Source organism: Oryctolagus cuniculus, chromosome 2, assembly GCF_964237555.1.
Source record: "Oryctolagus cuniculus chromosome 2, mOryCun1.1, whole genome shotgun sequence".
Taxonomy (NCBI): domain Eukaryota; kingdom Metazoa; phylum Chordata; class Mammalia; order Lagomorpha; family Leporidae; genus Oryctolagus; species Oryctolagus cuniculus.
Genome location: NC_091433.1, coordinates 182,518,381 through 182,661,445, shown reverse-complemented (window position 1 = coordinate 182,661,445; position 143,065 = coordinate 182,518,381). Strand labels below are relative to the sequence as shown.

The 143,065-nt window shown below is 45.8% G+C and overlaps 3 protein-coding genes across 10 annotated transcripts; all 3 read right to left on the bottom strand.

Moving 5' to 3' along the window:
* Nucleotides 1–22,083: 22,083 nt before the first annotated feature.
* TTC32 (tetratricopeptide repeat domain 32) lies at nt 22,084–32,553 on the bottom strand. 2 transcript variants are annotated; one of them, XM_051840560.2, is made up of 3 exons: nt 32,414–32,553; nt 23,191–23,357; nt 22,084–22,478 (listed from the first exon to the last, which is right to left on the bottom strand). In XM_051840560.2, the coding sequence occupies exons 1-3, from the start codon at nt 32,536–32,538 to the stop codon at nt 22,339–22,341; spliced, it is 432 nt and encodes a 143-aa protein (XP_051696520.1). In that variant the 5' UTR covers nt 32,539–32,553; the 3' UTR covers nt 22,084–22,338. The 2 variants fall into 2 exon arrangements, with proteins under 2 accessions (XP_051696520.1, XP_002710098.1); XM_002710052.5 differs by lacking the exon at nt 32,414–32,553 and adding an exon at nt 26,631–31,161.
* Nucleotides 32,554–36,110: 3,557 nt separating this feature from the next.
* WDR35 (WD repeat domain 35) lies at nt 36,111–107,622 on the bottom strand. Of its 5 annotated transcripts, XM_008254766.4 has the most exons (28): nt 107,442–107,620; nt 106,719–106,836; nt 101,902–101,973; nt 100,569–100,661; nt 98,843–98,971; nt 97,410–97,543; nt 95,643–95,808; nt 95,079–95,224; nt 89,310–89,435; nt 86,156–86,341; nt 82,620–82,652; nt 82,165–82,225; nt 71,463–71,607; nt 67,024–67,093; nt 64,938–64,991; nt 63,500–63,609; nt 62,540–62,750; nt 56,271–56,351; nt 52,883–53,019; nt 52,368–52,571; nt 51,006–51,152; nt 50,242–50,374; nt 47,707–47,817; nt 46,648–46,812; nt 45,687–45,827; nt 44,694–44,850; nt 39,642–39,882; nt 36,111–39,321 (listed from the first exon to the last, which is right to left on the bottom strand). In XM_008254766.4, the coding sequence occupies exons 1-28, from the start codon at nt 107,463–107,465 to the stop codon at nt 39,171–39,173; spliced, it is 3,546 nt and encodes a 1,181-aa protein (XP_008252988.2). In that variant the 5' UTR covers nt 107,466–107,620; the 3' UTR covers nt 36,111–39,170. The 5 variants fall into 5 exon arrangements, 2 of the variants coding, with proteins under 2 accessions (XP_008252988.2, XP_002710093.2); XR_011386779.1 differs by lacking the exon at nt 44,694–44,850 and having other exon boundaries at nt 107,442–107,622; XM_002710047.5 differs by lacking the exon at nt 82,620–82,652.
* A 1,766-nt stretch (nt 107,623–109,388) lies between these two features.
* On the bottom strand, nt 109,389–141,630 carry MATN3 (matrilin 3). Of its 3 annotated transcripts, none has more exons than XM_070069440.1 (8): nt 139,794–141,630; nt 134,680–135,246; nt 131,848–131,973; nt 129,478–129,603; nt 126,990–127,115; nt 123,459–123,584; nt 111,398–111,508; nt 109,389–110,294 (listed from the first exon to the last, which is right to left on the bottom strand). In XM_070069440.1, the coding sequence occupies exons 1-8, from the start codon at nt 140,398–140,400 to the stop codon at nt 110,239–110,241; spliced, it is 1,845 nt and encodes a 614-aa protein (XP_069925541.1). In that variant the 5' UTR covers nt 140,401–141,630; the 3' UTR covers nt 109,389–110,238. The 3 variants fall into 3 exon arrangements, 2 of the variants coding, with proteins under 2 accessions (XP_069925541.1, XP_051696462.2); XM_051840502.2 differs by lacking the exon at nt 109,389–110,294 and adding an exon at nt 130,385–130,510 and having other exon boundaries at nt 110,334–111,508; nt 139,794–141,626; XR_007917241.2 differs by lacking the exons at nt 109,389–110,294; nt 111,398–111,508 and adding exons at nt 123,870–124,023; nt 130,385–130,510.
* Between the last annotated feature and the right edge of the window lie 1,435 nt (nt 141,631–143,065).

Sequence of the window (143,065 nt, the reverse complement as noted above, 5' to 3'; positions counted from 1 at the left end):
CTAAAGGAACTCACTCCTCTCAAGCGCACAAACTCCCCTGGGAGAGCCAAAGAGCGGCTTTCCCTGGACTCACACGACCTGGGTGTTAGCAACTCGCCCTTTAGCGGGAGTCCACTTCATCTGCTGCCTGCTCAAAGAACTCCCTGAAAAAATGCATCTGGCTGGGGACTGATACGGGGCACGGCAGGGTGCACTGTCTGAGCCTGAGAAGACTGGGGGAGACAAGAAACTGTTTCACTGGAGAAGAGGCAAGACGAGCTGGTTGGGGAGGCAGGGAGGCATCCATGGGCCAAAGCAGTCCCTCAGGTGTGGCTGGTGCTGTGGCGTAGCGGGTAAAGCCACTGCCTGCAGTGTCAGAATCCCATATGGGCACTTGTTCAAACCCCAGCTGCTCTACTTCAAATCCAGCTCCCTGATAATGTGCCTGAGAAAGCAACAGAAGATGGCCCGAGTGCTTGGGCCCCTGCACCCACATGGAGACCTGGAAGAAGATCCTGGCTCCAGCCTGGCCCACTCCTAGCCAGCAGCTAATGGAAGATCTGTGTCTCTCCCTCTTCCCCCACAACTCCATCTTTCAAATAAATAAATAAATAAAGTACCACAAAGTGAACCGAGTGGCTTCAACAGCAGTAAGGGGGACACCAAATCCAAAGTCAAGATCAAGGTGTTGGCAATGCTGGCCCCTCTGGGAGCTGGGAGAGAGAACTGGATCCAGGCCCCTGCACTTGTAGCAGCCCAGCCCCAGCCTGCACCAGTCTTCTCGTGGAGCCTCCCTCTGTGCCTGCCCAGCTGCACATGCCCCCCTCTTTCAAGGACACCATCATGGTGGATTCGGGGACCGCCCTGCTCCAGCGCGACCTCATCCTAAGCAATCCCACCTGCAGGGACCGTGTTTCCAAATGAGGCTTCTTTTGGAGGCAAAGAGGGTTAGATCTTCAGCGCACGGCTTTTGGAGGACACTCACTCAGGCCCCTGCTCTGGGACGGAGCTGCAGCAGACAGGGGCTCAGCCCCAACGTGGCCGAGAAGCTTGCAAAAGTCACTCCCCTGCTGAGCCTCGATGGACACACCTGTGCCAGAGGCGGCACGGGGATGAGGACCGGGCTCCCTTTTTGCCTGTCTTCCAGCATGTGGGGAGGCCAGGCCTGAGGCTGACAGGTGTGGGCACCCGGCTCTCCCAAAGGCCTCGCCCCGCCTGCCCAGACCTGACATGAAACCTGACTCCCACGCCCACCCCCGCAGTGGGGAGCTGGGGTTCCGCGATATACAGAAGTACTAGCCCGACACCAAGAGCCCCAGAACCTTCTCCAGGGGGTCAGCCCAGAGACCACATAGTTGAGAGCACCACACAGAAACACCCTATGGAATAGTCCCTGTGAAACCCTGACGTCACAGCCACCTTGGGCTTTCTAGGAGCAGCAACACCGTCCCCAGCCTGGCCCACAGCCATCAGCACAAAGGCAGAGGACAAGGAAACACACCCGCCAGGCCAGCACACAGTAGGCCCTCAAGGAGCCTTGGCCTGTGGGGAGGGAGGCCCACTCATGGAGCACGGGTGACACCCAGTGGCCACATAGAAAATAGCAAGGGAAGACGACAGTCAACCTCCTCAGTGTGGACTCAGGTTTTTCTGGAGGACTGACTCCAAGTTGAGGTCCCAGGTCCGAGGAGGGACAGCAAGGCCTCCTCCACCTGCATAGGCATTTACAGGCTGAGCCGATTGTGAAAGTGGGCCACAGAGTCCTCACCTGGTTAACTGGCCTCCACAGGTACCTGCCCCATAACAGGTGCTCCAACACGAACATTATAGAGTGTGGCTGGAAGAAGCTGCAGATGCATGGAATTGCATAGTCAAGGAAGACCAGCATGGCTTCTACTTCCTCTGCCTTGCCCTGGAGCCTGGGCCACGACTCACACAGGCCTGGTCTCACACTACCCCGTGCATAAGCTACCCAGGCTCCTCTCTGAGCCCCAGCCAGTTGTACCTCCTGGACACTCCTGTCCTCCACAGCCATGGTCCCAGCCCTGCAGTGGCCTGAGGAAGACCTGAAAACCCCAGAGAAGAGCAGGGCAGCCCCTCCCCTTTTCTCTCTTCTCACCCAGCCCAGCCGAAGGCAGAGCGCGGAGTCCAGGGACAGGGGAGAGGCTGGGCCAGACCCAGAAGCACTCAGCGGAGAGGAAGGAAGGGCTCCGGGAGGACAAGCGATGTTACTCCTGCATTCGCCAGAACGCAAGGGCAAGGGCAAGGGCTGCAGCTTGGGCAGCAGGTGTCAAGCACAACTTGGTTCCCAGCCCTGGGGAGCTTCTGCAGGGTGGGCTCAGCCCCTTCCCAAGGCCCGGCCTCCCTGCCTGGCCAGAGACCTCTCTCCCACCAAGTGGCCTCATGGTCACCTGCTCATGGCCTTGGATGAGCACAGGAGGTCTTTCTTGCTCAGTGCTTTAGATAAAGGGGACCAGGGGACCAGAGGCCCAGAGAGATGGGGAGAATTATCCAAACCGCAGAGCTAGTAAGTGGCAGATGCAAGTGGAATTCAACTGACTATGTCCCTGTGTGACTCAACATATCCAAAATATTATCATTTTAACACATAAGCAATATAAAACTGTTGGAGCTATTTTACAGGCTTTCATTTGTACCGTCTTCAAAATCTGGCGTATATTTCTCACAGCACGTCTCAGTTTAGATAATAAATTTCCACTGAAAATACTTGATCTGCATTTGGATCCCACAACCCCCGTGGTGTCATCTCACACACTTCACACAGCAATTCGGTGTTCCAAACATACTTTAAAATTTTTCAATAACTGAATTAAGCACTGCGGTATTTTAAATTAATTCAATTAACAGTAGGAATTCAGTTCCTCTGCAGGCACCGCATAGCCTCCTGGCTAGTGTCTACCAAAGTGGAGCCTGCAGCCCTGGCTCTTGCATAAAGCTTAAAGGAGACTGCATCAGGTGTTGTTACTGTAATGAAATACCCAGGGCAAGCTTCTTCATAAAGAAAAGAGGTTTATTCTGATTCATGCTTCTGGGGGTACAAGGTCCAAACAGCAGGGCACAGGTCCCCTGGCTGCAACACATCAAGGCAGCAGCATGTATGTAGCACCACATGTGTGGTCTCTCCCCCCCCCCTGCCTTATACAGTCAACAGGACCCTCATAGGGTCTCAGCCCTAATTGCCTAATCTATTCTAATAACACTTCTCACAGACCCCTTCCTCAACACCACAAGTTAAGTTCCCACCTTCCTGTCACCACTGACTTACGACTCTGGGGTTTAGATTCCTACAGGAGTTTGTTGTATTCAAACCACGGCAGTGACCATACCCAGATATTCATGGACAGTGCTTTGAAGTCCCTCTCTTTTTCCTGCCCTGTATGAGGGTCCAGGATCTGCACACTTCATATTATTGGGCTATTCGTCTCTAATCCCGCCAGCTGGTCAAAGGGTATGGGTAACAGTCAGGGTATCAAAAGCAGTATTTATTGAATAGGGAGAAAAATAAGGCACAACTTTCGAGCTAGGAGCCACTACCTGCTCCCCACCTCACAAAGAGCCACCACTTGTTAAGATCAGGGGTGCAAAGCCAGTCTCCAGGGCCTAACAGGAGACTCCACCCAGCGACAGCAACGCCATGCTACTCAGCGTGCCATGATGCCCGCCAGGGAAAGATGACCGGCCCAGGAGCACAGGGGCAGCAGGTGGCAGAGCCACAGCGAGAGCCGCGTCCTTGCGCTCCATCTCCTACAACGTTGGGTTCCCTACAGAAGGTCAAGCCACGTGCCAAGGGGAGCCTGGGGGAGATCTCCCCCTCCTGAGCCCCCGCCCCTGGGCTTGAAGATGGCCCTGGCCTGCTTCTCTCTGCCCGTCTATGAGATTCCCCACGGCTGCTCTGCAGCAAACCACTGCCAACATGGTCGCTGCAACTAACAAAGCTGCTCTCTCGCAGTCCCCAGGGCCAGAAATCTGAAACCAAGGTGTCCCCAGGGCCACCCTCCCTCCAAAGACTCCGGAGAGAAAGGCAGCCTCGCTCCCCCAGCCCCTGGTGACCCCTGGCATTCCTTGGCTGGTGGCAGCAATACTCCGGCACCCACCTCCATCTTCCCATGGCTTTCTCCTCCTGCCCCAAACCTCCCTCTGCCCCTCTCTTAAAGAACGCTGCCCTCGGTTTAGGTTCCACCTAGAGAATCCAGGAGTTCTGTTTATCTCAAGACCCCTAACTGAATGACACCTACAAAGACTTTTTTTAAATGGAGTCTCCTATGTGGGTTCTAGGGTTTCTTCTTGAGACCACCATTGAACTCACTCTATGGGGTTTGGGTCAAACGAAATCCAGGTCTCACTCAGCTCTACAAACCCCTGACACAAAAGTGATAAAGAGTAGCTATGTGTATTACACAACAAATGCATCCAAGTAGGTAAGCATCCACATTGTTGTCCACAGAGGTGAGTGGACAACTCTCACACACAATTAGAAGTTGCTTAATTAGTAAATACACACACATGGGATGTTCTGCCTTCCGAATTTCAGAGAGATGCAAACTGAAATAAATTTTAGATTTGTTTAGTCTAAGAACTAAACACTGGCAAGGATGTACCGAAACTGAGACTCACAAGTGAGCCACCATTATTCCTAGGGCTGGCTCAGGGTCCCAGTTAATAAATCAAGTTGCTGATGAGTGTGTAGATTGGCAAAACTCCTTGGGGGAGCGGCCTCTGCCTACAGTGCTGGCATCCCATATGGGCGCCAGTTCAAGTCCTGCCTGCTCCACTTCTGATCCAGCTCTCTGCTATGGCCTGGGAAAGCAGTAGAAGATGGCCCAAGTCCTTGGGCCCCTGCACCTGTGTGGGAGACCCAGAGGAAGCTCCTGGCTCCTGAGTGGCCCAGCTCTGGCCATTGTAGCCATTTGGAGAGTAAACCAGTGGATAGAAGACTCCCGTCTCTCTCTGCCTCTGCCTCTCTAACTCTGCCTTTCAAACAAATAAATATTTTTAAAAATTCCTTGGGGGAAAAATGTGGCAACATTCTCCAAAAGCCTTGAAAATAAAGGGACTCACTGGCTGCAGATTCCCCCATCAGCAGTTGATGGTAAGGAAATTATCCTCGCGAACCAACATCCATCCCAGTGTTATTTATAACACCTCCGTGCTGAGAGGATCTAAGCAGTCAAGAGAACTGGGACAACTTTGCACAGAGATCCGTAGCCATAAACGTGGTAGGAAAATAGGGTGGCTAAGTGAACAAGGCAGGACCGTGGGGCTAACGGTGTTTTGATGGGGCGACCAAGAGCATGGTGTGAAACATTCCCTTTAAACTCTGCCCATGATGTGTGAACCTTTTATACTTAAATCATATTTCACAAGAGAAATATGACTGAGAGAACAGTACTTCTTTTTAAGGGGTAGAGGCAAGAATTCTCAAGTTGCCTGGGAAGCTCAGTGCATGGAGGCAGGAGAAGGCCTTGAAGGGCTCCCAGGACCCTGAGATGAGCCCTGGTGGACACAACAGCCGGGAAAATCCACAGATCTTAGGTCTCCGGAGGTCCACATGGTTTGATCTCCAACCTCCCGGAAAAGCCCCAAACAGCACCCCCACCCAGCTGGACGCCCAGAGCCAGGTCCCCTCCCCCAGGAGCAGCCTCTGTCCCGGCTGGGTTTGGGTTTCCCTGGTGGGGACGCGGGGCAGAGGGTGGTGGCACGCGGTCCTCACCTGAGCCCCAGGGCCTCCCCCGTGGCGCTCGCCCCTACGCAGCACCCACACCTGCGGACGCGGCCGGCCTCCACTCGCGCACCTGGATGCGAGAGCGGGTAAAGCCTTAGAGGGTCACACACCCAGCTCCATGCCCTGCCCTGCCCTGCCCTGGTGGGGCCTACCCAGGCAGCCGCAGGCTCCGTGCTCCGCGGTTGGGTGGGCACAGTCCCTCGGACTGCCCGGCCCCTTCCTCACTCTTGCCCACCCAACCCGCCCACTTCTCCGGCGCAGGCTCCCTCTGCTGCTCCTGTTCCTCTCACCACGACCCGGGGCACGGGATCCTGGCTTCCCCCCGGTCAGCGAAGGGCTTGCTGGACTTGCCCACGGAGGCCGCTGATGGTCCTCGCGCACTTCTGCGGGGTCTCCCGGAAGCCATGCCTGTCCCGGCTCCCCAGGCTCCACAGGAGCGGGATGCCACGCCCCCCCCCGGAGCTTTCTGGAGCTGATTGGAGGGGAAGGGCTCTTGTGGGCGTTTGTGGCCCAACACCCCCTACCCTTTATCGCAGCCTGGTCCCTGCCACCATGGCCAAACCAGCAAGACTGGCCTTACTGCCAGAGAAGGGGGATGGAGAATTGAGTCCCCCCCCCCCCACATGCAGCCTGCCTTCTGGTTCCTGTTATTGCACCCAGACACCCTGCCCACCCCTCCCCCACCACCACTGGACTCCCTGGATCTGCCCTGGCATCAGCCCTGAGCCCTGCCCTAAGCCACCAGGGTGCTGGGGACCCCGGGCTGCCTCCCTCTACCCAGCTGAGCTCCCGCTGTGTCTGTGCTGCCAGGAAACCAGGATCCAGGGCCTCTTCCGGGGCTGTCATGTGGTCACCCAGGTAAGAACCAGTGAGCCACCCTGGTTCCACCGCTCCAAGAAACAGGGCTCCAGGGCTCAGACAGTTGCCGGGGCAGATGGCATGGACAACAGGGGACCAAAGAGGCCGTCCTCCAAGCCAAGGCCCCCTGGGGGCCCGCCCACCCTCCCTGCCACGTGCTACTGCAGGTACCGCTTCCCCTTGGCACAAGCGGCCTCGGCTGCTGCAGCATGTGTTTCCGGAGCAGAGACCACAGCTCCTGCTTTGTCTTGCTGGGGCTGACCCAAGCCTGAAGGAGCCCAGCAACCTTGTAGGGTGGACAGAGAAAAGCACAGGCCGCTGGGGTGAGGCTGTGACTTACACAGCTGCGGGGAAGACCCAGCGGGAGGTGCTCCCTTCCTCCCTCGAGGGCCCACCCCTGCCTTTGGCATCTGCAGGCGTTCAAGGAAGCAGCCCACAGGCACCTTGTGCTCAGGTGAGGCTTAGGGTTCAATCAAAGGCGTCCCAGGTGACAGCAGTCTGGGAAGAAGCCTCAGGTGGGGGCAGCAAGGTTGGGCCTGGCTACCGTGTCCTGGAGGCAAGCCAGATTGGATCCCAGCACAGCCTCGATGCAGGGTTTGGGGATCTGAGATTCTAAGGGGTACCAGGAGCCCTGGACCGGAACAAGTGAGATTAGACGTCAGCCGTCTTCCGCTCTGCTTCCCCACTCACCCGCAGTGGTCTGCCCATCAGCAAGAGGTGGGTGCCTCAGCCCCAAGAGAGGGGGGCCTTGGCCAGGCCTCTCTGCTCCAGTCTAACCAAATCCTCCTTGGGCCCTCATGCTTCCTCGCCCTTCTTCATGGGGTGACAAATGCTTTTCCTGCCATCAGGAAGGGCTAATCAGACCATAGGGGCATCTGGGCTAATAGAACCAGGTGCAGGGCCCACCTGCAGCTAAGCCACGCTCTGCCCCTCCTTCCTCTGGGCCCCAAGCATGATTGCCTACGAAGAGAAGGACCTGGAGGGTAGCCCGAGTGACCCCAGTCAGGGTGCTGGGCCTCCAGGCACTGAGACCACTGCATCAGTTGGGGAAAGTCACCCACCCTTGCCATTTTCAAGGAATAGTCTCCTAGTACTTAAGCCTTATCAACTGTGAGCTAGATTCTTTCCTGCAAACAAGATTTGATTGGGCCGGGGGGAGCAGCTGGTGCTTAAGGCACAGAAACAGAGGCCTGAAAGCTGGTGGGCGCTGTGCTGTACCAGGTGGGACCCTGCAGTTGCCTTAGGCACAGAAGTGCAAAGGGTCAAAGTTGGTGCCCCCACGCGTGGGCCCTCAGCCCTTAGGATGTCTCTGGAGAAGCTCGGTTTCAACAAGAAATGTTCACATGGCCTGCATATGGTGGGAGGATTGACCTGCGCACCTGTTTTCCATACAGGAGAGGCATTGCCACATCACAGCTTGTACATCTCCCTGGGCTCTGGTGAGACTCTGGAGGTGGGAGCCCCACCTTGCCCACCTGGGGAGGAGCCCCCGCCCCTGCCACACTCGCCTCCCGCTGGAAGCCTCCCTGTTAAGCCTGAGTTCTAGGAGCTCGCACCAGCAGGCCTCTTAGCTTGCTGTGCTCTGAGCGTGGCCCACACTGGGCGCAGGGGCAGCCCATGCAGCCTGTCCAGCTGCAGGCTGTGCCTGTCCGTTTCTCCCAGGGTCGCTCAGCCTTCTGCCTTATGTCCATTGAGCAACGTGTCTGGTGGTTGCCGTGGGTTTGAAAGCAGGTGAGGGAAGCAGGTCTTTCCCCTTCTCTTACACAGAACAAATAGCCTTTCTTGATGTACCTGCTGCCCATTTCCTGCCTGGCTCTCAGCTGCTGGGCTGGGCTGCTGGACTGGCGGCCAGCACTGCTGTTGTGTCTGCAGACTGAGGACACCACTTAGGCTGGCTGGCATGGGACTAGGTTCACGGTGATCGTGCCAGCTAGAAATCCTTCACCCCAATGAGGCTCAGGATCACCAAGAGTAATTACACGTCCTGCCACTTCTGCTGACGGTGTGCAAGCTTAGGATGATCCCTGGGTGTGAGCTCAGAACCCAGAGAGTTCTGAAGCCGTGTGAACAATGCCCGGTGCATCTTGACGCACATTGTAGAAGGCAGTGACTTGGCACAGGAACTCACATCTTAGCAAGTGTAGCCCATCCAGTCCAGACCAGCTTCTGCCTTAGGCCTCAGTATACCCACCAGACTGGTTCAGCTTGAGCATTAACCATCCGTAAGTTACAACCGTGGACGGTGTTAAAGTGAGTTTTGAGTTCTATCAAAAGTCTGATGGCTTCAGAAGCCAAAATTTCAGAAGATCATGTTTCGAGCTAATCATCCAATTAAAACCTAGAAAAAAATCACGTAGGCCGTCCTCAGAACCGTCATCCACACTCACACGAGATCAGGTAAGTTGAGGTCCTGTGAAAAGGTGATTGTACTAAGAACTCTCAAACCTCCTTTGGCTCTGGTCTACTAAGGAGTGAAAAATAGGGAGGCCAGACATCTGGGCAGGTTGTTAGTTAGGTTCCGCTGCTAGTTAAGCCAATATACAAAGCGACAAGGCCAGGTGACTTCAGATAGCTCTCAGCTGTTGTAGGTCGAGGGGTTATTTGTATAAGAAATGGTGACAACACGTGACCCATGATGCCAAGTTACTTTTGGGCTAACAGGGTGCTTATGTCCCCAGGATGGCTCTCACTGACCTGTCCTCCACTCTGCCTGGCTCTTGAGTTACTGGCTAATGAGTGATTGACTCACCAGAGACAAAAGCAGGCTTCCGGGGAGAGAAAGATTATCCAAGAGAAAGGGATAGTCTTCCCCCGAGGGCAGGTGGAGCATCGGGTAAACCACAGACCTGCCGTAAGTGAGGTCTTCCCCACAGACACAGTCCGAGACTCTTCACCATCGCATCTGGAGCTCTGTTCCCTCCCTCCTCTCCAGCTGGTGGAAATAGCGACAGGAGTTGTTCCCTGTGTCACCAGGTGAACGCAGGTGTAAGGTTTAGGAAACTCGCCTCCCACATGGAAGCAAAGAGTTGGTCCTCAAAGCACCCTTTGATGAGACAGAGCACACCCCTGCCTGCTGTCCTCTTGGGAGCTCTGCCTGGGACGCCAGCACCTGAACCTTGGACCAGGATCGCATGGTGGAGTCCTCCTGACTCCACGCTCCTGCTGTTGGCAGGCAGCTGCTTCCTGCTTGCTCTCAGGCCTGCCTGCAGACTCCTCTCGGTGGTGCTCAAGCTACTATGGCTATGTCTCCGCTCGGCCCCAGGAACTTCTGCTTGATGAGACTGCAAATGCAGAGCTGGGTGGGTGCTAAAGGCTGGCCAGAAACGCCTGGCTGTCTCCCATCGAGTTGGTCTGGCGTCTGGCTACGCTAACTTTCAGGCATTTTATGACACCTTTAACAAGTCCAATTATCCTTGTAGAAGAAGGAAGTCCTATGAGCCCAGCAATCTCAGTCTTTCTGCTTCAGTAACTCCCTCACCTCATGCCCACCTTGAACTCAGGCCAGGGCAGTGGACTCGACTGTCTAGCCTGGGCTTCAGGGGCTGTGTGCCTGCTAAGCCAAGAGACCAATGGCTGAGCTTTGTAGAAAGTATGTCACTCGATGGCTGGCACCGCAGCTCACTAGGCTAATCCTCCACCTGCGGCGCTGGCACCCCAGGTTCTAGTCCTGGTCAGGGTGCCGGATTCTGTCCCGGTTGCCCCTCTTCCAGGCCAGCTCTCTGCTGTGGCCTAGGAAGGCAGTGGAGGATGGCCCAAGTGCTTGGGCCCTGCACCCACATGGGAGACCAGGAGAAGAACCTGGCTCCTGGCTTTGGATCAGCGCAGCGTGCCAGCCGTAGCGGCCATTTGGGGGGTGAACCAACAGAAGGAAGACCTCTCTCTCTCTCTCTCTCTCTCTCTCTCTCTGTCTAACTCTGCCTGTCAAAAAAAAAAAAAAAAAAGAAAGAAAAGAAAGTATGTCACTCGAGACTCATGCCACCCTGAAACCCTGCCTTTCTTCTCTCTAGAGAGCAGTGCCCAGGGGGCCCGGCCACGGTCCCGGCTGACCACCTGCTTCCTGGCCGCAGTGGTGGCTGATGTGCTGCTGCTACCCAAGATGCCCTGTAAGTCATCCTGTGAATGACAGGAGATTCCAAGGACAATAAGCACATGTAACCAAGCAGACACGAGCCCCATTGTCCTGTCAGTGATCGTCCACTTCAGTGGTCCTGCCCCTCCCCAAAAAGGGACAACTCCTGGCATTCCACCGCAGAGGCCGTTGGCTTGGAATTTGTTTAGTAAAACGACGTGATCAACTTGAGCCATGTTGTCTGATTTCTCAGATAGCAAGGAAGAAACACAGAAATAGTTATTGGGACAGGCATCTGGCGTAACGTTGCAGGCATCACTTGGGACACCCCTAGTCTTTAGTGGAGTGCCTGGGTTCAAGTCACAGCTTGGCTTCTGGTTCCAGATCCCTGCTGATGCACACCCAGGGAGGCAGCAGATGATGGCTGGAGTACTTGGGTCCCTGCCATCCACTAGGAGGCCAGATTGAGTTCCAGGCTCTTGGCTTTGGTCTGGCCCAGATCTGGCTATTGCAGGTATTTGGAGAGTGAACCAGCAGATAGGAGGTCTCTCTCTCCCCCTCCCTCTCCCCCTCCCTCCCTCTCGTACCTCTCTCTCTACTTTTCAAATAAAAATAAGTAAACTTTTTTATATATTTTTGCATCCTAGGCTCATCCGCAGCTCAACTCCACTGTCTTCTGAGTCTGCCTCACTTCCCAGCTGGACGTCATGCTACTGGCTGAGCCCAGTCTGCCCCCTTGTCCACATGCCTGCTGCTTTCTAGTGACTTCTGGGGACCACGTCCTCCCGCACACCAAGTGAGTGTCCCGCAGCTCTGGGAGGTGGCAGACACAGCAGCACTTCCTCCCCAAGTATGACCTAATGGCTTTAGGTGTAGACCTCTTGTTTGGGACCCTTCCTGGTCAGGTCTTGAAACAATCTCAGAGGAGAGTGGTCAAAATGACTCCTCCCTGGAGCCTGGTTATGGAGCCTGCCTCCCTTCCAGATCACGCATCCTGGGCTGAGCCCTCCACCCAGCCCACACTCTTTCCTAGCCATGCAGCTGGTCAGAAGGGCCATGTTTCTCACCATTAACCATGAGTGGTCCATCTGGGAATCTAGCTAAGCATCAGGTGTGGGTTAGCTGGGAGGGCTGGGGGAGGGACCCTGGCTGCCCAAGTCCCCGATGGATCTGCACCCCTACTGGACCACAGTGGCTTCTCCCTGTTTGGTCGCTGTTCATTTTCAAGATTCTAGAAACACCAAAAGCAAACAAAAGGCAGAGTGGTGGGAGTGTAAGGTATTGGCTTAGAAAAAGGAGATCCCCACAAGGCCCCTAATAAGGTGGGATTTGCAGGTTGTCGTTTGACTAAAACCTGAACTGCTTTAAAAAGCAGTTATACTCTGAAGCAGAGAGTTTAACCCAATGGGCGTAAGTATCCAGAGAAGGGAGAGAGGCTCCACGGAGAGTGGGAGAGGCTTCAGCCAGGAAGCAGCAGTTGGAGCTGCCTTGGGGGGGATGAGCTGGAAGCTTGCACTTGAGTGGGGATGGTGGCCATGGCCTAGGTACTGCAGCTGGAGTCCAAGGGCCTGGGCCCTTGGGGGAAGAGGAAGAAATACTGATTTCCCCACTCCCTGGAATACAAGGGGACTTCAGGTGGTACATTAAAAATAAGTTTATTTTGGTAGAAAAATTTTTTGAAATCCATGTGGTTTCCTGGTGACACACACTTGTCATTAACTTCGTGATGACCGTTTGTGTGCAGGGCAGTCGTCCCCCGTGCCGTGCCTGCCACCACCCAGGAGCAGGGCCTCACACCGCCGACACTCTGCGGTTGGAGTTCCAACCCCCCACGCTACATCCCCTCACCCAACCCTCCTCCCAGAGAAGCCCCCCATCCAGTGCTAGCTCTCACGCCATTCGGAACCCCAGCAAGGCTGGGATGGGGAGGCCTGGCTGATGGGTGGTTACCCCACACTCTCCCCTTCCCAAGTCTGCTTCTCTTTTTTTTTTTTTTTTTTTTGACAGAGTTGGACAGTGAGAGAGAGACAGAGAGAAAGGTCTTCCTTTTCCATTGGTTCACCCCCCAAATGGCTGCTATGGCCAGCACACTGCGGCCGGCATGCTGCACCAATCCAAAGCCAGGAGCCAGGTGCTTCCTCCTGGTCTCCCATGCGGGTGCAGGGGCCCAAGGACCTGGGCCACAGCAGAGAGCTGGACTGGAAGAGGAACAACTGGGACAAAATCCGGTGCCCCAACCAGGACTAGAACCTGCAGTGCTGGCACCGCAGGCGGAGGATTAGCCTATTGAGCCACGGCGCCGGCCAGAGATTTGGATGCTTTCAATGTCCTTTTTGACTTGAGCTTAATTCTAAGTCTTTGACCCTGGATTGGCTCCCCTGATGGCTGAGTCATTTGTCTTCCTGGCTGTCTCCCTTGTCTTCAACTTCTTGTAGGCCTAAGTTAAAACAGAACAAGGTAGGCAGTGTTCTTACTGGTGACCCCTGTTCCACAGTTAGATGGTATGGGACAGTGGCTGGTGGAGCTGCAACCAGCCCAGGGCTGTGAGCGCCACCTACCCCCATCAGTGGTCCACAGAGCTGGTGGTCAGCTTGGGCCCTGGGAGGCCCGGATGGCTCCTGGCAAGAACTGCCATCTCCAGGTTTGTGCTGGACAGAGTGGGGTTCTCGGACTGCTAGGCTTCCAGTTTCGAATCTGAGAAAGGTCTAGGCAAACTGGGACAGGTGCCCCCCACACCCAGAGAGACAGAGAGAGAAAGAGAGAGGGAGCTCGGGTGCAGGGAAAAGAATCCAGGACTCTATGAACTTGGACTCCAGCCTCACTGAAGTCCCTGACTGTCCTGGTAAGACCGAGAGGATGTTTGTCTTGAAGGGGCATCACGAGGCTTAACTGCAAACACATGGGAAATAGCAGCAGGTGCTTCACTGGGAGGTCCTCTCACGAGCCCTCCACCCTCTTGCTCTGCACCTGCCCTGGGGGTTGCCTTCCTCTGCACCTCTCCTTGACACTCTCCTTCCCTACTTGGGAGTCAGATTGTGACCCCAGTCGGTGGAAATTCGCCTGGGCTCATGTCCTCTCTTCTCTCCCAAAGATCTTTGTACCAGTTTCCACTCCTGCATCCCCTGGCCTGGGGCCTGTGCCCCCACTTAACCCCCTGTCTACTTCAGGGACTTATTTTCTGTGCCTGTAACATTCTCCTCCACTATAGGCTTCCAGCCCCTGAGCTGTGGCATGGGGCTCTAATCTTGGAGGGTGTTCCTGAGCAAAGAATTGGGTGTTGAGATGGGTCTATGGTTTGGTATCAGGATTCCTGGAAATAAATATGTTAGGGTGCTTTTGCTAAATAGCAGTCACTAGTATTCTTTTTTTAAAAAAATATTTATTTATTTGAAAGGTGGAGAGAGAGAGAGATGGAGCACTTCCATCTGCTGGTTCAGGTTCACTCCCCAAATGGCCACAATGGCCGAGGCTGGTGCAGGCGGAAGCCAGGAGCCCAGAGCTCCATCCGGGTCTCCCATGTGGGTGGTAAAGGACCGGGCACTTTGGCCATCTTCCTTTGCTTTTCCAGGCACATTAGCAGGGAGCTGGATAGGACAAGGAGCAGCAGGGACTTGAACTGATGCTGCAATATGGGATGCCGGAGTCCCAGGTGGCAGCTTGGCTCACTGTGCCACAACACAGACCTCAAGTCGCTCTTCTTAAACAGCATCAGAAGGGCTGGATCTGGTCAGGATTTTGTTGTTAACCAACTCTGTGCCCTTTAAGCCAGAACCTTCTCCCCTATTTGTCTACCTACAAAAAAGAGAACATGATTTCTGCAAGAACTTCCAGCCCAAGCGTCCTGTGACTCTGATTAAAATTGTATGCCCATTAAGCAATTCAGAAAGAATTGTGTCTGGCCACGCGAAGCCAGCAGCCTGAGGAGGAGCACTGGAGGCCAGGACAGTCTGCTCCCCAGCCGGCCGGCTGGCGGCCGTGGTAATTGACGATGATGGAACACAGGCACGATTTTATGGGCGCGCGTGAATAGGAAGGCAGAGCAGGCTATACATTTAGTCATGTCTGAGGTTCCTCTTTGCCAGGATCGCGAGCCAGAGCTAGGCACAGCCATTGCCCAGAGGAACGGCCTCCTGGTCCAGGACGCAGAGCAGTCAGCCAATATTGCTGTTTGCTCACTAGCGAGTACAAACGACTTCTTCCAGGGAGAAAACCCACGTGGAACTACTGGGGCAGAATGCCGGATCCAGGCAGGCCACCGTGATAGCAAAGTAACATGGCACAGATGGTCTCCATTTGAGAGGAAGCAGAAGGTCCCCAAATACTCAAGCCATTAAGACTCGGGGAAACAAAGGGAAGTCTTCCTTCATCTGCCAAGTCCCCCCCACACTGCCATCCCCCGTCCCCCTCCCCCCTCTCCTCAGCCCCTGCCACTTGTGTGGAGCAGGTGAGGGGAAGTAGAAATTGATCATCATCCATAGGACATCGATCAGCCTACACTCGGGCCTGGGCTGAGAGCCAGACACACACACATACACACACACCCCAGCGTGGCCCCTCTGGGACCCATCCTTGGAACATAACACCATAGATTGCAGGCAGAATCATGCACACAGGGGCTCTCAAACTTGTGCTGGCATCACAATCCCCGGAGGACGTGGGCTCCACCCCTCAAGGAATCAAGTTCAGTGCTTTGGGGTGAGGCCCAGAATTTGTATTTCTAACCCATTCCTGGGCAGTACGGCAGCTGCTGGTCCAGGGACCACGCAATGAGAACCAGCACCACAGACCTGTGTTCCCCACACCTTCGTCACACGTGGGCCTAGGGGAGATGCGTACTCTGACTCGGTGGGTCTGGCTCGGGGCCAAGAGGCTGCAGGGCTGCCGGGACTGCCAGTCTGCGGACCACACTGAGTGGCCAGGGTGCGTGTGCCAGGCCATCTGGGCAGGTTTTTTTTTTTTTTTTTTTTTTTTTTTTTTTTTTTTTTTTGACAGGCAGAGTTAGACAGTGAGAAAGGTCTTCTTTTCCGTTGGTTCGCCCCCCCAAATGGCCACTACGGCCAGTGCGCTGCACCAGTCTGAAGCCAGGAGCCAGGTGCTTCCTCCTGGTCTCCCATGCAGGTGCAGGTCCCAAGCACTTGGGCCATCCTCCACTACCTTCCCGGGGCACAGCAGAGAGCTGGACTGGAAGAGGAGCAACCGGGACAGAATCCAGCGCTCCGAACAGGACTAGAACCCAGAGTGCTGTTGCCACAGGTGGAGGATTAGCCAAGTGAGCCCCGGCGCCAGCCATGAGCAGTGAAAGTTGGACAATGAGATAGATGAGTTTGTGGTGATGTGGGAAAGGGAGGGTTAATGGTGGTGGTTATTTGTTGGGCCGGTCCTTGAAGAATGAGCATGGTTTAACATAAGGAAAAGAGGATATCCTGGAAGAGAGTGCCGAACAAAATGAAGCCAGGGAGGTGGACAGCAGAACAGCAGGGGTGGAGGAGTGGACACTGGCCCTTGTCACGGCTGGGTTTAAGTTGAAAGATCAAGGCTTGTGCTCCCCGTGCAGGTGCCGCCACCCCACGCTCCCCGTTCAAGAGGCTGGTGCACTTGCCATAAGTCCGCGTGCAGCTGGTCTTCATGGGAAGAATTCTCATTCCGCCAGCCCCCAGTCCTGCCTGCTCAGCCCATGTGAATGGGTTTTCACCGGCCTGTGTGGCCTGCGTGTTGTGCGGCAGCCTGAAGCGAGCCTTACTTTTCTTCTCTCCCCTCTAGTTAGAGGGGCCTCCGTTCTCCGAGAGCCGAGAGTCCCTCTTTGCCCTCCCTCCCACTGGAAACGACAGAACTACATGAGAATACACTCTATTTACGATCGCTGCGTCAGCAGAAGCAAAATACAAATCTTCCAAAGTTGCACATGCCTTCTGAAAGAATCCGGGATGAAAACACGACGGTGTTTACTTTATTAATGAGAGAACCACCACCAGGGTGGTAAGAGAGCAGTCCAGTTAATGAAGAAGAGACTTCGGAAGCAAAGATGTCAGGTTAGATACCGAACTGACTCATGTTTTCTGGGGCAATAAAGCCATAACCTTTGGGCTCATCTTTTCTACCGGGCAGAAGTCATTTCAGCCCCTTTGCATAAAAGTGGTCAAGATACCTGGCCTGGGCTCCAGTCAAGAGGAAACAGAAAACCCAAGGAGGACACCACGCATCCCAGAAGATCCAACAGTCCCTCGTGGGTCTTACTCTGTGCTCTGTGTGATCCCAGAACACGCACTGTCCTCCTGCCTTATTTCTAAGCCTTGGATAGTTATTCTCGACATAAGATACAAATTTACATACTGGCAGCCCCCGCTTCCAAGTTTCCAAATGGAGTTAGCTCTTAGTATTAATCTGCTTTTCACCATCTTTTGTGTCTGCTTTCAATCAGGGAGGAAAATGACCTACAAGCAGTTCTAGCATTGCAGTAATGTTCCATTATAAAAACTAAATATATTTTAACATTGTTTTGATACTCACCTTGATGGGCACTAAAACATTTTATGAGCAATTTATGAGCAATTTAAATTTTTTTATCAGGACAAAAAAAAAAAAAAAAACTCCCCGTATCCACTTTGGGTTTACACCAGCAATAAAAAATCAATTGATACTAATTGCAGTTTCAAATGTTTAGATAGGTTTTGAACCTAACTTTGAACAAGATTCTGCATTTCTGAGCCTCAGTTTCCTTCTGTGGGAAAAATAAGACCTTCTTCCGTGCACGGTGGAAGGCATGGTTGTGTGTGGATGCATACACACCTACACTGGTATTCTCTTATGTTACTGTTTTTCTTTACATATTCACAGGCCATAATTTCAGTGTTTTTGGACTTAGAGTTTTCTGGTTTTTTTTTTTTTTCATTCATCTTTTTGCTACACACACAGATGCATTTTTTATCCTGTTATGATTTTCAGAATCATAAACTGTTTTGTATCTTTTTTATTTTTTTGATAGACAGTGAGAGAGAGACAAAGAGAAAGGTCTTCCTTCCATTGGTTCAACCCCCAAATGGCCGCCATGGCTGGAGCTATGGCCAATCCAAAGCCAGGAGCCAGGTGCCTCCTCCTGGTCTCCCACGCAGGTGCAGGGGCCATCCTCCACTGCCTTTCCGGGCCACAGCAGAGAGCTGGACTGGAAGAGGAGCAACCGAGACGAGAACCCCGCACCCATAAGGGATGCTGGCGCTGCAGGCGGAGGATTAACCAGGTGAGCCACGGCACTGGCCCCAACCATTTTATATCTTAACTGTAGCTTTGTTTCTTCAATGAACACAAATGCTTTGATCACCATCTTTCCTTTTCCTAAAGTGTGCACAGAGCCTTTTGAAATTCCTGACATTAGGCCTGAGGTCTAACAAATCTCTCCTTTGTGAACAAATGCCATTTTAAACTGGAATCCCATTCCTGTGATTTATTGTCAGTTTCAAGAAACACAGAAAACACCAAAATGAATTTTTATAGAAGTTGTTAAAATTCCATACTTAGTTCAAATAGCAACTGTTCAGTTTTTTTGTTAAGCTCTTGAAACATTTTATTACACGTATGTCAACAATTAGCTTTTATAAATAACAATCTATTAACCTAAACACCCGAAATAAATTTAATATCATACTTTCAGAAACATATCCTTAGATTTCCGAAATACAAGTTCCTGGCCAGAGAGTACCGCATGAAACAGCCTGGAATCGGCTACATATTGAACTGAAACCCTCTGTTTTGTGCATTTCCTGTTATGTTTAGTCTTTAATTAGCCTAAAGGTGCTTTTCTCTATTATCAAGTTATTCTTAAGTGCTGTGTTCACACAAGAAAACTCATGTAAGACCTGAAAAGCTTGAAAAATTGGTTTAAAAAAATGATGCAGGGGCCACACTGTGGCATAGTGGGTAAAACCGCAGCCTGCAGTGCCAGCATCCCACATAGGCACTGGTTCGAGTCCTGGCTGCTCTACTTCCAATCCAGCTCTCTGCTATGGCCTGGGAAAGCAGTAGAAGATAGCCCAAGTCCTTGGGCCCCTGCACCCACGTGGGAGACCCAGAGGAAGCTCCTGGCTCCTGGCTCCTGGCTTCGGATCGGCACAGCTCTGGTCGTTGCAGCCATCTGGGGAGTGACCCAAGCGATGGACGACCTCTCTCTCTGCCTCTGCCTCTCTGTAACTTTGCCTTTCCAAATAAATAAATAAATCACTAAAAAAAGATGCAGAAATTCTGAACATGCAAGGTGAGGGTACTTTAACAAGTTTATGCGAAACGAAGTTCAGACAAGTTCATTTTGGTGCAAAAAATATTTTGAAATCCATGCAGTTTTTTCTTAATATTCATTTGCCATGAACATTTTGAAGACCCCCCCTTCATATTTTAAAACCATTATTCTTTTTAACTTAAAAAAAGTTTGAATCTTTTAAAAATTTTAAAACCATTGAATTGTGCACTTTAAATGGGTAAATTATATGATACCTGAATCACAGTTCAATAAATTTGGATTTTTACGTCTCAAAAATAAGAAAAAAGTAAACATTTGTGATATTACAGTGTATGTACAAACTGTTTACTTTCAAATTATTACAGAAGCTTTTTTTCATTGCTCAATTGACATATTTTATCTGTGAAAATGGGTATCTTAGGATAAAATAACCATTTTCTAATTAAAATTAACAGGAGTATTTTTTCATCTAATGGCTTTTCATTTCACAGAAGCATTTTCACGGACCAACTGAAGTCGTTGAGGTATTCATGATTCGAAGCTTCAGTTAAATTTTTGAGAGCCAGGCTGGGCAGAGAAACATTGACTCGAGGGTCAGTGTGAATGCAAACTGAGCTACCCTGGGTGACAGGGCTGAAGTACATGATGTCCACGGAGAAGGACTGAAAAGCGGCAAAAAGGCAGGGGGCCGAGACCCTGCCTAGGAATGGGGCAGCAGAGATGCTGGTGAGACAGGGAACCAGGGAACAGACAAGGACCCACAGAGAAACGGATAAAGCGGACTGGAAATGCGGTGTGTGTCTCACCAGCTGGCCTGCAGGCGCTCTCGTAAAATCAGTCCGTGGGTTTCATTCAGTCTCAGGTTGCAGGAAAACAGAGGGAGCTCCGAGCTCGCCACTGGCGTTGAGAGTGATCTTCAAAAACTCAAAAGTGGCTTGGATTCCCCCCCTTTTTTTAAAGATTTTATCCTGATCCCCTTATTCTATGGTGCGTTGCCTTTCAGATTTATGAAAGATGAACTTTGTAACAAACCACAAGTCTTTTCTACTTTGTTTTACAGAGAAGGAAAAGAAAAACTACACACACTGAAATACAGGAAACATGGACTGAAACAGGCACACCAGTGTCTTTAAGGTGGATAGCAAAGGTGCGGGTCAGTCAGAAACCTAGCGTCTAAGTGCCTAAGCCTTGAAGATAAACAGGGTACGTGTGCTACTCTTCAGTCATTACCAGGAACTTAAGAGAAGAGTGTGCAAGTCCTGACTCTGAACAGCCCTCACTTCTATTCTTCTGAGAAGGATGAAGAAATGTTGAAACCCAGCGGGATTGTCACACAAGTTTTCTTTTTCATATTACACCTGATCCCTGTAAAGAGTAAAGGAGGCCGGCTCTGCAGCTCACTAGGCTAATCCTCCACCTGCGGCACCGGCACACCGGGTTCTAGTCCCGGTCAGGGCGCCGGATCCTGTCCCGGTTGCTCCTCTTCCAGGCCAGCTCTCTGCTGTGGCCCAGGAGTGCAGTGAAGGATGGCCCAGGTACTTGGGCCCTGCACCCCATGGGAGACCAGGAGAAGCACCTGGCTCCTGCCTGCGGATCAGCGCAGTGCGCCGGCCACAGCGGCCATTGTAGGGTGAACCAACAGAAAAAGCAAGACCTTTCTCTCTGTCTGTCTCTCTCTCTCTCTCACTGTCCACTCTGCCTGTCAAAAAAAATTAAAAAAAAAAAAAAAAGAGTAAAGGACTCAGTCAAGAAAAAAGAATTTAAGTATTGAATTCTCTAGAATGAATGCCCTTGAGCTCTCCCAAGACTTTGGGACCTCACTTTAAAAAAAAAAAAAAAAAAGATTTCTTAAAATAGATTTTTCTACATTAAAAAAAAGTTTTGTTAAAAGAGATTCTTCTACATTTTCATGCAATTTTATAAATTCCTTGTGGGGCATTTTCAATAAATGAAAAGATTAATCATATTGGAAGATGTGACTAATCCCAGAAACAGAGTTTTCATTCTAGGCCATCAAATTTAATTTCCTCTTAATGTCCATTTACCTACAGCCCAGGGCCCCCGTGCTTGGCGGGTGTACCTCTGAACTACACACCAGGCACCACTCGGACTTCTCAGGCTCATGCAGGGCTGGCGAGGGGGACTGTGTCTGAGGACACAGAAGCTGCTCCGTGCTTTCCCGCTGACACCGGCCAGACATACCCTCCGTTCCTCCTTCTCACCCCGGGACAGCTCGTCCACGAGGGTGGCCAGGTGCAGGGTCTGTGCAGACCGCACCAGTTAAAACACTGCAGATGGGCTCGGCTGGCTTTGGCATGCTTCCTGTCCAGTTCCCCCCAGTTGTTGACAGCCTTAGCAGAGCCTGTCTGTTGGTAGCATCCAAATAAAGTAAAATTTTCTAATGCTTTATCTTTACCAAGTGCTAAGAACGATCTTTCTATCAGTTACCCACCTCCACCCACTCCCACCCCTCCCCCAAATTATTATAAACAGAGTTTGAACAGTGGCGGCTTACGGTGAGTACTCAGCGAATGTTGATGACCACAATTACTTTCATTTCCAGAAACAGAAAACAATGTTCAGTATTCCAGTCTCAACCTATCTCATCAATGATTTCTAGAGAAACCAAGTGTGAGCTGCATTTTTCCTCATTGTTCTCCTGCACATGTGTGTTTTGAAGCCTAGATGTTGTCTCTGCCGCCTAACTAAGTGAAATAACTTTATCATGAAAGAAACGTGGGAGAAACAGGCAGGGCCAACTGGAGATGAAAGGGACTCAGGGACACAAGCCCTCGGTGCAGTGCAGTGAAACTGGGCTGACTCTGGATCAGGAAACCAAACCTACACATTTTGGAAATCACTGGGAAGCCATGAGTATGGGCTCGATATGGACGGCATGACAGAATGACTCACTTTATTAGGTGTTATAATGGAATGTTATAAGGAGGATGTCTATCCTTTTAAGCTGCGGGCTAAAATCTTTAGTAATGAGGCACTGTGATATCTGGATCTTATTTTCAAATGGTTCAGCAAAAAGCTAAATATTTAAATACAGAGGAAAGGCAAATAGGGCATAAAGTTAACAACTGATGAATCTAAGTAGAGAGTTTACTGGTGAAATGTATTACACATTCTACTTTTCTATAGGTATAAAATTTTGAAATAAAAGTTGGGAATTAAAATACTTTACTGAAGAAAACCCACACATTTCCTTAAATATTTATTGTAATAAAATACACGTATAATATTGATATTACTTATTTATACTTTATAAAGAGGATACATATTCACCAGTTTTTTCAACATGAAATTAACAACTATAAATACATTATTTATCTTTCAGTGACAATGCATGAATCTCTTAAATGTCAACATAAATCACAATGTGTCAGTATCTAAATTGGAGACACGTAGATGTAGGAATAAGGATCACGAGTTAATATTTTTATCAAGTTTAAATTTTCAGCAATTGTTTTCAATATTTCTTCTTTGTTTTTCTTCTTTGTCTAGGAGAGTCTGCTTTAAGCTCAGAGTGGCATCGTGAAATCCAGGATTTAAGTCTAACACCTTCTTGAAATCTTCCAAGGCATCATCAAAATATCCTGTATTCAGAAAAAAAAAGCAGAAAAGAGGAAAAGAGCTGAGTCTCTCTACACAGTCTCTGTATTATCGGTAGGGAAGCCGGGATACACATGCTGTTGCTTTCTTACTTACACGCTGTCACTCACTCCTGGGAAGGGAGTGACAGTGATCACATATCGAAGTGACCTTGTGTGCCCTTGCAGAACAGAACTACACCGCAGTGGGCTTACTTTTGAGATTTAACAGGTAAGGAGCACAGATCAGCATCAAATTCCAACAAACATTACATCACATGTTTCACATAATGACAGTAAATTCAGAAACAAAATTCATTTTCTCTGACACTTTAAATGAGAAATAGTAGGCACGGTCCCTTTAATGCAAGAATCAAACACCTCTTCGCTTTCTGCCCTCTCAAAGACTTGAACTCAGCCACATTTCCCAGGGGAGCATCAGTGGTGTCCTCCTTTCTCAGCTGGGAATGCACAGGCACAGGGGAGGGGTCGCCCCACTCCTGCCCAGGGCCAATTCCCGCCTAGGGCTGCGCTATCCTCTACGATGCCCACCGACAGCCTCAGATAAACGCAAGCGGGCGCCCCTTGTTCCAAGCGCTACACCTGAATTTCCTGCAACTCTCCCGCTTGGAGATCACCACACTGGCTTTACAGCATGTGACAGCTCTGACAAAACAGAACCCAGTCGATGACAAAAAGCAAGACTGCACTGCCTTACCCAGCCGATACAGGATGAGCCCGCGGTTGTAATAGGGGACTTCAAAACTGGGGCGGACCTCTATGGCGCGCGTGTAGTCATCCATGGCTTCGTAAAAATCAACCCGCAGGTACTTAATCTGCCCCCTGTTGTTATATGCAGTAGCCAAATCCTCAGGGCTGCATTTGCTTTGAACAGAAAAGTCCACATTAGAAACACCAAGGTACCAGACTCCTGCGGGCACTGTCCAACTTCACAGCCTATGGAGTGCTTTATCTACACGGAAAACTTTCATCTGGAAAGGACATGAATCTGAAAATTCAACAAAGGGATCGCTAGGGCTGAAGCTGCCTACCTCCTGGCCTTAGCTGGGATCCTCCTGGGGCCAGGCTGGCTTCCTGCTTGCAGACGGGGCTCCTTAAGCCCCCAGAGCCTGGTCCATTTTGGACTTGCTGTGCGCACAGAACCAGCTGTGCCTCTGATGGCTCCAGAGGCTGCCCCAAAGTGCATTCCGGGAGCAGACTGAACTGTCTGGGGCAGATGACCAGCCACCAGTCCAGCAGGTCACAGCTCCCCTCTCGCTGAACCTCCCCCGCTGCCCTAAGCCCTGCTCTACACAGGACAAGTCAGGTGCACAGAGAACATTAGGGGCTCAGCCCCAAAAGCCAGGGACATTGTTTCCTTTCTTTTTGCCCAAATGGATCCTCAAAATGGAACCAGAGAATACACAGGTTCAACTTATTTGTCATTTCTCATCATACCTCCTTAGCCCAAAACACAGTCCTTCAGAAAAGACTTGTGGCCACAGTTAGGGTTATTTATCTACTTTTCTCTCTTAACATCTTGACCCCTCAGATCTCTGGGAGAGGCTGGATGGCTGCCCGGGCGCCTCCTTCAAGTCTGGGTTTGCTAACAACGGAGAGGACCTGATGTCACCGTAGACAACCTCTGTTCTGTGAGGAAGCCTGGGTACGAGGACACTCCCGGATGCCCCCAGCACCACTGTCAAACCCTGGAGCACACGAGGCCCTGCCTCCGTCTCTCTCTGTTACAACACCGGTTGAACGGCTGCCCAGAAAGGTCGGAGGGCAAATGCAGCTACAGGACAACAGAAAGCTTTTAGTCGTTAAATTGAAGCTTCCAACTCATGACTGGTGCATAGGGAGATTACTGATGCCATAAACAGGAGTGTCAATTTGTAAAGTCAACAACAGGAGTCACTGTGCACTTACTCCTCATGTAGGATCTCTGTCCTTAATGTGCTGTACACTGAGGCTTAATGCTATAACGAGTACTCAAACAGTATATTTCACTTTGTGTTTCTATGGGGGTGCAAACGACTGAAATCTTTACTTAATGTACACTAAACTGATCTTCTGTAAAAAAAAAAAAAAAAGAAATTATCAATTCCCAACTTGACTCTCACTGGGATTAAACATGACAATAGGTCTGATCTGATTTCATCATCATTTTAAAAAAATCATCTATTATTTTTCACTTTATGTTTCTGTGTGGGAGCAAACTGTTGAAATCCTTACTTAAGGTATACTAAGCTGATCTTCTGTATATTAAGATAATCGAAAATGAATCTTGATGTGAATGGAAGGGGAGAGGGAGTGGGAAAGGGGAGGGTTGTGGGTGGGAGGGACGGTATGGGGGGGAAGCCATTGTAACCCATGAGTCGTACTTTGGAAATTTATATTCATTAAATAAAAGATAAAAAAAAAAAAATTGAAGCTTCCAAACTTGGCTGGAAACTCTCACATTCAGAGGATCCCAGATCCTTAGACGTGGGATTAGCTCTCACCACGACAAATTCTAATAGCCTACTTTTCTTGCCGAAATTTTGTTTCCCATTTAAAGAAATGGGCTAGCAGATGAAGCTAAATTTTCTAATACTGAGGTTTTTTTTCTTTTCAGTAACAATAGTATTTCTTGTAATGAAATCTGAGTTATCAAATCCAAATGCACGGATTTTTAGCATTTGCTAGCTTGGCAAAGAAAAAGTATTTGGAAATTAGGTTTATGACTAATGTACCTTTGAATATTTTTTAAAAATGTTATAAACTATTTAGAGTAAAAGGCATTCAAAGACAGCAAATCTGTGTCAAAAACAATTTAGCATCTCAATATTTAAAAATAAATTTAACTCCAAAAGATACAGTCAAGGGGGAAGGCTGAAATGACAGAATTCAGTTCCAACCCATGAGTTCCTAGAACAATTTTAGAGTTTTAAGGAAACTGAACGCTCATTTTACAAGTAAGAAACAAGACAGAGCAAAATGAGACAGGGCCCAGCTGGGAGGGCAGGGATGCGGACCTCCCCTCTCCCAGGCCACGGTAGATTTTCTCTGCCATGCTGGTAACCGGCAGGAATGACATCTGCTGCACGAGCTTGGCCACTTCGGCGGAGAGGCCCGCAGGAGGAAGAATACAGACCAGAGGCACTCGCACTCCTGCTGCTGTTGGAATCCTGCAGTCTACCTGGGAGGACTACTGTATCTGGAAACACAGGAAGGAAAGCTTTGGGGCTCACGGATCTTTGCGGGAAGGGGGTTGAGATACGATCTTATGGGCTGCTCAGAAATTTCGATTAACGGTTACTTTGGTGTATTACTGAAATGAGAAGGCAGCTGTGTCTGGCTGGTTTAATTCCACATGAGCTTAACACAGGGTAGGTAACTCCTCAGTGTTTAGTTGAGCCTCACAGGAAAGACAAGCTGGCATCCTGCCAAGAAAAACCAAAATGTTTGAAGGGAGAGGAGGCTCTCTAACAACTGTCCATCCACCCCAAAGCAACGCTTCCATCATAAACCAAAGATGTTTTGGACCCGCAGACAGATTCACAAAAAGCAACAGCAGCCGGACCCGACCACTTCCTAGCGGAATTCCATTTCTGTCCGATCGGGCCGCACGCATCCTGTCGGAGCACCCGCCCGGTCCGGCGGCCCCGCTTCGGATCCGGCTGGCTGCCGGCGCACCTGCACCAGCAGGGGAAGATGGCCCGAGGCCGCGGCGCCGGCCACCCGTGGGGAGGCCCAGACGGAGTCGCAGGCTGCTGGCTTCCCTCGCTGCTGTGGTCATCTGGGGAGTAAACCAGAGAACGGAAGACCTCACTCCCTCTCTCTGTGTGTCGCCCGTCAGATAAAATACATTTTTAAATATGTGACTGCAAATTCACAATGTAGGCGACAGATGACCATGCTGACACCAAAAAGATGCATTCAGAAAATCTAAAATACAGGAACGCTCAGACTCAGTCTCCTTAACAGAGTCCAAGAAGGAAAAAAGGGTGGGCTGCCTCCCCGGGTTCGCCGCCGCCCTCGCCCAAGTCCCGCCTCGGTCTGAGGACCAAGGACCCTCGCTCAGCAGCACTGCTAAGCCGGGGGAGCCGGAGCCAGACAGGCCCGGCCGCGCACCCCGCGGGGCACGCTGCGACCCCCACTTCTCGCGATAGTTACCTCCCGAGATTCGCGTCGCCGGCGGCCGCACAGGCGCACTGGCGAATGTAAGCGGAGTACAGCGCCTCGGCCTCCGCGTACTCGCCCCTCTCGAAGTGAGCCTGGGCGAGTACCACGGTGGCGTGGCCTTCCTGCCTCCACTGCCCTTCCATCGCGGTGGACGGCGGACTTGGCCGGAGTAACAAAGCCTCAAAGTCACTTCCGCATCCCGGAACTCAGCTCGACCGCAAAGCCTCGGCGCTGAGGCGGAGGGGGTTTGTGCCCTCTGAGGACCCGTCGTCTCGCGAGATGATCGCTGTGCTGCGAGCAGAAAGCTGGGGCACCCTGGGACACATTCGCGGTCCCCTTTGTGCTTCTGTTTCCATTGGTCCCGTACCCTCCGTTTGCTAGAGAAGCGGCAGATGGATGGTCTCAGGAGTCTGCGGTCTGATCTCCCGCGGCCGGGGCTGGCTGCGCCGGAAGCGGAAGGCGCGGTGGCTCGCTAGGGGAATGGCTGACGGGCCGGGAGCTGCGCGTGGCTCCTCCGGTCGGCGTTTCCCCCCGCGACACCCGCCTGTGGGGGTTTCTGAGCAGGCTGCGGTCTCCCGAGACACTCGGTGTCGGCCTCGAGTCCGAATCCGGAGCGCCGTCTCGCAGCCCCTAGGTGGCCGTCGGCCCTTTGACCCCCCTGGCGTTGCGGAAGGAGAGACCGCGACCTTCGATGGCAGCTTCCACTGCCTGGCTGATTCGCCCAAGGAGGGACTCAGATGGTAACTTATTAAGTACATGACGCGTAGCTCAACTAAAAATTACACTTAGAAAAACTGCTACCCTTGCCTGGGCGTCTCTGGGTCCTTCCAAGCTGTGTAACTTCCCAAACTACTTTAGCACCTGCAAATTAGAAAAAAAAAAAAAAGTGAAGATGAAAAGTATATTGGGGTAGGAGCCGGGCCCGTGGCGCAGTAGGTTAATCCGCCTGCTGCGTTGGCATCCAGTATGGGCACCGGTTTGAGTCCGGCTGCCCCTCCTCCAGTCCAGCTCTCTGCTGTGGCCTGGGAAAGCAGTGGAGGACGGCCCAAGTCCGTAGGCCCCTGCACCCGCGTGGGAGACCCGGTTGAAGCTCCTGGCTCCCGGCTTGGGATCGGCGCAGCTCCGGCCATTGTGGCCATGGACTGAACCAGCGGATGGAAGACCTTTTTCTGTCTCTCCCTCTCTAACTCTGTCTTTCAAATAAACAGACAATAAATTAAAAAGAAAAAAGCATATTGGGGGCGGTATTTGCATGACAAAGTTCAACTGAAAATGCTTTTTCAAACATTAACGTTAAACAGGCGAATGGCAATTAAGACTGCAAGACTACAAAAAGTAAACTTTTTTTCTGGTGCAAGAAAATGAACAGGGGGCCAGTGCTGTGGCGTAGATTTGGTAAAGCCACCACCTGCAGTGCTGGCATCCCATATGGGCGCCGGTTTCGAATCCTGGCTGCTCCACATCCGCTCCAGCTCTCTGCTGTGGCCTGAGAAAGTTGTGATGATGGCCCAAGTCCTTGGGCCCCTGCACCCACGTGGGAGACCTGGTTGAAGCTCCTGGCTCCTGGTTCCGATCAGGGCAGCTCAGGCCATTGTGGAGAGTAAACCAGCAGATGGAAGACACCACCACCCCCCCTTTCCTTCTCTCTGTAACTCTGACTTTCAAATAAGTAAATAAATCTTAAAAAAAAAAAAAAAAAAAAAGGAATGAACACAGTAATAGAAAAGAAAGCCCAGAAACCAAGCCCCAAGTCAGCTCTTTTTAAAGGCATTTAATATATGCGGGTTCTTCAAAAACTTCATAGAAAATGCATATTATGAAAACAGTGCATGGTTTTCAAAATTTTTTCACAGTCTTAATTTCATTTTCCATGAGCTTTTTAAAGTCCCTACACATAAAGGAAAAGAACAAATGAGTGCTATTGGAAGAATCAGGGAAAAATACATTTAAATATTTAAGATCCTCATTGACACAATACTCATTCCTGGTGAATTTAAAAGTTAAATTAAAAAGATCTCCAAAAAAAGTAGACAAAAACATAGAAAACTATCCCAAATAGAGGCAGGCTTATAGACCTTAAATAGGAGAAAAAATTATGAAGCATCTCGTAGAATGAGCTATAAAAGGCAGAAGAAAGAAATTTCTGACTTGCAAAACACCTTATAGAACTTTCTGGGAAACATTTATTGGGCAACAACAATGTTACTATGTTATGTCCCAGACAGAAGTTTTGAAACTAAAAAGTAGAAGGCAAGTAGCCCTTGCGTTCTCTGAGCTTAGACCTAATACAGACACAACTAGAAAATCAGCAGGTGATGAGCGCCATGCTGGAAAAACAGCACAGAACAGAGACGGGAAGAGGTGACGGCCATCTCAGGATGGATGGATGGAGTGACTTCACAGGAAAGGTGGCAGCCAACTGAAAGCCTAAGTAGGGAGCAAGTCACAGAATGGGTGGAGCAAATAGCAGAAGCCATGAGGCAGAAGATTTCTCTTGTTTGAGGGATAACAAGTGTAGTAGCATGCCTAGTACCCGATGGTCTAAGGAGAAACAGCAGAATATGTAATAAAGGCTGGGAACTCTGGGGTAGGGGTTTACATAGGCATAGGGTCCTTAACTTCTGTGCCATGGCCGTTTTGGCAATCTGGTAAAAGTCAAGGCTCTTTCCCAGTGCTTTTAAAGTTGCTTAAAATAGAGTATTACAGAAAGAAAGAAAAGCAAAACCATGGAAATATTAACAATTCTATATAATAGTAACATACACTTTTTATTAACATATTGAATGTCAAGATCAAGTGGCAAACTGAAAGCTACCAAAGTAAGGAAATGACTGATTAGACCAGAGATAAACTAGAGAATAGAAGAACAATTGAAAAAAAATCAAAACTCAAAAGTTCATTCTTTGAAAAGAACAAAAATTAATAAACTGTATCTAAATTGATTAAGAAAAAATACTCATTACCAAATTCAGAAATGGAAATGGGGACATAACAATTCCACAGAAATGAAAAAGGAGTCTAAATTACCGTGAATAACTATAAGCCACAAAATTGGTTGAGATAAAATGGGCAAATTCTTAGAAACAGAAAATCTACCAAGAATGAAGTATGAAAAAATAGAAAACATGAGTGGACCTATAACTCGTAAAGAGGTTGAATCAGGAAAAATCAACCAACCAAACTCCCAACAAAGAAGAGCCCTGGACCTGATGGCTTCATTGATGAACTCTACCAATTGATAAATTCTACATTTAAGGAGGAAACAACGCTGATCTTCCCAAACTCTTTTAAAATGGGAAAGGGGAAAACCCTTCCTAATGCATTCCAGAAGGCTGGCCTTTGCGTTGCTACCAGAGCCAGACAGAGAATAGAAGGAAACTACAGGCCAGTATCTCCTATGACATACACGCAAAGATCCTCAACAAAATACTAGCGAATTCAATTCAGCAGCTTATTAAAAGGAGTATACACCATGACCAAGTGGAAATTATTTCTGGAATGCAATGATAATTCAACATGAAGAAACAAACAAATGTCATACACCACAGTAACAGGATGAAGAGAGAAAAACTACCTGTTCATCTCAGTTGACACAGAAAAAGTATTTAACAAAATTCAAAACCCTTTTGCAATGAAAAAAAAAATCAAACAGCTAGAAATAGAAGGCATCTAAACATAACAAAAGCCATTAAAACAGGAACAAGGCAAGGATGCTTACTTTCACCACTCCTTTTCAACACAGCACTGGAAGTTGTAACCAGGGAAATTAAAAGGTAAAAGCCATCTGAATTAGGAAGGAAGAAGAAAAGTTATGTGTGCTCACAATGATATGCTCCTATGTGAGACATCTTCAAAAAGTTCATGAAAACGGGCATTATGAAAACACTATGCATGGATTTCAAAAAATGTGTGCGCTGAAATAAAGTTGTACTTCCTAATTATAACATCTGAACAACATTTAGTTTGAGACACTGAGAAGAGTAAGACATGTGGAAAAGCACCATCAGAGCAACATGAACTCTGCTGAAACTGAAGACAGAACAAATACCAAATTTATGACGAAGCTTGGGTAGAGGAATGGTGAGATCACGGAAGTCTTATAAAAAGTTTACGGAGACAGCTCCCCAAAATCCACATTTACAAATGGATAGCTCATTTTAAGAAAGGACAAGGTGACGCAGCCAGTGAAGTTGCTGTTATGACTCTGACATTCCATATTGGGGTGCCAGTTTTAGTCCCAGCTGCTCTGCTTCCAATCCAGCCCCCTGCTAATGTGCCTGGGAAGGCAGTGCATGATGACCCAAGTACTTGGGCCCCTGCCACCCACATGGGAGACCTGGATGGAGTTCCTGGTTCCTGGCTTCAGCCTGGCCTAGCCCTGTATATGCAGCCATTTGGGGAGTGAACCAGAGATGGAATCAATCTCTCTCTCACTCTCTCTTCCTTCACCTTTAAAATAAATAAATAATTCTTTTTTATAATAATTATATAGTAAGTTACTTAAAAAAAAAAAAAGATGTGAAGATGAAACAAACTAGCGATAAACAATCCATATCACTTTATAAGGAAAAAAAAATGACCTTTACAGACCCTAACTGAAGAGGCCCAATGATTAATAGCAGGAACAAAAGCCAACACATAGACATCCCAATTGGTTTAGCTTACACATTCTGACTGAAAAATTACTGTGCAGTGAACTTTGCTCAGTAGGCGCCAAAACTGTTGTGCCCAAATAAGCTGCAGATAAGAGCATAGCTTTCATTGAAACTCTGAAACAAGTAGTATCAAGATCAAGTAGTATTAAGTAGTATTAAGATCCTGAATTATTTCTTCAAAAGAAGGAGATGAAAGATGGTTTTACTAGTACAATCCTGAAGCAAAAGCAAACTATAGCAATGGCTACCAAGATGCTGAAATAATTCAATCAAAGCAAAAGCAGACCAGTCAAGAGGAAAGATCATGGCAACAGTTTAGGAGGATGTTCAAGGCATTTTAAAAAAAAATATATATATATATATATTTTTTTTTTTGGACAGGCAGAGTGGACAGTGAGAGAGACAGAGAGAAAGGTCTTCCTTTGCCATTGGTTCACTCTCCAATGGCCGCCGCAGCCAGTGTGCTGCAGCCGGCGCACCGCACTGATCTGAAGCCAGGAGCCAGGTACTTCTCCTGGTCTCCCATGGGGTACAGGGCCCAAGCACTTGGGCCATCCTCCACTGCACTCCCGGGCCACAGCAGAGAGCTGGCCTGGAAGAGGGGCAACCGGGACAGAATCCGGCACCCTGACTGGGACTAGAACCTGGTGTGCCGGCGCCGCTAGGCGGAGGATTAGCCTAGTGAGCCGTGGCACCAGCCTTAAAACATATTTTTAAAAAGATTTATTTGAGGGCCGGCACTGTGGCATGGCTGGTAAAGCTGCTGCCCGCAGTCCCGGCATCCCAGATGGGTGCCAGTTCGAGACCCGGCTGCTCCACTTCCCATCCAGCTCTCTGCTATGGCCTAGGAAAGCAGTGGAGGATGGCCCAGGTCCTTGGGCCCCTGCACTCACATGGGAGACCTGGAGGAAGCTCCTGGCTCCTGGTTTCAGATCGGCACAGCTCCAGCCACTGCAGCAACTGGGGAATGAACCAGCAGATGGAAGACCTCTCTCTCTCTCTGCCTTTCCTTCTCTGTGTAACTCTTTCAAATAAATAAATAAATAAATCTTTAAAAACGAAAGATTTGTTTGAAAGGCAGTGACAGGGAGTGCATGCATCATCTGCATGTTCACTTACCAAATGGCCACAAGAGCTAGGGCTGGACCAGGCTGAAGCCAGGAAACACAAGCTCCATCAGGTCTCCCACGTGGGTGGCAGGAACCCAAGTGCTTCAGCCATCGTCTGCTACCTTCGAGGTGCATTAGCTGGGAGCTGGATCAGAAGCAGAGTAGCCAGAACTCCAACTAGCAGTAGAATATGCAATGCAGGCATCCCAAACAGTAACTTAACTTACTGCACCACAAAACCTTCCCCCAAACAAGGCATTTTTTATTTGCATGTGAGGAGAGGGAGAGGGAGAGGGAGAGGGAGAGGGAGAGGGAGAGGGAGAGGGAGAGGGAGTGAGAGAGAGAGAGAGAGAGAGAGAGAAGGGGAGAGGAAGGAGGGAGAAAGAGATTGATCCCATCTGATGGTTCATTCCCCAAATGCCCACAACGGCCCCTGGTGGGGGATGCAGTTGGGAGCCAGAAGCCAGGAGCTCAATCTAGGGCTCCCACATGGGCTGGCAGAAACTCAGTTACCTGAGCCATTACTGCTGCTCCCAGAGTCTACATTTGTGGGAAGCTGGAGTCTGAAGTGGAACTGGGTATCAAACCTAGGCACTGATTTGAAATGCCAACATCTCTCTTTGACGTTTTGCCCAACGACTTTCTTGAGGGCCAAAATGCGTGAGAAAGTTTTAAAAAAAAATGCCCAGTGAAGTTTGACAACAGAGTCCTTCCCCACAATGATAATGCTTCTGCTCATTCCTCTCATCAAACAAGGGCAATTTTGTGAGCTGTGCTGGGAAATTATTAGACATCCTCCTTATGGTCCTGGTTTGCGTCCTGTTGTCATCATGTTGTTTCCCAAGATCAAAAAGCACCTTTAAGAGTGCCCAGTTGTCTTTGGTTAGTGACAGTGTTAGTTTCCCAGGGTCCTCAGTTCTCCAGTGATGGGACTAAATGGTTGGATTCATTGCTCAGAGAAGTGTCTTGAACTTGATAAAGCTTATGTTGAGAAGAAAATTTACATTTTTATTTTTTAATTCCACTTTTCACTAACCTTTTGAAATTCCTTCATATATAAACAACCTAAATATTAAAAAACAGAAAAATGAATTCAGCAAAATACCAACGCAAATAATCAGCATACAGGAATCAGTTGCATTTCTATACAACTATACATACTTCTTTTTATCTCTAGCAATACTCATGGCTTCAAGTCTACTTTGGTGTTAACAGAAGCACACATTTTCCTATCCTTACTATTTGCACATCTTTTCTCATTCCTTTACTTCCGACCTATCTCTACTTTTAAACAGAATATTGCTTTTTAAAATCTATTTTGACAATCTTTTACTTGGAGGGTTTAGTCCATTAACATTTAAAATCCTTCAAATAGCAGACTTTAGGTCTACCACCTTATTATTTGATTTCTATTTGTCTCAACTACAACTTGTCCTTTTTTTCTTAAATTCTTCTACATTAAATGGTTCTTGTTCCATTTTTTTTCTCTAGTATCTTTACTTTTGCTTTATTAATTAGCTTTGTTGTGATATAATTTTAGAGAAATCTCTTAGGAACTGGTCTCTCGTTATAAAGACATAATACTCATACAGCAACTCAATTTCACCTCAATTTCTTTTTCTTAAATCCAAATAAAAATAAAATTACCATGTTAAGTAAACCATTGGATGAGTTTTGACAAATACATAATAATGTACTTACCATCCAAATCTTTTGTACTTCTTTGAAGTCAAACCCCAGCCTTCTCCTGGACCTCAGATACCTCAGTACTTTTTGTCTTTCATAGAATTTTCTATAAATAACATACAATAGGTCATCTTTTGTGTCTGGCTTCTTTCACTCAGCAGGATGCTCTTGAGATTCTCCCACACGACCACATGTCAATGTTCCTTTTTGTGGCAGAGCAGGGTTTCACAGTATGGACATTCCACAGCTTGTTTACATATTCACACTGGTGGACACAGGGCTGCTTCCCAGTTATGAATAAAACTGTTAGGTACATTTGCATAGAGGTCTTTGTGGAATAATGTTTTTACTTCTCCAGGGTAACCTGCAAAGAGTAGGATTGCTGAGGTCTATGATAAGTGTATGTTTAAATTTAGAAGAACCTTTTGAACTTTTCCAAAGTGGTAGGACTTATTTTGAATTTCCATAAACAATGTATCAAGAGTTTCAGCTGCTTTATATCCTCCCCAGTATTTGTTTTGTCGGTTTTAGTTTGAGCTACTGTAGAGGATGTGTAGGAGGACCTCGTTTTTCTCTCATTTTTATTAACTGGAAATGTAAACTATGCCAAACAAGAAATGAGTAGTTAAGTAAAGTAACCCTAAGCTTCTTAAGGTCTACTTTTTAAGAGAAATATCTTAAGAACAAACATGCTGTTGTCAAAATGCATTTGTTTGTAATATACCAATTTCTTCAGTTTTACCTGTTTTTTCTTCTCAAATTCAACCAAAATATAAATTTATGCTTTTTATTTTCCAAAAGGCTAGGATTTTTAACTTTCTTCTCTATACTCTTACATGATTTTTGAAATTTTCTACCATGAGCATGTTACTTTTATACTTCAAAAACCATAAATGTTAGTTTCTTTAAAAAAAATGAATTGAGAAAATAATCATAAAAATAGACAGCAGGGGGCAACATAATATTGCTATTTCCATTTGAGAACCTGGTTAAGATCGCAGAGCTACAACACTCTTGATTTATCTTAAAAGTCTGGTGACAATTTTTCCCCCTTTTTTTCCTTTTGCACCCTCAGTCCATGCTGCTTTCTTTATCACAGACAGGCACAAAGCAGAGCTCTGTCTGACCTCTAAGGAGTTATTCACAGCAACCCCTAATTATCTGCCATGGGCCTACCATCTTTAGAAAAAGAAGAAAGATTTAGTGAATTTTATTTGAAGGTCAAAATGAGAGAGAGAGGGCCGGTGCTGTGGCGCAGTGGGTTAACACCTGGCCTGAAGCACCGGCATCCCATATGGGCGCCAGTTCTAGTCCCGGCTGCTCTACTTCTGATCTGGCTCTCTGCTGTGGCCTGGGAAGGTACAGGATGGCCCAGGTCCTTGGGCCCCCGAAGCTCCTGGCTTCGGACTGGCACAGCTCTGGCCGTTGCAGCCAACTGGGGAGTGAACCATCAGATGGAGGACCTCTCTCTCTCTCTCTCTGCCTCTCCTCTCTCTGTGTAACTCTTTCAAGGAAATAAATAAATAAATCTTTAAAAAAAAATGAGAGAGAGACATAAATCTTCCATCTGCTGGTTCATTCCCCAAAAGCAAACAGCCAGTTCTGGGCCAGGCTGAAACCAGGAGCCAGCACGTCAATCCAGGTTTCCAACATGGGTGGCAGGGATTCAAGTATTTGAGTCATCACCTGCTGCCTCCTAGGGTTCTGGTTAGCAGGAAGCTGGATCAGAAGCAGAGGCGGGACTCAACCCCAAGCACTCCAATATGGGACGTGGTGTCCCAAGTAATGGCTGAAGCATGAGCCACAATGCTCACCCCAAACTAGTCCCTTTATAAGGTTGCTAGGTTTCCCCCCAATTTGGTAGCAAAACGGTGTTGCACATCCATTGTACCTCCTGCTCCCTGTCCCCCTTTTTCATCTGGAGCCAAATACTCCCCTAACCAACACCCATGAAAATGTTTACATGAAATCAAAGCACACACCGTGTAATCCGTAAGTTACAGATAAAGGAACACAAGTCATTTTTGCTTCAGGATTTATTTTCATATTTTTCAGTTAATACCTCATAAAACCTAAGACCTCAGCTCTGGAAATACAGAAATATCATTTCAAAATGTGTTGTAGTAGAACAATTTGTAAGGAAATTAGCATCTGTGAATGATAGCAAGTCAACAATGCTCAGGGCGTGTCACTTGTTAGGTACATTGTGTGCGGCTTTATCAGCTGGTTCCATCATTGCAACAGTTTGGTCTACCATACTACTCTGAAATATAACAGAATTCCAGGCAAGTTTTATGATAAAGAACAACTCAGCATTATTCAAAGTGAGCCATTTCACGTTTATTGAATGAAGAGAGAAAACATAACTGCTTCTTTATGCTATCTTCAATATACTACCTAATTCTGTCTATCTAACTTGTCTCTATTTGTTTTACATAGATCATTTTTGCTTCTCTGTGTCAGGGAGTTTGTTAGTCTGTTATCTTGAAGTTTCCTTCATGTTGAATAAAACCAATTGGATCAATTCATTCTGTGGGATGGGTTTTCTCTCTAGTACCATTTTTGACAGAAGTCCAAAAGACATTATGGCAGTTCATTAAAACTTCCACAGATATGATCCCAAAGAGCCATAAATTTTTATAGTAGAAAAGATGTACACATACATGTACATGTACACATACATGTACACGATAAGCAGGTACACGAGGTATAAACTTTTTTTTAAGAGCTTTTGGCTTCTGAATCAAAACTGAACAAGAAGTTCAATTCTACCGCAACTCAAGATCTATTTGAAATAATTAGGTAAAGTAAAAATTATAGGGCTCAGGCATCACAGAATTTATGGTAATAAGAGGTTAGAAGAAGCTTGAGGGTCAACAGATGATTCTGGAATTCAACAAATGGAAGTATAATCAAAAGCTCACAATAAGGGCTAGTGGCATGACAATCTAATGAGATCTCAACTGATTCCTGGGATAGTAAAAGGAAAAAGGAAGAAAAGATATTCAGGCATCAGGCCAAAGAGCAAACATCACAGCTCTGAACAAAATGTCCTGCAGGACACTTCACACAGATGAGCCACCTCTACAACCCTGGACACTTCACCCAGGTGAGCCGTCTCTACAGCCCTGGACATTTCTCTTTCATGGATGAGGCAGAGAAAAATAGAAAGTCCTATAGAAAAATGTAATTAAGTTCAATAAAAGATAGAGTCTCTGGAGCCAATCTCTTTGTTAGGATATAATTTTTTGATATGGGTAAATATTCTATTCTATAGAGAAAACAAAAGGAACACAGGAAATTCATTGTGTTATATTTAGATAAGTAACTTATGAGACATTTTAGAATCAGTTAATAGAACATATATGCATGACCACAGATAGAAAGAGCTAGAAAGAGCAAGAGATAACCAATATTCATGAAGCAGGAAAAATACAAAGGGCAACAAAGGCACTAAAATATTCATGACACACTGAGTATGCTTGACCCTACGAGGCCCTCAGTGTGTTGAGGTCTTGACTCAATCATCCATCAGCCATACTTATTCTTGCCTGCAAAACACATGACTCCTCAGCAGACTAACTGGCAAGCCACAGCTTGGCCAGGTGTACTTGCCCCTGAGCCTCTTCTGTAGAGCAAGTGTGCGCTGCTGCCCTCAAGACGCACTCCGTCTGATTGAGTCCCTGCCTCAAACCTCAGCTCTGGTTCTCTCCATAACTCTCTGCTGGGGGAGGCTGGCACAAGCGAGTGAGAGGTGGGACACAGAGCATCACTTCATCCAGGACTCACGTTCTGTGCTCTTTCCAGTACCCGGCACGCTGCACAATACTGTCAACCCACCCACATCCCTTCTCAGAGTTCTCTGGGCATTTCAATTGGTTCGATAAAACACATTTAGACCATTCTCATAAACCTGTCTGTTCTGTGACCTCTGCAACTGATTGCTTGGGAGCATATTTGTAGGCTACCACTGTGCCAGTAATTTCCTGCAAGAAACATGAACATGAACTTCAAAGACTGATTTCATTTTAATCAGCACATGAGCTCACTGTCTATCAGAAACATATTACATTTAGAGAGTAAATTAATCTTAGTACTGTGGCTGTAGCGGCAATGCTGCATATTTTTCTTTCTTTATTGTCTCCACTAAGTATGCCAGGCAACTAATCTTGATGAAATAGTGCTAAAGTCTGGTCTTCAGCTACAAAATGAGAGGATGTGAGTTCACAAAAAATAAAAAGAGAACACTAGTAGCTATGTAAGAGAAGTCAGAAATTATCAATTATTGATCACAATTCTTTTACATTAATAACAATAAATCAAAACAGATATTTTCAAGAACCACTTCTACAGCAAGAAGGGTCCAACCTGGTGACAATGTTTCAACTGAAATTGTACCTACAAAATGGATATTTCTGTATAGATTCTTGTTCTTATAAATACAGCCCAGTTTTCTGCACAATGGAATGAAAGAGTAACTATCAAATTCTACCTCTTGAATAAGAATAAAAGGATAGATTTTTTTAAAGGATGAAGAATAAGGCTTTAAAAACAATGCAAATTATAAAAATGTTCTTACAATGCTATCTCCTCACTTCTGATAAGAAATATATAGAAGACAGTCAATATTTAAAGTGAATTCAGCTACACAGTGCTCATTTCAACACTACAATAGCTTAACCTCCTGCTAATACGGCTGATGTCAACTCCCTGAGTTCAACTCTGCCTCTTTCCCATACCTCCTCCATCCCCCACTCCCAAGATGTTTTAATGAATTAGTAACCTTGAAACTATAAGAAAAAGCATTTCTTGGAATCACATAACCAACTACAAGACAGATCAGATCATATATAGAAAAATAATAGAGACAGAAAATAAGATTGATTTCCATATATTTTATATAAAAATCAGCCTGAGTATTTCATAGCTGTATTTCTATAAGTAGCTGCATTTTATTCATTATATATATTCTATAAAAATATAACTACAAAATATAGAACTTAGGGAAATCAACCTTAATACATATTTACATATTACATATGCTACATGTTTTTCCCAATGGTATACAGGTCGTCACTTCTCTAGCCCACCGAGCTGTGGCACAGGGGACAGAAGCTGTAGTTGCGTATTTCCTGGGCAAGAACGCAGTGCTTGCATACGCTGCACATCCAGAACTGATACTCAGTAATGGGGCTTCCTGTGGCAATGCATGTTGGTAGTTTTCCTTCTCCGCTGTAAAAATAAAGGGCAAATATCAATTATACTTTAAAATATCTAATCAGTCTAACTTTACTTAATGTACTTAAAAACCAAATGAAAAATTTTCAAGATAAACTTCAAATAAAATGCTTCTATTTCAAAGAAAGTTTTCAAATAAAAGCTTTTCTCCCAATGAAGAAATACTGTATTGATACACTTGAAAGGCTACATAAAATGGAGTAAATGGTAGGGCAAAGTACTCCAAGTTTTAGCGGTTTCGTTAGACTTTACGCATGCAGGAATCCAAGCTGCCAGTGAGCTAGAAGGGCATCTGCTCCTCAGAGGTAGCCTACCCTTCAAGGAGGCTGTCCAGTTCCGACTTCCTGTTATCTTTCGGAGTGTGTTTGGTGAAGATTTCCAGAGCAAGATCTTCATACTGCTGCTTCTGCTCTGAACTGAGGGTCTCTAAGGACTCAAGTTTAATAAAGGCTTTGGAGCAAGTACCAAAAGCTCTGCTGGCGCAGGCGCAGAGCGCCAGCAGAGAGTAGATCTCGACAGCAGGGATGATGTCTTCATAGTCCCTCAGGTGAAGAGCTGCGAAGAGAAGACAACGTGGGCTTGGTGAACAGTCATGATAGGAGCAAACCTGGGAGGACTCTGTGTTCATGTGTTTTGGTTTAACCCACAGAAACTTTAACAAACCTTCAAGAAAACAATGTTTAGAGACAGGAGTGCTGGAGGAAGAAGTACGTTTGAGATCACCAAGGTTCTGTGCAGCCAGTTAACGCCTTGGGTTCTGTGAAACACTTAAATGGTGCAGATGGCTATGCCCACTTAGAAGTGTACACACAGACAAAAACAAATGTTGGTGTCAAAACACCATCTTTTGGGTAAGGCGCTGTGGCGTAGCAGGTAAAGAAGCCGCCTGCATCACCAGCATCCCATATGGGCACCAGTTCAAATCCTGGCTGCTCCACTTCCTATCCAGCTCTCTGCTATGGTCTGAGAAAGCAGTAGAAGATGGCCCAAGCCCTTGGGCCCCTGCACCTGTGTGGGAGACCCAGAAGAAGCTCCTGGTTCCTGGCTTCAGATGGGTGCAGCTCTGGCCATTGCAGCCATCTGGGGAGTGCATCAGCAGTTGGAAGATTTCTCTTTCTCTCTGCCTCTGCTTCTGCCTCCCTGTAACTCTGCCTTTCAAATAAATAAATAAATCTTTAAAAAAAAAAAAAAAAGCATGTTTTCTTTGACTTAAATTAGAAATTTCTGTGGCATTCCAAAGTTAACATTAAACTATAGTGTTCATAATTCTCAAGATAATATCCCATTATTTATTTATTTATTTTGTAAAATAAAGCAAAACAGTACAAGATCCTGTGGTCTCTCCATATCTTTGAGCAAATCATTGCCTTTTTATTTGTCTAACTCAAAGAATAAGACTTTGAGGAAAAGGAAAAATGAGCATCTAAGTTGTTCAGAAAACTTACTTTAATGGCCTCCATACTGTTACTTGTTTTTGTTTTTGTTTTCAAGAGAGGAGGAGAGACAAAGAGATATCTTCCTTCTGCTGGTCACTCCCCCAAATGGCAGCAATAGCCATGGCTGGGCTAGGCAAAAGCCAGGAGCCTGGAGCCTCCTCTGGATCTCCCATGTGGGTGCAGGGGCCCAAGCACTTAGGCCATCTTCCACTGCTTTCCCAGGCATATTAGCAGGGAGCTGGATTGGAAGTGGAGCAGCAGGGACTCATACCAATGCCCATATGGAATACCAATCCCACAGGTGCAAGCTTAACCTGCTATATGCCACGGCACCAGCCCCAGAGGCCTCCATATTGTATTTGAAATTGTTCTACATGGAAAATAAAATCTTTTTAAAAAAATATTTTGGAGGGGCAGCACAGTGGCTCACTTGGTTAGTCCTCCACCTGTGGCGCCGGCATCCCATATGGGCACCAGGTTCTAGTCCCAGTTGCTCCTCTTCCAGTCCAGCTTTCTGCTGTGGCCCGGGAGTGCAGTGGAGGATGGCCCAAGTGCTTGGGCCCTGCACCCATGGGAGACCAGGAGGAGGCACCTGGCTCCTGGCTTCAGATTGGCGCAGTGAGGCGGCCACAGTGCACCGGCCATAGCGGTCATTTGGGGGGTGAACCAACGGAAAAGGAAGACCTTGCTCTCTGTCTCTCAGTCTAACTCTGCCTGCCAATAAATAAATAAATAAATAATAAAAAAAATGCTTGCACATACAAGGAAAAAATTACAAATCTTTAGGAGAAAAACAGATACTCAAATGGTTTTTAAAAACTGATGCTTCTGTTCTGAAAATAGATCTACCAAATGACCTGGCCATCTCACTCCTTAGAATTTACCCCAAGAAATAGAATCAGCATATGAAAGAGTTATCTATACCCCATGTTTATTGCAGTTCAACTCACAATAGCTAAGATTTGAAATCAAGCCAGATGTCCATCAACTGATGATTGGATAAAGAAAATATGGTATATATACAGTATAGGAATATTACTCAGCCATAAAAAAGAATGAAATCTTGTCTTTTTCAACAAAACAGATACAACTAGAAACCATTATTTTTAGTGAAATAAGACAGTCTCAAAAAGACAAGTATCATACATTTTCTCTGATGTATGACAGTTAATATAGAATACAAAAATGTATAGGAATGAAATGGAATCTTGCGATTTGACTGTTTTTAGCTCTTGTTTATATTCCTGTGGAACTGTGGTCTCCTACTTTTACTTGTTGAATATTATGGTTAGTGGTGCATTAAGCCTGTGATTATAGAGTGGACTGAAATTAAAGCAAAAAAGGAAGGAATGGGACGAAGGAAGGAGAGAGGGAGGGAGGGAAATGCAGCTATCATCTTAAAATTGTTCCTCCAAAATATATGAAATCTGTTCTCTTTACACTAATAAAAATTTTAAAATGATGTTTCTGAATGAGAAAATTCATAAGCATACATACTGAGGTCTCAATATCAATAGACTAATGCAATTCTAATTCAAAACTCAATGAGACTTCATTGAAACTCTCCCCACTCAAAAAAGTATAAGCCTGATCTGTATGAACAAATACAGGAAAATACCCAAAATATTTTTCCAAAAGTAAGACTAGTAAGAGGTAGAGCTTAAATTCCAGATATAAAATGTAAAAGCAAATACAAGGTCAGTGCTGGCACAGAAATACATGAATAGAAAATAACAGTCTAGGGAGAGATTAAAAATATAAATTCAGTTTCGTGAAGGCAGAATTTTAAATCTGTGAGGAAATAATAAAATTATTAACAAATGGCTTTAGGATAACTCAGAAATTATAAAAAAATATAGTATTTTAAAACCTTGAAGTAAAAAACTTCCTAAGCATTAAACATAAGTAAAAGAATGACAGATGAAACTGTATCAAAATACTAACTGTATCATCATCATAGCTAACACTGTCCAGGGACCACAATATGGTGATTTCAGGGCGTCACCCGGAGCGTGACAGAGGAGGTGGGGTGGATCGTGACAGTGTTTGCACTGCAGCAGGAGGAGTCCAGTGCCCGCGTGCTGTGGTTTACAACCTCATTCTCAAGGTTAACCCCTTGGAGTTAACATCTCTAAAACTCTAAACATCTCTGACTGTTGTTAATCCAGAAGAAATTAAGGTCTTGATATTGCATGTAAATCCACGTACACTATAAATCACAGCCTACAAAGACCACTGAAATTGGGTAGCCATTAAAAATGATGAATATTGGCCGGCGCCGTGGCTCAATAGGCTAATCCTCCACCTGCGGCACCGGCACCCCAGGTTCTAGTCCCAGTTGGGGCGCTAGATTCTGTCCCGGTTGCTCCTCTTCCAGGCCAGCTCTCTGCTGTGGCCTGGGAGTGCAGTAGAGGATGGCCCAAGTCCTTGGGCCCTGCACCCACATGGGAGACCAGGAAAAGCACTTGGCTCCTGGCTTCGGATCAGCGCGGTGCGCCGGCCGCAGCAGACCAGCCGCAGCAGCCACTGGAGGGTGAACCAACAGAAAAAGGAAGACCTTTCTCTTTGTCTCTCACTGTCCACTCTGCCTGTCAAAAAAAAAAAAAAAAAAAAGAAATGATGAATATTTCCACATTTACCAGTAAAGAAAAATAATGACATATTCTTGAAGGGAAAAGGAAGCCTGGCACAGAGTAACGCCTAACAGGAAGTCTGCCCAAATGTTAGCAATGATTATTTCTGAATTATTATTTTACTTTTTTTCTTTTTTTTTTTTTTTTTTTTGGACAGGCAGAGTTAGACAGTGAGAGAGAGAGACAGAGAGAAAGGCCTTCCTTCCGTTGGCTCACCCCCCAAATGGCCGTTGCGGCCGGCCGGCGCTGAGCCAATTCGAAGCCAGGAGCCAGGTACTTCCTCCTGCTCTCCCACGCAGGTGCAGGGCCCAAGGACTTGGGCCATCCTCCACTGCACTCTGGGGCCACACCAGAGAGCTGGCCTGGAAAAGGAGCAACCCAGACAGCATCTGGTGCCCTGACCGGAACTACAGCCCAGGGTGCCGGCGCCACAGGCAGAGGATTAGCCTAGTGAGCCGCAGCACCGGCCACCTTTTTTCTTTCTCTTTTTGTTTTAGTTGAGATTATTAGCTGAGTATAATCTTATAAATAATTTCAAATGCTTTAGAAATGTATACGAATATTAAAATAATTTATAACATATGCTTGTTTTTAAAAAGTACACAAATGTGTACCTTCTTTTTTTTTTTTGGTTCCTTTTTTTTAAGATTTTATTTATTTATTTATTTATTTGAGAGAGAGAGTTACAAACAGAGAGAGGAAGAGACAGAGAGAAAGGTCTTCCATCTGCTGGTTCACTCCCCAAAAGGCGGCAATGGCCAGAGCTGGGCTGATCCAAAGCCAGGAGACTCTTGCAGGTCTCCTACTCTGGTGCAGGGGCCCAAGCACTTAGGCCATCTTCTGCTGCCTTCCCAGGCCATAGCAGAGACCTGGATTAGAAAAGGAGCAGCTGGGACTTGAACTGGTGCCCATTAGGATGCCGGAGCCACAGGCAGAGGCCCAGCCTATTAAGCCACAGCGCTGGCCCCTTCCTTCTTATTTAAAAGTACATGTATATCAAGAGAGCTACACAGAAGGATATTAAATATTTGAATGGACATCCACTGCACATTATATATGTTCTTTCTGCTTATCTCAAACTTCTGATATTTCTGTCAACTATATATATTGCATTCTATGTAAAAAGAAAAATTAGAAGTTCAAAAACAGGAATTCAGAAAACAAATTATATGCAGCATAATCTCAAACATATGAAAATAAGTCCATAGGAGAAATTTTATTGAAATTAACATAAAGAGAAACAAAGGAGCTGCCCTGCCACACTCAACTGACCACACACAATAGATGCCAGGCCCACCTGTCTTCAGCGCGGTGTCAGCGTAGCCCTCGTAGAGCTGCCTCTGTGCGAGAATGAAGAAGTGGTATGCCTCAGCCCCTCTCCACGCATTGTCTGTGAGATGACCAGCTGGAGACAGAACCTCCTCCTCCAGCAAGCCAGCCAGCGCAGAAGTGGCCTACAGATAAAGGCAGCCACCATCTCCGTCACTACCAACTCCCACCTAACCATGATCACTGCAATGAACATAATTTCTGAAATTGTTATGCATTAAAATGTTACAATGAGCAGATTTTTAATTTTTTTATTTGAAAGGAGGAGAGACAGACAGATCTTCCATCTGCTGGTTCACTCCCCACATGTCTGCAAAAGCCAGGCTGAGGGTCTCCAACATGGTGCAGGGGCCCAAGAACCAGAGCCACTGCCTGCTGCCTCCCACCATGGGCATTAGCAGAAACTGGATCAAACGCAGAGTAGCCAGCAGTTGAACCAGGCACTGCATTATGGGTTGCAGGTATCCCAAGCAGGCAGCTTAACCACTGTGCCAAATGCTCACTCCTAAATTAGCACATTTTCTGATTACAAAACTGCCATTATAGGCTGAATTTTTCCATTATAATTCATTTTGTTAAACTGGTGTAATCATACTTTAATACGGAATTGATTAAACTTAATATTAGGTTCATTAACACATTAATCTACATATTCCAGGAAAGTTGTTAAAACTCACTGTTTAGAAAGGAGCATTTACTAGGCTAGGAAATTAAAAAAAATTTTTTTTTAAAAATAGAGACAGACAGAGATCTTGCATCTGCTGGTTCACACCCCAAATGTTCACAACAGCTGGGACTGGGCCAGGGTAAAACAGAAGCCTGAAATTTACTTGTTAGAGAAACAGATGCAGAAATGCAAGTTAAACGACATGTCCATAAAGAGAAGGTGGCAGGCCTCATTTTATTCTTAAACACTTCAGATTATTTAAATGAATTAATGTTATTGAAAATTCTACCTCACCTCTGAATTCTTTCCTTGACCTTTTCCTCGCTGGGCGTTTTTCACTTGTTCGTGGTATTGCTCTATCAGTAACGCTGAAAGAACATACAGCTTCTTAACACGCAAGGGCTTAGTTCTTTTCTTGGCCTCTTCATCTGCAATCTTCACAGATTGAAAGGATTTAGAGAAGGTATTTCTTAATCTATATTTGTACAAATATAACCATTTCCAAGATTAATTGAAATTTAATCCTCTAAAAAAGGAGAATGGAATATAAATACCACATGTTAGTGGTAAATATTTTAAACCCATTTTCCTTTCTTCAGTACTTCTGTACATAGGCCCTGGAGTTAGAACTCAAATCAACGTCAGAAAACAACAGCCACTGGCAACTCACTCAACCAGAGCCAAGGAAGTGCGGCGGAAGGGGCGGTGCCTTCCAGCAGAGATTCTAAGAATCAAGTTCACATACACAAAGAAGTGATGCTCTGAGGATGACGCAGCCCTCAGAAGTCTAATTTACTTGATGTTGAGGGATATTCTTCCCTTTTCTTTAAATTAAATGGGAAAAGAACAGAAGGTAAAATTTAGACACATGAATATTGCTCTAGTTAAAGTCCCTCCAAATAAATATTGTTAGAGTGTAACGTTGAAGACTGACACACTGAAAAGGACTCACAACCCTTCTACTGACAGGATTTCACTGTCAGCTAAGGGAAACCGTACTTCGAGTTCCCAGTGAATCCTTTAATGTTTCATTAACTTCAGCATTAAATGTATCCTTGTTTAAATGCCAATGTTAATAGCCTTGTTGGTGAAAGGTAATCATATAAATAACACATTGTTCCACTAGTAATAAAATCAGAGAGATTTTGCTGTAACAAATATTTGTTTCCACAGAAAATGGAAAATGTGTCCTTTAACATATAAAAAAGACCTGTAGCTAGGATAAACAAAATACTCACCAAGATTGAGACATTACCTTAAACATCAGTTTAGCGGCATCGAAAAAATAATTGGCTTTCCGATAGAGCTCTATGGCATCAAGAGTTTTATTCTTCTCCAGTAAGTGAGACGCATACCTAGCTAACAGGGGCCCAATTTCTTTCATACTATGACTCTTAGCCAATTCAACAGCTTTGTTCCACTAGGAAAAAAAAAAAAATACACCATTCACTCAACTATTTATACTCACAAAATGTAAAATAATTTAAGATTATAAATAACACTCAGAATAAAAAACTGATTTATGTCTTGAAAATCACTTAAATTCAGAGTGATTATAGGTTCTATAAGCTAAATATGTGTCAAAATGAATAAATAAGCTAAGACTGATTTGCTTCAGAGGTGCATCTGAAAGGAAAATTTCAAAATTTAGGATCACATTAACCTTCCAATTTTATTCTTGCACAAACTCTGAGAAAAAAAAATATATTTTACAGTAAAACAAAACATGTAATTTCAGTTATGAAAACATCCTATCAAATTTAACATTTAAAAATTATTTTTAAGTAAATGGAGCTCTATAAAATACTTTAAAAATATTTAAAGGTATTCTTTGATATTCAACCAGTTTCTACAATTTTGTACTTAAATTTCAGCTCATAAAAATGTCAAATATGTTTTCCATAAAGGGTAAGAAAAATAGATTTGCCAAAATAAATATTGATAGAGTAACTCAATTCCTTCCACAGGCAGTGATCAACCATGAACTGGTCCTTCTTGGGATCAAAACTCAACCGTAATCAAATGCAGAAAATTAAGAAATTACTTCCAGACACACATTTGCCAGACTAACAGCACAGGGTTTGTTCATGTTCCCAAGTTGTCACCCCTCATAGTGGCACCTCCAGAACCAAGAGCAAACTCCAGCTCTCAGGGACAGAACACCTGGCTGGATCCTTCCACTAAATGCAGGTCAGCTCTCCAGCCCTTACACAGGCAGCAGTCCCTATGGATGACCATGGCGACTTTAACTTGTCTTTGACTCAAAAATTCCTGAGACCACAAGCTGCACAGACCCCAGGTTTCAGTTCCTTACTTGGTTGAGATGTACACAGCTATCCACCGCTGCCTTGGGTTGATTACATTTCAAAAACGCGGTCACTGCTTGTTCACACATTCCAACTCTCACAAACATCTGTGCTATTTCCTGGAAAGACAAAAAGGGCACTGTCAGACTTCACAGACGAATCAAATCACTTACACTTTAATTTAGCCAAAGTCCACAGGGGCCTATGAATATGACATTTACTGGCAGTCAGAGTGGTGTTTTCTTTAAACAGACATCGGGGCAGAGGCTGCAAGTCGGAGGGGATGTTCCCCTAAGACCCGCGCAGGCTGAGGCTGCCAATGGGCCTGAAGACACTGCACTACTCCACCCTTCCCACGCCAGCAACTAGTGGACAGAAGCCTCGAGCTCCCACAATCGCAAGCTAAAACAACTGGCAGTATGTGCAGAGCAAATCATTAGTTGCAGGCTTACGGAAAACCTGCATTTACAGAGCTCGCAAATGGCTCCATGAAGAAATGCCCTGGAGAAGTCTGCCATTTATCAGTACAGGCAGCGAGGCCCAGAACAGAGCCCCCAGCTGGAGGGTGACAGCAGTGAGGGGAAGAACCACAAGAAACCCTGCCGCTTCGTCTGTAATCTCCATTTTCAGGTCACTCTTTTTTCCTTTCAGAATATCTCATTTTTATCTCCCCACCCCACTTCCAAAGATCTTTTAAATGATGCTTATATTTGTCTGATTATAAAGTAACAATTCTAATGAGGAAAAAATTTACAAAGCACAAGAAAGTAAAGTTCCTCATAATGCTACTATCCATAAGGAGCAGCCTGGGGTGATTTCCTCACAGCTGTGTCCTGTGACGACATAAGAGGGGGCTGCAGAAGATTCAGGAAGAAATGGAATTCAGAGAAAACACTCATCTCCCATGAGCTTTCGGAAGCCTGCTCCTGAGCACGGGTGTTTGTGTATGGATGGTGACCGCACTAGACACAGTTGTGCATCCTATGTTTACCATGTAAGTATCATGTACTTCTAAAAGCATTTAAAGTGAACGCCACTCCTTAAAAATGTTTATTATTTGAGTGACTTGTTATTAGCATTTCCTCGGTAACACTACAATTCTGGATGGTCTACAGCACAATGTTTTCTGCTTCATCAGACACACAGGACACTAACACACGACACACTAGTGGTTTCCCACACCCAGCATTCCGAGTCGTTTCAGCTTCTTTCCTGGAGGAGAGTGAGGGAAAATGCCACTACTGCAAGCTTAACTGCTCTAAATCACAACAGAGAAAAATGAATGATATTTCTAGTCAATCCTTGTCAACCAATTAACAGATACACACAACTGTCCAAATCCTACAGTTCAGAACTAAGTTTTCTCCTTAATTTTTATTTACTTATTTGAGAGGCACAAATACAGGGAGACACACAAACAGAGAGAGCCTCCATCCTCTGATTTATTCCCCCAAATATCTACAATGGCGGAAATATACCAGGGCCAGACACAAGAGCTGGGAACTCCCATATGGTGGTAGGAACCCAATTCCTTGAGCTACCACTGCTGCCTCCTAGGGGCTGCACTAGCAGGAGGCTGAGGTTAGGAGCTGGAGCCAGGTATCAAACTCGGATGCTCAGATATGGGACATGGCTGTCCTAATCAGATGCCTACCCCAAGAGCTATTAACTCTGTAATATTCAGCTTAGCAATTAGTATAGTAAACAAATAAAATGCAAATCCATTTAAAGTATTCAACAATTAATTTTAAAAAGCTTAAAAAGGATATTCAAAAGAAAGAGAACACTGATTTGGGGAGTTTTTCTAACATTAAATATTTTTTGTGACCCTAATAGAATTGAGCTACTTTTTCAAACACAAGCTTAGCAAATTTCAAATAATTTCAGATTATTCTGAAGCAAATCTCTGGCAATCTGTCACTTCATTTAAAAATATTTCAAATATTCAGTTAACTTTCAAAAGAAATGTTGTAGGTCCCAGTGCTATGGCATAGTAGACTAAGCTTCCACCTGAGGCGCCAGCATCCCATATGGGCACCAGTTTGTGTCCCGGCTGCTCCTCTTCCAATCCAGCTCTCTGCCAATGGCCCAGAAAAGCAGCAGCAGATGGCCCAACTCTTTGGGCCCCTGCACCTATGTAGGAGACCTGGAAGAAGCTTCTGACTCCTGGCTTCAGATTGGCCCAGCTCCAGCCATTGCTGCTATTTGGGGAATAAACCAATGGATGGAAGACCTTTCTCTCTGTCTGTAGCTCTACTTCTCAAATAAATAAATAAAAATCTTTAAAAAATTATAAAACTGAAGGGAATACAAGACTGTGATCATAGTAGTGTAGCGTGACTGATTTGCTCCCTCTACTTTCAAGTATTCTGGAATAATGATATAGCATTTTATAATTAAAAGTATTGTTCTGTGTCTAAAAAACTATAAAATTATAAAATAACTTTAAATTTTTCTTATTACAAAGGTTATTTGCAGGCTGTAACATTAAATTTTATAAAATAACCTATCAACTCCAAAAAACTACACTTTGAAATACCTACTGGAAGCAGCTTGTGGTTCTCTGGAAGTGAATTGGCAAGATTCTCTAATCCCTCATAGTCTTCTAACATATAATAACATTCAGCTAAGCGCTCCTGGTTCCTGCCTTGTACGTAATATTGTACAGCATTCAACCTATGCAAAGAGGAAAAGAAGAAAATTTAAAACGAATGAAAATCTCTTTTACCAAAAATGTTCCTTCATTAGAACTACCAGTAGTAGGATCACTCTACTCATCATATCAGTCACAGAAAACCTTTGAAGCATGTGTATATAGGGGAGAGGGAGAAATCCAAAGAGTGTGCAGTATATTCTAGTAACAGTCTTTGAATATCCTTAGGAATGCTTTAATCCGTAGTATTCTCAAACACTGACACAAATACTAAGAACATCGATCAAACTGAAAATTCAAGCACAAAAGATAATGATTTCCGGAAGTAAGCTAATTAAAAAATACACAGATATAGGATACATTTTTAACTTTGATCAGAAATAAATTATCTATCATCTTGGAATTGTACACCGTGGCTCAAACAGCAGAGAGCTGCACAGAGCCAAGTGCCAGTGTAAGGCTGCCAACTGCAAAGCCTGCAGTGCTTATCTCACAGTTTCAAGGATCTCTGACCCGCCACTGTGAATCTAGCGCTCCTTGAATTTTGGGATCTACAAGGACGGTCTTTATTTCCCAGAACTGCTTCCCAGCACTTAGGCAGCTACAATATAAGTGATGCATGAACACGCAAAGTGCTCCAGGTAAGTCACGTACCACTTCTGTCGATCAGCAAAGTAGTCTCCAATGGCGTTGTGGGCTTGCTCAAGGAGGCTGTCATCCGCATCACCAGACCCAGTTTTCAGGAGTTGGAGTACTCTAAACCAGTCTCCTAGTTTCAGCCGGAGACCAATAGCGAGATCTCTACAAATGATGGCATTCATTTATTCATCCATTTGACAAATATTTATCAAATGCCCTCTCTGTACTAGGTACAGTTCCAGGTACTGAGAATACACAGTAGTTACTAGACAGATGAAGTAACTCTAAATATTTTAGCTACTTAGCCTGACCAGGTAAGAGGTAATGGAGAGAGCTGATGTTATAGTTTGAATATGTGTCCCCTCCAAATTTTAATCCCCACTGCGGTAGTACTAAGAGGCGGGGCCTTTCAGGAAGTGATTAGGTCCAGCCTCATGGGCTGATAGATGCCATTACAAGATGTTTCATAGAATTGCCCCTCTGCTTTCTGCCACGTGCGAGTACAGTATTCAAAGTACCATCTTGGAAGCAGAGAACAGCCCTCGTCAGACACCAAACTTGCCTTGATCTTGTACTCCCCCGAACCCAGAACAGTAAGAAATAAATTTCTATTCTTAATATATTGCCCAGTCTCAGATATTTTGTTACAGCTACATGAACAGACTAGGTGCTGGAAAAGGGGGAAAAAAAATTTCTTCCCTTTTGTTTCCCTGGACTTCCAATTTATTTAGCAACATGATGATTTCAAGAACAATCAGTTCTTTTCAGTAATCTCTGAAGAAATGATCAGGTTTATTACAAAATCAAACACATAGCATAAACACGTGTTTGGTTTCATATTCATTTTCAAGGCTTAAGTTGTATTAGTAATCTCCTGAGGGATAAATAACAGTAAAGAAAATGAGGCATGTTTATAGCTGAAATGAGGTTCAGACGCATTTTATATAAACAAAAAACGGAATACAAACAATAAACTCAAGCCCAAAACTTCTTTTAGATTTTATGCCTCTTGACGACAGAAAATTAAATGGTCTAAATTGAGAAAGAGAACACAAATAATGAAATTGAACCACGGAATAAACGATAAAAAGCCCCCAGTGCTACAGCCCCATCATCTTTTTTTCCGCACCAGATCAAAGCATCTCCCAAAGTTAGTCATTAACAGACATAAACACAGAGAAGAAAACTTCCCCTACTAGAAAACACAAATGAATGAGGGGTGTGTGGACTCCAGGTTATAATCTCGCTTGAAAATAATTTTCTCAAAAGAAGTGATATATTTATTTTAGATTCTCCATTTACCATAAAAAAAAAAAAAAAAAAAAAAAACACACACAACTCTGAAGTACCAGGGCCGCCTGCAGTGTCCTAACTCACCTTCTGTCCATATCAAGGTACATGCGCTCAGCCTCCTCGAACCTGCCGAAGTAGGCGACGACTTCAGCCTGCTTCATGGACTCGGTCTGCAGGTTGCCCAGGCGCTTCACAAACTTAATGCCTTGGTAATCTTTGCAGCGCACAAAGGCCTGCTCTGCGGTGTACAAGTCTAGTTTCTGAAGAGCAGCCTCAGCTAGCAGGCGCCTTTTGTGGGAAAAAGAAACAGAAAGTCCCATTGCAAATCCCGGACGAACAAGTGTCGATTCAGAAATCAATCATTATACTGATTGTTTTTCGTGAAGCATGGTGGCAAGTGATTAACATATACAAACATTTTTCATATAATATTTTGCTTATATCAAGTACTTTCAAACCCAAAATGAATTCCTATATTTACAAAAAAAAAAAAAAAAAAGAGGAAGTTGTTCCCATCAAGGAGGCTTGAATGAGAAGACAGAGCTGAGATTTTAAAGCATACACCTGACACCTTGGCAGGGTTGTTTTGTTTTAAATACCAAAGTCGGGGGTGTGGATTGTCCTCTATGAACTGAGACGCATCTTCGATTCCAACCATCTCGATCAGTGCTCGGCTGTCTCGCAGGGACCGAATCTCGAAGTGAATTATATAATCCTTGTTTGGAAGGTCTGCATTCTAAAAGAGGAGACAAAAACAAAGGAACTGAAATAGTTGCCTTTAGAGTATGTGCTTCTTTTTACAATTAAGGAAAAAAAAAAAAAAACCTAAAAATTATCTCAAATTGGAACCACAACTGAGAAGAAATCCCTTTGTTTGAGTCTTCTGAGTTATCTGGAAATCATCCAAAAGTATGCACCACAGGAAAGCTGCTCCTGAGGCGATGAGGCTGCCAAGGGGAGAAAGGGACAGTGGTAGCGGGGATGCCTTCTAGCCTTGCACCCGTTTCCCTTGTCCCAGTTCTCTGCTCCTCCAAAGTGCTGCCTTGGCCCCGACAGTCACCATGTGCAGCAGCCTCCACTTCCTCCCTCCTAAATCTACCCTTTCCCTGCCAGAAGCAATAAAATCTGCTCCATGCAGTGTTAAGGCAGCAAACAAAGAGATAAAAGAAGAGGGGCCAGTTTTCTTCATAATTCAATTCCTGTCACAATTTAGCAGACTGGTTAAAAAAGTAAAACAGTGAAGGGTGTCTTGCAGAAAAGAGCTAGGTAATGCCAAAGACAGGAAACAAGCAGTTATAATCAATGCACTGAAATTCTGCACATTCCAAGTGACAAAAAAACGAAGCACACAAGACAACCAGAGTCCAATGCATGAAACAGGAATGGGTCAGAAGTTTCCTGAAAAGGAAAGCTGAGCTGCCAACACTCCCCACCCACCTCCACCAGTAAAGCACAAAAGCTAGAAACAGAAAAATCCTCGGGGAGCTCTCAAGTACAAAGGAGGAAGTAGTAAGAAAGGACATGAAGTTTAGATCCAGTCAGACCTGAGTTCAAATCCTAATTCTTTCTAATGTATGGCTATGTGACAACTCTTTCTAGAACCTTCCCTATCCCTCTCCCTCCCCACTCAAAAAGCTAGGAGCCACGTTTCCTGAATAAAAACCAAATCATGTCACCCTCCTGCTTTTCTCCGCACCTGCTCCAGGATAAAGTGCAAATCGTCGTATAGTGGGTAAAGCCACTGCCTGCAATGTTGGCGTCCCTTGTGGGCACGGTTTGAGTCCTGGCTGCTCCACTCCCAATCCAGCTCCCTGCTAATGGCCTGGGAAAGCAGTGCAAGATGGCCCAAGTCCTTGGGCCCCTGCACCCATGTGGGAGACCCGGAAGAAGCTCCTGTCTCCTCGCCTAGGCCCGGCCCAGCCCTGGCTGTTGCAGCCATTTGAGGAGTGAACCAGCAGATGGAAGACCTCTCTCTGTTTTTTCCCCTTCTCTTTCTCTCTCTGTAATTCTTTCAAATAAATACAAAATAAATCATTAAAAAAAAAAAAAGTCTCCATAGCTAGGCATCCTATGGACCCACTCCCAGGACCTCTAGCCTCAGTTCTGCCGGTGCCAACCAATCACACAAAATAGCCTAACGCCAGACAGCTTGAGGTCAAGTCATGTCTCTGTCCCTGGCAAACTGAGTGACCCTGGCAAACCAGCTTATCTCTTCAAGCCTCAAATTCCTCATCTTAAAAATCTAATCACACCGACTTCCTCAAGCTGTAAGGATCGAATGAGAGACTACACACCACTTGGTACGACATCCAGCTGTACTCTTCACATCACTCACGGCCTCAGAGCTGACTCAGCGCTTTCCCGTTCCAGAGCCATGAGCAGGCACACCCCTGACTGAATCACAGGTTCCCAACACCCTCTGCAGACTGTCTCCTCTAGTCAAGGCCCGGAATTGTGTCGTTCTGGCTCCCGGTATTTGCTGAATCAAGGAACAGATGAAGTTTGGGCAGACTGTTTTACCTACTAAGGGCTTCCGGGCTCCAAAAAGGTGCGTGTAGCATGTAGTATGATGAAAGAGAATATCTGAAGGTCTAAAATTCCTTAAAATTTACTTTCAGTTTCTTTAGTTGAATTTAACAATAAATTTAGGAAATTGTAACTTTATGATGCCATTTTTATAAAATTACTTCTGTCTGTCTAGTCCCTTAGTCTGTCCTTCTGCATGCAGCTTAGTGTATGGAGTGATGCGCTACCTCTCTCATGCTAATGATCAAAGGATCTGAGTTGGGAGCATCAACAAAGATGCCAGTGTTCCACGCTGGAGGGCCTGGGATCCACGTCCGGCGCTGGTTCCTGACTCCAGCTTCCTGCCACTGTAGACCTGGGAGGCAGCAGTGGCACATAATTGGGTTCCTGACACCCACACAGGAAACCTGGGTTGACTTCCTGGCTCCTGATTTCAGCCGGGCCCCGCCTCAGCCACTGCAAGCATTTATGAATCAGCAAATGGGAGCTCACTCTCTCAACCTGTCTCCTTCTCAAATAAACTAAAAGAGAGAGGTGTCTCGGTGGTAGGATTTAGGGTGATTTTTTAAAAATTTATTTTCAGCACTTTACTGCATTGCTTGAATTCTATATATTAACTAGTTACCACCTTCTTAATAGCCATGAAATCACTACTCATTTTTTACACTTGATCTCAGCCAACAAGCCAAGAAGTGATGCTAATCGTTTTTAAACATCTATTTAACAAACACTTCCTGAGAACCAACTATGAACCACGCCCTCGTCAGATGCTGGGGATTCAAGATTCTCTTTATAAAACCATTAGTACATAAAAACAGAAAGACACTCGGCCACCTTAGCTTGATTCCACTTATGTATCTCTTTGGTTTTTAAAAGAACATTGGCAAAATCACATCTTCTAAAAAGAGCTCTCAATGCTTAAATCTTTTGGGAAAGAGGACAAGACAAACAAAAAGACTTTTCTTCCTTCACATGTGAGGAAAATATTCTTTAAAGTTACTGTATACAAGTTTAACAGGCAATGAAACATGTCTATTAGTTTTACACATTTTATACTTTAAACTAGGACAGGATCTTTTACTGTACTCTTCACAGAAGTGCTATTCATATAGAGACATCTGAAAATTATATAATCTCATGTTGTAACAGACTCAGATTCCAGTTTTGATGTCTGATAGCTGGTAGCTTTTAGACCTCCCCTCTCCAAACCCCCCACCCCCTCCTGTCCCTGCCTCACTAGGGTCAAGTGGAGGAGAAAGCCCAGGTGCTCCCTCCTGTGGAGCCAGCTTCCCATAGCATAAGCTCCTCCCCATGGGACCCAAAGCACAGACAAGGCACAGGATCAGACTGGGGTGCCGTGAGCCCTGCGCCCACACACCTAGCTGCACATTACACTGCCTGCTCCACACAGGAATCCCAGTTGAGCTAGCAGTAGAAATAACAACCTTTTTGAAGACTTACCTTCAATATCTCATCCAAAAGAACAAGCTTAATTTCTAAATCCTCAAAGTTACAAATATATCCAGAGGTCTGAATGGGTTCCTTTAAAGGTAAGAACATGTGTTAATGTTGCATTATGCAAAATTTCCCCTCCTTTAGCAAATCATGATTTTAAATTTTATTATCAAAATTTTCAAACAAAAAGGCACAAGGAATGTCATTAGCACCCATATTCCAAAACCAAAATAATTATTAACAGTTTGTTAAACAGGCCTGATTTAAGCTATTGGCTGAAGTATTACAAAATAAATAAATTATAGACATCATGACATTTCAAACCCAAATACTTCAGTACTTATCTCTAAAAGAACAGAATGGTCTCTGATGCAGCCACATTACTATTATCACATCTTACAAATTAACAGTAATGCACCAACAGCACGTAACATTCAGTCCTCATTTTTCAAATTAATATAAAAGTGTTTACATATTACAATAATTCTAATTCAGTACTGAATTTAATTCTTAGTAAGATTGATAAACAGTGTCTTTGTGTCTAAGTACATCTACCAAAGAAATCCCATACCATGTTGCAAGTCTGTCCGCTGTGACATGAGCCAGTATGTAAATGCCTGAGTCTGCCACATGTCTGTCTTTTATCCCAGGGTTAGAGGCTTATAGAAACATAGTGTATGGGGTACATATTATACTTTACATCATGGGGTAAATGTAAAGTAGCTGCCCTAAATCCTTTCTGACACAGATACAAACACTACATAAACTAATGTAAGTTAACCTCTAAAATACTCACTACCTCCAAGAATACTAAGAAAAGGAGTAAGATACAACGCTGTCTGATCATGGAAATCACAGCAAAATGCAGTTTTTAAAAGCATGTGCAAATGTATGCAGATGATCCTCAACTTACAATGGGTGAACTTAAGATTTTCCAGCTTTACAAATGTTGCGAAAGCAGTAAGCATTCAGCAGAAATCACACTTCGAATTCGGAATTTTGAGCTTTTGCGAGGCTAGCGACTCGCGGTGCAGTCAGATCGTCTCTCATGACGCTGAGCAGCAACGGCAGCCACAGCTCCCAGGCTGCCCGGCCATCGCAGGGCGAAACCACTGACGGGCAGGCTCAGGCCCTGTGCCGCGGAGCCAGGCGGTTCAGCAGGCTGGCTGCACTAGAGCAGCGTCTGCTTAACCATATTCTCAACTGAGGCTGAGTTTGCTGGGACATGACCCCATTGGAAGTCCAGAAGCATCTGCATCACAGTGAAGTAGAAAGTAACAAAATCCAAATGAAATAACCAATCAGATTTATAACTCTCACAGTGCTTCACACACGGTAGAAACTACAAAAACTATAATAAAAGGAAGATAGCAAAATGATGAAAGTACAAAGGGAATCATTTAGCTTGGTTAGTATGCCTAAGACAAAGACTCTTTAGGCACAGTACATGGATTTATTGGGTTTTACAATGTATATTTTCTTTTATTTGACAGGTAGAGTTATAGACAGTGAGAGAGAGAAAGATCTTCCTCTCGTTGGTTCACTCCCCAAATGGCCACTATGGCTGGCGCTGCACCGATCCGAAGTGCTTCCTCCTGGTCTCCCATGCGGGTGCAGGGGCCCAAAGACTTGTGCCATCCTCCACTGCCCTTCCAGGCCACAGCAGAGAGCTGGACTGCAAAAGGAGCAACCGGGACTAGAACCGGCGCCCATATGGGATGCCAGTGCTGCAGGCAGAGGATTAACCAAGTGAACCACGGCGCCGACCCCTACAATGTATATTTTCTTTAAAAAAAATGCAGCTGATTAAAATAGTCAAATTATATGAGAAAATTTTATAAAATATCTTCATTACTGTAAAAATAATAAGAATTAAAATAGAATAAAATTGAATTCAAAAAGGAAGCATATATTATAAGGTATTTCTCTTGTATACATCAATTATTCAATACTCTCTGTAAAAACAAATATTTAAACATGTTTATCATCAGGAAAATTTATTGTTTTTGGCTAGATAATGCAGTAAAGTAAGATAGTGGAAAGATAAAGTCATAAAAGATGATCCATGGATAAAAATAATACCAAAAACAAAGAGAAAGGGAGGAAAAGTACAGAACTGAAAAGCTAGAGTTTCCAAAAATAGTCTATGATTATTGGCAATAAGTAAATGTGGACAAACATTTACAAAATTCAGATTTATTAAAATTCAACTTTTGCTTGAAATACCTCAAACTATTTTTGTTTTCAAAATTCACCAGCTAACCATCCATACTTCACCTGGATGTGAAGTTTTAGGACAGTGATCTACAAAGCAGTATGCAAAGTATTTCTTTTTACCAAAAAATTGCATGTCAAGCCTTCCTGATGTGAACTATATAAGAAACACTGGTGTCCTTGCTCAGCACACATGCACCACACAGCAGGCATCTGAAGTGCCTTACTTACCCACTTAATTTCAGCACACCATGACCTACTGAAGTGTGCAGTCTACGCCTAATTAAGTCTATGTAAGTACTATATTATCTAATTTTTAGCTGGCCCTCACAAACTGGACAAGTGACTTAAAATGCTTCTTGAAAGAATTTGTGAATGAGTTAAAGGTACCATGGATAACACAAGCACACGCACACAAAGACAGAGATGACTCCTCTCCTACTCCTTGAGTTAAGAGTCACATTACAATGACAGTCTAATCTATCCTCCCAATGGATTAAAAATATTCAACTCTCAACCTTCAAACAACAGCTTATCTCCTCCTGAGTAATAATTTAGGATTCTTGTCCCACAGTTCTGCAGATAAAGTAAATTCTGTTCTGACATGTATATTCTTACATGACCAGTAAGCAGGTCAAGAAATGATTAGCAAGTAACTAAGTAAGCAGTGATCACAGTGAGCCAGTCTCCTCACAAGCGAAAACGAACACAAAGAAGGGGCCAGTGCTGTGGTGTAGTGGGTTAGCTGCGGCCTGCAATGGCCACATCCCAGAGGAGCGCCAGTCCGAGTCGAGCCCTGGCTGCTGCGCTTCCGATCCAGTTGCCTGCTAATGCACTTGGGAATGCAGTGGAAGATGGCCCAAGTGCTTGAGCCCCTGCACCCATGTAGGAAACCAGTGTGACTCCTGGCTTCTGCCTGTCCCAAACCCAGCAATTTGGGAAGTAAAGCAGCAACATAAGATCTATCTCACTGTGTCTCCCTTTCTCTAACTGTGCCTTTCAAATAAATAAACCTTTAAAAAAAATGAGGGGACTAGCATTGTGGGCATAGCAGGTTAAGCCTGTGGGGAGCAACCCGGACTGGACTAAGTTACTGGAATTAAGACTTATTCTATGCATCTGCTCTCCCACAATATGGCGCTGGGAGAGGAGAAAACAGCTTCTACGCAGCTGCCTCCAGTTCAACCAATAAACAGCAGGACCTGCTCCTGATTGGAGGAGAGCAACGTACTCGGCGTGTGGGTAGCAGAGTTGGGATTGGTGGAAGAGGACTATAAAGGAGGAGAGAGACAACATGCACCAGGAACATCTAAGGGGAACATCTGAAGGAACACCTGTGCAGCCCCCGAGAGAGCCGGCCGGCGGTGTGCCGCTCCCCCGCGGAAGTGGGGAATGTGGCAGGGGGAATCGCCCTTCCACGGAGGTGGAAGGGTCGGTAGCCAACCCGGGAAGAACCAGCAGCAAACCCGGGGAGGGCCGAGCAGACGAAAGAACAGCGCAGGGTCCTGTGTCGTTCCTCCACGAAGACGGGGAGCGACATAATGGTGCCGTGACTCGGATATGAAGCCTAGGCAGGGCTTAGTGTCGTTCCTCCATGAAGAGGGGGAGCGACAAAGCCTCTGCTTCAACACCAGAATCCCATATGGGCACCAGTTCAAGACTCAGCTTCTCCACTTCCAATCCAGCTCTCTGCTAATGCACCTGGAAAAGCACTAGAAGACGGCCCAACTGCTTGGGTCCCTCCATCCACGTGGGAGACTCAGAAGCTCTGGGCTCCTGGCTTCAGCCTGGCCCAGCCCCAGCCATTGTAGCCATTTGAGGAATGAACCAGCAGATGGAAGATCACTCGCTCTCCTCCTCTCTCTCTAGTTCTACCTTTCAAATAAATTTTTAAAAAAAATTTTTAAATGATAACTGGAAACAAAATATGGTAGAGATAACAGTCCTGACGGCTGGTGCCGCGCTCACTAGGCTAATCCTCCACCTACAGCGCCAGCACACCGGGTTCTAGTCCCGGTCAGGGCGCCAGATTCTGTCCCGGTTGCCCTCTTCCAGGCCAGCTCTCTGCTTTGGCCAGGGAGTGCAGTGGAGGATGGCCCAAGTACTTGGGCCCTGCACCCCATGGGAGACCAGGAGAAGCACCTGGTTCCTGCCATCGGATCAGCGCGGTGCGCCGGCCGCAGCGGCCATTGGAGGGTGAACCAACGGCAAAGGAAGACCTTTCTCTCTGTCTCTCTCTCTCTCACTGTCCACTCTGCCTGTCAAAAAAAAAAAAAAAAAAAAAAGTTAGTCCTGCCAATACCGGTCAGCCCAGGAAGGCCAAGATAACGGTTCTCTCTCTCTCTCTCTCTCTCTCTTTCTCCCCCTCAACACTGTACAGTACTGCCCCGAGTCTTCTTAGAGCCAAAAGAATACGGCGGCAGGCAGCTCCCTTAGGACTCGGTGCTCCTGAACTAAAGTGCGTCCTCCAAGGGATGTCACCAGTCTTACATTAAAAAAAAAGAATTCTATAACTCAAGCAAAGTTAAAAGTTCCCATCTCAAAACAAAAGTGAGGAACAAAAACAAAACAGAGCAGCATGGCTTATAAAGAAATCCAGACAGTGGTGAGGTTGTAACAACTCCCTCTAGCTCTAAACCAGAGAGAAAATGAACGACATGCCAAGTCAGAAAACAAACTGAAATAAAATAATAAAGATTTCAAAAAATAGACCTGTTAAAACCACTTAAGAAAAACTTTCCACCAGGCAAAGACTGCACCTGGGCCATGTGTGCCACACACACGTTTGAGCAGCCAGTTAGAACACACGGTTTCTGAGTTGGACTGAGTAGGGCCAGGGATAGAAAAAGGCCCCCAGCATTCAAAAAGCATTCTGCTTCCTCACCCAAGGCTGCGCCGTGGTTACGTCAAATGTCCCTTGAGCCTTTGCAAGAATCCCATGCATTTGGGTCAAATGTGGCAGCACTGAACCACGCAGGAGTCTGAACCATGTCTCAGGGTCTTAGAATTACAAAGATCCCAAGACTCCTAAAAGATTTAACAGAGCTTTTGAGAGCAATTTACATCAGGTCATTTGCCAAACCAAAGATGCAGAATAAGGCACAAATGGGAAATGGGAAAACAATTTACAATATTAAAGGCACAAACAGCCTTCCACTAAATAAATAACTACAGAAGATCTTCAGCAGCTCAGGGGCACGAGCCCACACTTTCTTCCCAAGGTGGAAGCCATAGGTGCAAACAGAAACTATGACACGAAGCATTTTTTAACTCAGCTCTTATTATTTACATTATTAGAAATCAGCCCAGGTAGAGGAAGTTCCAAACTGAAATCACATTACCCATTCAAAAATGGTTTAAAAGATTTATCAGCTTAATGATGTTTTGATTAGGCTACCACTCAAATTATTACGTATCACCTAAACACAAGCAGTCACGGTTGGTCCAGAGAAGACTAAATGATAGGAGAATCCAGAGCATAAAAATTAATTGGTAGGAGCCCCTAACAGAAAATCAAAATACGGCCTTAAAAATGAGTGAGAAAGGAGTATCCGGACATGCAAGAGAGAGAAGATTGATCACAGCTCACACGTGCATATTCCTAAGACTATGTGGGTTGGAAAGGAACACAAATCCGTGAGTGACACAGTCAATATAAATATAAATAAGACAAAGCAAGCACAGAGTAAAATGGATAAACAGGCAGAAAAGGGTAGTTTGTTTTAAGAAACTGTGGTAAATACGACTACTGATTTTATTTTTAACTTTGACTAGGAAAATAAAAAGACTCTTTAGTAACCACAGATGCATCACCTATAAAGAACAGATAAAAACCTAGGAAGCTCCCTTGAGAAAAAGAGACTATTTCAAAGATGAGTATTACTTTTCTTCCACCTAAGGTCAAATATTTTTAAGGTCCACAGAAATGTTTCTATTTATTTTCACAAACTCGTGCAGCCTCTTACAGCAACCAGGGGAAACTCCCAGGATTCGATATGTGGCTCAGTTAACACTCTCGGGGTTGGATACTGGGACAGTTAACACCCATTTCTTATTGTTACCTCGGGATCCAAGTTTCTGAACACATACATTCTTGTCTTCTCCATCATTGCAAACAAATCAGGATTGTCCTTAGCCCATTTCATATCCCAGACATCTTTTCTCTCCAGTTTTAACAACTCGCCAATGACTTGCTGTCCTGTGCTGTCTGTTACTCGAGCGTCCAAGTCAAAGAAGGTCAGAACGCCTGAGATGTCGATGATAGCCAGACGACTAAGGAGAACGCGGTTGGAAATAAGGGAAAGGTAAATTACTCTCAGCTGTCACGGCTAATTATCTAGAACCACTCTTCTCAGAATCACTGTACCCAAAACCTGAAACACAGTAGACATGATTTCTAAATTTTTATACATTTGATCGATAACATAGGCTACTATCCATTTTGCTTTTTTTTTTTTTCCCCAATCTGAGACAGAGATAGACACACACAGTCAGAGACAGACAGAGCGAGCTCCCATCCACTGGTTCCCTCTCCAAATTCGCCTAACAGCAAGGGCTGGGCCAGGCCCTAGACCAGGAGCCAAGAACACAATCCAAGCCTCCAGCTGGGGGGCAGGCCTCAACTGCCTGAGCAGCACCACAGCCTCCCAAGTCTGCAGTGGCAAGAAGCTGGCACAGGGCGCTAAAGCAGCGAGTCAAGCCACAACGAAGACATCTTAACTGGGTCCCGTTACGCCAAACACACACTCCCCATGTGGCTTGCTTGTGAGGAGAATTATCCAGAGATTAAAACAACTGATAGAAAATAAAATATAATCTCAATACTTTTAAGCTTTAGGAGTGAAAAATATACTAGAGTTCCCATATGCCCAGTTAGAAAACAACATTTAGACTAAAAACTATATAGTAAAACCACACTGAATTTTAACACAAGTTACTAACAAGCTCATCTTTGTTCATATTACACCATTTCAGCTGCTAAGGTCTGTCTGCAATTGCATGAGGAGAGTTTGCGGGCTTACCTAGAGTTGCAATTCAAGGATAACTGGTAGGCTCGACAATTAAGGGAGTATTTTTGAATCAAACCAACGTTAGGAAGACTGTATCTCTGAATGGTGCCAGATTCACGACCCTGTGGAAATGACTTTTGATGACTAAGGCATACTCACTATAACAATAGTAAACTACAGCTACAGTTCTCTTTATATGGCCATACATTTGTTTAAAAACTCAACCATTTTTAAATTTTTAAACATTTGCTTAAAAACTAAACAAATCCCCAACTCGGATACTAAATTATATTATTAAGTATACATTTACCTCCTAATTTAATTAAAACCTTTTAAAAGTGGCTGAACTTAACATTCAAGAAAGAAAGAAACCTAGCTCTTTGATTAGGTAACATACAAATTTATACATCATAAGGAAAAAATACCTGAAGCTATTTACAGTTGTCCAGGTTAATACTCAGGGCATATGAAAAGCTATCACATAAAGCACTTGTTGAATTAAATTTCATATATAAAAAAAACAATAGAAGATCATAATACAAAACAGCTATTACAGAAAGTCTAGGTTTTTACCCTATAACCATCCAGCTGACACCAGTCTGTGACGAGAGAAAGGACGACCTAACAGCAGGGATGAGTATTAGTTTAAACATGCTTTCGTGAAAAATAAGAATGTAAGTGCACTCTCTGCAACCCTGGGCAAACCTTACGGGTGACAGATTCAGAGTAAGTACAACTGACAGCGCTGGGCTGTGGCTTTCAAATCCTGCGACTGGCCCTGCTGCACACAGCCTACCCTTACCTTTCCTGTCTTTACCCAGAGCAGCACGGCTCCTGCAGCAGGACTCTCAAGAGGGGCCAGCCAGAAAGGACGAATACTACACTCTTCAGATATTTTTCCCCATAACATTAGTGGTAAAAGAACATAACTGCAACTGGAAATACGCACTGTTTATATAAGTCAAATTCAATAAATCTACCAGTAGTACTGAACTAAAGTAAACATTTACTTCTACAATTAATATTTTCATATGCCAGAACTCTAGAACTGACACTATACACCATTGATTCTATTTGAAAACTTCAGCAGAAATTTACCAGGGACTGCTCTATCTCACAGGCTGGCAAACACACAGCTCCTCACTCTGAGTCTTGAGAAAGTAGCTGAGCCAAAGCCCTTCCTTCAGTGGATCAGGCTACGTGGAGGAGGAAACTTTCTAAGCCTTTCAACCACCACGAGTGCACTTCATCTTCTCAGCCTGCACCCTCCTACTACTTTCATAAATAACTATTTTTTTCAAATGATTAATAATTTGAAACTTTTTTCTTATATTGGACTTAGTAAAATCTGGGGTGCCCACAAGATGATGTTCAAATCCAAAACTCATTTTTACCCTATTTTTGTAGTTTAAACAATCATTATTCAAAAAAGAAACTTTTTACAACTTACCACAATCAATGTCCTATCAAATGCGGTTATGGCACAAATTGGATCCCTTGTGCCCTAAAATAAATTAATCAATCATTATTATTATTTAACAACACTGTATTGAATAACTAATCTAGGACTAAGGAATATGCAATTTGCCAAGAATGTCAATAATATATTTATTAACTTAATAAACACTTATTTATTGAGCACCTACTACAGACACCTACCTAAGCATTAGAGATCCTCGACGAAATCTCTACCTTAAGCATTACAGAAGTCTACAGGAGAAGATGTTTCAGACAGCATGATGAGAGAAGAGGTACACAGGGGCAGTGAGAGCATCTAACACTGAGACAGGCAGACACCTGAGCTCACTCCTAAAACAGGAACCAAACGCAGGGGACCCAGCAGGTGCCAGGACGAAGAAGGGTGAAATGGCAGGCAGGGCAATGGGCTGCACCGCCAGGCCGTTCGTTACACTCCACGTCGATCTTGAATGGTTTTATATTGTCTGGTCCATCAATAAAGCATTCTCAAAGTGGCAAAACTAAAGAGATGGAGACTATAGTGACTGCCAAGGGACAGGGAAAGGGTTGGGGGTGAGGGAGACACTGCAGAAGAAGCACGGGGGAGCTCCTTCATGGCAACAAAACCACAGAAAACTGCAGCACCTGTAAGTCTGCGATAAGAAGTCAAGTCAGTGTGGAGCGGACGGTGCTGCAGCACTGTCAACTTCTGGTTTTGATATTATCCTACAGTTATATGTCATCATTTCAGGAGGAAAAGTTAAAGAACTACTTTTGCCACTGCCTGTGAGCCTGTAATTATTTCAAAATACAAGCATTTAAAATTTTTTTTTCCAAAAAAGCATGGCACATTCCAGAAATTCCAAGTTGGTTGGTTAGCCCAACTGATATCTGAGGAATGTGCTGGGAAGAGAAGTGGGCCAGGGAGGGGGAGCAGCTGTGGCATCTATTACTCTGAAAAATACAGGGACTTGCTGAAGGCCTGCAATTGAGAAAGAGCGAACAGGCCAGCAGTACAATAAACAGATCGGCATGGTGGGGAAGACTGAGCGTAGAGAGACAATTCTGTGCAGTTCAGTATGGCTGACACTTGCCATGTGTTACCATTTAAATGAAAATTTCAATTAATTAAAGTGAAATAAAACTCAAAATTCACTTTTGTCAGTCAAACTAGCCATCCTGTAAGAGTTCAACAGTGACATATGACTAGTGGCTATTGCATTAGACAACAAAGACATGGGCTATTTCCATCCTCACAGAAGGTTCTATTGATGGTGCCAGATAGAAAGTTACTGCAGTTACCTAGGAAGGAACTAACAACACACTGAACATATTTACATAAAGGTAAACTATTTTTTTTAAGTATTTTTTTTGACAGGTAGAGTTATAGATAGTGAGAGAGAGACAGAGAGAAAGGTCTTCCTTCCATTGGTTCACTCCCCTAATGGCTGCCACAGCCGGCACTGCGCTGATCTGAAGCCAGGAGCCAGGTGCTTCCTCCTGGTCTCCCATGCGGGTGCAGGGACCCAAGCACTTGGGCCATCCTCCGCTACCTTCCCAGGCCACAGCAGAGAGCTGGACTGGAAGAGGAGCAACCAGGACTAGTACCCGGCGCCCCAAACGGGACTAGAACCAAGGGTGCTGGCACCGCAGGTGGAGGATTAGCCAAGTGAGCCACGGCGCCGGCCCATAAAGGTAAACTATTAAAATATCTGCAGTCATTAATACTGCATGAGGTTTATAAATAAAGGCAGATCAGTCTATGGTCAAGTGATGGATAAAAAGCAATCAATAAATCAATGCTAGGAGGGGGATGGACCAAAAGAGGAAGAGGAATTATGTTCCTCAATATTTTTAAATAATATGGTTTCTAAGTAGTATCATATTAGCTACTGATCACCATCTATCATCTTCAAAGTTATTAAGATCTAGAAAAAGTTTTCCAAAATAAAAAAAATTTTTAAGACTTGCTAATATAATATCCCATTCACTAGAAACAAATTTAAAATTAAAACAAAATTAAAATATTTCCAAATCTCCAGATATTAACATTTTCTGGCTAAATTAAAATCACCTACTTGAATGGCTTTACTATAATCAAGCACCCCATCCACGGATCCAGAAGGAGTATCATCAACATGATAAATTCTGCAAAAAAAAAAAATCAACATTTCAAAGAAAGCTTAAGTTACATTATTTCATTATTTCTAGAACAATTAAAGGATTGGTAACATCAATGATACTGTTATACAAATATCCTGATTATTTTTAAAAGCTCCTGACACAGCTGAATCTCATAAAGGTAGAAACTACCTACCAGGCGTTTGCTAGTTATGCAAGTTAAATGTTCCTAACAGTTGTGCCAAAATGACTTTGAGCATTACGTCATATATTCCCAATGAATTTCATTACGCCCAAGAGATGCTCTGCCTTACTGTCCAGATAAATGTCAGGAATAATTCTTAATACATGAACTTTCTTTGTTGTTTCTCCATAATTTCCCTTCGATCAATGCGTATAATAAAAGTAAAACTCATAAATGGATTTGGGGATCACTAATTAATAGAACGTTTGTCCTGAAGCCAAGAAACCTTCCTAGCCTCTCTTTCCAATGAAGATGCCCCACTTTTGTATGGCCACCCAAATGAATGGAAGTGAGTGGGCAAGATAGCACAGAGTGGTTCTGAGAAAGTATTAAACTTCTCTGAGTCTCACTCGCTCCCTCTCTAAAATATAGATAAATTTTCCCTTTGCAGCATTTCTGAGAGGCATAAGTAAAATGATTTTTGTAAAGAACATCAGTATAGAGCCTGACCTGTAAAAGGGGCTTGAGAAATTATGGGTGGGGCTGGTGTTGTGGGATAGTGGGTAAAGCTGTGCTTTATGGGCACCAGCTGGAGTCCTGGATGCTCCAATCATGCTCTCTAATGAGCCTGAGGAAGCAGTGAAGGATGGTCTATTTGCATGGGTCCCTGCCACCATGTGGCAGACCCAGAAGCAGATCCTGGCTCCTGGCTTCATACTGGCCCAGCTCTGGCCATTGCAGCCATTTAGGGAGTGAACCAGGGGATGGAAGATCTCTCTGTCTGCTCCTCCCTCTGTGTGTAACTCTGCCATTCAAATAAATAAATTTTGGGGGCCGGTGCCATGGCTCACTTGGTTAATCCACCGCCTGCAGCACGGGCATCCCATATGGACACTGGGTTCTAATCCCAGTTGCTCCTCTTCCAGTCCAGCTCTCTGCTGTGGCCCAGGAAGGCAGTGGAGGATGGCCTAAGTGTTTGGGCGCCTGCACCCGTGTGGGAGACCAGGAGGAAGCACCTGGCTCCTGGCTTCAGATCGGCTTAGCACCAGCCGTGGCAGCCATATGGGGGGTGAACCAACAGAAGGAAGACCTTTCTCTTTGTCTCTCTCTCTCACTGTCTAACTCTATCTGTCAAATAAAAAAAATAAGTAAATAAAAAATTTAAAAAAACAAATTTTTTAAAAATTATGGCTGTAATATAATTACAGAAAAATCATGCCATTTTCTGTTCTTTAAATACCATTACATTTATCACTGATAATTTGAAATCACAATTATATTTTCATCAATAAAAGATCAGATTTGGGCTGGTGCTGTGGCACAGCAGGTAAAGCCGCTGACTGCCCTGCCAGCATCCCATATGGGCACCAGTTCCAACTCCCAGCTAATGCACCTGGGAAAGTAGCAGAGGATAGCTCAAGTCCTTGGGCCCCTGCACCCACGTAGGAGAAGCTCCTGCCTCCTGGCTTCAGGGTTCAGCGCCAGTCATTGTGATTCATTTGGGGAGTGAAACAGGGGATGGAAGACGTTCATCTGTCTTTCCCCCTCTCTCTGTAACACTTTCAAATAAATAAAATAAATCTTTTTAAAAATGAGATATTTTAAATAAGTTTAATAGGATATATTAAGACAGAAACATGTACTGATTTAGAGGTATAGTATGTTTCTGCACTTTAATACATTTCTGTTAAGTCTTTGTAGTCCTACTTAATTATCACCAAAGTCAGTTTTATCACAAAATGAAAGACAAAGTCCCTAGCATAAAAGGACTCTCCAGAGATGATTTAGTCCAGCTCCTGTCTTAAAACAAGAAAGGCCAGTCTGAGTAAAGTGGATCAGAGTCAAAGAACCTGGCTTTCTGTCCCATCTCTACTCACCGGCTCATGACCTTCGGCAAAAACTAAAGCTCCCGTGCCTCGGTTTCCTCTCCGTAAAGAGGAACAGCAAGAGTACTGACAAGGCCTCCTCCAGTGTCCAGCACCTGATCAACGTGGGCTGGAATCACCACCACCAACCACATTTTACAGAATAGAAAACTCAGGTCCAGGGGGAATCCCCCCCGCCCAAAGTTCTTAGAACTACAGAGCATATTCCAGAAAGAAGGGTCTCTAAACAGTTCGCGTATCATGAAAAAACTATGTACAGATTTCCAATTACCTTACACTAAAATAACCATATTTAATTTCACTGCCCCATTAACTTTTTGAAGTATCCTCATATATGCTGCCTTCTTGACTTTAAAAAAGTCAGACTCTCTTTAGCTGGGCTAGAGGAGGACGGGAGCTGTGGAGGGGCTCTGTCTCTGCCCAGCTCTGTCCAAAGCCCAGCTTCCCCCAGAGACTGCAGGTCTCTGCTCATTACTGCTCCCTCAGAAAATCTACCAGCTTGAGGACCTGCACACGTTGTCCTCAAAGATGCCAGTCTTTCCAGAAGACAAGGGACAATTTCCACTGGTCTTCGAGAACAGATGCAGTATTTTTCAACTGCGTTTTCCTGCTTCCAAGTGAATTCATATACCCAGAATACTTTCCCTAGAGACATTATTCTATCTGAGTACGTGAGTGAGGCGGGAGGGGAGGGAGGGGAAGGGAAGGGAAGTCTGCATTGAGATCTGAAGTAGGAGGGAAGGCATTCAGCACAGGGGTTAAGATGCCACTTGGGGTGCCCACATCCCATACGGAAGTGCCTGGGTTTGAGTCCCAGCTCCACTCCCAACTCCAACTTCCTGCAAATGTGCACCCTAAGAGGCAGCAGGTAATGCTCAAGTGATTGAGTCCTTGCCACCCACGTGGGAGGCTCACATCGAGTTCCCTGCTCCTGGTTTGTATCTCTCCAGTCCCAGGTGCTGTGGGCATTTGAGGAATGAACCAGCGGATAGGAGAGATCTTCCCCCCACCTCCCCCTTCCTATTTCCTCTTCCTTCCTTTCCCTCTCCTTCTCCATCAAACCAGAGTATCCCTAACACAGATACTACAGTAGGCCCCCTTTATCCACAAGGAATATGTTCCAAGATGTCCCACACACTACCAAATTCTATATATATATACTATGTTTTTTCCTATACTTACATATCTATGGTAAAGTGTAGTTTATAAATAGGCTCAGTAAGAGAGTACCAATAACCAACAATAAAATAATTATAATAGTATACTGTAATAAAAGTCATTTATTATCTCTGGAATTTTCCATTTAATATTTTCAGATTACAGTTGACAGCAGATAACCGAAACTGTAGAAAGAGGAACTGCAGATAAGGGGAGACTCCTGAATAACTTAAAAATGCAGTAGGCCGGCGCCGCAGCTCACTAGGCTAACCCTCCGCCTAGCGGCGCCGGCACACCGGGTTCTAGTCCCGGTCGGGGCGCCGGATTCTGTCCCAGTTGCCCCTCTTCCAGGCCAGCCCTCTGCTGTGGCCAGGGAGTGCAGTGGAGGATGGCCCAGGTGCTTGGGCTCTGCACCCCATGGGAGACCAGGAAAAGCACCTGGCTCCTGGCTCCTGCCATTGGATCAGCGCGGTGCGCCGGCCGCGGCGGCCATTGGAGGGTGAACCAACGGCAAAGGAAGACCTTTCTCTCTGTCTCTCTCTCTCACTGTCCACTCTGCCTGTCAAAAAAAAAAAAAAAAAAAATGCAGTAGACGCATCTTCACCTCAGACCTACCAGAGGTGCCCCTGCACTGGCTGCTAGGACCTCACCACTAGGTAGAGCCCTCCTTCCTCCCACACGCCAGTCATTCCAACTCCAGCTTCCCTGGAATCCAGGATGATAAAAGGAGCCAAGTCCCCAGCTCACCCCACCTAACGACCTCACCACCGCTGTGTTGCATGACCTGCCTCTCTCTCACTGCAATCGCCCACCCTCCTGGAAAGGCTGCAGCGCGAACCCGGAGAAACGAAGCTTTAGGATGACACGTGAACTGTGGCCACACAACCCCATTTCAGTGCAGCGTAACGACCCTAAAACGGTGGGACCATGTCCTTATAAAACAGATTTCTAGCCTGTATTACTGAAAGCTTTAATTACACCATGATACCGCTCTTTTATTTTGGTTAACTTAAACAGATCAATTTGAAACATAGTCAAATTTAATTGAAAAATATTTTTACTAATCAAAGTCAATTTACATTTCTTAAGCATGAAAATTTACAGTCACCTATGTCTAATGTGAATGTGATGTGAATGAGTTTATAAAGATAGAAATAGAAAGATATACCTTTCTCTTCCTTCTTTTCGAGACCGTGTGATTTGATTCATCTCCAATGCTGTGAGCTTCTTTGCCACACGATACTGCCAGGTATAAAATGCTTCTTTCGAAGCTGCTATCACATGGGTTTTTGTCATTGTAACAAATAATGGTACTAATAAAAAAGAACATTAAGACAATTAAGTTATAGTTACACAACAACACAGAATGTTTGTACTACAAAGGACTTCAGACAAATGTATCCAACTCCTAATTTTATGGACAATATATCCACCCACAGTCTCAAAATATCCACACGGTCTCTCAAATCAGAAAATAATCAAAACTCACACATTTTGTGTACAACCACACAAAAATATTAACTCAACATAAAATCAAAGACCTAAATCCTCAAAGTAAAATCACGTAGTAAAACTCTTTAAAAAAAAATACTTGGGAGTAAATCTTCATAACCTTGGCTTAAGCAGTGGTTGGTTTTTTAGATATGACATCAAAAGCACAAAAGTCAAAAGAAAAAGTAGATAAACTGGACATCATCAAAATTAAAAACATGCATACTTCAAAGAATACCATCAAGAAAATGAATAGAGAACCCTGTAATGGGAGAAAATATCTGCAAACCACATATCTGCATCTATCATACGTAAAGAACCCTTAAAAACTGGGCAAAGGATCCGATTAGACATTTCCCCAAAGAAAATACAAAAATCGCAATTAAGCAAATGACAAGATGCTCAACAGCACTAACCATTAGGGAAATGCAAATCAAAACCACCATGAGATACCATTTCACATCCACTAGGATGGATAGAATCAAAAGGTCAGACAATAACAAGTGTTCACAAGGATGTGGAGCAATGTCAGGAACCTCAAATAGCACATCCACTGTGAAAATCAGTTTGGCAATGCCTCCAAATGTTAAATATGGAATTAACATATGCTTAATTAACTCCAATAAGTTCACTCCTAGGTAAATACCCAAGAGAAATTAAAATATATATCTTCACAAAATATCATATGCAAATGCTCATTTATAATAGCCAAAAGGTAGAAATGGCCCAAATGTCCATTAACTAAGGAACAACTGAATAAAACCCCACCCCTCCTTCCTATCTCTACCACCAAGTACTACTCCCAGCCCCCTTCCTAATTCAGAAATGTATTCTCAACAAATCATTCTTGTCATCTGTTACATTTCTTAAAGAATATTTAATTCAGCTCCTATTGTACATCCATTTATGAAGGAAAAAGTCTTGTCAAGTCCATCTTATGGACAAGGAAACAAAGGATTAAAGTAAACTAGCTTCCCCAAGATCATAAAACCCAAATAAATAAAGTAAACACACATGGAGCTGGCATTGTGGTATAGCAAGTTAAGCTGCTGATTATAATATTAACATCCCATATGGGTGCAGGTTCATGTCCCAGCTACTCCACTTCTGATCCTGCTCCCTGTTAATGGCCTGGGAAAAAGCAGTGGAAGATGGTCCAAGTACTTGGGCCCCTGCCACCCACATGGGAAACCTGGATGAAGCTAGTGGCTCCTGCCTTCAGCCTGGCCCAGCCCTGGCCATTGTGGCTATCTGTGGAATGAACCAGCAGATGGGAGATCTCTGTCCCTGTCTCTTCTCTTTGTAACTTTGCCTTTCACACAAATAAATAAAAATCTTCAATAAAAAATAGCATATACATACTCAAAAAAAGTCATGAAAGATCATTTTAGTTTATGTTTTTTAAATTCATGAATAATTAAAACAGTATAAAACTTAATTTTTCCATTTATAAATATTATACAATCATTAACATGGCCATAATAAAGGAATGATGCTACCAAGACCTACCACTTATGGAGTTTTTGTCAGAGTCCAAATTAAGATTTTTAAGGCAGTAAGGGGCTTAGAAACCAAACAAAGAATTAGAAAAAAGCTTCATAGTATGATGTCAACTGAGTAGATTAACAATTGGGGAGAATCAAATTCAAGAATTTTTATATGCCAAATAGCTGGTGTGACTGAGTCATATTAAAAACAAATCCTTTTTTTTTTTTTTCATTACACTTGTCAGTGTTTTTTTTTATTCACAATGTGTTCTACCCTCGACCTCTAGGGGGAGCTGGGAGCCTTTCCTGGCAGGGAACAAGGCCTCAATAGCCAGGCATGAAGAACACAGCCAGGGCTCCAGGAGGCACTCACACCAGGCCCACTCTGCTCTTCTCTTCCTGACTCCATGCTCACTGAATCTTAAGGCATTTGTAAACATTTAGTAAACTCCACCATGGAAACTCCGATGCTAGTAACTACTGTGCCTTTAGTAGGCTTTGAAATAAAATGGCAAACTTTAGTGACCTTCCAATAAAATACGACTTTTCCTAGGCGTATACAAAACATTTTTCCGACCAAGGTTTACCATGTTTAAACTCATGCTTCTTTCTTTTTGATAACACAGTAAATATAAGGGTTTATTGTTAGTCTGATTAATTCAGTTAAAATGTATGTGGCTCAAAGTAAGAATCAGACTTCTTAGATTCACAGAGCAGGCACCTGCCAACTCTATAAGCAGGACTTGGATACACACGTACTTCTCTCTGAACCTCAGTTTACTTACTGTAACTTAAAGATAATAATGCCTTGGCTGGCACCACGGCTCAATAGGCTAATCCTCTGCCTAGCGGCGCCGGCACACCGGGTTCTAGTCCCGGTCGGGGCGCTGGATTCTGTCCCGGTTGCCCCTCTTCCAAGCCAGCTCTCTGCTGTGGCCAGGGAGTGCAGTGGAGGATGGCCCAAGTGCTTGGGCCCTGCATCCCATGGGAGACCAGGAGAAGCACCTGGCTCCTCCTTCGGATCAGCGCGGTACGCTGGCCACAGGGCGCTGGCAAGGGCAGCCATTGGAGGGTGAACCAACAGCAAAGGAAGACCTTTCTCTCTGTCTCTCTCTCTCACTGTCCACTCTGCCTGCCAAAAAATAAATAAATAAATAAATAAATAAATACAAATTAAAAAAGATAATAATGCCAACCCTATATAGCTGTTTCATGTTTTAAAAAACAATAATGAAATATAGCACAGTGCCTATAGCAAGTGCTCGGAATTTTAAAAGCTATATTTATTAATTTCTAAATGCATATATGCCAGACACTGTTCTAAACAGATCACCCATATTAACTCAAATCCACCCTGATAAGGTAGGCATTATTTTTTTTAGTTTTTTGGTTTGGATTTTTAAAAAAATATCTATTTATTTATTTGAAAGTCAGAGTTACGCGGAGAGAGAGAGTGGTCTTCCATCTGCTGGTTAACTCCCCAGTTGGCTGCAATGGCCAGAGCTGCGCCAATCCGAAGCCAGGAGCCAGAAGCTTCCTCTAGGTCTCCCATGTGGGTGCAGGGGCCCAAGGACTTGGGCCATCTTCTACTGCTTTCCCAGGCCATAGCAGAGAGCTGGATCGGAAATGGAACAGCCAGGACCCGAAATGACGCCCACATGAGATGCCCGCACCTCAGGTGGCGGCTTTACCTGCTATGCCACAGCACCGGCCCCAGGAAGGCATTGTAATCAGCACTTAGCAGATGAAGAAATGGAGGCCTGAGACAGTTATAATTTGCCCACGTCACACAGCTAGAAAGTGGTAAAACTGGACACACATGTAGTCAGCGTGGCTCCAGAATATGCCCTTAGCCACTGAAGCATATTGGCCCTCATTAAGGATTAGGAAATATTAGGCTCGGCTGCTATTATCATTTTCACTTCATTATCTACATAGGTTTTTATAATAAAACCAGTTGTATAAAACATAAATATAGAAACAACTGAAATATATGTTTTTTAATTAATACAGTAGTGATTTCAGTAAATTCATATGGGTAGATAATAATTCCCTATGTAAACTTTGCTAGATCTTTGTTAAAAAATATATCCCTCCCAGACTTAGCTTCTAGAAAAAAGATCAAAATTTAATAGATAAGATCTCTTGGGAAAAGAACACAACCAAGATAAAAGCACCTGTTGCCTTTCTCAGCTATTCAGTATCTGTAAAGAAAAAATTAAAATATCTGGAAAATTATCAGAAAAAAATCTAAAAAAAAGATGCTTCCATTAATTGAACCTTCTAACACTAGTAGGTTAGTGTTACTAGTAACTAGTCAAGCAAGGATGCAAAATAATTTAAAACAATCTGGAAACTCACGTGTAAGAAAAACCTACGAAGATTCCAAGATGGCAGAATAGGGAAGGCGCTTACTGCTCTAGTCTAGGGGAAGACAGCTAAAAAAAAGTGGAGAGAGTGCAGTCTCAGGGAAGAGTTAGGGAGAAGACTGCAGAGGAAACTCCAGGTAAATCAGAGGGACACTGTGCATCCAAGCGGAGGGTGTGGACACACACAACTCAGGACCCAGCAGCCGAGAGCCTCAGCACCAGCTTTGGAGAGAGGTGAGACCACACTGCAGCAGCTCAAGCCACTGGCAATATAGCTGCAGGAAGAGCCTGGCACAAGTCCAGCTGGGAGCCCTAACGGGGACACTGTACCTGTCAATCTAGAGGAATAAAAGGGGGTACATTTCTCTCTCCAACCACCCAGCACCAGAATCCTGTAACTAGTCCAGAGAGGGTGGGTGCCATTTTGGACATACTAACAGCTGCGCCAGCAACCAGCTGAGAGGAGACAACTCAGTCTGGCTGGGAAACGACAGGGGGCTGGGTGCTCATGACTGTGGGAGCCCTGTGTGTGCTGGGACTATGTAAAACTCTGTGTCTGTGTGGGAGGCCGCAGGGTGTGGCTGGGTCTTTGGGCAGTCACTGCGGGTAGCTCTACACACTCCGGGCTCCCTGATTCCCCGGTGAGGGTCACTGCTGTGGGATCGTCCTCACACCAAGGACTGCACAGACACTTTGTGTGTTTCTTGTGGCAGCTGTACACACTGGAGCTAGCACCCAGGCACTGGTCTCCTTAGAGGAGAGGGGGTGACCGTGAGACTATGAAAACACAGGAGACCTCGAAGCTAAAGCAATCTTACACAACAAAAACAAAGCTGGAGGCTGGTGCCACGGCTCACTAATCCTCTGCCTGTGGCGCCAGCACACAGCGTTCTAGTCCTGGTTGGGGTGCCGGATTCTGTCCCCGTTGCTCCTCTTCCAGTTCAGCTCTCTGCTGTGGCCCGGGAAGGCAGTGGAGGATGGCCCAAGTGCTTGGGCCCTGCACCCGCATGGGAGACCAGGAGGAAGCACCTGGCTCCTGGCTTCAGATTGGCGCGCCAGCCATGGCAGCCATTTGCGGGGTGAACCAACAGAAGGAAGGCCTTTTTCTCAGTCTCTCTCTCTCACTGTCTAACCCTGCCTGTCCAAAAAAAAAAAAAAAAAAAAAAGCTAGAGGCATCACAATAAGATGGACAGACAAATGGAAGAGAGAGAATAGAAACTCCAGAAGTCAACCCACACATCTACAATCAACTTATCTTTGACAAAGGAGCTAAAACCAATCCCTGGAGCAAGGACAGTCTCTTCAACAAATGGAGCTGGGGAAACTGCATCTCCACATGCAGAAGTATGATGCAAGACCCCTACCTTACACCTTCAGAAAAATACAATCGAAATGGATTAAAGACCTAAATCTACAACCTAATACCATCAAATTATTAGAGAACACTGGGGACACCCTGCAAGACTATGGAATAGGCAAAGAGTTCTCAGAAGAGACCCCGGAGGCACACACTTTGTCAAAGCCAAAATTAACAAATGGGATTACATTAAATTGAGAATCTTCTGCACTGCCAAAGAAACACTCAGGAAAGCAAAGAGGCAACCGGCAGAATGGGAGAAATTATTTGCAAACTATGCAACTGACAAAGGGTTAATAACCAGAATATATAAAGAGATCAAGAAACTCCACAACAACAAAACAAACAACCCACTTAAGAGATGGGCCAAGGACCTACTAGACATTTTCAAAAGAGGAAATCCAAATGGCCAACAGACACGTGAAACAATGCTCAGGATCACTTGATGTCAGGGAAATGAAAATCAAAACCACAATGAGGTTTCACCTCACCCCTGTTAGAAATCAACAAACAACAAATGCTGGTGAGGATCTGGAGAAAAATGTACCTTAATCCACCACTGGTGGGAATGTAAACTGGTACAGCCACTGTGGAAGACAGTATTCCTCTAGACTGAGAGTATGAAAGAGAGAAATCTGAATATAGATCTAGCATATGACCCAGCCATCTCACTCTTGGGAATTTAGCCAAGGGAAATGAAATCAGCATATGAAAGAGTTATCTGTGCTCCCATATTTGTTGCAGCTCAATCCACAATAGCTAAGATATGGAACATCCATCAGCTGAAGACTGGATAAAGAACTTACGGGATATGTACACCATGGAATACTACATAGTGGCAAAAAAATGAATTCCTGTTGTTTACAAACATCATACTTAGTGAAATTAGCCAATCCCAAAAGGACAAACACTATATGTTCTCCCTGATCTGTGACAACTAATACAGCACCTAAAAAGTAATCTATAGAAGTGAAATTGACACTAGGAGATGTGTTGACTTTGAACAGCCCTTGTCTCAACTGTTGCAGACAGTTTTTTTGTTTTTGTTTTTTAAAGACAGAGTTACAGAGAGAGGTACAGACAGAGAAAGAGGTCTTCCATCCATTGGTTCACTCCCCAGATGACCACAACAACCGAAGCTGCGCTAATCCAAAGACAGAAGCCAGGAGCTTTTTCTGGGTCTCCCACACGGGTGCAGGGGCCCAAGGACTTGGGCCATCTTCCAATGCCATCCCAGACCATAGCAAAGAGCTGGATCGGAAGAGGAACAGCCAAGACTAGAACTGGCACCCATATGGGATGCCGGCACTTCAGGCCAGGGTGTTAACCGTCGTGCCACAGCATCGGCCCCCTGTGTTTTTTTAAATATACTATTTGTTGAACTCTTTACTTAGTATAGAATTAATCCTACATATATAAAGTTAATTGAAAATAGCTCTTAGTAAAAAATAAGAATGGGAATAGGAGGAGGAGGAAGAAAGGTGGGAGTGTGGGTGGGAAGGCGAATATGGTGGGAAGAATCACGTGTTCCTGAAGTTGTATTTATGGAACGCATAAAGTTGTATACCTTTAATAAAAGGTTTCTGGGGGGAAAAAAAAGAAAAAAGAAAGAAAAACACTGCTTGTAATATTTGAATGCCGATGCCTGAAATAAATGCCTACATCTGTCAGGTTCCTCCACTTTCCTACTGATTTCACAGACCTTCCAAGAGCTGTGGAACTGAAATAGCACTACAATGTTTTCATTAAATTGACTTTCTCTGGGACACACGGAAAACTCAGTGCCTGTGTTAGAGACCAATAGAAAGCTACCCATGGGCTCTGCCAAAATGACTACAACACAGGCAAGCCACTGCTTTCTAGCTACGTTCGGTATCTCTGCAAACCAGCTGTCTCCACTTAAAATACTGCCTGAGGAAACACTTCAAAACTTTAAAACTCAGCTCAAACGAAACCTCTAAGTAGAAGAAATTTCTCTGGGGAGGTGCTGTGGCATGGTGGGTTAAGCTGCCACTTGGAATGGCTGTATCCTGTATCAGATGCCTAGTTTCAAGTCCCACCTCTGCTCCCAATTCAGCTTCCTTACTAAAGCGCATGCTGGAAGGTAGTAGATGATTTTTTAAGTACATGGGTCCCTACCACCCCTGTCTGAGATGAGATGGAGTTGCTGGCTCCTAGCTCTTCAGCATGGCCCAGCCCCAGTTGTTGTTAGCATTTGGGGAGTGAACCAGCAGATGGAAGATCCACCTCTCTTTCTCTTTCTGCCTTTCAAATAAATAAAATAAGTTTTAAAAAAGGTGCCTCTTATGTGCACAGGCACCAACATCAATTTATCCAACACCTAGAAAAATACCCAGCACAGAGCAATAAGTCATTTTTCAATGGACTATCTTTTTATTATTTATTATATACCCTATAGGAAAGTCATAATTATTATTACCCCCAGAGGCCAACTGAGTACCTTAAATAATACATACTTGATGGTTTGCTAAATAAATGAATTATCATTTTTATTTACATGATAGAAAATAAATATTTTCCATGCATTCAGTAAAGATCATGGGTCAAACACAATGTAGTTAGTAGGAATACAAAAATTAATGAGGCATAGATTTTTCAGTAGTTCAAAGCCTAGTGAGGAAGACAGACAAGAAAATCAGTGATCACAGCACAGAGCATGAAGTACTCTAGATAAAATACACCAAATGTTTCATTGGGACTCAACAGAAGAGCACCAGAAATGGGCACCTATCTCCTACATGCAGAGTACTGGAGTCCCACCGACTGAAATACTACAGTAATGCATAAAGTTCTTTTTAAAACCTTCACAGTGGCAAGCATTTGGAACAATGGTCAAGATGTTACTTGGAATGCCCTCATCTCAATACAGAGTGCCTGGGTTCAAGTCCAAGTTCTGTTTCCATTGCCAACCTTCTGATAATGCACACCCTGGAGGGGGGGCATCAGGTGATAGTTGGGAACCTGCCACCCGCATGGGAGACTCGGTTTTAAGTTCTGGACACCTGGCTTTGGCCTGGCCCAGCCCCGGCTGTTGCAGGCCTTTGGGGAACGAACCAGCAAATGAAAGCTCTCTCTCTGACTCTGTCTCTATCGCTATCTCTCTGCCTTTCAGATAAAATGAAAATAAACAAATTTTTTAAAAAAGCTTCTACAGGGAGGGTGTTGTGACATAGCAAGTTAAACTGTCATACCACAGCAGGAAACAGCCAGCATCCCATATCAGAGCAGAGGTTCAACTCCCAGCAGCTCCATTTCCCAACCAGCTCCCTGTTAACGCACCTGGCAAAGCAAAGGAAGACGGCCCAAGTACTTGGGCCTGTGCCACCCACATGGGAGACCCAAACAGAACTCCAAGCTCCTGGCCTGGCCCAGCCCTGGCTGTTGCAGCCACCTGGGGAGTGAACCAGCAGACAGAAGCTCGCTCTCTCTCGCTCGCTCTCACTCTCTCTCTCTCTCTCACTGGCTCCGTAACTGTGCCTTTCAAATAAATACATCAAGAAGAGCAAATGGCAAAAACAAAAGCAATACCTTCTACATCAGTATCAATGGCATACAGTATCTTTTTGTTTTAGCCATTAGTCCTCAAGAAAATTTGGCACAGAAACTTAAAAAAAGAGTTTCTCAGGATACATATGGCTGTGTTGCTACAAGCCAGTGAAAGGGCTGTTTGTTAAAACAGCTTCTGAGGCTGCAAAAATGTTTTGAGACTCAAAAACACACAAACAATCCTGCCCTCAGAAATCAGCGTTTTGTGAAGGGGAAGGACGCTTTGTTTTAAAGCAGACTACCTAGGATACGAGTTACTCTGAGAATGACCCTGTCATTATGTCTGTGCTGAAACTTGTGATATGAAAAGAAAAAGCTTATCACCTGAAGATTCACAAATGTATCCTTATTAACGATTTAAGCTTCTAAAAATATATTCACATGACAAGAGACTAATAATTTTAAGCCTAAACAAAGAACAAATGTGAACACTCAGAAGGCAGACATTAACATCTGATTGTTAAAACTGAGTGTCCAATCTGAAAAAACAACTAATTAATTCTCGGGGTCAAAAAACAATTTAACAGATTTTCAATTTTCCAGATCAAATAATTTTAATCATACTGTATCCAACATACCACCACCCACTTTTTTAAAAGGAAACAATCGGTGCCGGCGCCATGGCACAGTGGGTTAATTCTCCACCTGCGGCGTAGGCATCCCATATGGGCACTGGTTCTGGCCTCGGCTGCTTCCCTTCCAATCCAGCTCTCTGCTGTGGCCCGGGAAAGCAGTAGAAGGTAGCCCAAGTGCTTGGGCCCCTGCACCTGTATGGGAGACCAGAAGGAGGCTCCTGGCTCCTGGCTTCGGATCAGCACAGTTCTGGCCATTGTGGCCATTTGGGGAGTGAACCAACAAAAGGAGGACCTTTCTCTCCCTCTCCCTCTCACTGTCTGTAACTCTACCTCTCAAATAAATAAATCTTAAAAAAAAAGGAAACAATTATTTTCAGAAGTTACATTTGTTAATGATTTTAACCAACCATTTGGAATAAGATTTGGAATGTTTTAAGGAGCAACTTTCATGGCTGTTGGATAGAAGTAATGGTAAAACTAGTTTAATGTCCTCTGAAAACAAAAAAATCAGGAATTCTTAAAAGCTGTCCCTATTAATAGATTCATTTCATTAGAAAAATCTGGAAAGGGCAAGCTTACTTTCACAAGCAGCTAAAGTGTTTTTATGGAAGAGGGGTATTTACGAGCAGTTTACTAATAATAAAAGTGGTTTAATAGCAAAATTCTTTCTATAATCCTCAGTTCATTACATGCTAATCATTATACTGCATACCAATTCCTGGACAATTATATTTCCCACTTAGAGCAAATGATGGCAGAACAGCAGATTGTGAAATTTTTTTGAATTTTACATAGAGCAACCTTATAATTGATGACCTTAGCCAGAATGCTTGATAGTGAAATGGGGTGTAATTATTTATTTACCATGACAACAGGTATACACTGGTACTGACCTGACAACCAGGAAGTACAGTCATCCCTAGAGAATACCGTTCTAACTACTAATACCATTGTTAGGGTTTTAGATTAGCCTTACAAATAAACCCTAACTAGAAAGGGAAGAAATATTAAAAATTTCCTTACCAATATCAATGTACTTAGGATCCAAGGGTGTGCCAATAGAGTTACAAAGAACAAGCACAAACTATGAACAAATGACACAAAGAGAGTATCAGAACTTCTGTTTAGGAATAATAAAGGAAACATGCTTAATATATACAAAAATTAACATATAATACATATAGTTTATCTTTTTCAAGTATCACTGAGAAGTAGTTAATAAAATTAAGTGTAAAGGACAACAGAGAAAAAGAAAGATAACAATACAGCATTAAACATCAAGAAGTATGAATTAAAATTCAACCAAGGCTGCTTTTTCAATATAACTGAACATGTCAGTTTATATAAGGACACTCAACAAACACAAGATCACTAGCTACTTTTCGTCATTTATACTTCTAAAATTCTTGATTGGATATAACCTCAAAATTCATTTTTAGCCTACAAATAGCTATATAAGAGCTAACTTAATTTGTTACCATTGCACCAAATGTCTCCATCTCGTTCTCCTCCTTTGAAGCAATATATAAATGACATAAAAATTCAGAAAAAGTCCGTTAATACAGAAAAGACATAATCCAACCTAATGAAAATGACTTATATATAAATAATTGCCAATGGCTAGTATTAGGAAAATAATAAAGCAATATGCATACTTTACATTATGATCATTTCTGTTTTCTTAGTTATCTTCTGTATCTTGTACTAAGAATACTATTCTACTTAGATGTTTTTCTGACTAGAAAAACAATTTCAAATAAACCAATTCCCTGCCCTACTTAACCTTTTTTGGGGCCGGCACTGTGGCACAGCAAATAAGTAAGTCTTCAGTACCGGTATCCCAGACATGGGCACTGGTTTGAGTCCCGGCTGCTCTGCTTCTGATCTAGCTCCCTGCTAATGCTCCTGCAAAAGGAGAAGATGTCCCAAGTGCTTGGGCCCCTGCACCCACAAAGGAGACTCAGAGAAGCCCTTGACCCCTGGCCTCGGACCTGCCCAGCTCCAGCCATCGTGGTCATTTGGGGAGTGAACCAGTGGATGGAAGATCTCTCTCTCTCTTCTCTCTCTGTAAGTCTGACTTTCAAATACATAATCTTTTTTTAAATCACAATGTGTATAACTTTTTTTAAAAGATTTATTTATTTATTTATTTATTTGAAAGTCAAGAGTTACACAGAGAGAGAAGGAGAGGCAGAGACAGAGAGAGAGAGGTCTTCCATCCGCTGATTCACTCCCCTACTGGCTGCAATGGCCAGAGCTGTGCCAATCCAAAGCCAGGAGCCAGGAGCTTCTTCCGGGTCTCCTGCATGGGTGCAGGGGCCCAAGGACTTGGGCCGTCTTCTACTGCTTTCCCAGGCCACAGCAGAGAGCTCGATTGGAAGAGGAGGAGCCAGGACTTGAACCAGTGCCCATATGGGATGCCAGCACTGCAGGTAGCGGCTTTACCCACTATGCCACAGCGCTGGCCCCTCAAATAAATAATATTTTTTAAAAAGTTTCAAGTATCTATGCCGGCGCCGCGGCTCACTAGGCTAATCCTCCGCCTAGCGGCGCCGGCACACCGGGTTCTAGTCCCGGTCGGGGCGCCGGATTCTGTCCCGGTTGCCCCTCTTCCAGGCCAGCCCTCTGCTGTGGCCAGGGAGTGCAGTGGAGGATGGCCCAGGTGCTTGGGCCCTGCACCCCATGGGAGACCAGGAAAAGCACCTGGCTCCTGGCTCCTGCCATCGGATCAGCGCGGTGCGCCGGCCGGCCGCAGCGCGCCAGCCGCGGCGGCCATTGGAGGGTGAACCAACGGCAAAGGAAGACCTTTCTCTCTGTCTCTCTCTCTCACTGTCCACTCTGCCTGTCAAAAAAAAAAAAAAAAAAAAAAAAAAAAAAAAAAAAAAAGTTTCAAGTATCTCAATTAAAACTTATTTCACTTCATAAACATAAAGCAAATGATAAATTATTCTAAATATATCATAACTTATATCCATTACTTAAAATAAGCTTATTTACTGGCATAAAATGCTGTGTATTTTATTTTAAATTTACTTTCATTTTATTATATTCATAGTTTCAAGAACCAAATAGCAGCCGGCGCCGCGGCTCACTAGGCTAATCCTCCGCTTTGCGGCGCGAGCACACCGGGTTCTAGTCCCGGTCGGGGCGCCGGATTCTGTCCCGGTTGCCTCTTCCAAGCCAGCTCTCTGCTGTGGCCAGGGAGTGCAGTGGAGGATGGCCCAAGTGTTTGGGCCCTGCACCCCATGGGAGACCAGGAGAAGCACCTGGCTCCTGCCATCGGATCAGCGTAGTGCCGCGGCGGCCATTGGAGGGTGAACCAACGGCAAAAGGAAGACCTTTCTCTCTGTCTCTCTCTCTCATTGTCCACTTTGCCTGTCAAAAAAAAAAAAAAAAAAAAAAAAAAAAAAAAAAAAAAGACCCAAATAGCTCCACAAGACGCTTTAATAAAAACATGGTCTCCCCTAACTTTCCATTCCCTAATCCCTGTAGCTCATCCGTGTGCTATGAACTTCCACAAATCTAAGGAACCTGTGTGTAGTGCTCCGGCTTGCTCTGCTGTTTGGACGTGGTGCTTCACCCACCACCTTCCCACTCTGACAGGGAGTGTGCAGCGTTCTTCATCCCCTTTCCCCGCCCCCACTCCCTGTTCTATGGCACCTTCCTCTTATTTTATGGCACACCTCTTAACCTCTAAAGATTATAACAGTGGTTCTTCAGAAATTATTTTTTTACAGCGTTCTTCCTGCAAAGTCTCTGCTTCCTCCTAGTTCTTTTCTACTTGTGCTTACTTTTGGTGTCTGTTAGATTAGATGCTTTCCTCAAATGTCTGATAAGCCTTGTCTATCTGCTCATATTTAAGAATGAGACACTGGGAGCAGGTTGGGCCACCACTTGCAACACCAGCACCCCACACAGAAGCACAGTTCAAGGGCCAGCTGCTCTGCTCCTGACCCACGCTTGGCAGGAGTGGTGAAAGAATGCCAAGGGCAGCACTTCCTGGGCCTGTTCTCGTCAGTGCTCCTCCACCTGCAAGTGCCTGGTGCTCTCCGGAGACAAGCACAGTCTGGAGAGGTGGTGGAAGGGCAGCACTGACGGGGAGGAGACCTGGGAACCTGCTTCCTCTCTAAGCTTTCTTGTTTTTTAGGTTTTCTCCCTTCTGAATAATCACTGTTACTGCCAAACTCCTTTCATGCTTGTTGCCTTCTCCCACCGGGTACCCTCCAATCCCGTGCCTCTCGGGGACTGTGATGTCAAGCGGTTGCCTCTCCGCTTTCTTCACGAAGGGCTTATGATTCAGCTTCCTAGATCTGCTAAGGTAATGGCCACTAATCCACCTACCCTCTAACCCCAAAACTCTGCTGCTATTTCCTCTCCTTTCTGGTCCCTAAGGGCCTATGAATTTTTTTTTTAAATACTTTTAACGTTGTTTTAATGAGCTTCAAGAACAAAATTGAAAGTGGTTGTTCAAATGATCACCTTTGATGAAAAAATAACTTAGAACACAGCCAAAAGCATTAGTAGTCCTACTGTGAAATATTTAAATACTTCTGCAAATTCTTACATTGCCAGTATACTTTTAAAAAAGACAATCTTTATATTATTTATTTTATGCTATGATAAATTGACTTTAAAAGCAATGAAACTCCAAATAAAAGTAGATTTCTCAACATCAAAAGCTACCCAAACTACTATAAATGGTCATTGTTACAGCATTTGTACTGAACACCTGGGTACATATTCATTTTTGCCTATAAAACTTTAACTTGGGAAAAGATTGTGGCATTTCAAATAGACTTCAGAGACAAAAAAACTTCAGTACTGAACTGGTCTATATAAACTGGCAAGGACTGGCTGCCTGGAGGAAAAGTCAGGAGATACAGAACCAATGGAGTCACATAGTTTTCCAAAACAAGTCTAGATTTTGCTGCACTTGCCAGTGTGAAGGTCACGACTGAGACAGAAGACCACTGCAGTCCAGTTCTGCCAGGTGGCTAACTCACGGGAGACTTACCTGAGGGTGGTTTTCATCAGCCTTCTTAGCCAAAACACAGAAATCACCACAGGTGGTAATAGAAATTAGACTCTTCACATATTTAACATATTTCTCATTGTTTTTCGTATCCCAAAAGACAACACAGTACTCTGGGCGGTCAGGTCTGGTATATGCATAAACTACAGTGTTAGAGCAGTAACCCCACTAGGAAGAGAGAGAGGGACAGAGAAAGAGTAGAAGGAGGAAAGGGAGAGAAGGAATATTTAGCACTGGGAAATAAAATCAGATTTTATTTTCACTCTAAAAATACCACAGATAAGTGAGTTAACAACCAACACAAAATATATCCTTCAGGGGCCGGCGCTGTGGCTCACTTGGCTAATCCTCCACCTGCAGCGCGCTGGCATCCCATATGGGCACCCGGTTCTAGTCGCAGCTGCCCCTCTTCCAGTCCAGCTCTCTGCTGTGGCCTGGGAGGATGGCCCAAGTGCTTGGGCCCTGCACCCACATGGGAGACCAGGAGGAAGCACCTGGCTCCTGGCTTCGGATCAGCCCAGCGCCGGCCATGGCGGCCATTTGGGGGGTGAACCAACGGAAAGAAGACCTTTCTCTCTGTCTCTCTCACTGTCTAACTCTATCTGTCAAATAAATAAATAAATAAATAAATAAAATATCTCCTTCAGAAATGGAAAACAGGACTGAAGTTTAAGCTTAATACCTTTTCTCACTAAAATAAGATTCTAAAAGTAAAAAAGGCATCTCTAAAACAAAGAATGTGTTGCAGAAATAAACTTAGTTTAACTTTCCTTGTTTTAATTTGTAAGATTTAAGCTTCAGAGGTGAACATTTCAGCCATCGATGACAGATGCTGGGGAGAACAGGTAGAGTGACTCTGGCCAGAAGTTTAAATTTGGGGTCCCCAGCCAAAGTTCAAAAACAGCTGTTTGCCTTTTTTCCCTGTCTGTATTTTTTATTGCATTTGTTTTTATCAGAGTAGCATATGCACATAGTTTATGTTCACATAACCCTACCTGGGTTATTTAAAACCAATGAAAACACGATGAAGACCCCTGCTGATTTCATCTCAGGAATAGTCGTGAACAGCTCCGAGCTGAACTGTTCTGGAATTTTTCTCCTCTCACGTTATCTATTGATTGATTATGGAACTTACACATGCACAGCTTTTCCTTTTAACTCTCCCCAGTATACGTATCTGTAGTTTTGAATCCATATTCAGTGTCTACCAGATTTACAGGAAAGTTGCCGATAGTTAACATCTGACATGTCCACGGTACATTTGTCACAACTAGAAACTAAGCTGCTGTTACCTAAATTACTGTTAACTAAACTCCATACTTTATTTGGATTTCATTAGCTCTTCCCTAACGTCCTTTGTCTGTTTCAGAATCCCATTCTGGAGACATTATCCAGCCATCATGTTCCTTAGGCTCCTCTGGGCTGTGAGGGTTTCTCGGGTGTTCCTTGATTTGGATGACCTTGACAGTTTTGAGGACTGGTCAGGTACTTTGTAGAATGTCCCTCAGTTGAGGCTTGTCTAATGGTTTTCTCATGTTCATACTGGAATTACCACGTGCTGGGAATACCACTATAGAAGTAGAGTGCTCTTCTATATGACTCTGTCACGTCATATCAGGGTACATGACATCCGCTTGACATCACTGATGGTATTAACCTTGCCCATTTGGCCACGGTGGTATTTGCCAGGTTTCTCCATCAGAGAGCAACTTTCTTTGTACCCTCTCCATACTCCACTCAGGCTAGGACACGGGGCTCTGCCCCATCTGCTGGAGGTGGTATGGAAGTAACCGGAACTTCTATAAAGGAGATGTGTTTCTTCTCTCCCTCTTCCTTATGTAAATAAACTATTTATTTATATCAGTATTGACTCAAGGATATTATTTTATAATTTGGGTTACGATAAGATGTTCATCATTTATTTTATTTCCCAATTGTTCCTGTTTTGGCCACTGGAAGTTGCTTTCCGTTGTCTGCCACGTCTGTGTCACGCTCCTATCCTTTGTTGTTTGAACACTTCTCTATTTCCTAATATCATAAACTGCTCCAGGCTTATCTTGTAATTTCCCTGCCCTAGTCCTAGAATCAACCATTTCTCCAAGGTGTTTGGCCCTTTAAAAATTAAATATGTAATCTCATATTTCAGAACATATTTCAGATCAAATGTTCAATTTAAGATACAATATAATTATTAGACAGTGTTGCTTATTTTCATTTTCCCCTTCTGATCCACTCTCTGCCTTTCTCTACTTTGCTCTGACAGCCAGAGGATGATTTTTATGAATTCCAACTACTAGCCTTCTGGTTGAATTTGGACAACAGAAGGTGCCAGGGGCAAGTGTTTGGCACAGCAATTAAGTCGCCGCCTGGGATACCGAAATCCCATATCAGAATGTCTGTGTTTGCATGCCAGCTGTTTCTAATTCCAGCTTTCCACCAATGCACAGGTTGGAAACAGCAGACAATGGCTCAACTGGCTGGGCCCCTGACACCCACATGGGAGATCTAGACTGAGTTCCTGGTTCTTGAGTTTCGTCTGGCCTAGTCCCAGATGTTGTACGCATTTGGGGAGTGAACCAGTGGATGGGAGATGGGTGATCTCTTTCTCTCTCTGGCTTTCAAACATATTATATAAATAAATAAAATTAAAAAAAAAATAGAAGACTCCAATAGAAGAGACACTCCCCATCCCCTCTGCCTGGCCAGTTGGCCGTGCTATGTTCCTGCAGGGCAGGACCTCTCCTTGTGCAGCCACAGCTCTCAAGGGTTCCAGGAACACCACTCCCTCAACTTGCCCTCAGGCCCAGGGATGGCGTTGGCATCTCACTGCTGACCCCTGGGCGCTTGCTTTATCATTCTTTGCTGTGCCCCTGAGCCCCGCCCGCCCCTCTGTAGCCAGTTCCTCATCTAAATCTCTTCAATTACTCCTCTGAGTGTGCATCTGCTTCCTGCTGAGACCCTGGCTCTTGGATTAATTTCACTAACTACATGAAGTATTACAGAAAATTTTATTAACGCTAAAGTCTTTGAACAAAAAGTCTCCTTTCGAGTTTCTAAAATAAAAATTATTAATATAGTTTAGCTATAACAAAATTATTTAATTAAAAACTATTTTAAGACTGCTCGTAATACTCACCTTATAATCAGGTCGAATATTTGCAAAATATATATAGGAATCAACAGCTAGTGCGATTTTCAGTCCACCTCCTTCCCAAGACAGTGCAGACATCTGCTTTCCAGGAACTTTCAAAGTACCCAGATGCTGGGGGAAAAAGTCATATTTACCCAAAAGTGTCACAAGGAACTCAAATACCAATTACCAGCAATCACTTCACAGAGATCAAAAGTAGCCTGGAAATTATTTTATGAAAGATTGCTATTTATTTCAAAATCATTTCCCTTCAATTTTTATAATGAAAAAGCATGCATATTTTATGAGAAATTTACAAACTATATCCACAGAATATCAAATTTCATCAAATCTAATATGCCATAGATTGAAATAGTCATCTTTATTGTTATGTACAACTAAGGAAAAAACATATTGTTAATTAAAATATGACAACCTTTAGTATAAGACACACTCTATTTTCAGAGTTGAAAATACTGTGCATTTTAGAATCAATGCAATGTTATTAGTAAACTCAATCCTGATGCGGCCTCTCTCTCTGATCCCCCACTATCAGCTAGGCATCAAGTCCTCTTGCTCTTACTCCTTGCAACTCCTCACACTCGCCTCTTTGCTTGACTGGACTGTGGTAATGGCCTCCTAACTTCAACTCTTTCTTCTGATCCCTTTCCTCATTCTTATGCTCAACTCCCAAATTCAGTTTCCACTCTGCTGCTGTCACATTCATCTTTCTGGAACACAAATTTGATCATATCCTTCCCTGCTTTAATAAAGTTTAATAATTTTTAAAAATCAATAGCTCCTACCATGACATCCTTTAGCATGACATACACTGTCTTTTTCCCATCTAGCCCAAAATTACATTCTTTGGCTTAATACTCCACTACTTAGCAATAATTACTATGTGCTCACTCACAAGGGAACTAACGTGTCTTCATGCCCTTGGCCCATATAATATCCTTTCTGCCTGAAATCCCCCTCTTCTTCCCCCTACCCCTTCCCTATCCTCATGTTCCACATTCATAGGGGGCATCCGTCCCTATCCTTCAAGAAACAACATAAACACTGACCCCTTAGGGAGTCCTGCCTTCTCCACTCCCTCTGTGGTTCCAGAAAACTGGATAGGGAGCTCCTTGAGAACACTAACTTCATCATAGTCACATGCATTTCCTTCTCCTTTAGATTGCTTGATAAACAAGTAGTCGATAATATCTATTAAGTAAATAAACTGTGCATTCAACAATGAGGGATCTCCAATAAGTTCACGGAAATGTGCATTATAAAACATTATGCAAGAATTTCAAAACATTTTTGCATGGCATTTTTCCATAAACTTTTTGATGTGCATATATTCAAATTCATTTCTTCATATACTGTGTTTATGACTGAATTAATGAGTGAATAAGTAAAAATACCTTTTTAATATCACCATAAAGATAAACATTGTTAATCCACAGCTCTTATTTGACAGAACAGTATAATCCCAAGAATTTCAACAAATTGTACCAATATCCCTTGTTCTTAAGCAGATAAGTTCTAAAGTCAAATTTTAGGTTGCTATGGTTTTGAATAGTTATTCCCTCCAAAACTCATGTTGAAATTTAATTGCCATTGTAACTGTATTAAGAAGTGGAGAGGCCGGTACTGTGGCATAGTGGGTAAAGTCACCATTTGTAATGCTGGCATCCCATGTAGGCGCCAGTTCGAGTCCCAGTTGCTCCACTTCTGATCCAGCTCTCTGCTATGGCCTGGAAATGCAGTAGAAGATGGCCCAAGTCCTTGGGCCCCTGCACCCACGTGGGAGACCTGGAAGAAGCTCCTGGCTTCAGATTGGCATAACTCCAGCCATTGTGGCCACCTGGGGAGTGAACAGGTAGATGGAAGATTCTCTCTCTCTGCCTCTTCCTCTGCCTCTCTGTAACTCTGCCTTTCAAATAAATAAATAATTCTTTAAGAAACAAAAAAAGGAAGTGGAACCATTAAGAGGTGATAGACTAGCCCTCCCTGCAGGATGAATGCTGCTGTGACACAGCCTGCTCCTGTGTCTCTCTGTCCTCTTTGCCCTTCTGCCTTCTGCCACGTGATGACGGAGCAAGAAGGCCCTCACCAGACGCTGCTGCCTGGACACCAGATCTCACAGCCTCCAGAACTGTGAGTCAGGAAATTTCTGTTAATCATAAATTACTCAGTCCTTGGTGTTCTGTTACAGCAGCACACAAGAGACTAAGATGAAAGTATTAAACCATTTAGCCAGGGACACCAACAGAAAAAAATACACACAGATTTTAATGTAGGAGGGTCCTTTCTAGGTGTCTTACTGTCTACACGAAACCAACAGGGAACAAGCCAGCTCTTACAACAGTACGCTTGGTATTAACCCATCTACAGGAGCAGAATGAGGCCACCTCCTAACTGCAAACCAGCCAGGTAGTGGCAACAGCAAAAAAGAAAACGACTTGTCATAGGCACTCACTAAGTGCCTTCTTCACTGTGGTCGCCTATAATCTTTACAACAACACCATGATGTACTTATTTCAGAAAATAAACATAGTCTCAAAGGTTAAATACAGTCTGCAAATGAAACTATATTATGGAAATGAAGTTGGGGCTGGTGTTGTGGCATATCAGGTAAAAACTCCACATGAGGAGCCGGCATCTTGGCCAGCGCCATGGCTCACTTGGCTAATACTCTGCTTGTGGTGCCAAAACCCCGGATTCTAGTCCCAGTTGGGGCGCCAGGTACTAGTCCCGGTTGCTCCTCTTCCAGTCCAGTCTCTGCTGTGGCCCGGGAAGGCAGTGGAGGATGGCCCAAGTGCTTGGGTCCCTGCACCCACATGGGAGACCAGGAGGAAGCACCTGGCTCCTGGCTTCGGATCGGTGCAGCGCCAGCCGTAGCAGCCATTTAGGGGGTGAGCCAACGGAATAAAGACCTTTCTCTCTGTCTCTCTCTCACTGTCTACAACTCCCTCTGTCTTTCTTTCTCACTATCTAACTCTGCCTGTCAAAAAAAAAAGAGGAGCCGGCATCCAATATGGGTGCTGGTTCGGTTCCTGGCTACTCCACTTCTGATCCAGCTTCCTGCTATGGCCTGGTAAAGCAATGGAAGATGGCCACGTGTTTGGACCCCAGCACCCGCATGGGAGACCTGGAGGAAGCTTCTGGCTCCTGCCTTTGGATTGGCCCAGTTCTGGCTGTTGCGGCCATTTGGGGAGTGAACTAGCAGATGGAGGACCTCTGCCACTCAGTAACTCTGCCTTCCAAATAATAAATAAATAAACCTAAAAGAAAGAAAGAAAAGAAAGAAAAGAAAGAAAAGAAAGAAAAGAAAGAAAAGAAAAGAAAGAAAGAAAAGAAAGAAAAGAAAGAAAAGAAAGAAAAGAAAGAAAAGAAAGAAAAGAAAGAAAAGAAAGAAAAGAAAGAAAGAAAGAAAGAAAGAAAGAAATGGAAGTTGAAGCCAGGTCAGCCTGACTAAACGCCATGTTCTGTTCTCTCTCTCCATGGCCATGACCACCATGCAAAACCCAGAGACTCAAGCCCTCAGAATCAAAAGCAAACTCTTCCCTGAGTTTTTCTTAAGTTTAAACCTTTAGATAACTTCCTTCCAAGTCATCTTCTCTACCCTGACAATCGCACGGATCTAAAAATAAATCCCCTATATATTCACTCATTCAGAAAATGCTAAGATTAATATGCCCCGAGGGGCCGGCGCCGCGGCTCACTAGGCTAATCCTCCGCCTAGTGGCGCCGGCACACCGGGTTCTAGTCCCGGTCGGGGCGCCGGATTCTGTCCCGGTTGCCCCTCTTCCAGGCCAGCCCTCTGCTGTGGCCAGGGAGTGCAGTGGAGGATGGCCCAGGTGCTTGGGCCCTGCACCCCATGGGAGACCAGGAAAAGCACCTGGCTCCTGGCTCCTGCCATCGGATCAGCGCGGTGCGCCGGCCGCAGCGCGCCGGCCGCGGCGGCCATTGGAGGGTGAACCAACGGCAAAGGAAGACCTTTCTCACCTGTCTCTCTCTCTCACTGTCCACTCTGCCTGTCAAAAAAAAAAATAAAAAAAAATAAAAAATAAATAAATAAAAATAAATAAATAAATAAATAATATGCCCCGAGGAATTAGGCTAGATAACTTTCATTATAGCTTGCCCAAAACCCACTGATTTTTTTCATTTTAACACTTAACACATTGTTTTGTAAGATAAAAAAGAAAAATAGGCATTAGAACCTATAAGTTTTTCTGCTTACAAAAGGTTGAACTAGTGAAAATAAATGGAAAAACAATATAAAGAAAAATAAGCCAATAGTGACCAACAAAAATAACCAAGAAATAATGTGGATTAAGATTAGGAGGTTATATACAAAGAAATACTTAGAATTCAGAATCTTAGCTATATATGAACCTTGAAAATTATGATTTTGTTTTTCCTTAGCTTCTATACCTACTGCAAAAATTGTTAGCTGACAATGAAAGAGCACCTACTCTCTACAGCACATTCTGCTGGGTAACTGAGTTATTGACTCAAAAACATCAAATAACGCTATTTCTTACCTTACAGTTGATTACAATATTTAATAACTGGGAGAGGTTTTATGCAGCCAAAATCACATATTACTGTAGTCTGTGATGTGTTTAAAAAACCCAACAGGGACAAAGTAGAGTACTGGTTTAGAAAAGAAGTTATGTAAAAATAGACTATTCTTAATTATTAAGCTCTCATTTTCTAAATTCTTTAAAACTCATAATTTATCAATTCTACTTGTCATATTATAATGCTACTTCAGAAAATTCTCTTAAAATTAAATTTATTAATAATACTATTGAGAAGGATAAATACTAGGATAATTCAAAAAATTCATGGAAAATGTGTGTTATGAAAAAACTATGTATCGATTCCAAAACTTCTTGCACAAAACTAAATTTATCTGTTAATTCTATTTTCCAAGAACTTCTTGAATTACCTTTGTATTTTAATGTAGCAACATTTAAGATTAATTAATTACTAAGACAGATTTTCAAAAACTAATTGATTACCTTGCAACAAATTGAAACTATTAGAAATTTGAGAGACAATTATTTCTGCTTAATATCTAAGTGCACCTAAAATAGCACATTAAAATCAGAAAAGTTAACCTGAAATAACTATATTATTCTAGAAACTAGTCAAAAGCCAGCTGTGAAAAGAAATATATATTCAATTATAGAAAAAACATTCCAAATATTGTTATTTCAAAGTAATTTTTACATCAAACTTTGGATTTTCTAAATGTAAAAATTATCAAATAAATTCCATGATAAAATACACCATAGAATGCTTAGAATATGAACCTGTTATTCAGACATACATTAAATTTAATGTCTCACCATTACTGAAAATGTCCCTAAATGAAAGTATGGCAGGTTACACCTTTTCCCCCATTTTTTACTCCTAGCTACCTCATGCACCTTTAAACAGAAAGAAAGGGGGCCAGTGCTGTGGCGTAGCAGGTAATGCCACTGCCTGAGGTGCTGGCATCTCATACGGGCCCAGGAAAGCAGTAGAAGATGGCCCAAATGCTTAGGCCCCTGCACCTCAAGGGAGACCCAAAGAAGCTCCTGGCTCCTGGCTTTGTATTGGCCCAGTTCCAGCAGTTGCGGCCACCTGGGGAGTGAACCAGCAGATGGAAGACCTCTCTCCCTCCCCCTTCTCTCACTCTGCCTCTCTGTAACTGCTTTTCAAACAAATAAATAAATCTTTTAAAAAAAAAAAGAAAGAAAAAAGATAGAGCTTTAATGCATTTACCTCCCCAAATGGAGTATAAAACTGCACAATGTTGACATCTTTATCCTGGGTGACTGCCTTTTGGGTGCCTGCCACAGCCAGCACACTGCCGATATGGTTCCACTGGATGCTCACCACATACATGCCAGTGTCGATCAGAACCGGGTCTGCTCCACAAGAAAACAGGGAGGTGAGGTAATGTGGTAAAAACACTTAGCCTAGTGCTATGGTTTGAACACTTGTTTCCTATCACCCCTCCAATTCAGGAGTTTAGTCCTCAAAATCTTATGTTAAACACATTAACTAAGAGGGTGCAAATACTCCAGGCACAGTGTTTAGAAACAGGGCCTTTGGGACATGATTAGATTGGGTTACATCACCAGAGTGGCGCCCCCACGACTGAATGCTGGTGGCTTCACAAGGAACCGCAAAGACACAGATAAGCTAGCACACTCCCTGCCTTCTGCAAGGAGGTTTTCTGTGCAACTTGAGGACTCTGACAGCGACACCGCCACCCAGAGGCCAAACTAATGAGGCCTCCCTGATCTTGGACTTCGACCTACAAAGCAATGAGAAATGTCTTACTTTGGTCATTCTGATGTCTCATTATTTGGCACCTTCCATTGTCAAAACAAATAGCAAGGCAAGGGCAATCGGGCTCCACATAGCCCTCTGTTCCATGGTACCAGTGAATTCCAGCAATACTGATTGCTCCAGTAACATTCACCAAACAATTCAGCTTCATTTTTGCCTAAAGAAAATCGGTTAGGTTTAAATGCTTTACCTTTTAAAACAAATGAGACACACAGATTATCATACAAAGGATTCAAAAAACCAGCTGCTCTGATCATTACACATTTTACTGAAATAATACATTGAAACCCAGAAATCTGTAAAGTACTATATGTCAGTTAAAAATTAAAATATTTATTGAAAGTATCAGGTTGCAAATGCAAGCTTACTCACTTACTGGTTTACCAACCCTGGACAAATCATGTTACCTAAGTCTCCATTTTACCCGTGTGTAAAATGAGTTTTTTTTGTTTTTTTTTTAAAAAGGTGTTTTGTGAGATTCAATGACAAGAGGAATGTGAAATTACTTTGAAAACAGCAGGGTCATAAGCTATTTTACTTCTACCAATGAGTGAATTTATATAACATCTTAACCCTTGCTATACCATCAGTATACCACAGACCTATCACAGTTAAATCTTGCAGAGCCATTATTTTTCTCCACATTAAGCTACCCAATCCTCCTATTTTACCTTCTATCCAGGAATTGATTTTTCTCCCTTAGTGCTTAAGTCTCCTGCTTTCTATAGACTTACAGTATCTCATTACAACATCATCTTAGGTATTTTCATGTAAACTCTGGCTTCAGATACCAGAAGTCACTTACCAAACTTACACTACACACCATCCTACTCACCATTCCCCTGCTTCCATGCACTGACATCTTGTCCTTCCAGCTACCAGAAAATCTGAACTAATAGCTAACTCTAACATGTTGCATTAACTTGCTTTTAAGAAAATAAGGCATTTTTTAAAGATTTTATTTATTTATTTGAGAGGCAGAGTTACAGACAGTGAGAGGGAGGAACAGAGAGAGAGGTCTTCCATCCACTAGTTCACTCCCCAGATGGCCGCAATCATCAGAGCTGCACCGATCCGAAGCCAGGAGCTTCTTCCCGGTCTCCCACGTGGGTGCAGGGCCCAAGGACTTGGTCCATCTTCTACTGCTTTCCTAGGCCATAGCAGAGAGCTGGATCAGAAGAGGAGCAGCCAGGACTAGAACCAGCGCCCACATGGGATGCCGGCGCCGCAGGTGGAGGATCAACCTACTGAGCCACAGCACCAGCCCCTTTTGGGGCCCGCACTGCGGTGTAGCAGGTAAAGCTATTACCTGCAGTACTGGCATCCAATATGAGCACCAGTTACAGACCCAGCTGTTCCACTTCTGATCCAGCTCTCTGCTATGGCCTGGGAAAGCAGCAGAAGATGGCCCAAGTGCTTGGGCCCCTGTACCCACATGGGAGACCTGGAAGAAACTCCTGGCTCCTGGCTTTGGATCAGCTCAGCTCTGGCCACTGCAACCATCTGGGGAGTGAACCAGCAGATGGAAGACCTCTCCCTCTCTGCCTCTGTAACTCTGCCTTTCAAATAAATAAACCTTTAAAAAAAAAAAAGAAAATAAATAAGGCATTTTTATACAGGTGATTGGAAAAAATATAAATCCTGAATTGAAGACTTTGATAATACAAACCATCACAATAAATAATTATGTATATGTATGTGTATAAATACGGAAATAGTAAAATTATATAAATGAAACTAATGAAAATATATACTTACTATAAAATTCCCTTGATTATCATAAACATGTATTTCCCCATTTGCCATTCCAAAAAGTAAGACTTTGCTATCCGCAGACCATGCTACATGGCACAGCTGTATGCCCTTCAGGTCTTTTCCCCAAATACGATTCCCTAAAACAAAACATAAACATTATTATTAAAAGCTCAAAGTTATGTTTCTCCAACACCTGCTTTCAAAATCCTTGTTGCACCCAAAAAGCCTTCCCATTCTTCAAAGCATTCTTACAGTTATTCAATTTACTTGGTCAATAAATGTTTATTGAGCACCTATCTGAGCTAATTACCCCACAAGACATTTGAAATAGCAGCTGTTCACTTGCTTTTCCCCCTTCTTCCAAATTGTGATGCAAATCTCACTGCCAATTAGCAGACAGGCCCATCTTCTGCTTAAGATAAAACAAATAAATGTTCTCAAAAAAGAAATTCCTCATTCACATTTTCCAACACGAAGAACATAACTGAATGCACACTTACCCTTTCTGCTTTTGCCCCTAATAGAAAGCAAGAAGAATCCCACCAACCAGTCCCCGTCTGAGGATAATCCCTCCCCTGTCTCCGACCTAATGCCAACCCCCTAGCTTTGTGCAGATCTCCTTCCATGGCCCTCCCCTCTCCACTACACTCACCTCTCCAGGAGATTTCTTTCTTTCTTTCTTTCTTTTTTTTTTTTTTTTTTTTTTTTTTTAACAGGCAGAGTGGACAGTGAGAGACAGAGAGAAAGGTCTTCCTTTGCCGTTGGTTCACCCTCCAATGGCCGCCGCCGGCGCGCTGCGGCCGGCACACGGCGCTGATCCGAAGGCAGGAGCCAGGAGCCAGGTGCTTCTCCTGGTCTTCCCATGGGGTGCAGGGCCCAAGGACTTGGGCCATCCTCCACTGCACTCCCGGGCCACAGCAGAGGGCTGGCCTGGAAGAGGGGCAACTGGGACAGAATCCGGCGCCCCGACCGGGACTAGAACCCGGTGTGCCGGCGCCGCTAGGCGGAGGATTAGCCTAGTGAGCGGCGGCGCCGGCCTCCAGAAGCTTTCTTATGAGCACTTTCACATACCAGACCTCTTCCTCTCCAAAACTACCTCAAAAAAAACAAAATTAAAAAACCATTTCCCTCAATCCTGAATCTCCCCTCTGGTGACGATCCAGGGTCTACCACTCCTTTCCCAACCAGACTTCATGGAAGAGTTCACACCTCCCAGCTCCTGGCTGCAGATCGGAGCAGCTCTGACTGCTACGGCCATCTGAGGAGTGAACCAGAAGACAGAAGACTTCTCTCTCTGTCTGTACCTCTCTCTGTAACTCTTTCAAATAAATAAAATAAAATCTTAAAAAAAAAAAAAGAATCCTAACATAGATAATTAACTCTAGTTTATAAAGATTAGGTTAGGAAAAAAGCCTAATATCCAATGAATGCATTACCGTCCACGGAACCAACTATCACAGCGCCATCTTCATACACGATGCAGATCTTCTGCCCGTCGGCATTCCAGCTCATGCTTCGAACCACTGATTTATTTCGATTGTTGATCATCTCCTCATACCAAGAGCCTATTTTTACAAGTTAAAAAAATTACAAGTCAAAACTTTCACATCCACTAAGTGGTACTTCAGACCTGAAAACATTCCACAAAGTATACTGTAGGACAAATAATCGCAAAGTTTTCTATAACCGGAGACATTAAACTACAAAGCCTTCAAATCCAACAAACACAAAATGAAATATGAACTTGGCTTGACTAACAATTGCTTCAAAGATTGTCACAGAAAATATAATAAACAACCATCTTTTCTTTATTCTTTCATTTAAAAAAATAAAGCTTCTGAGACCAGTGTTGTCACGCAGCATCTTAAGCCACCGCTTCTGATGCCAGCTTCCCATATAGGTCCTGGCTGCTCTGCTTCCACTCCAGTTTCCTGCTAATGCGCCTGGGAAGGCAGAGGAGGACGGCCCAAGCACTTTGGCCCCTGCACCCACGTGGGAGACTCAGATAGAGTTTCCAGCTCCTGGCTTTGGACTGGACTAGCTGTGGCCATTTCGGCCATTTGGGGAGTGAATCAGCGGATGGAAGCCTTCCTCCCCTCCCCTCCTCTACACCTCCTCCCTCTTCTTTCTCTTTCCCTCTGCCTTTCAAATAAATAAACCTAAAAAATTTTAAAATAAAATTTTAAAAGTTTCTGTAGGGCCAAAAAAATTGATTTTTCTGAATGTCTAACTTTTCCCACTTGGACAGCATATTTTAAACCAAAATGAAGGGAAAAACATAATAACAACTTTATACGCCTGCATAAATCCTCCAATGATTAATTATAAGCATGTTAAGCATAGCATATTAGGCAAAAACTCTAAGCCTGATTGAACAAAATTTTAACAGCTCATATTACATCAGTGATATCCATCACTAATACTGATGATAAAAACATTCCAGCTGTGCACAGGTTGGAGTGAGATGTGAATTGTTTCATAGTATAACCAAATTAGAGGCAAAAATCAGGGATTTTAGCTTTTATGTCTTTTAAAGGTTTTACCAGACTCTGATACAAGCAACTCAGGTCTGTAGCCAAGGAAGTAATAATGTAATTTGGAATCAGGAGAACATATACCATTATTATTTCTGGTAACAGTGATGTAGCCAAATTAACCCTTCTCTCATGCTCTCTTGTGAACAAGATGCACAAGTGGTGAGCCAGCAGTAAGAGCCGAGATAAAATCTGCATCCATCAAAGAAAAGAAAGTTAACTGGCCCAGTGAATTATTATGTTGGACTTCCTCATAAATACATAAACGCATTTCTTATCTAATGAGCTAACACCAGCTACCAAACACACAGTGATGAATTCTTACTGGAAATCCAGGTGGGGACAGGGAGGGAGCAATCTCAGGTAGAAATTATTCTTCTACTAATGTCTTAGTCAATTTTGGAGACAACCAATGGTCACCTAATTCACTTTCTTAACACAGTGTGTTACAGTTCAAAGGAAATTAAAGTGAAGAGAAAAGTTGGCCGCACTAAAACCTGAAATTGTGTAGTCAGGATGACTCCTGCTGCTGGCTAAAAGGGCCAGTTTCAGAGCTGCTATTTCCCCATCCCAACCCTGGGATGCAGACTCCAATTTGTGAAATACTAAATAAGCTTTCTTAATGTACCTTTATATAACATCCACACAATGATAAGCCCATTTTGGTCACTGGTAGTCAACTTCTGATACTGTTCATTCCATGTTACAACTTGAACAGAACCTAGAATGGTATAAAACAATTTTGAGACTTTAAGAAGACAATTAACTTTAGAGTTATACTTTATATACATACACACCAAAGGAATGTTAAAACCAATATGGTTCCTCTGAAACTGACTGGTCGTTAATATTATCCAGCAAACTCAGAGCAGGGGCCAGCGTTGTGGTGCCAGCTCCTTGCTAATGCACCTGGGACAGCAGGGGAAGATGGGCCAAGTGCTCCCTGCTGCCCACATGAGACACCTGGCTGGGGTTCCTGTCTCCTGGCTTCAGCATAGGCCAGCCCTGGCTATTGGAGCCATTTTGTGAATGAACTAGTGGACAAAAGATTCCCCCTACTATCTTCTGAATAAATAAATATTTTTTAAAAAGCATAGGACACAGTTGCTGATATCACTAATTTTCTACAATAATGCATAATAATACTTTTCAAATGTATCCCTATTTCATGCCAGCAGAGGCACCTATCAGAGCCAGATGTAGGAGCTGCTGTGTACCTGTCTGGTCACAGAACAAATGTAAGCGTGATGTACGCAACTGTCCTGTTCTGCCTCACACAGATAATGATGTCCAAGGGACACTATACTAAGTACTAGTTTGGGTTATTTTTTTTTCTGTCTATTTTGGTTGATATGTCTTCACCTCTCCATCCCTGTGTTTTTCATTCTATTAGTAATACTCTTCAGTGTATGTTCAAACTCTGAGGTCTATGAATAATTGATTTACTTTAGTTTTTTCCCAAATACTTTAGGGTATTATTTCCCAAGATTAATGACATTTTACAAATTACAAATTAGAAAATTTAACACTGATACGCTATTATTATCTAACATATAGTTTATACTAAAATTTCATCAATGCCCGAATAATGTCCTTTATAGATATTAGTTTTCTCTTTCCATGATCCAATCCAGAATCATACAATGCATTCAGTTGCTATGTCTCTTTACCCTCCTTTAATCTGGAATCATAGGACATAGTATAAAAAGATTATTTATATAACATCCATAGCAGCTAACAGTATTTTTAATATACCAAATAAAAAGCTAGCAAATTTAGATTTATTGAAGATTTGCTTAATCATGTAAAAGTTACTAAATGACTCTAGGTCACAGAGTCACTAAAAATGCTTTTTTAAAATGTTATTTAAAATGCTGACAATTCTGTATTAAGTAGATAGCTTCTAAATGCCTAAGACAATACTATGCAAAGATGATTTTTATCAAGGTCGCACTACTCACCACTATGACCTTCAAGAGTCTGATTCATGGACAGGTTACTAGGAGCTGCGAGACCCTTCAGTTTTGCATCATCTGGAAACAAAACAAAACAAAAGCTACTATGATGCATTTGCAGAATCACCAATTACAAGGTTCTGACTTTCTTGAGTGCTTTCACTACTCTTGTAAGATATTACAGGTTGACTATCCCTTATCAGAAATGCTTGAAACCAGATTTTGGAATATTGCATATACATAATGATATACCTTTGGGATGAGAACCAAGTCTAAACATAAAATTCATTTCTGTTTCATCTATTCCTTATATACATAGCCTGGAGATAATTTTATGCATTTTTTCAAAAAATATATTTACTTATCTATTTGAAAGGTAGAGCAACTTAAAGAAAGAAAGAGATGAAGAGAGAGAGATCGTCCACCCACTGATTCATTCTCCCAAATGCCCATAACAGCTGTGACCACCCAGGTCTCCCAAGTGGGCGATAGGGACTCAAACACTCGAGCGGTCATCTGCTGCCTTCCCAGGATGCCATTAGCAAGAAGCTGGGTCAGAAGCAGAGTAGCCAGGACTTGAACCACATACTCCACTGTAGGTTACTGGTGTCCCAGGCAGATTTCTACACTGTGCCTAGCACCCACCCTACACCATATTTTAAATAATTATGTTCATGAAACAAAGTGTGTGTACCACAGCTAGGATGGGTAACATTTGGGAACAGCTGAGTCACGACTGGCTTCAGCCTGGCCCAGTCCTGGCTGTTGCAGGCATTTGAAGAATGAACCAGCAGACAGATCTCTCTCCATCTCTCTCTCTTTCTCTCTTTCTCTCCCTCCCTCCCTCTCTCTCTCCTCTCTACCTTTCAAATAAAATGAAAATAAATAAATTAATGAAAAAATTTTTATAGATATGCTGAAATGGAGATAAATAAAGGAAGTTATTTTGGAGGCGATGAAGATCTCGATTTTGGGGGTGGGTCCTGGCACAGTGGTTAAGTCGCTGCTCGAGATGGCTGCATTACACAGTACAGTGCCTGGTTTGAGTCCCAGCTACTCTGCTTCCAATCCAGCCTCCTGGAATATGAATCCTGGGAGGCAGCAGGCGATGGCTTTGGTACTTGGGTCCCTGCCACCCACATGGAAGACCCAGGTGGAGTTCCAGGCTCCAGCCTCAGCCTAGCTCAGCTCTGGCAGTTGTGGGTATTTTGGAAGTAAACCAAAAGGCAGGAGATCTCTCTCCATTGGTTTCTCTCCCTGTCTGTATCTTTCAAATAAAAAGTACAAAAAATAAGTAAAAATGCCTGAAGAAAAATGTACAGCTTTGGTCAAAATCAGTATTAGATGTCTGTGAAAGACTCCAGTAGAGATGTCCAAATCTGAAAAATCAGGACTGGGCTGAAGATATAAATTTTGGGATCCTCATTCCAGCGGTAGCATTTAAGGCCATGGGAATGAAAAATATCCAGAGAGCAAACAAGGAGAAGCAGACGCAAGTCCTCAGGAATTCTGACAGCCAGAAGAGGAGACTATAGTAAAGACTATGAGGACTACCAGAGAGAAGGGTGGGGGACAGCATGTGTACACATAATAAAACGGAGTATCTGAATTCTCCTGTCTGGAAAACAATGTTCAGAATACAAGGAAAGGTCAATGCTGAGAGAAAAAACTTTCCAATAGGTCTACAACATGAAAGTCACTGATGAAGGAGTACTCAACACTAGAACTGGCTGAGCAAATTATAACACTGCAATATAATGCAATTCTAATTCTCCACTAAAAATGGTACCATAGATGATTTACTGAAGTACAGGACTGTTACCATATTGTTGAGTGATAATAGCTTAACTATCTTATATTAGCAAAGCTACAAAACAACCTGTTCAGCACACACAGTGCTTGATAAGTAGTAGGGATGCAATGCGTGGTGATTATTACTATAAGGATCTACTGCCTCATCACCATATTAGTAAATAAACATGTTGTGACCTTGTGAGAACCCCCCAGCCATCTCTCTCATGTTTATCTCTTTCAGCGTGATTCGCAATCATCATTAAGTTTCAAAACAAATAATTTACCCCATGTGGGGAGCAACTCGGACTAGACTAAGTTACTGGAATTAAGACTTATTCTATGCATCTGCTCTCCCACAATATGGCGCTGGGAGAGGAGGAAACAGCTTCTACGCAGCTGCCTCCAGTTCGACCAATAACCTGCAGGAGCTGAACCTGCTCCTGATTGGAGGAGAGCAGCGTACTCGGCGTGTGGGTAGCAGAGTTGGGATTGGTGGAAGAGGACTATAAAGGAGGAGAGAGACACCATGCACCAGGAACATCTAAAGGGAACATCCGGATAACATCTGAGCAGCCCCTGAGAGAGCCGGCCGGCGGTGTGCCGCTCCCCCGCTCCCCCACGGAAGTGGGGAAAGTGGCAGGGGGGCCCGCCCCTCCACGGAGGTGGAGGGACGGCAGCCAACCCGGGAAGAACCAGCAGCAAACCCGGGGAGGGCCGAGCAGACAAAAGAACAGCGCAGGGTCCTGTGTCGTTCCTCCACGAAGAGGGGGAGCGACAACCCCATCTCCCAAATCTCCCATGAATCTTGCTCACTAAGTCCAAAGAATACTCTGACCACAACTCATCAAAAGTGCATAGCAGGAAGGCAGTGCATCTGAGAAGGTAGAAGAAGATGGCCCAAGTATTTTGGGGCCCTGCCATTCACATGTGACACCAAATGGAGTTCTTGGTACCTGGCCCAGCCCCAACCATTGCAGCCATTTGGGAAGTGAACCAACAGATGGAAGTTCTTTCTCCCTCTCTGTTTCTTCCTTTCTGTCACTCTGCCTTTCAATACAATAAATCTTTTTTTAAAAAGCCTTCAATGTTGCAGTGTTCCTTTAAAAAAAAAAAGCTTTATTTATTTATTCAAAAAGCAGAATCACAGAGAAGGGGAGAAAGAAAAGAGATCTTCCATCCTCAGTTTCATTCTTCCCAATGGCTACAACTGCCAGGGCTGGGCCAGGCCAAAGCCAGGAGCCAGGAGCTTCATTAGGGTCTCCCACATGGGTGCAGAGGTCCAAGGACTTGGCCTATCTTCTGCTGCTTTCCCAGATGCATTAGCAGGGAGCTGGATCAAGGTGGAGCAGCCAGGACTCCAACTGGCACCCATATGGGATGCTCGCATCGCGGGTGGCAGCTTAACCCGCTGTCACAATGCCAGCCCCAGTGTATTTCTTAAAGTAACTGAAACTTACCACAGATTTTAAGCAAAATAAGAACATAATACATACATATGAACATCTATACAGACATCTGAGAACCATAATAGAAAGAATTCGTTTTTAACACTGTTAAGAAAACTAAAACACTGAGAGATTAAACTACAAAACATCAGAAGCTGAACTTCGATTGGTACTTGTATCTTCCAATCTTGCCCTTTATGTTATTAATCTACCACATCAAAACAAATATTCTCTTCTCTGTGTATGCTGTCCCTGAGCCCTCTGGAAAGTGGTTACAAATAAGGACTTAAAAGTGAGGCCAAGTTAGTTTCAAGTCCCAGCTCTACCACTTCTAGACTGTGTGACCCTGGGAAGTTAGTAACTAATCAGAGCCCCCATTTCTCACCTGGAACACCTTCCTCTCAAGACTCCTGTGAAGTCCAGTGAAACAGCAAAGGTTACATGTCAGTATGGGGAAATAGCAAGTAAGTGTGTGTGATTTGTACTACGTTCAAGGTTCAAGGCAGTGCTTCTCAAAGTGCGGTCTGAGGGCCAGCAACACGAGCACCACTAGAAACGCAAATGTGCAGGCCCCATCCCAGATCTGCTCTGGGGATTAGAGCCCAGAAATCCACTTTAGCAATCTCTTCTAGTGATTCTTACGCCCAATAAAGAAGGAGAGGCAACGATGCAAAGACTCCAAAAGGCAATCTAACTTAACCCCTCACTTTACAGAAGTGTGAACAGAAGTCTGAAGCCACGCAGCACTCGCTGAGAGCCAGGCAGAGTCTTGTGGCAGAGCTGAGAGTGCGACTCAGTCTCATCTCTATCTCCAAAGTAAATCGGGGGTGATCTGGATCCCCAGTTTGGAGCAACAATAGGGAGACTATAAAAAAAAAGTTAAACTGTTTGCTGTGATTTCAGAGACCTGGAAAAGAAATGAAGCCACAAAGACAAGAGATTTATTAACAAAAATGCAAAACATATTCCATTTTCTGTTCTTGGGCCCAAAGTGAATAACCGTGAACACGTTACATGTAATGAAATGTGGGATCCCGTGACTTTACAGGAATGTTAACTCACGATTTTTATTCTACTCCTAGCTGCATAGCACAATCATGAGACATAACTCCAGAGAACACAATGACTCTGTTTTCTTTCTTCATTCTATTTCATTTTCCATCAACACCTTCAGCAAGAGCCATCTGATGCTTACATCCAACATTGTCTGAACTTTATTGCAAAAACACACTGGAAAAAACATCACAAGGCGTTCAAGTTTTTATTCCTTTTAGCAGAATCAGAACCACATGCTGACAAATGCCATGTCAAATTCCACAGTCCCAGCTATGGCATAGAGGGTAAAGCCACCACCTGCAGTGCCAGCATCCCATATGGGCGCCAGTTCGAGACCCAGCTGCTCTACTTCCAATCCAGCTCTCTGCAATGGCCTAGGAAAGCAGTAGAAGATGCCTGGGCCTTGCACCCCTGTAGGAAGACCTGGAAGAAGCTCCTGGCTCTGGACTGGCACAGTTTATAGCCACTGCAGCCATAAAGGAAAAAAAAATCCCACAGAACCAAACACTTGGGCTTGCATGCATTTACCTGTCTGCGTCTCTAATTTCAAAACTTTCAGTAATCCATCTTCACCACCGCATGCTATGAACCCTTGGTCCTTGTTCCAGGATATACACTTCAACTTGACGTTGTTGGGAATGGCAATCTGTAAAAGCAACCACAGCACTCTAGCAACTTTTCCCGAGAGAACTGGGAATCCACGGGGGAAAAAATCTCCCAAGAAGAAAAACGTATGGCTTTGCAGAAAAAATGAGCTGTGATTAAAATGGGCATGGTCCCCGGAAGTGCCCTGGCCTTCTTCCAACTGGGGAAGGGGGAAAGAAGCGCACACGCACGGACAGCAGAGGAAGCCCGCGGCGGGTGTCACCTGATGGATTTCCGGAGTGGCAGGGATTGCGGGCAGACTCGGCGCCCATCAGTTCTCCCTCCCCACACAAAACGTAAGCCACCCTTTTGTCACTTTTCTTTTCCCCTTAAGTCTCGCCTGGACCAGCAACAAGCGGAGGAGGAAGGCGAGGGCGGGACCTGAGGTCGGTCCTGCTGGCCACCCACAAGGACCTGGCCGGGGCAGGGATGGGAGAACCGTGCGGGAGGGCTGCTGGCTCGGACAGACGCTAGCTGGGGCTCTGGGACCCACGGAAGAGGCCCACGGCTGGCCCCGCCGGGAAGGCTGGCCGCTGGCTGCCAGAGCCGGGTGAAGATGCCGGGCTTGGCGAGGGCATGCGGGAGGGCGCCCGCTGGGAAACTCACTTTCTTGCTCAGATAGAAGAACATCGTGGGAACCCCGAGAGGATGCCCGCCGCATTCGAGGCCCGCCACAGCTAAGCGCGTCCACGTCTACGCCTCCAGTCACCAGCCCCAGCGCCCCGGGGAAGCTCCCGTCGCCCTGGCAACGCCGCCACCGGTCGCATCCGGGGCGGCCAGGGACACTTCCGGTGGCTCCCCGGCGTCGTGCGCCTGCGCAGACGTCGGTGGGGCCTAGGCGCGCCGGGACGCGGGGTGCGGGTCGCCGAGGCTGCAGGCCTCCCCGCTTTCCCCCGGGGCTGCTGGGCGAGCTGCGGTTGCCCGCCGTACGCACGCGGGCGGGAGAACACGCCACACCTGGGGCGCTTGCGGTGTAGCCGCGCCTGCCGTGTCCGGAGCTGTGACCCAGGAGAGGCTCCCGTTCCGAGGGGGTCCCAGTGACGTTTTTGCAAGCCCCGCAATCCCAGCGCGCTTGGAAAGTCGCTCGCTGTATTCCGTACGCTATACTTGTGCCCCTGGACCCAGTGGCGGAGCAAACGTGCGGTTTCAAACCTTCCCGGTGTCTTGGGAATTAGGAGATTTCGTTGTTTTGGATTTTTCACAGTTGAATTAAGCTGCTGCCGCAGCCCCAGTCCTACAGAACGCATGACTGTCATTGGGGCGCAGCCTCCACCTTTAAAAATTTTGAGCTGTGCAGTATTCCCTCGCCTTGGTCCAGTTTTCTTTTTTTATTTCTTTTTTCATTCTCCTTTATCCTTTTTGAACGCCTGAGAGCTTCAGAGACTCAAAACCTAAGGCATGGACGGCAGAGACCCAGACAGCCATGCCTGCGACATTATGTGGACTCACCCGTCTTCTCACTTCTAGTTTTCTCTTATTATCACTGTTGATCTGCACCAGTTTAATCTAGCGTGCAATTTACGAGGATCAGTTTCTGCACCTGGAATCTTTCCCCATCTCAAGTAATCTTCAAACATGCGGACGTGGGTCTGTTGCCTCGCCTGGCACGTCCTGGGATTGACAATGGCCCCTAGTGCTTTTCCTGTTAGATCAGATCTCTCCTCCATCCTAAAGTGCCTTCACTGGTGCCCTCGCGCCCAGCGAGCCAGGATGCTCCCAGGCTGTGCCTCTCAGACCGTCTTACACCCTATGCCGCTCCTGGCCCTTTGAGAGCCAAACGGGCACAGGTCAGGTCTCCCTGAGGAATTCTTTCCAGCCCTGACAGTATGCCATTCAGATAGTATCTTTGTGTTTTCAGCACTTACCTGCAAACACCTAAGATACCTTGGCACCTGCTCATAGGCTCCCGGTCTGGACTGATTACAGATCTAAGCCAGGTTTTTCCAGTCACGTGGTTAAACATAATTAGGTGAAGCTAGTTGCTGATAGTCTCACACTTGGGCACTCATCCCTCCCTCTAAATACCTCTCCTTCCTGTCCATGAGTTCTCGCTATCCCCTGTGTGGTACCACTCCTCTGATAAAGTAATGTGTACTACTGATTCTGTGTCCATATTTAAGTTTGGAAAATAATATTGTAGCTCTAAGTCATGTCCTTAAAAAATTCTGGAAAGTAAAAGTTTCAAAGAATACATATTGCCTTGGATTATTTATGTCATTTCTTCCTTAAAGTTTATATTTGAGGTTTACATTGATAGGTTATCTTTGCTCTTCAGGAGTTTATATTCATTAAAGTTCAGAATTATTTAATTTTTAAAATTTTTATGTTATTCCCTCTCCCACAATATACATGTTTGTTAAAACCTTTCTGTTTAACCTGAACTTACATTTTTTGCATGAGGAGTGTTAGATTAAATTATAGGAAGAGTCTCAACATCCTCTCCTTCGACAAGAAATGGTTACACGTTCAAAATAATTGTTAATTCAGTTTAAGGAAAGATGTTGAGTGAACAAAACTGATATGTCACCAAAAAACAAACATGACAACAATATATAAAGACAATAACTTTTATTAAAGACAGTACAAACCAAGAACACAATTTAAAGGACTGTTTTGTTCTAAAAGTTACAGGTTTCAAATATATAAGTGAAAAAGGTGTATCGCTGACATTAAAAAGCAACGTTAGATTTTGTTGCTTGTTATATCAACTTTATAAATATATAATTTTATCAATTGAAGCACAATGATAAATTTGTATTTTTTTGTCCTTGGTAAAAAGCTTAACATCCTAAATTCACATCTATTGCTGTTTGTGCATTTTGAAGACCAGAATGAATCAGAAATGTCATGTAATGTTCACTTGATCTGTTATCCCATTTTAGATATATGAATTACAATCCCTTGCTCACAACTTCAATGATACTTCAGCAAAGGCCAAAAAGTGTTCAAAGAAACATTTCTAAATTGTACTTATCTCAATTATATGAACTTTTTTATGCATACAATTTGCACTCTCAGTAATAAAACTGGTTTATATTATATATACTGTCAAGAGTAGATCTAAAGTCTCCATCGTGAACATGTTTATCTTACTAATATAAACATTTAAAATTAAATGGCTCAATTAGTAGATAAAGAAAGAGAGTAAACTTTTTCTTCTCTTTCCCACCAAACACTTCACAGTTGTAGCTCAGAGACACTAAAGTTTGCTCTTAATGAGGAGCTTTACTTCCTTGGAAAAATGATACTGGTTTTCAAAAGATCCTCATACTATTTACCCAGTAGTTTTCAAGCATTTATAAAGGCAAATTATTAGCAGGAACACTGAAGATACAAGTGTGCAAAAGAATGAGTATTAAGTACGCCACGCTCTCCACACTGCTGGGTGAAAATTTTGAGCAAGTTAGCGATGTATTTGTCCATATTCATTTACTTGCAGCTTCTCCAAGATGTCATCAAGTGGGTTGTTGTTAAGGCAACAGCATTTATTTCTACACATTAGAAAACATAGATAACACTTGCAAAAGCTTCAAGGTAAAGTAATTACATCCTATTATAAATGAAGAAAAAGAACAAGACCTTCTTGCTCCAAGTACAACTTTATCTAAAACTTGGAAATTCTAACCTTCAGATCATGATAAAATCTGCCACTGCAGTGATCTTCAAATGCTTTTGCCCATATAAAGTTTAATTCTAAAATTACCTCTTGGTGGAGTAGGTGGGGGAAACAATATTAATAATGAACTTTTGGTTACAGGAATCACTGAACTCTTCCTTTGTTTGGTTCTCTGGAGATCTGACTTTTCCAGGAAATGGAGCTGAGTCGAGTCAGGGTAGTGAAGGGAATGCCTTTCTTGTATGAAGCTAAGAGAATTCCAGTCGAGTCCACGGAGCTTCTTAAGCAAGGGGTGGGTTTGGAAATCGATTCCTTTAAAACTGTGCCTCCCCCAGCCCCAAAAGTCCTTTCATACCCCTAGTTATACCTACCACAGTGTGGATTCCATTCTTCACCGGTACATAGGAGCAACGTTATTAACTTGAGCTGTGTAATAAAAAGTACTTTTCCTGAGTTACTCTTTTGACTAAAGAGCTAATTTTTGAAAGTCTCTGAGACCATAGCATGTTAGATGTTGAAATCTGCTTTTTGATCACTTTGTTAGCCAAGTGTAATCTGAGATCCTAGACCCCATTAATGAGCTGACTTGGTCTGTGTATATACGGATTATGAACTAAGAAAGCCATATTAAAGAATTATAGTATAATTCCCTCTATCTGTTACATAAGGGCTTGATTGGAAGCATACAACAGAACTGAATGAAACAGCATTAGAGAAAGAAACAGTTGGGCAGCTTTTCCCTGTAAAGATTACATGGATGAAAATGGTGTATTAAACCATTGCCAAAGAACCACAAATTTAAAAAACAAAAAGCTGTGTGTTACTACTGCCTGTCCTAAAACTTAACCAATGGGACCCTTGCCTGTGGAATGTCCTAAAATCTTTAGTCAGTTGTAGCACCTAGTGTGGCTTCAAGTAGAAGCAGAAAACCTTCCGGAAAGGATATGTTTGGTGTTGAGTCTCTGAAGATACGAGCTAACCTTCTCCTGGAAAGCCACTGTGGCTTCACATCCACAGACATCTTCAGTGGAAATCAGTCTCCGTGCTTCTTCAACGGCTGAAGACAAGGACGGGATGCAAAATGTTACAGCTATGCCGGAATTCTAACAAATCAGGAACTCTACAATTCAACAGTTCCATTTCTTTAAGAGTCATTTATTTGAAAGGCAGAGTGACAGAAAGAGAGAAGGAAAGACAGAGGGCAGAGGGAACATGTATGCCATTAACACCCCAAATGCCCATGACAACCAGAGCTGCACCAGGCGACAGTCAGCAGCCAAGAACTCCATCCAGGCCAGGAACCAAAGCACATGAGCTATCATCTGCTGCCTCCAGGGCACAGTAGCAGGAAGCTATAGCAGAATCCCGGAGTAGCTGGGACTTGACCCAGGCACTGCAATACAGGATGCAGCTTATCCCACTGTGGCACAACACCCATCTCCAATATTTCTATTTGTAAGATTTATCTAAGTTCATTTTCCACGAAGCAAAAGGATGTAAAACCAAATAGAAGGGGGAGAGAATACTTTGGAATGTGAATGCCACAGAGAAATTTGTAATAGGAGACACGGGGAAATGTGTGTAATTGTCGGAGTTGGGTGATGGTTCTATGAAGGTTCATTATATTATTCTCTATGCTTTTGTGATTGTCATCAATTATCCATGATAATAAAAGTAAATTATTAAGAAGCTATTTGGGAGCAGGTGTTTTGCTCAGCAGTGAAGATGCCACTTGGGATGCCCACATCCCACATGCCTTGGTTCAAGTGCCAGCTCCAATCCCAATTCTAGCTCCCTACTAATGCAGACCCTGGGAGATAAGAGATGATGGCTCAAGTAGCTGGGTCCCTGCCACCCACAGGGGAGACTCAGATTGTGATCTGGACTCCTAGCTGGTACTTGGCCCAGCCCTGGCTGTTGGAGGCACCTTTGAAGTGAAGCAATGGATGGAAGGCCTCTCTATATATGTATGTCTATTTCTCTCTCTCTTGCTCTCTCTCTCTCTCGCTCTCCCCCCCACTTCAAATAAAAATTAAATAAGAAAAAGAAAACTTGTATAGTGAAGGCCCAGGATACAGAGGCATGACAATTCTGTGATACTATGTCCTCATTAAGAACTGAAAAAAAGTGCAATTGTCCTCTATTTTTATGACCTCAATATTTCAGAGATTGAAACTAGGTAATTTGTGATATCCTGAACAAGTCTGCTGTTCTATTGATAGCTTGAATGGAGAGTTCAGTTCTTAACCATCAGTACTTTCAAACTAAATTTCAGGTCTGTGTTGACATGTAAGTAATTCAGAGACAGTGATAAAGGTAACTCCAATTTCTTTCAGTAAAGCAGATGCTCCTATTCAGTATCATAGCCCCTAGGGTTGCAAACAGATGTGAGTAACTTCCCAGCTCTGAAGACTGTGTATCGTCTTCCACTGAGTGATACTCTGCCTGAGGACAGGCAGTGGGCCTTTGCTCTAACATTTTCTCCCACATTCTATAAAAATTTTGGGCTGGAGACCATAAATTCACTTAATTAGATATAATCTATTTACCTGTCCAAATCCAACTGCATCTTACAAGGACAACCAGCCTGAATCTCACAAACCAGAAAGTAGCTACTGAACTTCCACAACCTGTCATTCCTTACAGAGTATAAAATGAGCTCCTATAATACTCGCCCAGTGGCTGTCTTGCCTGGATAGGGCATGGGCTCTGTGGGATATTCTAATTAAAACACAGACAGTTGTATGTATGTATGTCACAAACTGGGATGTAGCAAATTTGAAAGTTGAGAGTTGGATCCATTCATAATAGCACCAAAAGGAATAAAATAATTAGGAATACATTTAAAAGAAGTACAAGTACTATACACTAAAAACTACAAAACATTGTTAAAAGAAATTAATGAAGGCTGAAATAAGTGGAAACACACTTCATGTTAATGGACTAGAAGACTGTTACAATAACAATACTATCGGGGGCCAGTGCCGTGGCTCACTTGGTTAATCCTCTGCCTGTGGCACTGGCATCCCATATGGGCACTGGGTTCTAGTCCTGGTTGCCCCTCTTCCAGTCCAGTTCTCTGCTGTGGCCCCGGAAGGCAGTGGAGGATGGCCCAGGTGCTTGGGCACCTGCACCCGCATGGGAGACCAGAAGAAACTTGTGGGGAGCAAACCGGACTAGACTGTTACTGGAATTAAGACTTATTCTATGCATCTGCTCTCCCACAATATGGCGCTGGGAGAGAAGTAAACAGCTTCCGCACAGCTGCCTCCAGTTCAACCAATTAACTGTAGGACTTGCTCCTGATTGGAGAGCAGCGTACTTGGCGTGTGGGCAGCCGAGTTAGGATTGGCGGAAGAGGACTATAAAGGAGGAGAGAGACGGCACGCACCAGGAACATCTATGGGGAACATCTAAGGGAACCCGTGCAGCCCCCGAGAAAGCCGGCCGGCGGTGTGCCGCTCCCCTGCGGAAGTGGGGAATGCGGCCAGGGGGAACTGCCCTTCCACGGAGGTGGAAGGGATAGTAGCCAACCCGGGAAGAACCAGCAGCAAACCCGGGGAGGGCCGAGCAGACGAAAGAACAGCGCAGGGTCCTGTGTTGCTCCTCCACGAAGACGGGGAGCGACATAATGGTGCCGTGACTCGGATAGGAAACCTGACTCGGATAGGAAACCTAGAACGGATAGCAAACTTAGGAGGGAAGAAACGGGAAGAAGCAGGAAAATACCGGAGAGAGAGACTAGCAAACAGCCTAGGGAAAAGCCGGACGAAAAGGGTGCCGGAAGAAGCTATTGAAAGCCTAGGCATAGATTCAGATACGGACTACAGGGGGAAGCTGGGAGAAATCTCTAAGGTCGAAAGCAAAAGTGAAAGCTAGAACAAACAGACTCGGATACGGACTGTGGGGAGAAGCCAGGAGAAATGAGGGAGGAATATTGTTGGAAGAAAACTTAGGGAAACATACCGGGTAGAGAAAAATGTTAGGGAAATTGAAGCCGCGGGGGGCAGGCCGAGGCGGAGACGAAAGCCACTTTGGGGTTCTCAAGTTAGCCCGGGAATAGGGGGCGAAAAGTTGAAACCAGAAGCTGAGACGCAAGCCAGGTTGGGATCCGTGTGATTAGCCCGGGGAGCAAAGGACGGGAAGCCAAACCGTGGGGCGGAGACGTACGCTGGGTTGAATTCGCCAGGCTAGCCCGGGGAACTTAGATTGAATCCTAGTGGCGGAGACGCAAGCTACGCTGTGTTACTCGCGGAAGCCGCCGCGTGCAGAGAGAGCATGGGGCGTGAATAGATAGGGAACGGGGCTGGCGTAGGCCGTGGTTCAGACGCGAAAGGGTTAAGCGTGGAGACCGCGGAGCGCGGGAAGCCGAGCCGCGCAAAGCCGGGAAGCTGCGCAGATGAGAGAGGCGCGCGGGCTGAAGCGGCGCAGAGCCGGGAACCCGCCGGCGGGGCGAGGTGCCGGAAAGCCGCAGGGATAAGAGAAACAGAAGTTTAGAAGTAAAGTGAGAAAAATAGGAATGCTGGAAGATAGAAGTAAAATGGGAGAAATAGGAATGCCCGGAGATAGAGAAATAGAGAAATAAAAGGGCCTCCCTACAACACTGCAATGTGAGAGCTTGGATTCGGTCTGCCTAATCAAGTGAGGCAATGAGCACCTGCGGGCAGCTAGCAGCTTATGCACCGCAGGTCACCGAAGACAGGCACGAATTAACATCAGTAAGGCTTCCCCACAATACAACAATATTAAGCTTGGATTCGGTCTGCCTGATTTAAGGCGGTAAGCGCCAGCTAGCAGCTCGACCAGAGTATGAGCTGCAGGTCACCGAAGATAGGCACGAACCAACACTAATAAGTCTCCCCCACAAAAAGGCAATGAGAAGGCTTGGATTCGGTTTGCCTGATAGGTTTTGTAAACACCTGCAGGCAGTTCTAGCAGAGCAGAGCATGCGCTGCAGGGCACCGAACACAGGCACGCATCAGCGCCTAAAAACCTCCTCACAATGGCGAAGAGAGGACCCGGATTCGGTTTTCCTGATTGATAGGACTTGTAAGAGCCTGTGGCAACTCTAGCAAGTAGAGCAGAGTGTGTGCCGCGGGACACCGAAGACAGGCGCGTATCAACGCCAAAAATAAAAAGAAAGGGGGATCTGTGGGGAGCAAACCGGACTAGACTGTTACTGGAATTAAGACTTATTCTATGCATCTGCTCTCCCACAATATGGCGCTGGGAGAGAAGTAAACAGCTTCCGCACAGCTGCCTCCAGTTCAACCAATTAACTGTAGGACTTGCTCCTGATTGGAGAGCAGCGTACTTGGCGTGTGGGCAGCCGAGTTAGGATTGGCGGAAGAGGACTATAAAGGAGGAGAGAGACGGCACGCACCAGGAACATCTATGGGGAACATCTAAGGGAACCCGTGCAGCCCCCGAGAAAGCCGGCCGGCGGTGTGCCACTCCCCTGCGGAAGTGGGGAATGTGGCCAGGGGGAACTGCCCTTCCACGGAGGTGGAAGGGATAGTAGCCAACCCGGGAAGAACCAGCAGCAAACCCAGGGAGGGCCGAGCAGACGAAAGAACAGCGCAGGGTCCTGTGTTGCTCCTCCACGAAGACGGGGAGCGACAAAACTCCTGGCTCCTGGCTTTGGATCGGCGCAGCGCCGGCTGTAGCGGCCATTTGGGGGGTGAACCAACAGAAGGAAGACCTTTCTCTGTTTCTCTCTCACACTGTCTAACTCTAGCTGTCAAATTAAAAAAAATCAATACTATCAAAATTAATATATAGTTTCAACATGATTTCTATCAATGTCCTCACTATTTTATGTAGAAATTGACACACGGATCCTAAAATTATCTGGAAACAGAAGAGACCCAGAAAAGTCAAAACACTCTCAAAGCCTTTCAGGCATGAAACACCAAGACTCTATGGCAAAAACGTCCTACATGAAGGACCTCAGTGGGTGAGACCTCAGTGGAAAGAAGTGATCATCAAAGAAGGATAGTTTTCTCTGAAGGGAGGAGAGAACTTCCACTTTGCTTATGACCTTATCTAAATACTGACGGAGACTGGATTCAAAAGACTTCCATAGCCTAGGCAGCTCATGTCAAGAGGCTCAGGTGATCACTGACATCATACATAAAGGTGTTGTTAAACTAACAAGAGTCACTGAGCACTAACTTCCTATGCAGGACCTCTGTCCTCAAAGAGTTGAATTATGAGAGTTAACAAAAAAACTTGTTCTCAAAGATTTATTTCATTTTAGTTTATTAAATGGAGGATATGCTTATGTCTCATAAGTTTTAGTTATGCCTAAGTGTCCAACTCCATTGCTTGTTTTCTTGGGTATTTAATTAATGATAAAACTTGTTCTCAAAGACTTACTTTCTTTTAATGTATTAAGTGGAGGATATTCTTATATCTCAAAAGTTATAGTTATGTCTAAGTGCTCACAAAAGATGTATCATTCTTGAGTGCTTCTTTAAAGTCAATTTTCTCAAAAAAAGAAGTGAAATTAGCTTTGAGATGCAATGAGCCCTTGTCTTGACTGTTGAAAAACAATTCTTTTGTTTTTTTCATACAGATTGTTGAACTCTTTACTTAGTATAGAGTTAATCTTCTGTTAGTAAAGTTAATTGAAAATAGATCTTAGTAAAAATAAGACTGGGAATAAGAGAGGGAGAGGAATTAGGGTGAGAGTATGGGTGGGAGGCAGGTACGGCAGGAAGAATCACTATATTCCTAAGGCTGTACTTATGAAATGCATTGTTTGTATTACTCAAATAAAAGGTTTCTTTGGAAAAAGAAAAGAAAAGAAGTTCTGTGATTAAAAAAAAAAAAAACACTCCCAAAAAGAAGAACTAAGTTGAAGGACTCAGACTCACACTCATGATTTCAAATCCTACTACGAAGCTACAGTAATTGAGAGTGTATGGTTCTGGCATAAGGTTGTGGATTGATGGAAAGAACAGAGAATTCAGAAATAAATTTACATTGATGGTCAGTTGATTTTCAACAAGTGTACCAACGTAACGAGGGAAAGAATGGTCTTCACTTCATCTTAGCCAAAAGGCTGAAAAGCAATTAAGAATGGTCTTTTCAACAAAGGATGCCAGGATAACCAAACAGCTGCAGGCACAAGAGTGAACTTAGGGGTGCCGGCGCCGTGGCTCACTTGGCTAATCCTCCGCCTGTGGCACCAGAATCCCATATGGGCACCAGGTTCTAGTCCTGGTTACTCCTCTTCCAGTCCCGGGAAGGCAGTGGAGGATGGCCCAAGTGCTTGGGCGCCTGCACCCGTGTGGGAGACCAGGAAGTACCTGGATCCTGGCTTCAGATCGGCATAGCTCTGGCTGTAGAGGCCATGTGGGGGGGTGAACCAACGGACGGAAGACCTGTCTCTCTGTCTCTCTCTCTCACTGTCTATCTGTCAAACAACAACAACAAAGAGTGAACTTGGACTCATACCTCACACCATATTAAAAAAAAAAAAAAAAAACACTAACAACACAGAGCACAGCCCTAAATGTAAAGACTAAAACTCTGGAACTCTGGGAAGAAAACAGAGGAGTAAATCATGACTTAGGTAAATGGTTTCTTAGGGATAACACCAAAAGCATAAGAACAAATGAAAGAAGAAATAAATTGGACCTTATCAAAATTAAAGTCTTTTTCCTTCAAAGGACACTTTCAAGAAAATGAAAAGATAACCCACAGAATGGGAAGAAAAAATTGCATGTCACATGATATTGTATGATGATTTATAACAAATGTCTGGAATAGGCAAATTCACAAAGACAGAATTAGTGTTTGTGGAAACACTTCATGGGTTGGGAAGAACTGAGGAGTGATTGTCAGTCCAGTTTAGGTTTATTTTCAGAGTCATAAAAATATTCTAAACTAGACAGTGGTGATAATAGCACAACTTCTATGAATATATTAAAAATCAACAGAACGCTGAAATGTATACTTTAAAAAGAGAAAATTTTGTGGTATGTAAATTGCATCTCAAGCTGGCGTTGTGGCACAACAGGTTAGGCGGCCACTTGTGACACCAGCGTCCCATATCAGAGTGCCAGTTCGAGGCCTGGTTTCTCTGCTTCTGATCCAGCTTCCTGCTAATGTGCCTGGGAAGGCAGCAGAAGATGGTGCAAGCACTTGGTCCCCGGCCGCTCACGTGACCAGGATGGAGTTCCTGACTGCTGGTTTCAGTCTACACAGGCATTTGGAGAGTGATCCTGCAGATAAAACACCTCTCCCTCTCTCTCTCTCTCTCTCTCTCTCTCTCTCTCTCTAATATAATGAACATGTAAACATACATATACACACAAGTCCAAACTGAACTGCTGACCTTTTCTATCCCACATCAGTCTGCCCTCATCCTCCAGCTGCTCAAGTCTGAAATCTGAACGGCATCCTTATTCCTGCCCTGCCCTTCCCTCACATCCAACTTCCAACTAAGCCCTGTTCATTGTACCCATAACAGACTGTGGGTCAGCACTGGTGCCTCCCAGCTCCAGGCTGACTGCTGCAATGGCCTCCTAACTGGTCTCCCCTCGGCTTTCCATCCTCCCCCGTCCACTCTTCATGCAGCAGCTTGAGGGTCTTGGAGAGCAGACACAGAACGCTACTGCTTCACTGCCTAAGACCCTCCAGGCTCCCGTGGCCCTTGGAACAAGGCATGAAGTCCTGTCCCCCGAGGCCAGACAGGCAGCAAGACTCGGCCCCCGCCTGCCCAGCTCCCCACACTGTCTCAGCCACGCCTGCTGCAGCTGCCTGCGCTCCCATCACGCAGGCTGCCACCACGCAGGACGTTCGATTCTCGCCTTCCTTCTTCCCCAGCGCTCCAAATGCCAGCCTCACCACTGCTCCCCGCGGTTCTCAGAAGCCAGCTCTCAGGGAGACCCTCTCAACTGGAAGCGAGTTCGCCCCAGGCCCATCCTCTCTGTTCCCTGCTGTGTGTCAGTGTTGCTCTTGCTGAGCTGCCGGGTGCATGTTCACCTGTCTTCACCCATTCTGTTATCCAGAACTGCACACGCTTTGTTCAGAGATGTTCTTGCTAGCACCCAGAGCGCAGCAGGCACTGCACTATGAACTGCGTGGAGGAAGAGATTATGGAAGGAATTAGAACACATCAACTTCTGTGCTGAGAGCAAGATGAAGTTTGATGGAATTTTAAGAGAAACTCTGGTAGAGGAGGTGGAAATGAAGCCAGCCCTGGAAATTCAAAATACAAACATTGGGAATGTTTGATTCATGAAAATTTTTTTTAATTTTTTTCCAGGCAGAGTTTGACAGTGAGAGAGAGTGATAGAGAGAGAGTTATAAACAGTGAGAGAGAGACAGAGAGAGAGGTCTTCCTTCCATTGGTTCACTCCCCTAATGGCCGCTATGGCCAGTGCTGTGCCGATCTGAAGCCAGGAGCCGGGTGCTTCCTCCCGGTCTCCCATGTGGGTGCAGGGCCCAAGCACTTGAGCCATCCTCCGCTGTCCTCCTGGGCAACAGCAGAGAGCTACACTGGAAGAAGAGCAACTGAGACTAGAACCCAGCACCCCAACCGGGACTAGAACCCGGGGTACCGGCACTGCAGGTGGAGGATTAGCCAAGTGAGCCACAGCACCAGCCAATTCATGAAAATTAACTTGTGTAGGACACCTATATGCTATGAAGCAAAAAAAAAAAAAAAAAAAAAAACAAACAAACAAAAAAAACATTAACAAATCTACTGTCTAGCTTAAGAATTAAACATGAATCTTGTGGAAAAGACATCATTTTAAAACAGAAAAAGATGAACACAACAAATCAGATATTTGCAATACATAATAACAACAAAGAAGTTATAATGTGAAGGACTGTTATGAATCAACAAGAAAAATACAGGTAACCTGTGGGGAGCAATCCGGACCAGACTGAGTTACTCGAATTAGGACTTATTCTATGCATCTGCTCTCCCACAATATGGCGCTGGGAGAGAAGTAAACAGCTTCCGCACAGCTGCCTCCAGTTCAACCAATTAACTGTAGGACTTGCTCCTGATTGGAGAGCAGCGTACTCGGCGTGTGGGCAGCCGAGTTGGGATTGGCAGAGAAGGACTATAAAGGAGGAGAGAGACGGCATGCACCGGGAACATCTATGGGGAACATCTAAGGGAACCCGTGCAGCCCCCGAGAAAGCCGGCCGGCGGTGTGCCGCTCCCCTGCGGAAGTGGGGAATGCGGCCAGGGGGAACTGCCCTTCCACGGAGGTGGAAGGGATAGTAGCCAACCCGGGAAGAACCAGCAGCAAACCCGGGGAGGGCCGAGCAGACGAAAGAACAGCGCAGGGTCCTGTGTTGCTCCTCCACGAAGAGGGGGAGCGACATAATGGTGCCGTGACTCGGATAGGAAACCTAGGAGGGAAGAAATGACTCGGATAGGAAACCTAGGACGGATAGCAAACTTAGGAGGGAAGAAACGGGAAGAAACGGGAAGAATTGGGAAAATATCGGAGAGAGAGACTAGCAAACAGCCTAGGGAAAAGCCGGACGAAAAAGGAGCCGGAAGAAGCTATTGAAAGCCTAGGCATAGACTCGGATACGGACTACGGGGGGAAGCTGGGAGAAATCTCTAAGGTCGAAAGCGAAAGTGAAAGCTAGAGCAAACAGACTCGGACGCGGACTGTGGGGAGAGGCCAGGAGAAATGAGGGAGGAATATCGTTGGAGGAAAGCTTGGGGAAACATACCGGGTAGAGAAAAATGTTAGGGAAATTGAAGCCGCGGGGGGCAGGCCGAGGCGGATACGAAAGCCACTTTGGGATTCTCAAGTTAGCCCGGGAATAGGGGGCGAAAAGTTAAAACCAGAAGCTGAGACGCAAGCCAGATTGGGATCCGTCTGATTAGCCCGGGGAGCAAAGGACGGGAAGCCAAATCGTGGGGCGGAGACGTACGCTGGGTTGAATTCGCCAGGCTAGCCCGGGGAACTTAGATTGAATCCTAGTGGCGGAGACGCAAGCTACGCTGTGTTACTCGCGGAAGCCGCCGCGTGCAGAGAGAGCACGGGGCGTGAATAGATAGGGAACGCTGGCGTAGGCCGTGGTTCAGACGCGAAAGGGTTAAGCGTGGAGACCGCGGACCGCGCAAAGCCGGGAAGCCGCGCAGAGAGGCGCGAGGGCTGAAGCGGCGCAGAGCCGGGAACCCGCCGGCGGGGCGAGGTGCCGGAAAGCCGCAGGGATAAGAGAAACAGAAGTTTGGAAGTGAAGTAAAAGAGAAATGGGAATGCTGGAAGATAGAAGTGAAATGGGAGAGGTAGGAATGCCCGGAGATAGAGAAATAGAGAAAAATAAGGCCTCCCCTCAACATGCCAATTAGAAGGCTTGGATTCGGTCTGCCTGATTTAAGGCGGTAAGCGCCAGCAAAGCTCGACCAGAGTATGAGCTGCAGGTCACCGAAGATAGGCACGAACCAACACTAATAAGTCTCCCCCACAATACGGCAATGAGAAGGCTTGGATTCGGTTTGCCTGATAGGTTTTGTAAGCCCCTGCGGGCAGAGCAGAGCATGCGCTGCAGGGCACCGAACACAGGCACGCATCAGCGCCTAAAAACCTCCTCACAATGGCGAAGAGAGGACCCGGATTCGGTTTTCCTGATTGATAGGACTTGTAAGAGCCTGTGGCGGCTCTAGCAAGTAGAGCAGAGTGTGTGCCGCGGGACACCGAGGACAGGCGCGTATCAACGCTAAAAAATAAAAAGGGGGATCTGTGGGGAGCAATCCGGACCAGACTGAGTTACTCGAATTAGGACTTATTCTATGCATCTGCTCTCCCACAATATGGCGCTGGGAGAGAAGTAAACAGCTTCCGCACAGCTGCCTCCAGTTCAACCAATTAACTGTAGGACTTGCTCCTGATTGGAGAGCAGCGTACTCGGCGTGTGGGCAGCCGAGTTGGGATTGGCAGAGAAGGACTATAAAGGAGGAGAGAGACGGCATGCACCGGGAACATCTATGGGGAACATCTAAGGGAACCCGTGCAGCCCCCGAGAAAGCCGGCCGGCGGTGTGCCGCTCCCCTGCGGAAGTGGGGAATGCGGCCAGGGGGAACTGCCCTTCCACGGAGGTGGAAGGGATAGTAGCCAACCCGGGAAGAACCAGCAGCAAACCCGGGGAGGGCCGAGCAGACGAAAGAACAGCGCAGGGTCCTGTGTTGCTCCTCCACGAAGAGGGGGAGCGACAGTAACCCAACAGGAAATTTTTTTAAAAAGGTAGCATTTCCAGATACAGAACTTGCTGACTAATGTACACAGGGCAGACGCCTCCCCTCCTTAGGAACAAGGACATGGCAGCATCTAGTAGGCTGGTAAACATGTAACGCGACAAAACCAAATGTTGGCACGGATGTGGCTCTTGGGCTTTTGTAAGCAAAGCGGGGTGAGGCAAGAGGATGACGGGGAAGGAAGGAAGGAGCAAGGGCTGGACTGTCGGAGTCCACCGCGATGTCAAACACACCACAAGATCGGGGAGAAGGAGTGGTCTGGGGCAAATATAGCAGAAAAGAAGCTTTCGAAGGAAATGAAGCTGGGTCAGTGGGACAGCGGCTACCAGGAGCTGGGGGCAGTGGGGAATGGGCAGTAATGGATTAATGGGTACAAGGTTTTAGTTTGAGATGATGAAAAAATTCTGGCAATGGATGGTGCTAACAGTTGTACAACTGAAGGTACTTTACGCCACTGAACTATACACTTAAAAATGATCAAAAGTAAATTTGATGTTGTGTTTACCACAATAAAAAAGAAATAAATCCAGTCTTAGAGAGAGACTTTAATTCAAGTGAAAAAAGAAAGAGGATGGAATTGGATGCGGGAAGGCGGATGCTACGTGGCCCAGGAGGACCACTGCTCTATTCTGCAGCCAACTGCGAACCGCTAGCGGATTCTGCCCAGGAGAAAGGATCGTGTCTGTGCTTGGGACCGGAAGGAAGAAAAGCCCGTGCCTCGAAGAGTCTCCCACCAAACAAAAAAGGCTTTCAGGCCCATCTTCACCTGAACACGTCTTCCTGTCCTCATTCAGGGAGTAGCCAGGAAAGCAATCACAGTGGTAGGACGCCGTCCCATCGCTCACGCACACGTGCTGGCAGCCGTGGGTGCCCAGAGCACACTTGTCACGCACTGGGGAAGAGAACAGTCGCGGTCAGTCACAGAGAAAACGAAACACAAACGTGCGGGAGAAAGAAGCTGCGGTGTGGGGCCGACAGCGAATCAGCCCTGTGTTTCAGGACGGAAGCCGGTTCCTTTTCCACGTCTCAGCTCCCTTGGCCTCACCATCCTCGCCGTCACAGACTCCCCGTCCTTCCTCTCTCGTGCAGAGCTCTGAGGATGCCTCCCCTTCTCCTAACACACAGGTGTCCCTGGCCATCCTCCATGGTCTCTTGGCCGTCCTCCAGCAGCACTCACCTTTGCCTTCCCGGTGACTATCGGCATCTCCGGCATCTCCAGCTATTCGTGGATCATCATCGCCATCACCACAAATAATTGACCTAATTGCACGGGGAGCTAAGTTCCATGCTACACAAACAGGGGCTACTGACCAACAGCCTGCCCTCGACAGCTTACAACATGGGAGGGAAAACAGTGACACAGACACACACACACACACACAAACACACGAGCACAGATAGAGAGAAGAACAATCGCAGTGTTAATGATATTAATATTTGCGATCTGTAGGGCTGGATCAGGACATACGTATTATCTACCACAAGGAAATAATTGGTCAAGGAGGAAGACAGCGGCCCAAGGGCTAAGTGCCAGACTGCTCCTGTGTCCGGTCTGGCCCAGGACAAGTGACTACAGCAACTCTGCCCTGAGGAGAACCAGGAAGGCTTCCTGAGAGACGCAGTTTCTTCCTTTGCCATTGCAGCAGCCATCGTAGTTTTCTTCATTCCCCTCTAATCTCCTCTTCAGCGTCATTCCATGCTCAAAAACCTCCCACGGCTCCCTGTCGCCTCAGAACAGCGTTGTGTGAGATGCGAGGTTCTGTGTAATCCACGCAAAAACTCCTTTCCATCCCTAACACGGACGCTCCCGACCATCACTGCAATTCAGACTTTGTTCAGTAAAATGCCTCAGAGCACAGTGTTTCCTCTTCCCTCACATCCTAGCTCAGTACCCAGGCAACAGGTAACACGGGATGTGCTTCCAGCCCCTGCCCCGGGCTGGGGCTCCACGTGGAGCCTTCCCGCCTCCCCACAAGGAGAAAGCAGGCCACGAGGGATGATGAGACCTACGGTATACACTTCAACGTTAGAACAGTATTCATTATTACTTTAAAATGTTTAGTACAGGGAGTGGGTGTACAGCCTCCAACTAAGATGCCCACATTGTGTCTGGGTGCGATTCCTGGCTCTGGCTCCTGACTCTAGCTTCCCACCAATGCAGACCCTGGGAGGTGGTGGCAATGGGTCAAGTAATTGGATTCCTGCCACCTGTGTAGGAGACCTGAATTGAGTTCCCGGCTCCTGGCTCCAACTCCAGCCACTGTGGGCATTTGAGGAGTGAACCAGCAAATGACAGTGGCCTCTCACTCTCAAATAAATAAAAAATGATTTTCAAAACTAAAGCACAGTGGTCAGCGTTGTGGCACGGCAGGTAAAGCCACTGCCTGTGCCTCTCGTATTCCATATGGGTGCCAGTTTGACTCCTGGCTGCTCCACTTCCCATCCTGCTCCCTTATAATATGCCTGAGAAAGTAGTGGAAGATGGCCCAAGTGCTTGAGCCCCTGCACCCACATGGGAAACCCGGAAGAAGCTCCTGGCTCCTAGCTTTGGACTGGCCCGGCTCTGGCCATGGTGGCCATTTGGAGAATAAAACAGAGGAACGGACGACCTCTCTCTCTCCATCTCTCCCTCTCTTTCTCTGTAACTCTGCCTTTCAGGTAAATCAATAAATCTTTAACAAAAAAAAAAAAAAAAAAAAAACTAAAGCATAGACACCCTCGGTTTCCTGCCACCCTGTCTTTCTCTCCTATCCCTTTGTGCTAACCTGTGCTTTGTACAATGAGGCAGTGTGGCTCAGTGGTTAAGAGTGTATGGAACGCTGGAGCAAGTGCCTGGCTTCAAACCCTGGCTCTACTCCCTACCAACCAAGCACCCCGGGCAAGCAACTCACCCCGCCTGTGCCACAGCTTCCTCCTAAAGTTGCTGAGATCACGGATTAAAGGCACGATTGTGTTGCAAACGCCTAGCACGAGGCGTGCCCACAGGAGGCTCTGAGGAGTGCTGGCAGCAGTCCCCTGGGACTGCGGCCTCGGGGGTCAGCCTTAAGTCACACTTCTCTTTTATGTTTTCTGGAAGTAACGGGCTTCGCTCTATTCCATGGTATCTGTTAGTTTAAACAAATTTGGGGTTTGTTTCATTTTTGCAGCTCCTCAATGTCCCTGGCATCTGCAGCTGGGATCCTTGGAACCAGTTTGAGGAGCAGGGCCGCAGGTGAGCCCTCTCCACCCCAGCGGGCCCTGTTCCACTCCCCTGGACAAACCAGCACAAGCCGGTCCTGCCCTGCTGCTCTCCTCTCCTCTCAGGGCCCAGCTGCGGCCCCAGCGCCCTGGGTCCCTCCCAGGCTCCGCCACACTTACAGCCCTCAGCTCCTGCCACTCGCTCTCCGGAGCACCTTCCTCTCTGCTTTCCAAAGGAGCTGGCTCTCTGCACCCAAGCTGTGATCACACGTCTTCTGGGTCCTCACAGTGCCTGGGGCACGTCTGCTCAATGCACACTGACTGCGATTTCTAAGAAACGCATCCCACATCTGTCTTGATAAGATCCCAGAGCACAGGAGTGCGTCCTCAAGAAGAGGAAAATATACGTTGAAGCAAAAAAAAATATTCAACGCACCCAGTGCACACACCACCTAGAGAGCTAGGAACTTCTCTTAGGTATGTTCTTCCATTTATAAATGCCACCCTGTTCCACCAGTGAGTTTAAATCAAATTAATGAGGATTAGCAGTCCTGGCATGGGCTGGTTAGCCAAGTCACAAGGCTCAGATTCACTAAGAGTGATCGAGTAGAAACAGCAGGGAATGACTTGTTGCAAAGTTACTGGAACATCTGTGTGGGTCCAATTCAGCCACTGACAAAGTCTCCTTTGCTAGAGCGAGGCAGCTGTAAGATGAACACTACAGAAGAGTTCTAGGCCAAGTTTTAGCTGGAAGACGATCAGTTCTGCCTATCACACCAAATGGTTACTGTCCAACTGACCTCCTCCGAAGTCTCCCACTGACTTCAAGAGTCCCCAGTGTGCGTAGCTCTAAGTTTTTCCTGGACAAGGACTCTACATTTAACGGACTTTTCTCATATCCCCCATTCCCTACCCATTTCACAGTAATTTTCTGAAGTAATCTATGTTTGCAAAACGCACTGGGCTCACCACTCTTTGGGCAGGGTGTGCTTCAATCTACATGCAGGGTAGAAGATCTGATCCCCAAGTTACCTTGAAGAACCTGGCTTCTGGCGAACTGCAACTTAGTTTCACTGCCACAGAGTCAGGCAGAGATGAGAGTGTGTTGCGACGAGCTCACCTGAACACGTCTTTTTATCTGCATTCAGCGTGTAGCCCTCATAGCATTCACAGTGATGGGAGCCGTCTCTGTCGTTCACACAAAGGTGCTGGCACCCATGGGTGCCAGAAGCACATTTATCTTGAGCTGTCAAACAAAGGTGCAAGAAAAGAGAAACAAAATGTGGTAGCGTGTCTTATCATCCATAGATAGAAAACTTCTCTGCTACTAGAAATATGTAAGAGCAAAACTTTTTGGAAACTGTTCAAAGCAAACAGCACTATTCATGCTGAGCAGGAGTTAGCTGGGGTAAATAAATATTCTCTGACCATCCCCAGGTCCTTGTCAAAACCACCGATGCTAAGCTTCCATAACCTTACTATCTGCTAAATGCTTTCTACAACACTCCTTTAAGGTTTACCAGTTACCTCAATTCAGAGGGAGACCAGCAGTTGTGTGGCTCATTGCACTAGGATCAGAAAAACAGAACTCGAGTTTGAAGAAGTCCAGTCCACTGCTCTCCTGCTTGCTCAGGGAGGCAAATGAGTCCAGAGGAGAGCAACGAACCCAGAACTCGAGGCCCAAATTTGCACTCAATGCATCTCCTCTGGCCTGAAATGCTTCCAACTCTATCCTATTTTCTTAACTTTTCATGTTTTAAATAAGTTCAGACTTACAAAATCATTGAAAAAAAAAAGAGTGTTGTTTCCCCAAATGTTAACACTTTGACAACAGTAGTATGATTGTGAAAAGCAGGACTTCCATGTGAATGCGACCCGATGTACTAATCTACAGACTCATTCGATGTTGCCAATCAACCCAGGAATGTCCGCTGTCTGATTCAGGGTCCAACCTGGGCTCCTTCAGGGCCGGTGTTGTGGTACAGCAGGTTAAGCCAACATCAGCAATGCCAGCATCCCATATAGGCACAGGTTCGAGTCTCAGTTGCTCCACTTCCAATCCAGCTCCCTCCTAATGAGCCTGGGAAAGCAGCAGAGGATGGCCCCAGTGCTAGGGCCCCTGCACCCACATGGGAGAGTTATAGACAGTGAGAGAGACACAGAGAGAAAGGTCTTCCTTCTGTTCGTTGGTTCACCCTGCAAATGGCTGCCACAGCCGGCACTGTATCAATCTGAACCCAGGAGCCAGATACCTCCTCCTGGTCTCCCATGTGGGGCAGGGGCCCAAGCACTTGGGCCATCCTCCACTGCCCTCCCGGGCCACAGCAGAGAGCTGGACTGGAAGAGGAGCAACCGCGACTAGAACTCAGTGCCCATATGGGATGCCGGCGCCGCAGGCAGAGGATTAGCCAAGTGACCCACGGCGCCAGGCCCAGGAGCAACTCATTTATCCAAGTGAGTCATTAGACGCAAGCATTACTATTACTACCAGGCACAGCAGGGACAAGCATTTGGCCTAATGGTTAAGACATTGCTTGATGGCAACAACCCATATCAGAATGCCTGGGTTCGAGTGCCAGGTCCACTCCCACTTCTAGCGTCCTTTTTTTTTTTTTTTTTTTTTTTTTTTGACAGGCAGAATGGACAGTGAGAGAGAGAGACAGAGAGAAAGGTCTTCCTTTGCCATTGGTTCACCCTCCAATGGCCGCCGCGGCCGGTGCGCTGTGGCCGGCACGCTGTGGCCGGCGCACCGCGCTGATCCGATGGCAGGAGCCAGGTGCTTCTCCTGGTCTCCCATGCGGGTGCAGGGCCCAAGCACTTGGGCCATCCTCCACTGCCTTCCCGGGCCACAGCAGAGAGCTGGACTGGAAGAGGGGCAACCGGGACAGAATCCGGCACCCCGACTGGGACTAGAACCCGGTATGGCGGTGCCGCAGGTGGAGGATTAGCCTAGTGAGCCGCAGCGCCGGCCCCAGCGACCTTTTAATGTGTACCCTGGAAGGCAGCAGGGGATAGCTCGAGTGCTCAAGTGCTTTTCCACTCACATGGGAGACATAGACTCAGCCTGGCCCAGCCCTAACTGTTGTGGGCATTTGCAGAGTTAACTAGCAGATAGGAGATCTCTCTGTCTCTCTGACTTTTAAATAATAAATATATAAATAAATATTTTAAAAGGGGTGGGCCTTTAGCACGACACTTAGCACTCTGTTTGGGATACCCACACCCCATATTAGATTGTCTGGGTTTGAGTCCCAATTCCACTTTCTGTTCCAGCTTCCTGATAATGCACATCCCAGGAGGCAACAGGTGATGGCTCAAGTACTTGGGTCCCCATGTCCCACCTGGCAGAACTCGATTAAGCTCCCAGCTCCCTGCCTTGGCCTGGCCCAGCCCCAGCTGCTGCAGGCATCTGGAGAGTGAACCAGCAAATTAAGATCTCTTTCCATCTGTCTCTCAATTAAATAAATAAAAATACTTTTTTTAGAAATGGGAAAAGCCCAAAGGTGGCAGCAGAAGGAAACAGACCAAGGTCCCAGGCCAAGTCCCCTCCACTCTCAACACAGGGTGGACAGGCAAGGAGCGGCTGTAGGGACTCCTCCTCCACTCACCTGAGCAGGTTTTTCTGTCTTCATTCAAGGTGTAACCATTGTAGCACTCGCAATGGTAAGAGCCAGTTCTGTCATTCACACAGATGTGTTCACATCCATGAGTGTTAAGAGCGCACTTATTGATAGCTAATAAAAGATGGCCGGGACAAATGTGAACAGGTTAAAAGAGACAGCGTGGGGTAAACAAACAGTGATGAGCCACACTCTTACACACACACAGTGATAATGAAACGGCAGGTGCAGCGGGCGGGGCAGCTTGGTACAGAGAAAGTGGACTGGACTCGGAGTTGGGAACCAATTTTCTGGTGATGTGGGCAAGCCTTTTCTTTGCATCTCAGTTGGAAGTGAGTAGGTAGAAGTAAATGATCTCTAAATTTTCTTCCTCTCCCATCCAAGTCTAACCAGGCCCAACCTTGCTTAGTTTCTGAGATCAAGGGCAGCCTCTTTGAAATACTTTTTCCTAGGGTTTAAAAACAAATGAACTGACTCCCCATCCTTCACTGGCTCCATGTGCCAGATTAGTGAGGGACTTCTCAAAATTTCCTTTTCCTTCCACATTGCATAAGCATCTACGACCCTACAGAGGAAGCCATAGCTTGTACTTAATTACATGAAATCCAGGAAAAACTCCAAATTCCCAAAGGAGCTCATCCTTACCAGCCTTTGCCCCTTCTAACTCTTTCCTTTGACACTAGTATTAAGTACTGTAATAGCTGGCTTATGTTTTATCTCAATCTTATCCCTGTGTTCCCTTTCAAGGAAAATGTTTGATCATCAAAAGAACACCAGCCAAAGGCAATGAGGCAGAAAAGGGCCAGGGAGTTGAAGCGTGAGGCCAATCCACACCCTGGAGCATATGGCCCCCCAGATAACTTCTAGCAAGCCCTGGCGCCCCAGCAGGCCTCACCTGAACACGTTCTCTTGTCGGCGTTCAAGGTGTATCCTTGGCTACACTCGCAGTGGTGCCTGCCGTCCCCATCACTGATGCACACGTGCTGGCACTGGTGCGTGCCAAGCACACACGGGTCCACAGCTGCGCAAAGGGAGGGAGCGATGGTGTCAACGCGCAAGAAACATTGCAGAACCTTTGTCCCCATCCCAAAGGCATCACTCTTCTGGTGCCTTTCCAATTCCCCACATTCACACTGAGACTCGACTATGTGTCTTCTACCTCGGGCCTCTTAGAGCGTCAGTCTCAAAGCAGAAAGGGTGCTCACTTCAGAAAGGACAGATTTTGCTGTGGACTTCCTCAGAGCAGAAGGGAACTCTGACTGTGGACCCGCGGATCAGGCAGGTGGATGTGATATTCAGCTTCATCCACCTGCCCATGCAAAAGGCATCTGCTTCCCGGCCATCTGACCTGGAAGTGTGTCTGCCTGCAGTGCCATGAGGTAGTCGCCCCATTGCAACTACAACCCGGTTCCTGGGTTCTGCACTTTGCATCTAAACAGCATCCGTGCACGGGCGTGCCACTGGGCCTGCCACTCATTCACACCTGCCAGGTGACACATGTGGGAACAAGCAAATGGTGGAAGGCCATCGGGGAGCCGCCTTCAGAACACGCAACACGGGTGGCAAAGGCCACATGTCTTATGTCTTCAGCCTCAAGGCTCTGGTATCTGTAAGAATGAACTCCCGCGTTGAATACAAACAGGTTGTTTGAAAACAAGGAAGGACAAAATAAATGAGATTCTGTTCGCTAAGCTTACATCGTTTGGGTCCTGGACCCATTTACATCTCGTTAGGGTTTCTCCTGGTGACTTGTTTTGAAAGATGAATCAATGAATTTAGTCATTTCTGAGAAACCAAGGAGGCCTGTTGGAGGAGGCTGGCGCTCCCCAGGCAGGTAACCCAGCCTCATTGCCCTTGGCCACAGGACAAAGCCAATATTTTCCCAAGAAGGGCCTTTTCACGGCGTGATCTCCCCAGCCTGTGGACTACAACAAATGAACTGACTCCCCATCCTTCACTGGCTCCATGTGCCAGATTAGTGAGGGACTTCTCAAAATTTCCTTCCACATTCCATGAGCATCTACGACCCTACAGAGGAAGCCATAGCTTGTACTTAATTACATGAAATCCAGGAAAAACTCCAAATTCCCAAAGGAGCTCATCCTTACCAGCCTTTGCCCCTTCTAACTCTTTCCTTTGACACTAGTATTAAGTACTGTAATAGCTGGCTTATGTTTTATCTCAATCTTATCCCTGTGTTCCCTTTCAAGGAAAATGTTTGATCATCAAAAGAACACCAGCCAAAGGCAATGAGGCAGAAAAGGGCCAGGGAGTTGAAGTGTGAGGCCAATCCACACCCTGGAGCATATGGCCCCCCAGATAACTTCTAGCAAGCCCTGGCGCCCCAGCAGGCCTCACCTGAACACGTTCTCTTGTCGGCGTTCAAGGTGTATCCTTGGCTACACTCGCAGTGGTGCCTGCCGTCCCCATCACTGATGCACACGTGCTGGCACTGGTGCGTGCCAAGCACACACGGGTCCACAGCTGTGCAAAGGGAGGGAGTGATGGTGTCAACGCACAAGAAACATTGCAGAACCTTTGTCCCCATCCCAAAGGCATCGTTCTTCAGGTGCCTTTCCAATTCCCTACATTCACACCAAGACTCGACTATGTGTCTTCTACCTCGGGCCTCTTAGAGTGTCAGTCTCAAAGCAGAAAGGGTGCTCACTTCAGAAAGGACAGATTTTGCTGCGGACTTCCTCAGAGCAGAAGGGAACTCTGACTGTGGACCCGCGGATCAGGCAGGTGGATGTGATATTCAGCTTCGTCCACCTGCCCATGCAAAAGGCATCTGCTTCCTGGCCATCTGACCTGGAAGTGTGTCTGCCTGCAGTGCCATGAGGTAGTCGCCCCATTGCAACTACAACCCGGTTCCTGGGTTCTGCACTTTGCATCTAAACAGCATGCGTGCACGGGCGTGCCACTGGGCCTGCCACTCATTCACACCTGCCAGGTGACACATGTGGGAACAAGCAAATGGTGGAAGGCCATCGGGGAGCCGCCTTCAGAACACGCAACACGGGTGGCAGAGGCCACATGTCTTATGTCTTCAGCCTCAAGGCTCTGGTATCTGTAAGAATGAACTCCCGCGTTAAATACAAACAGGTTGTTTGAAAACAAGGAAGGACAAAATAAATGAGATTCTGTTAGCTAAGCTTACATCGTTTGGGTCCTGGACCCATTTACATCTCATTGGGGTTTCTCCTAGTGACTTGTTTTGAAAGATGAATCAATGAATTTAGTCATTTCTGAGAAACCAAGGAGGCCTGTTGGAGGAGGCTGGCGCTCCCCAGGCAGGTAACCCAGCCTCATTGCCCTTGGCCACAGGACAAAGCCAATATTTTCCCAAGAAGGGCCTTTTCACGGCGTGATCTCCCCAGCCTGTGGACTACAACAAGCTGCCCCTTAGTCTCTTTCCATAGGGAAGGCATCTTTCCCCCAGAACAAGGATCTCTTTTACGGACTCGCTGCTCGCTGCTTTATGATTTCTCGCCCACCCCCCGTGCTGGCGTTGAGACCCGCCTCTGCCCTCTGCCGCAGACCAGCATCCCTAAGCTCTCCCCACAAGCAAGCCTGGGGGCTTTCCTGGGAGAAAGAAAGCCACTTTCTTTTGGAAGCTCATGAATGCCAAGTAGATGCCACCAAAGCCAGTGACAGCTTGTGAGGGCCCAGCGTGCTGGGCAGGAAACACAAGGGCATCCCGGCCAGGTCTGGCTGAGACGAGGCCAGGCTTCGCCTCAGGCCAGGACTTCATCTCCCATTTCCTGACGCAGCACTGTCGCTGGGCTTCACAGTAATCTCCATGCAGACTCTGCTTGCCATGCACAGCTGTCCCAACTGGCTCACTTCTGGTTTGTCTCCCTCCCGGCGCCAGATGTCACTGAATGGTGGGGACCACTTTTATCTTTGTATCATCAGTGATCAACGCATGCTGAACACACAATGTGGGCAAAAAGGTATCTACGTGTGAAAATTCACCTGAACTAGACATTGGTCCACACCTCCTTGGATAATTTCATAGAGGGCTTCAAAAAGTTATCACCAAATGACAAAAAATAAAGCATGACTCCCACAAATCATAATTCTGACAGTGACTGAAAATAAACCCCATCCTTGAATGAATTCATATCATGGATTTGGCTAATTCATGCTCAAAAATTCCCATGAAATTAGCAACATTCATATTCAAACTCCGGGCTAAAGGAAGAAAGAAATTAATGGAGAGTGGCCGGCACTAGGCTAATCCTCCACCTTGCGGCACCGGCACACCAGGTTCTAGTCCCGGTAGGGGCACCGGATTCTGTCCCGGTTGCCCCTCTTCCAGGCCAGCTCTCTGCTGTGGCCAGGGAGTGCAGTGGAGGATGGCCCAAGTACTTGGGCCCTGCACCCCATGGGAGACCAGGATAAGTACCTGGCTCCTGCCTTCGGGTCAGCGAGGTGCGCCGGCCGTGGCGGCCATTGGAGGGTGAACCAACGGCAAAGGAAGACCTTTCTCTCTGTCTCTCTCTCTCACTGTCCATTCTGCCTGTCAAAAAAAAAAAAAAAAAAAAAAAAAGAAGAAGAAAAAAAGAAAAAAAAAGAAATTAATGGAGAGTAACAATGATTTTTTTTCAAAATCTGTTCCCTGCTGTCTCACAAGTGAGCTGAGACCCCCAGTCTTCTCAGTCTCAGATCCCGTGCTTCCACAGAGAAATAACCAGAGAAAGAGCCAATTGGAAAACCAGCCACCATCTGCACAGGTCCACACCCATGGTTATGCTGGACCACAAGCCGCTGTCTGCCGTGCACAGCCATCACCCCCACCTCTGGAAGGAGAACAAGTGGGGTTCTGTTCCACCTGGAGATGGTAAAGTGAAAGAAAATATCTGGAGAGAGGCGTCTTGATTTTTGTTTTATTTTTTCTGATCCCATCAGGCAACAGCAGGATTATTTATCCTGGACATTTCCAGACCTTCCCACTTGTAATGCAAACATGGAGACTTTATGAGCAAACCAAGTTCCATATAATGCAGCTCTTATATTCCCACACCAACATAGCTGTGTTTAAATAGGGGAAAGTCGCCCAAAAACTATTGCATATATTTAATTTTCCCATAACATTTCTACCAAAGGAAAAAAAATGAATAAATCTCTCTTTCTCTGGTTACCTAATGCTTGCCTATAACATCCTAGAAAGACCTACTGACTTACCACAGAAGGTTTCCTGGAACCTGGAGGACAGTTTCTCGATGACCCCGTAAGTCTCCACGTACAACACGTGCTCGTCCAGGGGATCGCTGGCCATCATCTGGAGGGACTCCTTGTCTGCCCGGTCCACACCCACAGCATAGAGCTCAATGCCGGATGCCCGGGCCCGAGCCGCCACCTCATTCACCTGGTCCTGGGGCCGCCCGTCTGTCACGATGATGGCCACCTTAGGGATGTTGGAAGCAGGCCCCCGGGCTCCCGCCTCCACCGTGAAGACCTCCTCCATGGCTGTCTGGATGGCCAGCCCCGACATGGTGCCTGTAGACAAGGGTGTGATCCGCGCCACGGCCTGCTTCAGGGACTGCTTGTCCGAGTAGGTCTGGAGCTGGAACTCTATCTTCACGGTGCTCGCGTAGTTCACCACGGCCACCCGCGTGCCGGCCGCCCCGATGTCCAGCGTGTCGATGATCCGGGAGACAAAGGTTTTCACCTTGGTGAACTCCAGAGGCCGTACACTCCGAGAACTGTCGATGATAAAGACCAAGTCCAGCGGCCTGCTCTTGCAAACACCTGCCAAGAAGGGCATGGGAGCAGAAAAGACCAGGCAGGGATAAGACCAACGGGCCAGTCCCCACTCCCACAGAACGCCAGGAGGCCAGGCTGGACGCAGCCCCCAACCCCTGCTGCCCTCCCCACTACCCTCCCCCATCTGGGTGTTGAAAGCACCAAGACACTCAGCATCCCCTAGCAACAGTGCACAAAGAGCTGTGGGGTCTCCCGGATCCCTCACCTATAAGCTGGCTGAGCCCTGAAATCTCACTTAAACACTTAGGGCTTGCTCCAAGGTCCCTCGTGACTCCTGGGAGTGAATGGATCCCAGACATCTCTCGGGCACCTCGGCTATCTGAGGAGATGAGACCAGGCGTCCCTGAGCAGGGTCTACAATGGTCAGCCTCACCACACCAGCCCTGTTCAGGCATCCAAAGGCAGAGATTGAGGAAGACACTCTACGTGCTATGGGTGGCTTCCCTGTCTTTATTTTTGTTTAAAGGTTTATTTATTTATTTCAAAGGCAGGGTTGTACAGAGAGAGAGAGAGAGAGAGAGAGAGAGAGAGAGAGAGAATTTTCCATCCATTGGTTCACTCCCCAATTGGCTGCAATGGCCAGAGCTGTGCCAATCTGAAGCCAGGAGCCAGGAGCTTTTTCCAGGTCTCTCACATGAGTGCAGCGGCCCAAGGACTTGGGCCATCTTCCACTGCTTTCCCAGGCCATAGCAGATCGGAAGTGGAGCAGCCGGGACTTGAACTGGTACCCATAAGGAATGCTGGCACTGTAGGCTGCGGCTTTACCCACTATGCCACAGAGCCGGCCCTGTCATCTATTCTTTGCTGTTTTCCTTAACTCAGCTGGTAAGTCCTCCATGAAGACAAGATAAGAAACAAACCAGGTACTTTTGCAAGACATGCCCCCTTCTTGCTCAACATACATACACACATGCACAGCACAGGCGCACACATGCCCACGCATATGCACACACGTGCAGCCCTGAATGCAAATGAGACCCTTGGGCATGAAGCGTCAAACAGGGCTCTTCCCTAAGAAGGGGCTGGAAGCTGATGCAACTCCAAGAGGGCAGTTTACACAGAGAGTAAAGTTTTGACTCAAGATAAATCCCAGCCGGCGCCGCGGCTCACTAGGCTGATCCTCTGCCTGCGGCGCTGGCACCCCGGGTTCTAGTCACAGTTGGGGCACCAGTACAGTCCCGGTTGCTCCTCTTCCAGTCCAGCTCTCTGCTGTGGCCCAGCAGTGCAGTAGAGGATGGCCCAGTTCCTTGGGCCCTGCACCTACATGGGAGACCAGGAGGAAGAACCTGGCTCCTGGCTTTGGATCAGCACAGCGCCGGCCATAGCAGCCATTTAGGGGGTGAACCAACGGAAGGAAGACCTTTCTCTCTGTCTCTCTCTCTCACTGTCCACTCTGCCTGTAAAAAAATAAATAAATAAAGATAAGTCCCTAGGCTAGGCAGTTCATAGAATAAAATGCCTTATCTGGAGCACGCATTTTCATCTCTGTATCATTGTCTAAAAAAGCTGAAAATTACCCTCTTGGATCTATCCCACCGTCTGGAGGCATTAGGAAATAATACCTCGCTTCGGGTCACATTTTGGGGATCACAGAGTACCCACACACAGCCCTGTGGTGCTTGGGGTACAGAGACTCCCGTGCCCACTTCACACAGATGAGCTTTGGGGTCAGGTGAGGACCACAGAGTAGCCGGGCACGGTCGGGATCCAGGCCTCCTGGCTCCCAACCTGGGCTGTGCACTGCATCAGTGCTGCATCTCTGTGAGGCAACATTTCCCACCACAAAAATCCACATGAACTCATGGACCTCGTGTTGATTTTGACGCACCACCCTGCAATATGTCCTATGTCATACATTTGGTTAAGTGCAAGGGAATTTTAAATCTTTCTTTAAACAACCTCAGAATTTCACTGCATCCTTAGAGATTCCCAGGAGTCAGGAGCAAGGAAGAGCTGTGCGGGGAAATCCTTCCTGGAGATGGGTCTGGATATTTTACAAGATTGGGGCAAAAGGAAAATAAAAAGATACAAACCCTAGAACTGACAACGCGGCACTAACACCCAGATGGTGACCTTATGAATATCACGGTTGTGTTCTTCTAATTAAACATGGATGTAGTTCTTCCTTCTGCACTTGGCTCTGCACCTGAATCCTGTCTTCAGAGGGCTACAAACAGGAGGTGCAGAGGGCAGAAATGCCCCCGGCAAAGGTGCCCATGGGTTAGCTTGCAGGGCAAGAGACCTTGCAGGTGTGATGCGGTGAAAACCTCCATGGGAAGGAGATGGATGGCATGGGCGGGCCCCCTGCAAGGCCCCTTAAAGTGGAAGAGGGAGGCAGAGGAGGGCTGATGCCATGCGACAAGGACTCAACCTGCAGTTGCTGCTTTGAGGGTGGAGGCAGCCAGGAGCCTAGGAATGCGGCAGGACTCTCCGTGCTGGAAAAGCAGGGAACATTCTTCCCGCAGCTCCCAGACAGGAGCAGAGCCCGCTGACGCCTTGACTTCACCCCAGTGAGCCCAGAGTTGGCGTCCGCCCCCAGAACTCTGCATTGTGATGTTTTAAGCCACGAGAGTCATGGTAATTGGTTCTGGAAGCAACAGAAAACCCAGGACACTTCACCAGGGTGGCAGGGATTCTGAGAACATCTGGTGCCTTCCTGATTGGTACCCCTCAACAAAGATTACAGATTCAAAAAAAAAAGTTATTTATTTGAAAGGCAGAATGACCCGGTGGGTTGGAGGGAGAAAGAGATTTTCGATCCACTGCTTCACTCCCCAAAGGAACTCAACAGCCTGGGCCAAGGCAGGCTGAAGCCAGGAGCCAGGAGCCAGGAACTCCATCCGGGTCTCCCACAGGGAAAACACGGACCCAAGGACTTGGGCCATCTTCTGCTGCTTTCCCAGGCCATAGCAGGGAGCTGGGTCAGAAGCGAGCAGCCAGGACTCAGCTGGTGCTCTGACATGGGATGCCAGTGTCGCGGGTAGCTTAACCTGCTGTGCCACAAGGCCGGCCCCATGAGTTGCTTATAATCCCACTCCCATTTACTAAACAGCAGCAGTTTGATCCTCAAGAACAAAGAAAGTTTTCCACAAAAGGTTTCCACACTCACACTAGCACCAGTCTCCCATAGTCCTGCTGGACACAAAGGGCCGTGGCAAAGCTCAGCGGCTTCTGGGTACCAGAAAGACAGGCTCTGGAAAGGAGTCGACTGTGGTGCTCACCAAGGGACCAGCATCCAAGGTCAGGTCTGCATTTCGGGTAATGGAAGGGCAAGGCCACCGTGCAGAATCTCTCCTCCATCTCCCAGGGTGGTGGGTCAGGACTAAGGGAAGGTCAGCTTCCAGGACAGTCATCCCCATCCTGGCCACACTAGCCACATTTAACCCTTCTGAGCCCAGCACCTCCTGCCTCAGCTGCAATGGTTTCAGCATTTGAAAGCTGCCCCCTCAATCACTGGGATTGATGCAGTCCACGGTCCCTAGAGCTCCTTCTAATCCATGGCTGATGCCGCCCACCAGCCCCTAGAGCTCCTTCTAATCCACGGCTGATGCAGTCCACGGTCCCTAGAGCTCCTTCCAATCCATGGCTGATGCAGTCCATGGTCCCTAGAGCTCCTTCCAATCTGGCCAGAAGGTGCAGGAGGGACAGACCTGCCAGTCAACCCTGGACCCCCAGCAACTGGTTGCGTGCAGCCTCTCTTGAGCAAGACTGCCCTTGGCCTTTGCTAAGAAAAGTAAAATCACGCAAAGCACAGTAGGAGCCAGCAAGAGCCCTTGCCTGGGGGTTGGGGGCCCGGAGCTTCACTCTGGGCTCTGACCCTGCTTGGCAGGTGCCTTCGCTGTGATAGCCCCAGTTTCCCAGGGCACGGCATGGAGGTAGTGGCTGAGCTGCCTGGTGTGCGACGCCGGGAGCTTTGCTCTGCCTGGGAAACCCACTGACCCAAAAGCAAAGCCATGTTCGCCAAACACCCCAAAGCGTCTTGGGGCCCTGGGGATCTCAGAGAGCCTAGGCTCAGGCAGAGGATCTGGTTAGGGTGAGGCGGACCGGGCTGAGACCAGGACTGTTACAGGGCAGGTCGGCGGCACCCGGGGGCTCCTCGGGGTTCTCTCCTGGCCTCTCCTCACACCCATGCCCACCTTCCTGGCCGAATCCACTGGAGCACCGGAGGGCACGGGGAGGACCCCACAGGATCCCAGGGTGCTGGAGTCCAGGAGGGCTAAAAAGGGCATCTCAGGAAGGGTTGGTTCAGCTGAACTAAGAGACGGGGACTGGCATGGGGCAGGGAGACGGATCTCCGGGGTCGGACGCTGGAGCTGGCCTGGATTCTAGCCCGACCAGAGGATCCCCCCACTCTTCTCCGGTCCCCGCAGGATCCTCGCGCAGGAGATGGAGGCCCTCATGCAGCGAAACTTGAGAGCCGCGCGACTCCCCCACGCCCCTGGCCGGACCCAGACCATGCCCACCCCTGCCCTGCCGGACGCCCCGCGCGCTGCCCCCGGGTTGGGGCCGTCTCCCGCCACGCCCGACCGTACCTGCGGAGTAGGGCGCACGAGTGGACGCCGCGGGTGCAGGGCTGCCCCCGGGGCCGCGGGTCCCCAGCCGCCGGGAGACCGGGTGGGCCAGGGGGCCCGGGGTGGTGGGGGACGGCAGCAGCAGCAGCAGCAGCAGCAGCAGCGGCAGCGGCCGTAGCACCAGGAGGAGGCGCGGGAGCCGCATGATGGGCTCAGCTTGGGGCAGGGGCAGGCGCAGGCCTGGGGCGCGTGCAGAGGCGGCCAATTTAAAGGTCCCGCGGCCGGGGGCCCCGCCCCGGCGCCCCGCCCCTGCCCGCCCGCGGCGCCCGGGGAGCCCGGGCCGCGCATTCCAGCGGCGGGAGCGGAATGTCTGGGGCGCGGCGGCCAGCGACGCGGTGGGCGCCTCCTGGCTGGGCTCCGCTTCTCTCCAAACTCCTGTCCTGACCCTGTCCAGCGCGGGGCCCGAGACGCCGATCCGAGGCCGCGACCCTCGGACCCTCGGCGTCCCCTTCCAGCGCTGGGGTCCCGCGGGCGCCGCCGTCCGTCTCCGCGCCGGTTGCGGGTCCCCGGGCCCCGCCGCGGTGAGCCCTTGCCCCTCGCCTTGCATTCCTTTCCCGGGCCAAGTCATCCGGGTTTTGCTGTGGGCTCCTGTTTTTCAAAGAGGAAGAAAGAAAAGGCCTCACAGATTCTAGCGTCGTGCACAGAAACGCTTTCATCCGTCTTCAAAAGCGTAGACGTTTGGCCTCGCGCTGCCGGGAATAGAAAGTCAAACACGCTTTTCCCCCAAAAGCCCCTTGGGCCGCAAGCTCCATCGCCCCTGCTCTCCGGAAGCCGCTGCGGTCGCTCAGGGCTGGAGTCGCCCCGGCGACCCTCACGGCCCCGACAGGGAGAGAAACCCGCAGAGACGGCTGGTGTTCCCGACTAAGAGAACGTGGCGGGCGCAGGAAAGACAGGAGGACTTCTGAAGCCAGGTGGGCCTTGACCATAAGCGTGAACCTGAGAGCCAGCAGGTCCACTCCGGCCTTCCTGCGTCCACTACTGGCCTTTGACGAACCACGCTCACGGTAACCTGAAGATCACTCGCCGTATTTGGACGTCATGTCCATAGCAGATTATGCACCGTAGCCAAGAGGTGACAGCAGCTGGTGCCTCCCTTTGGATAAATGGACAAGGAAAATGTGGCCTCTAGGCCCAGTGGAATAGTATTTGGCCTCAAAAAGGAAGGAAATTCTAACACGTGCTGGCACAGGGATGGACTCCAAGGACATTGTGCCAAGTGAAATAAGGCAGTCGCAGAGGGAGAAATACTGTACGACCCTTCGGACAGGGGCTGTCTGGAGAAGCCAAGTTTGTAGAAACAGAAAGTACCCGAGTGGTAGTCAGAGGCTGGGGAGAAGCAGAAATGGGGACTTGGTCAATACTCATAGTTTCAGTTTTACACCAATTGGAAATGTTCAGGGATCGGTTGGTTGCACAGTGAGGTGGATGCATTGCCATGGCTGGGATGTGTCCCCCAAAAGTTCAGGCGAGTTAGACACTGAATACGGGGGGTTAAGCCACCAGGGCAACTCTGGCATCCCATATTGGAGCTCCTGTTTGAACCTAGGCTGCTCCACTTCCGATCCAGCTCCCAACTACCACGCCTGGGAAGGCAGTGGACCACATCCCAAGTGCTTGGGCCCCTGCCACCCATGTGGGAGACCCAGGTGGGTCCAGGTGCCAGGTGTCAGCTTGGCCTAGCCCCAGTGCTTGCTGCCATTTGTGGAGTGAACCAGTGAATGGAAGTGTTTTCTCTCTCTTTCTCTCTCTCTCTCTCTCTGCCTTTCAAATAAATAAATCTCTAACAAATAAAAAAAAAGAAAAGAAATGGAATCCTTACATCCATACGTTCACAGTCTGGCAGTGGGGCGAGGGGGGGGGGGGTTGGGTTAGACGAGGCCCTGATGGCAGTCCTCCACGAAAGAACTGGTGGCTTTAGGAGAGGGACAGTGACACGGGTAGCAGGCAGGGGCTGCCTCACCAGGCACTGGGCGCTGGGGTGTAGAGCCCAGCAGCACAGAGGTAAGGCCTGCACGTGCGGGCTCACAGTCTGATAGGACGAAGACTTCACAAGTGGAAGATTCTAGCTCAGGGATCACAGTGAGCCTCGTAAATGCAGTACGTGATGCATAAAAAACACACATCCTGGCGTGGTTGTGCCCAGAGGAAAAGCTCTGCTCTGCTCAGCTCCGCCTCACTGAGCAACCACAGTGGGTTCTGTGCTGGCCGCTGGCTTCAGCCTCCTCCAGCAGAGGTTGGTCCTCGCCCCCAACAGGCTCCTTCTGGGGAAGCATGGGCAGGAGAGAGGGGAAGCCGTGAGAGGATGGGGCTCTGCCTCAGCATGGTGGCAGCAAGCATCTGGAGAAATTAAAACCCGTTCCCCAAAGGTGAGGCACGCATTAGGGGTAGTGGGTCTGAAAACTTAGTATTTGTGAGAAAGAAGTCTCCCTGAGGCCACCTACCCCCACAAGGATGGACTCAAACAGGAAGGGAGCAAAAGTGTTTATTAATACCCAGAGCAGTGATCAGCAGGTGGACCCAGCAGGGCTCTCAGAAGTTTAGTTCCTTAATATCTAGATAGTTAGGCAAAAGTTCCCTTGGGGAAGGAGATGCTGGGCAGGTAAGATAGGGGAGGGAGAGGTACATTGCGCTTACACAGTAGAAACAGTTAGCCTATGTGTGAGTGAGGGCCTGAAAACAAGTTTCTCCAAAAAGGAAGGTAAAAGCCTTGGAGGCCCACCTTAGAAGCATGGGGTATTTTGCACTACAAAGTCCTGGCCATATCCCAGTAGCTCTGCAGGTGGCCCCAGCCTTCCCCCAAGGGGACTGCTTTCCCCCATTGCCAGGTGGGGCGCCCAGTCTAACATAGGCAGTAAACCCTGGGAGGAATTTTAACTAATTCGCACTCGGCGAACCCTTTGTCCAGGAAGAGGAAGGCAAGGAAAGGAGACAAGGCGGGAAGAACAGGATCCCATTCCCCCATTCCCTTATAAGCTCCAGTCCACATGTACACAGGGCACTGTCTCTCAGATCCTCTCTGGGCGCCCCACCCCCACTAACTCGTGCTGCCTTGCCGACCACTCCCGTCTCTCACACCTGAGCTTTTTGCATGAAGGCAAGAACCTGTTCCACTCATCTCCACTGAGAGAGCTCATCCGTTTTTTCACTTGGCCCCTTTGAGTTGGGGACTAGGCCCCATCATCATGGCTGTAATTAGGCTAAGTTAAGTTCCTATGAAAAGGCACCATTGGGTC

What these genes read in the sequence shown, in the direction of transcription:
- TTC32 (XM_002710052.5), bottom strand. Translation starts at nt 26,782, where the DNA reads ATGGAAGGGCAGTGGAGGCAGGAAGGCCACGCCACCGTGGTACTCGCC. An exon ending in GGCGACGCGAATCTCGGGAG is followed by an intron (nt 23,358 to 26,630) that starts GTAACTATCGCG and finishes TTCTGTTCAAAG; the next exon opens with CAAATGCAGCCCTGAGGATT. An exon ending in GCTCATCCTGTATCGGCTGG is followed by an intron (nt 22,479 to 23,190) that starts GTAAGGCAGTGC and finishes TTCTGAATACAG; the next exon opens with GATATTTTGATGATGCCTTG.
- WDR35 (XM_008254766.4), bottom strand. Translation starts at nt 107,465, where the DNA reads ATGTTCTTCTATCTGAGCAAGAAA. An exon ending in TCCTAAGTACATTGATATTG is followed by an intron (nt 71,608 to 82,164) that starts GTAAGGAAATTT and finishes CTTTTTTATTAG; the next exon opens with TACCATTATTTGTTACAATG. An exon ending in AGAACCACAAGCTGCTTCCA is followed by an intron (nt 47,818 to 50,241) that starts GTAGGTATTTCA and finishes TTGTCTTTCCAG; the next exon opens with GAAATAGCACAGATGTTTGT.
- MATN3 (XM_051840502.2), bottom strand. Translation starts at nt 140,400, where the DNA reads ATGACTTGGCCCGGGAAAGGAATGCAAGGCGAGGGGCAAGGGCTCACC. An exon ending in AGACAGAAAAACCTGCTCAG is followed by an intron (nt 127,116 to 129,477) that starts GTGAGTGGAGGA and finishes TTTGTTTGACAG; the next exon opens with CTCAAGATAAATGTGCTTCT. An exon ending in GGACAGGAAGACGTGTTCAG is followed by an intron (nt 111,509 to 123,458) that starts GTGAAGATGGGC and finishes CCTTGTCTTCAG; the next exon opens with CCGTTGAAGAAGCACGGAGA.